General features: G+C 38.3%; 5 protein-coding genes, 1 long non-coding RNA gene and 2 pseudogenes across 19 annotated transcripts in view; 4 read left to right on the forward strand and 4 right to left on the reverse strand.

Moving 5' to 3' along the window:
- Window positions 1-5,553: 5,553 nt before the first annotated feature.
- Window positions 5,554-26,509, reverse strand: LOC145643375 (adhesion G protein-coupled receptor E3-like; annotated as a pseudogene).
- Window positions 26,510-33,247: 6,738 nt separating this feature from the next.
- LOC145651967 (B-cell receptor CD22-like) lies at window positions 33,248-42,086 on the reverse strand. 3 transcript variants are annotated; one of them, XM_081700838.1, is made up of 10 exons: window positions 42,024-42,086; window positions 41,521-41,586; window positions 40,897-41,247; window positions 40,331-40,567; window positions 39,820-40,074; window positions 39,458-39,715; window positions 39,223-39,307; window positions 39,070-39,115; window positions 38,125-38,399; window positions 33,248-33,796 (listed from the first exon to the last, which is right to left on the reverse strand). In XM_081700838.1, the coding sequence occupies exons 2-10, from the start codon at window positions 41,573-41,575 to the stop codon at window positions 33,754-33,756; spliced, it is 1,605 nt and encodes a 534-aa protein (XP_081556964.1). In that variant the 5' UTR covers window positions 41,576-41,586; window positions 42,024-42,086; the 3' UTR covers window positions 33,248-33,753. The 3 variants fall into 3 exon arrangements, with proteins under 3 accessions (XP_081556964.1, XP_081556962.1, XP_081556963.1); XM_081700836.1 differs by lacking the exon at window positions 33,248-33,796 and adding an exon at window positions 37,788-38,001; XM_081700837.1 differs by lacking the exons at window positions 33,248-33,796; window positions 42,024-42,086 and adding an exon at window positions 37,788-38,001 and having other exon boundaries at window positions 41,521-42,002.
- LOC145651972 (uncharacterized) lies at window positions 39,624-40,955 on the forward strand. Its single transcript, XR_014118143.1, has 4 exons — window positions 39,624-39,758; window positions 39,963-40,091; window positions 40,425-40,565; window positions 40,819-40,955. It is a non-coding gene; the product is annotated as an uncharacterized LOC145651972 (long non-coding RNA).
- Window positions 42,087-52,322: 10,236 nt separating the features above from the next.
- LOC145643317 (adhesion G protein-coupled receptor E3-like) lies at window positions 52,323-72,344 on the reverse strand. 9 transcript variants are annotated; one of them, XM_081701500.1, is made up of 19 exons: window positions 72,203-72,344; window positions 68,841-68,902; window positions 68,493-68,543; window positions 66,048-66,215; window positions 65,571-65,933; window positions 65,215-65,421; window positions 64,783-64,856; window positions 64,471-64,548; window positions 63,752-63,938; window positions 63,457-63,576; window positions 63,083-63,261; window positions 62,702-62,860; window positions 59,662-59,868; window positions 59,047-59,279; window positions 58,832-58,898; window positions 57,162-57,253; window positions 54,096-54,258; window positions 53,195-53,290; window positions 52,323-52,862 (listed from the first exon to the last, which is right to left on the reverse strand). In XM_081701500.1, exons 2-18 carry the CDS (start codon window positions 68,857-68,859, stop codon window positions 53,210-53,212), a joined length of 2,448 nt encoding a protein of 815 aa, XP_081557626.1. In that variant the 5' UTR covers window positions 68,860-68,902; window positions 72,203-72,344; the 3' UTR covers window positions 52,323-52,862; window positions 53,195-53,209. The 9 variants fall into 9 exon arrangements, with proteins under 9 accessions (XP_081557626.1, XP_081557627.1, XP_081557628.1 ...); XM_081701501.1 differs by having other exon boundaries at window positions 52,323-53,290; window positions 65,290-65,421; XM_081701502.1 differs by having other exon boundaries at window positions 52,323-53,290; window positions 59,134-59,279.
- Window positions 72,345-81,166: 8,822 nt separating this feature from the next.
- LOC113590914 (B-cell receptor CD22-like) lies at window positions 81,167-86,020 on the forward strand. 3 transcript variants are annotated; one of them, XM_035535029.2, is made up of 10 exons: window positions 81,167-81,212; window positions 81,524-81,590; window positions 82,008-82,358; window positions 82,680-82,916; window positions 83,701-83,961; window positions 84,123-84,204; window positions 84,418-84,460; window positions 85,036-85,119; window positions 85,232-85,413; window positions 85,552-86,020. In XM_035535029.2, exons 2-10 carry the CDS (start codon window positions 81,533-81,535, stop codon window positions 85,568-85,570), a joined length of 1,317 nt encoding a protein of 438 aa, XP_035390922.1. In that variant the 5' UTR covers window positions 81,167-81,212; window positions 81,524-81,532; the 3' UTR covers window positions 85,571-86,020. The 3 variants fall into 3 exon arrangements, with proteins under 3 accessions (XP_035390922.1, XP_081557369.1, XP_081557370.1); XM_081701243.1 differs by lacking the exon at window positions 81,167-81,212 and having other exon boundaries at window positions 81,247-81,590; window positions 85,232-85,371; XM_081701244.1 differs by lacking the exon at window positions 81,167-81,212 and having other exon boundaries at window positions 81,249-81,590; window positions 85,232-85,329.
- A 2,469-nt stretch (window positions 86,021-88,489) lies between these two features.
- Window positions 88,490-99,154, reverse strand: LOC113590919 (NACHT, LRR and PYD domains-containing protein 3-like). Of its 2 annotated transcripts, XM_081701562.1 has the most exons (11): window positions 98,831-99,154; window positions 97,524-97,677; window positions 96,976-97,365; window positions 94,486-96,262; window positions 94,195-94,365; window positions 92,647-92,811; window positions 92,217-92,387; window positions 91,763-91,936; window positions 91,138-91,290; window positions 90,633-90,679; window positions 88,490-90,005 (listed from the first exon to the last, which is right to left on the reverse strand). In XM_081701562.1, the coding sequence occupies exons 3-11, from the start codon at window positions 97,355-97,357 to the stop codon at window positions 89,473-89,475; spliced, it is 3,573 nt and encodes a 1,190-aa protein (XP_081557688.1). In that variant the 5' UTR covers window positions 97,358-97,365; window positions 97,524-97,677; window positions 98,831-99,154; the 3' UTR covers window positions 88,490-89,472. The 2 variants fall into 2 exon arrangements, with proteins under 2 accessions (XP_081557688.1, XP_081557687.1); XM_081701561.1 differs by lacking the exon at window positions 97,524-97,677 and having other exon boundaries at window positions 98,831-99,150.
- A 27,407-nt stretch (window positions 99,155-126,561) lies between these two features.
- LOC118242652 (GTPase IMAP family member 7-like) lies at window positions 126,562-134,179 on the forward strand (annotated as a pseudogene).
- A 7,304-nt stretch (window positions 134,180-141,483) lies between these two features.
- Window positions 141,484-144,179, forward strand: part of si:ch211-286b5.5 (guanine nucleotide-binding protein G(I)/G(S)/G(O) subunit gamma-5) — a 2,846-nt gene continuing 150 nt past the window's right edge. Inside the window, exons 1-3 of the mRNA XM_027031256.3 lie at window positions 141,484-141,618; window positions 142,120-142,246; window positions 142,571-144,179. The exon at window positions 142,571-144,179 is cut by the window's right edge and continues 150 nt beyond it. Coding sequence (XP_026887057.1) covers window positions 141,529-141,618; window positions 142,120-142,245 — 216 coding nt within the window. The 5' untranslated portion in view covers window positions 141,484-141,528 and the 3' untranslated portion in view covers window position 142,246; window positions 142,571-144,179. The remainder of the gene's footprint in view (window positions 141,619-142,119; window positions 142,247-142,570) is intronic.

Here is a 144,179-nt window from a genome sequence, read left to right on the forward strand (position 1 = left end):
ACGTTTCAGAATGTTTTCTTCAATCTCAGACTAACTACTGTTGAATCAAGTCTTTGGAGAGTTTACCAGGTATTGACTTACTACCCAAGCCAAGGCATTTTGGGTTTCTTAATTTTGGATTTTACAACAAAATGGAACTGTGGTGTAATACTCCCCCACGTCTGTGGGGTCTCTCAAATGGTCATCGCTGGAGAGCCTAAAAAAGTATTTTTAGGGGAGAATGATGGTCCATATTAGATCGATATTTCTCAAAAATGTAGAGGAATCCTGGAATTGCACAGATGATACTGATGCTCAAGTGTAACGGGTAGCTCATCTTCTTCTTTCAGTAGGGTGTCCAATAGCCAAATCTGATGCCACTGGCCCTGGGCAGATCTGTGAATGTTGTTCAGTGTGGTACAGAATGCATGGTACAGAGGGTCTGTAGAATTATATCACTGCTGTAGAATCCTGTGTAGCACTGAATGAGGACAAAGTGTAATTACTGATGTAGCTCTCCTGCTGAGGTGGGTAGAGTAGCCGAAATAATAACAAATACTTCATACTCATTTAATATATATATATTTATTGTATTGGTGATTATGTTTCATCTGGCAACAGGTTATTTAACCCTAACTGATGCAGTGAGTAGCTTCTCATTTCTTAAACAACCAGGTCGAAAGACACATCCTGTGGTCGTGGAAAAGATGTTAATCTGTTTCAGAAGGGTCAAATTACTGGCATGCATTAAGCAGAGAAAACATCTAAGGAGATTGCTGAAACTACTAAAATCAGGTTAAGAACTGTCCAATGCATTATTAAAAAGTGGAAGGGCAGTGGGGCAACATCATCTTCGAGGAAGGAATGTGGTCGCAAAACAATCTTGAATAATCATGATCAGCAATCACTTAAACATGTGGTGAAATCAAATCATAGAAAAACAACAGTAGACAGTAATAGTGAAAGTAAGAGCATTTCCACTCGCACAATGCAAAGGGAACTCAAGGGATTGGGACTAAACAGCTGTGTAACCTATGATCTGGGGTTGCTGCACTTGGTCAGGTCTAGGTTCAGCAATGTTATGTGCCCAAAGAATGAGGTCAGCTGACTACCTGAATATACTGAATGACCAGGTTATTCCATCAATGAATTTTTTCTTCCCTTATGGCACGGGTATATTCCAAGATGACAATGCTAGGATTCATCAGGCTCAAATTGTGAAAGAGTGGTTCAGGGAGCATGAGACATCTTTTTCACACATGGATTGGCCACCACAGAGCCCAGACCTGAACCCCATTGAGAATCTTTGGGATGTGCTGGAGAAGACGTTACGCAGTGGTCCAAATCTCCCATCATCGATACAAGATCTTGGGGAAAAATTAATGCAACTCTGGACAGAAATAAATCTTGTGACATTGCAGAAGCTTGTGGAAACGACACCACAGCGAATGCGTGCCATAATCAAAGCTAAAGGCAGTCCAACGAAATATTAGAGTATTTAATAAAATATTAAATATTTTTGGCCAGACAATATACACACACACACACACACACACACACACACACAGCTGCTTTTCTTTGCTCTGGGTCTATAGTTCATATCGGCTAAATATTGTGCATATAAGATAAGTCACAAACATCACATTGGATTTGGTGATAACTGTGATTATTACAATTTCTTGGACTACTCTGAACTTTAGCTCAAGGTCACTTAGTAGATGTTTTACATTTTGTTATATTAACAATGCAATTAGGTAACCAATTAGACCGGCTAGCTAGCTAGATATATTATGTTGCCTAGCTGCCTAGCTAACAGCTGTGCCTGTATGTGTTCAAAAGACCAGTGAAACAGGAGGACTTATTTCTCCTTAATATTAGGAGAAAATATATAATTTAGCATTTGTTTTATATTGTATAATGTATATTGTATAATTTAATAGAATACGTAATTCCCACCCTTAACCCTTATTAGAATAATTTCATAAAAACATCTTGTTAGCGTGCTGTTTGAGACTATAATGTGTGCACAATTATTAGGCAAGTTCTATTTTTGAGGATTCATTTTATTATTGAACAAATACAGTGCTCTTGGTCAATCCAAAATGTTAATAAACCTGAAACCTGAATATTTAAGAAAGTAAAAGTGAAGTTTTAGCTTTCTTAGGAAAATATCTATGTGTGCATAATTATTGGGCAACTATTAGTGTGCAGAATTATTATGCACCTAAATGAAAAATAGAAATTTACCCATCTGACTTGTTTATTTTCATCTGTTAAAGTGAGAATAATAAACAAACAACATACAAATAAAAACATTTACAAAAAACATTTCTGACATTTTAAAAAAATCAGTGACCAATATAGCCACTGTCTTATTCAATAATAGTCATAAGCCTTCTATTCATGGGGTCTGTCAGTTTTTTAATCTGTTTACAATCTGTGACGGGCGAGGGAGGGGCCATACCGTGACACAATCACCTTTGTGCAGGAGCAGCTGCAGCCTCCCAGACACGGTTCAGAAATCTGTATTGTTTTCCTTCACCATAAATCTCCCAGAAGTTCCAGAAGTTCAAATTATTTTTAATCTTTAAGGCCTTTACTGGCTAGACATGAAGTGGAGTACTTCGATGCATGCAATGGAGCATTGTCCTGCATAAAAATCATGGTCTTCTTGAAAGGTGCAGACTTTTTTCTGTTCCACTGTTTGAAGAAGGTTTCTAAAAACTGGCAGTAGGTTTGGGAGTTTATTTTAAGTCCATCGTAAAAAAAAAAAAGGGCCAATTAGCTCATCTTTAATAATACCAACCCATAATAGTGTCCCACCTCCACCTTCCTGGTGAGTCGAAGTGGAGCTCTGTGCCCATTACTGATCCAGCAAAAGGCCCATCCATCTGGTCTTTCATCAGTCCATAAATCCTTTGAAAAATTTGTCTTCAGATATTTCTTGGCCCAGTCTTGACGTTTCACCTTATGTATGTTGTTCAGTGGTTGTTGGTTTATAGCCTTCTTTACCTTGGTCATGTCTGTGAGTACTGAAAACCTTGTACTCCTGGGCACTCAAGGTGGATTACAGTTCTGGAATATAACAGCACTGGAGGATAATGATTTCCAGGTCACTTCATGATTCATTCTTCTCAAATCTTTGACAGTTAATCTGCATCTTTTTTTCCTCAACACGTTTCATGCAAACCTGTGGACTATTTGCAACAAAACGTTTGATGGTTCTGTGATCACACCCCAATAACTTACTAATTGTAAGAGTGCTGCATCCCTTTGAATGACTTTTTACAATGTTTGACTTTTTGCTTGAGGAAATTAAGCTGCCTAATAATTATGCACACCTTGATATAGGGTGTTGATTTCCTTAGGCCACACCCTCTCACATTACACAAATACACATCACCTGATATGCTTAAATCCAATAAGCATTCAAGTTTATATAGCTTGGAGTTGGAAAATATGCAAAAAGATTATGAGATGATCAAAATATTATCTTGCCTAATATTTGTGCACACATTGTAAGATGAACTCAGATCATTTTGATATAAGTTAACAGCTGCATGTGTTTCTCTTCTTGCGTGGTCGCCTAGAGCTCAAGTCTCTTACAGAACTTCAGGAGGTTGACTGACTGTACCAAGTGAGTCCTGATCATCACACTGATATGTGCATTACATTAAGACTGGAAGCAGCATTTGGAGCACAAACACCCAGCTGTATAGACCTAAGAACCTTGTTTAAAAGGTTTACTTGCTATCACAGCTTTAAAGATGACTCTGATAAGTGTACAACCATTTCCCTCAAGTAAACACAAGAAACAAGAAACAAGGTAGAAAAACAACTTAGAATAACTTACTATAAAATATTTGGTTAACCATCAACTCAAATTGTGCTTTATGTCTACAAGAGTAAATAATCCTATTTATTCTTCTTTTGTAACTTTCTAAACAAAAAAAAATGGCTACCTCAAATTTCAAGTATTTATTTAGTTATTTGTTATTATCAAAGAATTCTGTTTGAAATGAATAACTCACTGGAGTGTGTTTCAGGGGAGATTTTACTCATTTTGCATAGATCACAAAGGACACAGCAGCAAGTTCTGAAACAGATTAAAAACAGCAAGTAAAAAGGGCTGCATCAAAATTATTATTATTATTATTACTGTTGTTGTTGTTGTTGTTGTTGCTCTTATTGTTGTTGTTTTATTGTTGTTGTTATCTTAAAGTATAGCTATGTATTTTGTACCCATAATAAATAACAAGTATATGCATTTGTTAGGTGGTTAGTATCAATATCATTTAGTTTGAAATATTTAAGTACGTATCTCCCCAAAGTGCCCCAGGGCTGTGCTGCACTGCTTCTGCAAGTGGTCTGCTTATAAGGCAGAAGTCCCGCCACGTCTTCCCCAAACAAGGTTTCTGATTGTTGGGACATATATTACTTGCAGCAGGACAAACTAGCTACTAACAAAGTAGCTACTAGCAACACAGAGAGTATGCTGAACATGAAACCCAAGCAAGTCATACAATATCCAACAAGCAAACTAACAAACACAGATCTTAAAAACAGCACTCAACAAGGGATAACTAGACTCAGGTGAATGCAATCAGGGTGGAGGACTAAACAAGGAGGCAGAACAGAGCAAAACCAAAACAAAGAAGCACATGGAAGGCTATCGCCAATGGAAGCGAGATGTCCAGGGATGGGAATACCTGACAAGCCAACATAAATAATCTTGTATATTTCACCAAAAAACAAACAAAAAACAAATAATTGGTTTAGCATTGGAAGGGAATAAAAGCATTTTCAGGTTGATGACACTATTAACAGCAGCATTTAGACAGGGCCTATGATTAATCCATATCCAATCAACCATTACTAAACTATTGAAAAGTACTGAATGATGCTGTCACAGATGACAGTCCCTCTCCTGCAAGCTCCTCAATATTAATCAGCATTCCCCTACTTATACCGTATTAATGATCATCACCTGTTGTAGTAAAGAAACACCATCACTTTGTTCTGTGTGAGGTCTTGTTGATTTTCTTGCATTTCTGAGCTATCCTAGTTCTTAGTGGTTGTTGTTTGTAGAATTTTTACTGTTTTTTAGATTAGTTCTTTGGATTTTGTCTGCCACTTTAAACCTGTCTTCTGGCTCTTAATAAACTCACACTTGGTCTATATGTTCTGAGCTTGTGTGTTACATTTGCATAGTGACTACAGTGTTTCATTTGTTTATAACAGCAATCAATACACCTCCTAAGCAGGAACACACATTATTTACATTAAGTTGTTGAATGTCACTTAAGTATAGAAATGTGGTATTCTCCATGATCTCCTTTTTCCATGTTTCTCCTCCTTTCAAAGTTTTGTATCTCTTTACATTTACACAAGTTTCTTTACATTCAGTGTCAAAGTCAACATAGTGATTTGAAGCTGAATGGTTTGAATTACTTGCGTGAGGGCAGCTACTTTCAATGCACTGATGCATAGACAATATAATCTTTTAGATTTTGGTGCATAATGGATTTATGATATATGGAAATACAACAGCAAGAAGAACAACAACAAGAGCATTAATACATTTTATTTCACTACTTTAAGTAAAGTGTGACGCTGGCAGCACAGAGGGAGCAAGAGGCAAGTTTGCTAGAAAGTGCTCATTATATATTTTGTATATACATACAAGATCATGAAGACAATTAAACAAAAGATAGCAAACAGATTTTGAAGATCATGATCACTGTAAAATCTTTACAAAACTCTTTTTGAAGCTTTACTGATGCACAGATGATACCTCCTTACCTTAGTTGTGTGTCAATTACATATGTGCTTGTATAGCTTTACTTTATTCACATAATCTATTGTATACTATCAAAACTGTAAAATATCCAGATCCACCACAATACCAGGGAGGGACCATGTATATTTTGTACAAAGACAATAAAATTACTTTTCACACACACTTAAAAAAAAAGATTGCGATCACTCTCATCCTGGTGGGAGTGTGAGAGGATTCTGCTAGCTTCCTGCTGTACACTGCTAATAGACCTTTTGGGATAAGACAGAGAAGAGAGTGCTGCACTAATCCCATCACCTCGACACACTAGTGGAAGAAGTTTCTATAAGAATAAGAGAACATTGCAGACTTTAGAAATATTAGACCTATAGCAGAGTGGGGAATCACATTACATTGGTCCTCTGGGTAAAAGCATCTAGGTTATTTAAACTATTATTTAACTTTTTGCTTCTAATGTGAAACATTTTATTTTCAATATTTGAAAATGTCCAAAAGCTGTATATTGTTTCACAGGTTCCCTGTTCAATGCTTCATGTAACAGCTTGATTGTATGGAGAGTAAATGAGAATTTGAGTGTATGGAGACTAAATGAGAATTTGTTCTCAGTCACATAATAAAATGTAATAAAATGCTGACAGAATTTGTAAGACCCACAGACAAATTATGTAATCATGTCATCTGGACTTCTGTTATGGTGCTTTCACTGGGGATAAACAAAACACCAATCAACTTCTTGTACTGTTGTCTGACCTGGAAATAGATGAGACAGGGAGCAGGCAACATCATTCAACATGTTACGTTGCATCACTAGACTGGTTTTATCAGTAGACTGACAAATATATGCCACTCATAATCTGAAATCAGATGAAATTTTAGCCCTCCCTCTGTATTCACTGGACTGATTTACAAGTAAGCAAAATATTAAGACAAACTAATTTAGCATATAAGAGACAGGTTTTTGCTTCACAGTGTTATAAGTCTAAGTAATTTGGTGAAAAGGTATGTCAACAGCATGAAAAGAGGAGGATACCAGCACAGATTGAATGGCATGGACTGAGGAAGTCAACACATATTTTTGTGAGAAAATATGAGAGGTAATACATTTAATTTTCATAGGAAAGAGGGATGAAAATGACAAAAAAAGAGTGCAGGCTACAATGTCCTGGAATTTTAGGTGGCATGTCCAGAAAAATGGTAATAAATCTAGTAGAATGCAACTCTTTGGCTTAACATAAAGTTTAAATAAACTGAACTTGATGTGAATTAAAAAGATGCTACAAATTTGATAAGTAATGTTTCCATTCGGTGCAGAGCTGTAACTAGGATAATCTGGGCAAAAATAAATACTATCCCCTCACAAACTCCTGTGGTCTTTTTCCTTGCTCCGTTAAAAAGTGAACAGTTCTCTGGAATATTCAGTTGTGTATGGTTTCCCCACTGCTAGACATCAAATCAGCTCTGAGTAAGTAAGAAATGGATGCTGCATTGTAGTGACACGTGACAGATTTGTAAGTGAGACAGCCAAGTCTCTTAAACACAGCAGGTGATGACTGACCTCTTGGTTGAGGACACAGTGGACCAGGAAGATGAAGGTGCCCTGCTGGGAGTTGAGGACCAGGAAGAGGATCTCCACCACCTTACTGCTGCTTGTGAATGGCCCCAGGATCCAGGGACATCCCAGGATGATACACTGGGCTATGGTTTTAAATGCAATGGTCCTAAAGACAGAGAGACATAGAGAAAGAAAGAGAGAGAGAGAGAGCAATTATTAGCTTATAATTTTATCCATTACTAAAATATCCTCTACTACAGAGTAACTAAACTATTAACTATTAATTATAGTGTCATTAACATAGTAAAATGTATAAAAAGACCCCTGATACATAATGAAAACAAGTATCAGTCTGCACAGCGTAAGCACAGAGTATATACAGAATATCAAACTATTTGTCACATTCGCCCCTCCCTCCTCTGTTTAGTTATTGGTTTTGTTTCCTTGTGCTTCCTTGTTTTGGTTTCTGTGGGTTCCACCCCCGGTTAGTATCTCCACATTATTTTTATTACATGTGTCTTGTTTGTCCTAGTTACTCTCTGTATATAACCCTCATGTGGTCATTTTGTCTTTGTGCAGTCTCGTTTACTCATGTTACATCGCGGAGCCATTTGTCATAGTGTTTGTTTCTCTGGTTTGTTGGATCTCTGCCAGTTTTTGGATTGCTCTCTTTGCCTGTTCTCCATCTGTTTTGTTTGTTTCATTGACTGATTTCTGGATTTTATCCCTGGCTTTCACTTTAAATTATGTCTGTGCAATTCACTTTTTCTCTAATAAAGCTGCAATCAGCTGACAAAAAGCAACTCCATCTCTGTACGTGCTGGGATTGTTACACTATTGCTACTCAATATGCCATACTGTAATTAATGGTATTGTTACACTGTAATTGTAACAGTGACTATGTCAAATGTTACTGATTGTTTTATTCTAAATATGAACTATATGATATCCAAATGTTACAATATAATGTGCTGTCTTCCTCTACCTGCAGCCTTCTTGGTCTTGACCATCATACTGAGTGGGGGAGATGTAGTAGGAGCTGCAGCTCTTGCTCCTGCAGTTAAACCTAAGGTAACCCCAACACCCCTCACAGAAGGTCAAGATGCTTTGGAATGCTAGTCCCTGCTTTACTGCCTGACCGGACTTTCAACCCTGGCACAACCCACTCTGACCAGAACTCTTTTGGCTCTACTAAAAAGGGCACTCCACTGCCTTGTCAGGTCTTCAAAGCGACTTTGTAAGGAATGTTTATTACTCTGCATGGACACGTGGCCCAAAACTTAATGACCCAAGATCTGGGCTGAGGCACTGATAGAACATAAATACTCTGCTGGGAATTTAAGGATTTCTTCACAATCCAGAATGCATAGATCAGGAAAATTGGAATTTGGAATTTGACCTTTCCCATACGAAAGTTTTTCTCGCAAGCATGGCAACGAGACCAGATTTATAAATGGATAATAACGTCATTGAATTTCCATGAGTACAACAAGATTTTATAGTTGATACTGACTGTAAAGACAATGGATCCATAGTGCCTCTCAGTGACTATAACAGACTGCCCCATCTGGACTTATTAACCATGTATGGCCAACAATGCATTGTGATATACATAACATTCTCAGTACAACCTCAATTCTGAGTGAGATCGAACTAGCTATCATCGCCGAACTGTTATGAAACCCGCTCTCACTAAATTTGCTAACTTCATGAAATTATTATATCCATTCCTAAACCCTTTAATTCTATTGTTTGCATACTACCCTTTATACGTGTGTTACTTAGTGATTACTTCCACATCTCAAGTATAATAGACATAGGAAGCTTGTTTAAATGAATTATACTAGGACAGTACAATATGTTTGTAATAATCATGCTTTCTATCTTTCTCTATCTTTCTCTTCTGTGCTCTTATATCTGTATTTTCCATTAATATGCTATCTCAAGGTGTTTAGCACGTTGCACTACCCTGCGATATTTCTGTCCAGGTTAATATTTCCTCCCCTCATTAGTCCATATAATAACAGGAATCTCCTCTGTAACGCTGCTGGCCCGAGTGCCGCAGTGCGCGGGGCAGGACGCACAGACCTCCTCGATCATGTGGGACATTTATTAACATGAAACACACACTACACGACAGCCACTTACAAAAATTGACAGTGAACATGATTACACGGTTTTACATTTAGCAAAGTACACACTAACAAAGGTGATCACACAAACACAGACGTTACGGCTATCGCAAATAGTTACAATGACGGATGTTGACGTTAAACGACTTACGTAGCGACAATGACCAACAAACAAAGTTCATGTGGACATGGGTTTAAATAGACCCAGCAACGCTTGACAAAGCCTGTGCACATGTGTGCAATTTCAGGGGGGTGCGGTTACTAAACAGATAAACAATACACCTGTGGATTCCCCGCACGCGGCGGACCGTGCCACGTGACAACCTGTATTATGGGGAAGGAGCAGTGCGTGACATCCTCCCTTTCAGGCAACCTTCCAGTAGTTAGATTTGTTTGCTCTTTGGGTAGGATAGTCTTATCTTAGTTAGCACCATAGCTAATCAGTTCTCTGGCTTACACTAAAGTTCTACCTCTATGATTTGTGTTCTTTCCTTTTATTGTTTTCTTTATTATTATTATTAGTAGTAGTATTTGATTTATTTCCTTTATCTCTTCATTCCCCTTTCATTTATCCCACAGCTGTCATTCATTAGAGATTCTGTACACCCGAGTCTGCTATAGTAGCCTATAACACCTGTCTCACAACATCAATAATTTGTTTATTCATTAATCAATAAACTTCACATTTTTTCATCAAATATACTTGGCAAGTATATTTGAATCAGTGGTATTTGGTCACTGCACAAAATATGAACTAATTGAGAAATGAGACTGATGTTAATAAATCTTCGGTTTTTCACAGGTATTAGTTATTAGATATTAGTTAGATTAGTTTTTCCCTATGTGTATAGGGCAGTGCCCCCTTCCAATAATTCATAAAATTATGCATTTTTGATACACAATATAATGTGCTTCAAAATAATGTGTGGTTTGTTACCTCATCTGTTTAATCTGGGAAACGTCACTGTTCAGGCGTGTCAGAGCGACCATGATACTGAAGATGATTAAGCTGAACAGGATCGTGTTGCACTGTAATTGCAATGAAACATTACTGAGTTAATACTACAGAAGTGTAACCAAATCACACTAATCAAACCAAAAGGATTATTTTCTCCAGTATTCAAGAGTAGCTACTGACTATTTAATTCAGGCAAAGCGAAAGTAAGTACAAAGTATTGGTTAAAACTGTTCATCCCTAGTTTAGTTGATGATCACAAAATTTTAGAACAATGCTAGCTTTGAATTTAGATTTATTTAAAATAAATATTACAATAAAATAAATATTTTCAATAGTTTTATTGTACAGAAAATGCAAAATAGATTCAATTCAAATTTGTGTAAAATGGTAGAAGTAGCCAGTTGCTTGTGGCTAAGATCAGTCAGTAGAACTTTACTGATAATTGGTCAAATCAAACACATAGTCAAAGCCCAATGGGAAGTCAGGACTGGCACAAGATAAATCACAAACCAAGGGGACATCCAGAGAGAAAAAAAAATAGTTGAAAAGCCATTGAGCAAAAAAGACATTGAAAAAGTCAAAAGGGCAAACTGGGACAAACCACCCAGTATGCTCAGTGGCAATACCGCACTATGAAGGAATGGAAGTGTCACGAATGGCCACCCTCCTGGTGTCCCTGTTGTCAGGGTTTCCCTGTCGTCTCTTTTCCTGTACTCCCTCGTTCCGCTCCTTAGTTTCACTTTCTCCGCCTCTCATCTGTTCCTTGATTCCAGTCCTTGTTTTGGTTCTCCCAGTTCTCACGTTCACCTGAGTCTGTTTAGTGCCTAGTGGTCCTGATTATTGAAGCCCTGTATTTTTGGCTCCCAGGTGGTTGGTTATGTTGGGAAGTCTGCTTTGTTCTGTGGTGTTTAAATTCCACTCGCTACATTGTCGTCACTCTTGCTTTTCCATTTGTCTGGTTCATGTGTTGTTCTACCTCTACGTGTTCCCCTTGCCCCTGTTCATTTTGCCCTCAGTGATTGTGTTTTTCCTCATTTAATAAACCGCACCCCTGTACCTCTCGCCTGTTCCTATGGGACTCATTACAGGAAGTAAACAGTATTTAAGGGTGAGGTGAAAATTAGAAACATGTGATACATATTCAGGGAATGTTGACCTGAAAAGGTTCCTGATTGTAAACCAAAAGATTGGTTTTAGCTTGAAAAAGTAGGTACCTGGTTGCCTTGTATTTTGGAGTTAACTGTGCCTTCAATACTAGGTTAACAAAATGATATGTTTTATATTCTGTTTTATAATTAAAGTTCGAATTGCATTTCAAAATCTTAAGGCAGACAGATTACTCGTTTTTGTTTTCAGGTGGAATGAGCATCTTGATCGTCTGCAATGTCCCCTGGACTGTGTGGGGTTAAAAGCTTAAAGCTGCAAAGCATGTCCATGAAATACATTTAGATGTAGTACTTGCTATCATTTTATCAAACTAAATAATTAACCACTACTTTGGCACATGTACCAAACCCTAATCTAGTTAATACTTAGATCTTGAGGGACTGTGAATAATAAGGTTATCAGGGAGGGGGAGAGGCTTCAGAAAGCATAATAAATGCTCCATCATTTAAAGGCCATTGTGGAATCAGTTCATCAGCACTTACTGCAAGAATGAAATAAACTGGACCCAGGAAACTCCAGATGAAACCCCTGTCCTCCTTAAGCCAGCATCTACAGAGGAAAGAACAGACAACAGAAACAGCTGTCTGATGTTCTTACTATGAAAACACATCAGTAGACCTGACTAGATAAAGGTACCATATTTAACTCTCTCCTCCTCAACCTGATTAAACTTCCTCCAAATGCTCTCCACACTCACTTGTCACTTCCATATCCATTAGGCCCCAGTGCTGCAGACATGCCCACCACAATCAAAGAACTCCCATATCCAATCACAATCAAACACCTCATTATAAGTGCCTCCTTCTGCTTTGATCTGATCTTTGATAGGCTCTTTACAGTGATAAAGAGAAGCACAGCCTCAATGAACATCCACACAAACGCAGAGAGAAAGAGGAAGTGCAGAACACCTGCCAACAGTGCACACACCAGCTGAGAGAGAGAGAGAGAGAGAGAGAGAGAGAGAGAGAGAGAGAGAGAGAGAGAGAGAGAGAGAGAGAAATAATTACAAAACAATGCTATTATAATTTGTGTTTCCAGTTTATCTATATATATATATATATATATATATATATATATATATATATATATATATATATATATATATATATATATATATATATCACATTGTTATGTAAACTGTTGAAATCACATTATGAAACTCTAAACTCAAAAAAGAAAGTAATCAGGCTACCAAAAATTAAGTAAACTTAAAGTAGAAAGTGAACATAATTTATATCTAAATTATTGGTCTGTTAACTTTTTGAGGTACAATTACTCAAAAACTGTAAGGTTGCTGGGTTACTTGTTTTTTAAAATCTGAAACATAAATAATATTTTACAGTCTATGTGGATAATTGTGCTCACCTGTTTGGGTTGTATGTACTACAGGAAGTGTTGTGTGAGCAGGAAGAGGAGGTGAGCCAGCAGTAGGCTTATACACAGGTTGATCAGAGCAGGGTTTGTCACTCTCGGGTTCCCACGGAAAATGGCAAAGGTCAACAGAGCCAAGCTCAGGAACACCAGCCCTACTGCTACAAATGTCGTATTTAGCAGCACTATGAGTTGATCACTCTAAAAAGAAATGAAACAAAACAACAACAACAACAACAGAAAAACAGCAATCCATCAAATTTCTTAAATATTGTCTGTTTTAAAATGTTGACACTGCAATCAACATGGCACTTCTTGCTCATTATAGAGGAATAGGGGACCTAGGTAGAAATGCTAGGAGTTTCATAACTTGATATACATTGTGTCCATGATATGTGTCTGAACAATGACAATCATCAAATACTAGTGTAAGGGTGCAGACTACGGCCTGACATTCTGCTAGTCTGATATCTGTGGCATGACGTTCATGACATTCATTAACAGTATAAATATGTCACTTCCAACCAGAGACAACCAGGTCTTTGGCTAGCAAATCGTTTCTAGTAAAGGACCGTATAAACTCATATAAAATAATTTTAATGTGCCTTTCTGAAAAGAGGTTAGCAGAAGGCAGTACTGTATCTGCTCTCAATGAACAGGGTCAGGGTTAGGGCATTATGTCTTGGTGAAGAACAGGCTCAGGGTTAGGGTATTATGTCTTGGTGATGAACAGGGTCAGGATTAGGGTATTATGTCTTGGTGATGAACAGGGTCAGGATTAGGGTATTATGTCTTGGTGATGAACAGGGTCAGGGTTAGGGTATTATGTCTTGGTGATGAACAGGGTCAGGGTTAGGGTGTTATGTCTTGGTGATGAACAGGGTCAGGGTTAGGGTATTACATCTTTGTGATGAACAGGGTCAGGGTTAGGGTATTATGTCTTGGTGATGAACAGGGTCAGGGTTAGGGTATAATGTCTTGGTGATGAACAGGGTCAGGATTAGGGTATTATGTCTTGGTGATGAACAGGGTCAGGATTAGAGTATTATGTCTTGGTGATGAACAGGGTCAGGGTTAGGGTATTATGTATTAGAGATGAACAGGGTCAGGGTTAGGGTATTATGTCTTGGTGATGAACAGGCTCAGGGTTAGGGTATTATGTCTTGGGGATGAACAGGGTCAGGGTTAGGGTATTATGTCTTGGTGATGAACAGGGTCAGGATTAGAGTATTATGTCTTGGTGATCAACAGGGTCAGGATTAGGGTATTATGTCTTGGTGATGAACAGGGTCAGGATTAGAGTATTATGTCTTGGTGATGAACAGGGTCAGGGTTAGGGTATTATGTATTAGAGATGAACAGGGTCAGGGTTAGGGTATTATGTCTTGGTGATGAACAGGGTCAGGATTAGGGTATTATGTCTTGGTGATGAACAGGGTCAGGATTAGGGTATTATGTCTTGGTGATGAACAGGGTCAGGGTTAGGGTATTATGTCTTGGTGATGAACAGGGTCAGGGTTAGGGTATTATGTATTAGAGATGAACAGGGTCAGGGTTAGGGTATTATGTCTTGGTGATGAACAGGCTCAGGGTTAGGGTATTATGTCTTGGTGATGAACAGGCTCAGGGTTAGGGTATTATGTCTTGGTGATGAACAGGCTCAGGGTTAGGGTATTATGTCTTGGGGATGAACAGGGTCAGGGTCTTTTCAATACTTGCATTTTATGTTGAAAACATGCTTATAGAATCCTTCTTTTAATAATTTGCAGATCTTCAAAATATTGTGCAAAGTTCATCGATGACTTTTTTGAAATACTGTAACATTTCCTGTGACTGACAAGTTTTATCATAAGTGATGATTTTAAAGTCCACATAACACCAAAGAACTTTCTATTTTATTTGAAATGTTCATATTGCATATTGGTGACCTGCAGAACCAGATTCTAGATTTACTCATTTCTAAGTTTATCAACATTTCTTACATTATTGTTAAGGATTTGGAATTTTTTGTGTTTTCTTTGACATACTGATCTTTCTAGAGCCTTAGTCCAGCTATGCTTTGTTTCAAAAAATGTACATAAATGAGAGTACATGTGATAAATTCATAAAGACTACAGCTGTGTCACCATCCACAAGATCAGACTCCACTGATGTCTCCTAGATCACTTCAACTTGAACATTTTAATTGTCATGGATGCTTTTGCCCTGTTAAAACCTACAATGACTAAGGTTAAACAGAAAGCTCCAAGGAGAAACGTCATGATAAAGAGAGTACAGAACAGCTGGGTATAAGTGGAGAAACAACAAACAATCAATTACAACACCTATATACAAAGCCTTTCTACTTTAATCAACTACAACACCTATAAACAAAACCTTTCTACTTTAATCTTGTGTTAGGTGGAGCTAGACAGTTTCTTCTCTCTAAGTTGATGGAAACATGAAAAATACCCACATTCTGTTTGTCATGGAAGAAAAGCTAACAATGCCCTAAAGCAGATAATCACATATCTCCTCTCCAGTAATGAATTTGTGATTATACTGTGATTATACGATCAATACCTCACCGTCAAATAATGAGACAATGCAATGCCACCCCAGAACAAACCAGTTATTAATATAAATGACCTTAAAATACTTAAACCATCTTAAACCATCTGCATATTGTCTTGATACTAATAAATGACTTTATCAAAAACAAATTTAAATCTGTAACTGCTGATCTGCTTCAACAAGTTAATGTATTATGCCTATTCAGCCATATTCCATAAATGACTGAAAACCGATGCAATTAGGCTACTGTTGAAAATGAAAACTCTTGATGTTTCATTACTTAACAACTATAGCACTGTCTCAGATCTTTCTTTTATAAGTGACATAATAGAGAAAGTAGTGTATAATCAACTAAACAAATTTTTAAATGTAATTTGTCATCTTCACAATTTCCAATCAGGTTTCTGCCCACACCATAGCAAAGAGACTGCCCTAATTAAGGTACTAAATTATAAAAGCCCCTATACTGGCTCGTAAGTATTACTAGATCTTGGTGCTACATTTGACACTGTAGAGCAAAAAGTACTTTTGGCAGGAAAACTGAATAAGGCTATCAGGAACTGTCCTCCAATTATTTGGGATTTATTTAGAAAGTATTATTTAGTAAGTATTTATTTATTATTTTGTCAGGATTGGGAGTTATGAATCTGACAGGAGAGCTGTAACCTGGAATCCTCAGGGATTAATTCTGGGCCCCATTTTATTCAATCTATATATGCTCCCATCAAATTCTACAACACACACACTCACACACACACACACACACACACACACACACATAATTTCACAAATATTTCACAGATATACTTGGCTTTCTCATTGGCTGATTACACCCTAAATTTAGTCCACATCTTTTTAGGGATCTAAAAACTAAACTAAAACTAAAAACACCTAGTCATAAATCTAGCAGGTATTATAAGTGTAGATCTCCCTTTTACAAGCCACAATTAATTAATCACCAAAATATCTTTCTATCATCTTAAGTATACAGCCAAAATCAAAAATGTAATGTCCCAACGAGCATTGTGAATTTCAACAACCCTTGAGTAGGCCACTTTCAACCACCAGAGAAAGGTACAGAGTAGCATGGAAGAAAGCATGGGCAATCAGCCATTCCTGTCCTCTTGGCTCTTTAAGAAATGATTGAAATGATTTCACTTTTGTGAAGTGTGATCCGTCATTCCTTTACCTGAGTTGGGTTGATCTGCATGATGAGGGCGAAGGTTGAGAGGTGATCACAGGAGCAAACACTGTGACTGCTGTTGGTCTTGATAAGTGTACAGCCATCTACAACCCATTCAGTTTCCTTCCAGTAAACACAGGAAGGAATATGATCAGGGTTTAATATCTAGGCAAGAAACAAGGTAGAAAAACGTCTTAGAATACATTAATATCAAATAGTTTGTTAACCAGCAACTCAAATTTTGCTTTACGTCTACAAGAGTCAATTACCCTATTTATTCTTCTTTTGTAACTTTCTAAACAAAAATCAGCACCTCAAATTTCAAGTATTTATTCAGATCAGTTATTCATTATTATCAAAGAATTCAGTTTGAAAAGAATAACTCACCGGAGTGTGTTTCAGGGTGAAGTTCACTGGTTTGTTGAGTGTTTTGTTAGTGGTTTTGGGCAGTGTGGCTGACACCAAAGTGGACATTAACGTTTGTTCCATGTTGGTTTCACTGTTGAAGCTTCTGTTCAGCATACTGGGTATGTTTGTGTAGCTCACAAAGGACACAGCAGCATGTCCTGAAACACATAAAAACAGCAAAGTAAAAAGGGTTGCCTCTAAATTATTATTATTATTGTTGTTGTTGTTGTTGTTGTTGTTGTTGTTGTTGTTGTTGTTTTAAAGTATAGCTATGTATTATGTACCCAAATTATATGACAGGTATATACATATGTTAGGTAGTTAGTATCAAAGTCAATTTGTTTTAAATATTTAAAGACCTTGTACCTTTATTCATTTCACTTTTAGATATCCCAATGAGATCAATTTCCATTTGAGCATCTGCTGTGTTGATCACAGATGTTTTTCCCAAGAAACTATTTGGTCCAACTGCAAGTACGTGTATCTCTGATAGAAAAACATATGTTGGGTACATTAGCTAACATCAAACAGAGTAGCACAGAGTTCTGGTGAAAACAGTATGGAAAGTTTTTTATGCTGCACCCTGAGCAATACAACGCATGCCTTTATGTTTCCTTCCACACCCACTCCCCTTGTAGTTCACATAAATCTGTGTGGTTACCTATATCTGGGAGGGAGATGTTGATAGCATAGCTGGTCTCTGTGATCTTCACCAGTGCAGACACCAGTTTCTCTGTGGTATTCAGCATGGTGTTCAGAGAGGAGACTAGTTCATCCTGATTACTGCTTCCAATGCTAAGTTGTTGATGAGCAGTAGGAATGAACCTTTCCAAAACTTTCTCCACGACCTGCTCAGTAACCAGACTAAAATTACACATATGTAAAGAAATTGTCCACTTTCCTGCTACTGAACTGTCTATTCAGATAATCATTTACAGCTGTGTTACAACCTTAATTCACAACATTCATCAGGTGTGTGTGAGTGTGTCTGTGTAAATAAATAAATAAATAAATTTTAAAAATAATAAAAAACCAATATTTTTAAAAAATAACCTTAAGTTTGAGAAAGGCGTTATATAAATGCTACTACTACTACTTCTACTACTACTACTACTAATAATAATAATAATAATAATAATAATAATAATATTAACAACAATAATAATAATAATAATAATAATAATAACAGTGAGAAACATCTAAATAAGAGATTATTGATGATCCTACTTTAACTTACAACAGTGAGAAGTGTGTGAGTAACAGTTTATTGATGAGTTACTTTAATTGAGAATGCCAAGAAGCCTCAGATTCACAACAAAATGGGGAGAAGTGGGTGATTATCAGTTTATTGGTGAGATATTTTTTAGGTTCAGCTTTTATACTCACATTCCTTGTTAACTCTTTAGTACTGAAGTCATCAATCTGGCTTGACAGATTCTTATAACACTCTGCTATGATATTATCCTAAAACAAAAAGCAAGTTCTACAAATATCTTAGGACTTGGATTTTTGCACAGAATTATTAACGATGTTAAAAGTACATTGAAGTCTGAGGTGTAAAAAGGTAATTTGAAGAAGTATGAATCTTGCCACAAATTATATCCCCAGGTTCAGTTTACTGGCTTGCTAATTAACAAAGACTGTTAATTACTCTCTGAATCTCTGATCATTACCCGTGTTTGTCGGTGAGAGAGGTTCTTAGTGTTAGTCCAGTACTGGCAATCCTCAGACACTGTGATATCTGGAACTGAGAAAAGACAGTTCATCATGAAAAAAGGATTGCAAAAGGTACCGATATAACCCTGAATTCCATTATCTACTTCAATAAGTCATTATAATACTTTTAGCATTAACATTTTAAAGTGATACAGAGTGTGTTTTGCAAGATATGGTTCTGAAGGAAGAACTTTAACTCATTTTAACTTGTAAAATGAAACACCTGTAAGTTGTTTGTATGTCCATCATAAAGTGGCTAGTTTTTTTTTCAAGAATATTCAGATTTCAAAACCAGTAATGAGGCAAAGGTGAAAATAATGTGGTATCCCTTTCCATGCCGATATTAATGCCACTGCAGTGAACCTACTATTAAGAAGTATGTGTTAACCTGAAATAGTATAATTGATGGCTGTGGTCATCAAGATGGCAGAGGTTGTATCAGTTGTAACAGATGGAGGGGCACCTGTACAGCCATAAGAGTCTCCTTTGGGCAGGAATCCATCAGGTATTAACAGTCCAGAGTCACACACACAGCTGCCATCATGATTACACTGCGCATGCTCACCACAGGAAGATGCACTGCAGAATGAATGACCTGCAAGTGAATGGAAAATGTTGAAAACAAGAAGAAAAAAAAAACAATCTACTTCATACCTGCTTTAATTTTAAACTTTAAATAGTTTAGATGTGACTTATTTTTGATATGCCACAGAACTGAAATGTGTATTTGCAAACCACTTCTTACTTGTAGAAAAAATTCCAGTAGTTGGGAAGAGATAATAGATAAAGAATCCTCCATGACAGGATGCACGGTTTACAATTTGTCTAGTAAGAGAGCATGCAGAACTAGTACTACAAAGTAACATGCAGTTATATAGGTTCTGATTTGAGCTCTGAGATGGTTTGCATGATGTGATTGAATAGGACATATTGGTACCACTACGATTGGCTGAGCAAGTGCCATCTAAAACGTCTCCACCAATACCAAAGACCTGGTACCATCCTTCCTGCAGTTTAAGATCATTCATTGGCCACTCAGCAAAAGAGGTAGAGTTAAAGCCAATATTGCGCCAAGGGTCAGATAGAAGCTTATGAAAGATACAAGGATCTGAGAAGCAGAAGATTAGAGAGAAGTCAGATTACAAACATTTACATGCACCTCCCTATAAATACTACTAATAAAATATTAAATTTATCCTCACAAAAACTGGGCAGATATTACCTTCATAAACACATTCTCCCCATTGCTCATCTTTGTCATAGTCACTAGTCGTGCTGCACCATGAGGTGCTGTGGTTGAATTCCACACATGTGTTGTAAGTATTTCCTTTGTAAATAAAAGGCAGTGTACACGCAGATCCTTTAGCATTACCATTTATGGTGAAATTATCTAACAGTGAATAGAAAAAAAAATCAGATTACATTTTAGCATGTTTATAACAAACAAACAATCTGTAGTCTACCTAAATTCCCAACTTTTAATACTCTGATATCCAAAACTAATTATGAAGCAAAGATTTCAAGACCATTTTTAAAAAAGGTTAAATGGGGGTAAATCAGTTTAATGCTGGATTTGTAAAACCACTGTGTGCTCAAAAAACATATTTCTCTCATTTTTCATGTAACAATATTTTATGGTGTTTGAGTTTTAAATGAGTTTTAAAGTTATAGATGAGCTAAAAAAAAAAAATGTGTCTCAGATTTCCACAGGATATTTCAAGGTCACAAAATCCTTTAGAAATTCTAATACCTTGCTAATGTTGCAATGTAACATTTGACTATTAATTCTATCTTATAGTGAGACAAAGAACAAAATGCTTGTATATCTTAAAATCTACCTCAAATGTTATGTTATTATATTTCTTAACTTGCTGCATTGGTTTGAATGTATCTTCTCTCTGAATGTTCAGCTTTAATCTGATCTTCCGGCTCTTCACTGACACTCTAATTTTGGATCATTTCTACTTTGGATAACTATGTCCTTGTTAGAAATAATTGTTTATGGTTGATTAAATTTCACACCTGTGGAAATTGATCAAGTAGCTAAGAATGTTCCTACCATCTATAATAAAAAACTGGATAGCTAATGATCACCGCCATGTCAGTACTTTTGGTGATTGCAATGTGTCTGTTGCTTTTTCTCACTAAATGGCCAACACTTCCGTTCACTGCCTGAACTGTATAAACATTGCGTTATGTTACAGAAAAATAAGCTTACAGCATTTAGTTCCTTATCTTGCTACCTCAATCTGATTGTTACATTGCATCTTAATGCATCTACTTGCATTAAGAAAACAATCAAAGGAATTGCATTAAAGGAAGTATAGGGTAATATAAACATTTATATAAATGTACATTATACAGCATTTTACCTGCACATTCCTAATAGACAAACACTGAATCCTAATTAAAACCCTGATGGAGCGACTCCCGGCACACCAGCCTATTGGGCCATGGCCCCGAAACCAACACCAAATGGCCAAATGAGGTCAGAGGATTGAGCAAACTGACACAGGCTAGCGTGGACAGGACAGAGGGGAGGACAGCAGGAACCAAGACTATGACAGGGACAGGGACAGGCACAGAGACAGGCACACTGACAGGAAGGGGAACAGACACAAAAGTCTTCCTGTTGCTGGTTGAGGCAAGGTCTGGCACATCCAGATGGAGGCGCTCACCGCCAGTTTGGGTGGTGACGGCGTCTTTGTCTTTCTGGCAGATAATCTGGGCAGCATATCTGATGAGGTACCTGCCTTGAGTTCAGGGGCTGACGATGCTTCCATCTCACCAGTCCAGACTGACGAACAGGCACACAGGCCCTGGGACTGTATGCACTAGGTGAGGGAGTGTCCCAAGCCCTTTTTGTGGGAACATGAGGAAGCTCACAGGCTCTAGAGCAACATGTTCTGGGTGGAGCCTTGGATGCTGGGAACTTGCTGTTGGTCCCTGACCCCATATCTGATATGGAACTAGAATCCTCATGGAAGGCCTCTTTGACCTACATGGAAGGTCCTCAGAGTGGTGGGACTCCGCTTCCATCCTGAGGCTATCAAGGTCTTCATAGCTCTCTTACTTGCCTTAGTCCTTGTAATCATCCCAGTAGTCCGTGGGAGCAGGTAGGACCCTGCCGAGTTGGACCCTGGACCGCCAGACCCCCCCAAAATGGCCAGGGGAACTCTTCTCTTCCAGGCCGGTGGGGAGCATACCCACCAGGGTTCCTCCATGCAAACTAGGTTGGGGCAGCTACGTCACTTCCTTCCCTTCTTGGCTTACGCCTTCCTTCAGTGTTCTGTGTATCTGAGATGAAGATGAAGCAAGGCAAAATGCAGAGGCGAGAGACGTTTCCACAGACACAGACATTTATTGTGCACAAAACAGAAACAAAACCAAACACAAAGAACAATAATTGACAGCATACATAATGCAACAAACAGTCTAGCGCACAAAGTGGTAGCTAAAAACACAGCAGGTGTAACACCTAATCGAATAAAAAAGAAGGGGTGTGGCCATGTAGACAAACAGAAGCAAGATATCACACTGACATGGGGAGGAGTCTAGAAGGAGGGGGTCATGCTGTGAAAAAAAAATACTGAAAAAAGTTATTTATTTATTTATAGCACTGACATATTCATTGCCCAGTATATGTATGGATTTAGGCTTTACTCACAGTACATCTCAGTTACGCCAAGTGTAGACAATACTGCAGTAGCAGTGATCCCTGGTGGATAGAGACAGAGTTTACTGAGTATACATCCAAACATCACAATCCAAATATCATCATTTGGCTGAATTCATCTAGTATTTCAGGATGCTCATATTCATGAAAATAAAACTACAGTAACAAACAATTAGAACAGACAAGTAGAATCAAGCACAGGTTTAATCCTAAAACACATCTAGTTGTGCCTCCTGTGTCCTTCAGAACAGCATAAACCTAAATATGTTCCTAAGAAAAGTTCTTATGGACTTAAAACATTTATTCCACCACCAAAAATAGTCAACACAGAGGACTCACATGTCAGAAAGCAGGTCATCTCTCTCCACTGTGGTCTGAGTAGCAATAACAGAAGACAGTGACTGTGGAGAAGCACAGAGCTTAGTGCAGTAGGACACCTACGATTATATCATCAGCACCTTGACCATTGAGAGACCAGCAGGGAGTGCTCAATGGGTAAGTTTGATCCATAACCTTCCACCCATGATCATCTTCAGTTTCAGTTTCCATTACTTTAATGCCTGTAGTGCAGCATGTGGAAGTTTTCAAGTATTGGTGGAGTTTATTTTACTTCTTGGCCACTACAGTGCAGTTTATTCCTTTACCACATAGGGGCAGACATGTCTAATTCATCGCATTCACAAGCAACTGGTACATGCAAGTTAGGCAACAAAGCATGGTTGTAATACATATATCATACAGATAAACTTTAGTCCTATTTAATATGTTAATGTTGATATCTGGAAAGGTTAAAAGGTGCAAACCATTGATTATATGTAAAAATCAATGGTAACACACACACATACACACACACACACACACACACACACACACACACACACACACACACACACACACACACACACACACACATATATATATGGGTTAATGCCGATCTGAGGGGCTACCGCAGGTCTGATGGGCTAACTCTGATCTGATAAAGGTAAAAGGTGATATATGCATAGAGATGCACTCTATTTCATTACCTCATACACTTAAATACTTTAATGAAGACCACTTTGTATTATGGATGGTGTCATTTGTAGCAAGTCAGGCAGTGTTATGACAAGAGAGGGGTAGACTCCTCTAATGTGTGATCACACCTGTCACTCTCCACCAGTGAAAAGTACTTTAGTTAATCCCTATCCACTATCTTGTGTAACATCCTATTATGTAGACCAATCATGTTAGGTTACAAGGCTTCTTCAATTTCGAATGCACTGTTATGTCTATGCATTTTCTTTTCAGTGCTTTTGACCTACATGATATTTGGGGCAAACTCTGTGAGGAGAGTTTTAACCACAAAGTATGAAGACTGCCAGTGGTAATGTTTGGTAGACTCAACCAAGCAGTCAATATATTTACAGCATTTGGTAGATACTCTTAGCCAGAACAATATTTATCAGTATGACAGTCGGTGCTCTCCAAGCTCAGAGAATCAAACCCAAGTCCTTAGTGTTACCAGCACCAGGTGATCTACAGAAGCCCAGAGGGCATAGCTAACAATTCATTTATGTGTACTTAACAATTCATGGGTGTATAATTAACAATTCAGGACAGGACTATGGATCAGATCCATCTTAAATTCCATACTTTATATCTTGTTGACTTTTCCTATATATGATTCGGCATCTTGAATGAATAAGTGCAGACCTCAGGCCTCAGAGCGCTATGTCAGAGAAGAATTGTATTTATATACTGTACATTGTGTGTGTGTGTGTGTGTGCGTGTGTGTGTGTGTGTGTGTGTGTGTGTGTGTGTGTGTTTGTGTGAGAGAGAACTTGTTTTGACTACAGCAAGTTTTAGGACATCAGAGGTCACTTATGGGCTAGAAACTAGAGGAAGTATTTCTGCAGGAATCCATGTACAAAACCTGGCCACACATTAATCAATTCAGATAGGCCATTCTCTGGGAGGTACAGTCTGAGGGATGTGAAACAGTGAACCTTTACTGCGACCATCACTAATCTGAAGAAATCAGAGTCTGGGACCTACTGGTGTGGAGTGGAGACAGTTACAAAAGACACATTTTAAAAGGTGCACCTTCAAGTTTTGGATTGTAAGGAAAATCTGTATGACTCATAATGAGAGGTGTGTCTGTAGCAAAAAAAAAAAAAAAGCAATTCACATGCAATTTAATATAAAGGTGTGTTTTGCTTCAGTCCTACATGTAGCTCCTACAACCCCCAGGACATGGACCAGCACAAAACCTCAGATCTCAGTGGCAGGCAGGTCTCTTCCCACAATGAGTGTAATGGTTTCTCCTGATCAGGATGGACAAATCAGCACTTTACCCTTGCCAGAAGGAAATGTGGGTTTTAATTAGCCTCTTGTGTCATATGTGGGAGAATATACTCAGTGATGGACACAGTTTGTATGTCTTTCACTCTTTTAGTGCTCACAGATACTTCATGGTATGCTCCTCTTTTTCTGAGTGTTGCAGCCATCATGTCAATAGTGGCCCTGCTCACTATTTGCACCCTTAGAAAGAGACACACTGAAACGTACCATGTAGGTAATTACTCATGAATAAACCACCAACACACAGATGTGTATGGAGTAAATATTATTTTGAAATCACTGTTCACAGTTCTCTAGCTGTTGTGTATGTTAACCCCAATGAGACAAGAAATGACATTTCTTGAACATTGTGCATTCCAAACAGTATAACACCAGTTTTTTTATATAACATTTTCATATCCTATTTATGCATTTGACTACATCTACCATTTTATTAAGCCTTCCACACAGTGATCAGTTATCTCACTCATGCACCAGTACTCGCATGTGCTGACCCAGCAAAACCCTATATATGTCACGTGGATGCAAGCCTAAAGGGCCTAGGTGCAGTCCTCTGTCAGGAGCATCCTGACAGAATTATCCCATACACCAATTAGAGTTTTTTTGCACTGAAATGGGCTGTTGTGGATCAATTTCATGGCTGTCTTTATGGTGAAAAGTTTACATTGAGGAATGATAATAATCCTCTCATGTATGTACTGACAAGTGCAAGGGCTCTCTGCACTGGCCACCTATGATTTCACCATTCAGTACGACCCACACAACATAATATGTTGCAGACTTACTGAATGAATGAATGAATGAATGAATGAATGAATGAATGGAAAGAGATCTTACCAGCAGTTGTTCAGGATAACTGCCTGTAACCATGTATGATATTTCTGTCTGTAACCATGGTTAAAATTCATCTGATTCACCTAATAAAATTCACCCCAGATTTTAACCTTAAATAAGCATAAATGAAAACATTAAATTCAGGTCAGCATAATGAGCCATTTCCTCTCAAGATGTTGAACTTTTACTAACAGTGTTTGTTAGTTTTCATTTCTTCTTGGGATTCCATTTTGAGTACATTTATGCACACAAGTCATTTTTCTGTAAGGACTGTAGTTCTTGACTGTCACTCTTTTGTTCATAACTCCTAGATCTACTTCACCTCTGGTTCAGTGTTCATAATGATCATTTAGTTGCACATGAACACAAGCACAGACACATACACACAAATTTTTTAATGAATATCTGTTGATATGATGCTACTGTCTTTGGTTGTAATGACCAATTTAACATGCCATGAACAACTATAACATACTTCAAAAACCTCTGCTTTTCCCAACAAGGTTCACTGTAAGCTCATACACGTCAGCAGGAAGACGGATAAATGCTGGCCTCATTTTTATTGACAGAATAATAGAAGGTCAGAGAACTAGCAACAAACCTCTGTCTTTACAGCAGCCAGTGTGCAGCGATAATGTCCAGATCACCCTTACCTTTCACCAAGCGTAGAAGCGTCTTTGGTATTGTAGTATTTTCAGCTGTAACTCCTGGTTATATTCTCAAACCCCATGAGACACAAAAGTCAACAACATGCATGTGAACAAGTGTGTCTTATAAGTACAGAATCACACTTGTGTCACAATAATGGCGATAAACTGCTACGAGTAGCAGTTTCATTGCAACATCCCTCAATTGTCATACCAAGAACTTTAAAATGTAGACATTTGCATAGTGCAAGTCATGCAAATCACACAAGGGCTGTAATGCCTGTCTAAAAAATGTCTCTCCTTTTTCTCTGGAACTCTTGTGTGTTTCAATGTAATTTTAACAACTTTTTTTTTTTCTTGGTCTATTTCCTCTCAAGATGTTGAACTTTTACTAAGAGTATTCGTTAGTTTTCCTTTCTTCTTGGCAGTGTGGAGATATCTTTGGTAGAAAATAAAGAGGCTTAAAAACATTTCATTCACGATTATATCATCAGCACCTTGACCATTGAGAGACCAGCAGGGAGTGCTCAATGGGTAAGTTTGATCCATAACCTTCCACCCATGATCATCTTCAGTTTCAGTTTCCATTACTTTAATGCCTGTAGTGCAGCATGTGGAAGTTTTCAAGTATTGGTGGAGTTTATTTTACTTCTTGGCCACTACAGTGCAGTTTATTCCTTTACCACATAGGGGCAGACATGTCTAATTCATCGCATTCACAAGCAACTGGTACATGCAAGTTAGGCAACAAAGCATGGTTGTAATACATATATCATACAGATAAACTTTAGTCCTATTTAATATGTTAATGTTGATATCTGGAAAGGTTAAAAGGTGCAAACCATTGATTATATGTAAAAATCAATGGTAACACACACATACACACACACACACACACACACACACACACACACACACACACACACACATATATATATGGGTTAATGCCGATCTGAGGGGCTACCGCAGGTCTGATGGGCTAACTCTGATCTGATAAAGGTAAAAGGTGATATATGCATAGAGATGCACTCTATTTCATTACCTCATACACTTAAATACTTTAATGAAGACCACTTTGTATTATGGATGGTGTCATTTGTAGCAAGTCAGGCAGTGTTATGACAAGAGAGGGGTAGACTCCTCTAATGTGTGATCACACCTGTCACTCTCCACCAGTGAAAAGTACTTTAGTTAATCCCTATCCACTAACTTGTGTAACATCCTATTATGTAGACCAATCATGTTAGGTTACAAGGCTTCTTCAATTTCGAATGCACTGTTATGTCTATGCATTTTCTTTTCAGTGCTTTTGACCTACATGATATTTGTGGCAAACTCTGTGAGGAGAGTTTTAACCACAAAGTATGAAGACTGCCAGTGGTAATGTTTGGTAGACTCAACCAAGCAGTCAATATATTTACAGCATTTGGTAGATACTCTTAGCCAGAACAATATTTATCAGTATGACAGTCGGTGCTCTCCAAGCTCAGAGAATCAAACCCAAGTCCTTAGTGTTACCAGCACCAGGTGATCTACAGAAGCCCAGAGGGCATAGCTAACAATTCAGTTATGTGTACTTAACAATTCGTGGGTGTATAATTAACAATTCAGGACAGGACTATGGATCAGATCCATCTTAAATTCCATACTTTATATCTTGTTGACTTTTCCTATATATGATTCGGCATCTTGAATGAATAAGTGCAGACCTCAGGCCTCAGAGCGCTATGTCAGAGAAGAATTGTATTTATATACTGTACATTGTGTGTGTGTGTGTGTGCGTGTGTGTGTGTGTGTGTGTGTGTGTGTGTGTGTGTGTGTGTGTGTGTTTGTGTGAGAGAGAACTTGTTTTGACTACAGCAAGTTTTAGGACATCAGAGGTCACTTATGGGCTAGAAACTAGAGGAAGTATTTCTGCAGGAATCCATGTACAAAACCTGGCCACACATTAATCAATTCAGATAGGCCATTCTCTGGGAGGTACAGTCTGAGGGACGTGAAACAGTGAACCTTCACTGCGACCATCACTAATCTGAAGAAATCAGAGTCTGGGACCTACTGGTGTGGAGTGGAGACAGTTATAAAAGACACATTTTAAAAGGTGCACCTTCAAGTTTTGGATTGTAAGGAAAATCTGTATGACTCATAATGAGAGGTGTGTCTGTAGCAAAAAAAAAAAAAAGCAATTCACATGCAATTTAATATAAAGGTGTGTTTTGCTTCAGTCCTACATGTAGCTCCTACAACCCCCAGGACATGGACCAGCACAAAACCTCAGATCTCAGTGGCAGGCAGGTCTCTTCCCACAATGAGTGTAATGGTTTCTCCTGTTCAGGATGGACAAATCAGCACTTTACCCTTGCCAGAAGGAAATGTGGGTTTTAATTAGCCTCTTGTGTCATATGTGGGAGAATATACTCAGTGATGGACACAGTTTGTATGTCTTTCACTCTTTTAGTGCTCACAGATACTTCATGGTATGCTCCTCTTTTTCTGAGTGTTGCAGCCATCATGTCAATAGTGGCCCTGCTCACTATTTGCACCCTTAGAAAGAGACACACTGAAACGTACCATGTAGGTAATTACTCATGAATAAACCACCAACACACAGATGTGTATGGAGTAAATATTATTTTGAAATCACTGTTCACAGTTCTCTAGCTGTTGTGTATGTTAACCCCAATGAGACAAGAAATGACATTTCTTGAACATTGTGCATTCCAAACAGTATAACACCAGTTTTTTTATATAACATTTTCATATCCTATTTATGCATTTGACTACATCTACCATTTTATTAAGCCTTCCACACAGTGATCAGTTATCTCACTCATGCACCAGTACTCGCATGTGCTGACCCAGCAAAACCCTATATATGTCACGTGGATGCAAGCCTAAAGGGCCTAGGTGCAGTCCTCTGTCAGGAGCATCCTGACAGAATTATCCCATACACCAATTAGAGTTTTTTTGCACTGAAATGGGCTGTTGTGGATCAATTTCATGGCTGTCTTTATGGTGAAAAGTTTACATTGAGGAATGATAATAATCCTCTCATGTATGTACTGACAAGTGCAAGGGCTCTCTGCACTGGCCACCTATGATTTCACCATTCAGTACGACCCACACAACATAATATGTTGCAGACTTACTGAATGAATGAATGAATGAATGAATGAATGAATGAATGGAAAGAGATCTTACCAGCAGTTGTTCAGGATAACTGCCTGTAACCATGTATGATATTTCTGTCTGTAACCATGGTTAAAATTCATCTGATTCACCTAATAAAATTCACCCCAGATTTTAACCTTAAATAAGCATAAATGAAAACATTAAATTCAGGTCAGCATAATGAGCCATTTCCTCTCAAGATGTTGAACTTTTACTAACAGTGTTTGTTAGTTTTCATTTCTTCTTGGGATTCCATTTTGAGTACATTTATGCACACAAGTCATTTTTCTGTAAGGACTGTAGTTCTTGACTGTCACTCTTTTGTTCATAACTCCTAGATCTACTTCACCTCTGGTTCAGTGTTCATAATGATCATTTAGTTGCACATGCACACAAGCACAGACACATACACACACATTTTTTAATGAATATCTGTTGATATGATGCTACTGTCTTTGGTTGTGATGACCAATTTAACATGCCATGAACAACTATAACATACTTCAAAAACCTCTGCTTTTCCCAACAAGGTTCACTGTAAGCTCATACACGTCAGCAGGAAGATGGATAAATGCTGGCCTCATTTTTATTGACAGAATAATAGAAGGTCAGAGAACTAGCAACAAACTTCTGTCTTTACAGCAGCCAGTGTGCAGCGATAATGTCCAGATCACCCTTACCTTTCACCAAGCGTAGAAGCGTCTTTGGTATTGTAGTATTTTCAGCTGTAACTCCTGGTTATATTCTCAAACCCCATGAGACACAAAAGTCAACAACATGCATGTGAACAAGTGTGTCTTATAAGTACAGAATCACACTTGTGTCACAATAATGGCGATAAACTGCTACGAGTAGCAGTTTGATTGCAACATCCCTCAATTGTCATACCAAGAACTTTAAAATGTAGAAGTTTGCATAGTGCAAGTCATGCAAATCACACAAGGGCTGTAATGCCTCTCTAAAAAATGTCTCTCCTTTTTCTCTGGAACTCTTGTGTGCTTCAATGTAATTTTAACAACTTTTTTTTTTCTTGGTCTATTTCCTCTCAAGATGTTGAACTTTTACTAAGAGTGTTCGTTAGTTTTCCTTGGCAGTGTGGAGATATCTTTGGTAGAAAATAAAGAGGCTTAAAAACATTTCATTTTGTAATTTTCTGGCATACAAAATGCTCAATGAAAAGGCCAAGTAGAAGTACAGGGCAAGCGTCCCAAGCACTCACTCCTTATGTGGGTGTGTGTTTGAGTGTGTGCTATATACAGAAGCCCACCTACACACACACGGTGGGAATGAGCTGCTCCCTCACTGCTCAGTGGTTAACATCACAGACGAATTCGCTGCTGAAACTGGTTAACATAGCTGAATATTGGAAATGAACCAATCTTTATTAATACAATTAAAAATAAATAAATAATATATGCTCAAAGCAGGAGTTCAGGCCTGCACACGGCCAGGCTTCAGCAACTTAGCCCTCAGGAGAAGGATCGGATCCTGAAATGTCCCCTCTTTACAGCAGCTCTTTTCAGTCACTGCTCAAAGTCCAACTGGGAACAAAGGAAAGAGGAATAAAAGGGAAACTAAGTGCAGTTGCTGCTCAAGGAACACACCCTCTCAATGCCACAGTCACAGTGTGCTTTTGGTTAATGTGTTTTTGGACAAATATCATTCTAGCTGATGTCTATAGTGACTTTCCCTCCCTATGAGACATGTAGCCAAGACACACTATATTGGCTCCTGCATCTTTAACCATATCCAGGTCTGACTCTGTACACTCTGCAGAGGGCAGCAAACCAGAATGTAACACACACACAGACACAAATCATCTAGACCATCTAATCCCAGTAAGGAACTGCAGATTCATAGATGCACAAAAGGCACAATACATTCAGAGCCTTTTATATCCAATCTGCACACAGTTAAGGCAGTGTAGTTGGACCTAGATGAAGGATGAAGGCCTATGTTTTCATCTGTGGTGAACTCGGATCACTGGGCCTGGCCCTCACTGGACTTTTACCCATGCAGTTGGTTTTAAGCAGAACATTGTTGAGCTGTTTGGATTTTGTTTTCCTCTGTCATCAGCAGTCATGGGCAAGCAGATTAACAACATCTGCTCTCACCTGTGGGCCTACTACAATGTTCAGTTGCGGGGCAGATAAGCCAGTCCGCTGTGTGCGTTGTGTGCATCAGTAAAAAGCGCTAAGTAGTGTGAGGCTGTTTCCTCCTCCTTTTGTTTGCATGTGGCTATTCTAGTCATGTCTATTCACACAGGAAATGCTATTTTAATCGCATCGCATAGACGTTGTATGAATGCTGTGTATTCATTGTTTTCATCATCAGCCCAGGTTGTTTTTCCGAGGTCTGTTCTTGGGACAACACCTACAGAGCTCCAGGAATCCCAGCCGGCAGCAGCCGCACCTCCGGACCTCCCAGACCCGCCGCCAGACACAGCTGCGCCTCTGGACCTCCTGGACCCGCTGCTGAATGCTGCAGTCATTCCTCCAGGATCCGTCACCAGTCACCTCCATGCCCGAGTACTGTGTCTCGCTATTCCCTACAAACTAGGGGTAACTGTCACGGAACGATCCCCTCTCACTGTCACGTGGTGCGGCCCACCGTGTGCAATGGGAGTTAATTGTTTGTCTCGTTTGTAACCACGCCCATGTTGTTTAGCACACACCTGCAGCTGTTTAGTCTTGCTATGTCGTCTGTATTTAAACTGCTGTAGGGGTGTGTGTTTAGTTGTCGGTTAATGCGTCTGTTCACGTTACTTTTGTTTGTACCTTTGTTCAGTGTCAGTGTTGGTGTTCCCCGTTTACGTGATGTGTGAGTGCCAGTAACATACAATCACATGATCGGGCCGTTACAGTAATATGCTCCATATTAACAGGTAATGATACATGGACAAAATACACACATGCACAAACTGGTTATTAATTCTAATTTTGTTCTCATCTTGCACAGCTAGATTCTCTTCTGCAAGACATCCAGAGCCATGGGAAGTGGTGGGGTGAGTTAAAGGAATTACGGGAAGTGGACTCTTTCACAAGCGCTATGCCGCAGTGCAAATTTCACAAGTTCTATGAATATTTTGGAAAGACTGTGTGCAGATTTGTATAATAAACAAGTGCCATATTGCATTTTAACTTAAATTATTTGAACTTGAAATTCTTTTACTGCTTACAGAAGGGTAAAAAATAATTGTGTTTAGAAACATGCTTATCCTTTACCTAAGTACCTCTCGTCTTGGATGCAGTCTTCTGTGGATGTGTTTAATATTAACATCCAATAAACCATTCATTATTCCCATATTTATCCCTGAAATTAAAAAAAAAAAGTATGTGTATCAGTGGGAAACAGCTGTTTAGTGGATGTGTGGGGGCAGAACTAAATCTCCTGTTTAGTGGATGTGTGGGGGCAGGATTAAGTCACCTGTTATGTAAGAAAGCCAGGCCTAGTGTGAATAATCCCATTTAAAGGCCTTTAATACACTTTAAATGTGCTTGGATTTTAAATGACTTTCTTTGATGTTTTGTGATAGCTGGGCAGCTGATGAATAATAAAATCATTAAATGAGTCACCTTTCTGACTGTTATTAAATGCTTCTCCAAGTCAATGGAGTCTGTGCGTCCTGTTCCATGCTCTGCAGCACTCAGGCCGCTGTCACAACCTTGGTTTTCATACACCGAGACTCTCATCATGACAATAAGCTAAACTTCCTCCAAGTCTAGACTGACTGATTTTAAAAGGGAAAACAATTACTGCTATATCCAGGTGAAATACAGACATTTTATTATAATTTGTATTAGGTACACTTATACAGCACGTTTCTCAGAATACAAGGATGCTGTACAATCAACACACAACTTTCACATCCAATCAACACATGCACAATGTTTTTACATCCAGTCAACACACCAATGAGAAGCTCTAAACAATTACGCACACCATACTTCTCTCTACTAGAAACCAGAATTTATCCCTCTAGTCACAGTGAATCTTATTCCTCAGCTTTGTGAATATTATCACTGATTACAGCCTGTTGAAGCCAAAAATTTTTTTTTTTAATCTGAGCAATAGCTGATAAATCATCTACCTAAGGACAAAATCACCAGTAGAATCAGCACCTCAATCTTAAAATCAACCGTTTTGAAATGTCACCCACACTCAGCGAATCAAATTCCAACTATTATATGCATACACTTGCATCAGACTTAGTCCACGTTATCTTAATTCAGTCTAATATTTTGAAGTTCTAGAGTCTTGCCTTGAACTTCATCCTCTCACACCTTGTGCAGCTCTGTCAACCTGGATTTGTCTGAAATGACATATTTGCAAAGGCATCACAATATGAACAAATGAGGGAAACTTTAAATCCAAACCTTTGCTAAATGGTGAAAGAGTTTAGAATTAACAAGTTTTCTTGTGCTACATCTCTACATAATGTATTGTAGACCTTGTAGACCCTTCTGTGTTACATCTCTGTGTTAAAGTAGCACATCCCACTAACAACAGGAGGGCAGTCTTTTCTTTGTTATGTGATGCTTTCTAATCGCAGTCGTGGGGAACCCAAGGATGGCTTATTTTAATGTTTCTGATAATCTAAGACACTTCAAGCATTACCAGTCCAAGCTGTAAAACGCAATTTACTCTTGTAGTTTGAGCATTGTGAGGCTTTTACAGCTGTGATCAGCCATGGAAAATGAAAATCTCAACAACAATAGGTGAATAAATGAATAAAAGGACTTGAATAATTTTTTTAAAAAAGTGAATAAATAATAATTCATACAAGTCTAAAAAAGGCAAAAAATAAAAAGCATATAAGTGGATACTACAGCCTTCATCTATACAAATAATGCTAGCATTTACTCTGCAGGCCTACTCCTCTACATGGGATGGTGAACATTTGTCTTCTGAACGAAACTTTACACAACCTGCTAAAGCACTGTTGTGCTAGTCTCCAGTGATTGATAGGTTCTGGTCTACAAGATCTGAGGGCAATATAGGTGATTCTTCCAGTAATTCTACACAACCTGGTAAAGCACTGTTGTGCTGGAAGGATTCAGAATATAGGCACAGCTGAGAGTGGACCTCAGCACAAGAACAAAATCACTCAGCCTCTGGACTTACATAAAGGTCTGTAGACAATATTAAACACTATTTCAATCTCCCTATGAAGGTTAAGTTTAAACAGAGGGGAGCAGTGACAATTCATTAATTGTTCTACACATAATAAAATAAAAATTACAGAATAAGAATAATTACATTTTGAGGTTATTGTCACATTTATAGTCTTAAAGAACTCTTGGCTATAGTCTCAACAATAGCTGCAGTTGACTGTAGTAACATATAAGCAAAGTTAGCTTCTATATGAAACCCAAAGATTGAAAAAATTTAAATGAACTGTAAATGAAAAGTTGCACAACCTCAGCAAGGGTAAGTAAGATACATACAAACACACAAACTCATATATATATATATAACTATATAAATATATATATATATATATATATATAAATATATAACTTTTTTTACTTTAGTTCCTCCCGCACTCCTTGGTGCATTGGGCAACAAGCGCTCTCCAACGGGTCCTATCGGCTGCAGCGTCTCTGGCTTCGTCCAATGAGCGTATGTCAATAGTTTTTAGGTCGGCGATGAAGGTTGATCTCCAGGTGGTTTTGGGTCGGCCTTGCTTTCGCTTTCCTCCTGTCGGTGTCCAGTGTACAGCTGCCTTTGAGATGCGTTTGTCTGGAAGACGTGGGACATGACCAGTGAGGCACATTCTGCGTGCGGTGACAATTTCTTCCAGCTTCCGCAATCCACTCCATTGAAAACTTCCTCATTGCTAATTCTGTCCTTATACGAGATACCCAATATTCGGCGTAGGCACTGTTGATGGAAAACGTTTAGTTTCTGGGCTATCCTCTTTGTGTTCCTCCAGGTTTCACTGGCGTAAATGGCAGTTGGGATGAAGATCGTGGAGTACAGACGCATTTTGATTTCTGTATTGATTGTTGTTGAGGACCAGATGCGGTGTAGAACACACCCGCCGCCTTTCTGATCCTACATCGAACGTTCGCTTCTGAGCCACCGTCATTATTGGATACTATGCTGCCGAGATATGTGAACTCGTCGATGTCCTCCACCGTTTGCTGCCCAATAGTTATCTGCACCTTTGTTTGACAATTCACCCGCATGACCTTGGTTTTGTCTGTGTTAATGCGCAAGCCAACCTTTTCCGCTTCGCCCTCAAGGCATGCTGTCATGGATTGTAGAGCCGGTTTTGTATTCGCTAGCAAAGCAATGTCATCTGCGAAATCGAGATCAGTGAGATGAGATCCGTTTGTCCAAGGGATTCCAGTCACTGGGCTCATCATCGCCTTTTTCATGACGTAGTCGACTGTGAGCGAGAAGAGAATTGGCGACAGGATACATCCTTGCTTGACTCCGGTTTCGATGCTGAAGAAGTCTGTGTAGCCATCGTCTGTCCTGACGCAGCAGCTAGAGCTGATATACAGGTTCTGGAAGACGTTCACAAACCGCTGTGGAATGCCGTAGGCTCGTACAATTTTCCACAAGGAGCCCCTGTGGATGCTATCAAAAGCCTTTTTGAAGTCGATAAAGTTGATGAGCAGGGGGCGCTGGAATTCGATGCACTGTTTGATGATATTCTGAAGCATGTAAATCTGCTCACTGCACGATTGGCCCACTCTGAATCCGGCTTGCTCTTCCTGGAGAATTTCGTCCACTGCTTGTTGAAGGCGCCGTAATAGAACGCTGCAGAAGACTTTCCCAGGAACCGAGAGGAGTGTAATGCCCTTCCAGTTGCAGTCGGCGGTATTGCCTTTCTTGGGGAGTTTAACGATTACTCCTTTCCTCCAGGCACTTGGGACGCTCTGATCTTGCCAGCACTTGTTGAACAGCACTGTGAGGGTGTTTGCAATTGCGTCTCCACCATGCTTTAGCATTTCCGGTGCTATCTCGTCTAGGCCGGGTGCTTTGTTGGCTTGGAGTGTTCGAATAGCCACCTTAGTTTCCTCAATAGTGATTAGATCAAGATTAACTACCAGGTCTGAAGGTGGCGGTGTGGTGCCAAAGTCTTTCAGCTTCTCCACAGCGTAAGGACGTTGTCGTTGCTTTTGTTCTCTCCGTTTGAGCCGTAACCGAATTGAGGATCATACGAGATAATGGTCCGATCCAACGTCCGCCCCGCGATAGGCTCTGACGTCCAACAGTGCTGGACGCCATCGCCGAGAGATACAGATAAAGTCAATTTCATTGTATGTGGCTCCATCCGGCGATCGCCAGGTTTTCTTATGGATGTTTTTGTGTCGGAAGTATGTGTTACCAATGCAGAAATTGTTCATATTGCTAAAGGATAGAAGTCGTTCACCATTATTGTTGGTCTGTCGCCACGAACTGTGTGGACCAATGACGTTTTTTAAGCCACGACGGTCATCGATAATTTGTGCATTAAAATCACCAATGAGAAGTTTAACGTCATGGGTGTCTTGGGTGTCAATGGTGTCGTGTAGCAGTCCGTAGAACGTATCCTTCTGATCGTCATCGGAGTCTTCGGTTGGAGCGTATACTTGGATGATGGAAGTTTTAGCGTTTCTTGATTGAAATCGTGTGGTGATGATGCGATCATTGACAGGTTTCCATCCAAGCAGTGCACATGATGCCTTTTTACTAAGCACCAATCCGACACCATGAATATGGTGCTCCTCATGTCCTGAATACAGGACTGACTTGCCATCACTTACGATCTTTCCTGATCCAGCCCAACGCATTTCGGAGACGCCCAATATGTCAAGATTGTAGTTGTCAAATTCGTGTAGAAGCTGGGCGAGCTTCCCACCTTCGCAGAGAGTTCTAACGTTCCAGGTGCCTAATTTGGAAATCATTTTTGCATCGAAGGTTCCGGTCTGCATCAGGAGTTGGACACCCTCGCGGGTTTGCTCCAGCACCGTCATCAAGTTAGGGCCAGGTCCTCTTTGCTGATGGGATCGTTTAGAATATTCGCTTGTTGTTTCCGTAACTCTACCATTGCCGGTTCCCAAGTGCCAGATGTGAAAGGAGGAGGTATAGGCGCCGGGCCAGCAACCTGGCTCTGTAAAAACTTTTACCGCTACGGATATATATATATATATATATATATATATATATATATATATATATATATATATATATATATATATATATATATATATAGATATAGATATAGATATAGATATATATAGATATATTCTCCATAAATTTATGATGATGATAATGAGGATGATGTGTGTGTGTGTGTGTGTGTGTATGTGTGTACTGAAATACTGTCTTAGATTATATCAAGTTAAAATGTAATTTGGTAGTTCCATCTGGTGATTTGTCTTCTCATTTCATTAAGGTGTCTAATAAAGATGACAGCTCTCTCAACTGCTGATAATACTGGTCCTAAAAACATGTGTGTATATTGTTCATTTCACACTGCTGTAGATCACTAAGGAATCCTCAAGTGAGAGACCAACACACCTGTAATCAAAGACAAAAGTGGAACCAACTGTGATCAATCTGAAAAACATTCTGAAAGCGTTCGCTCAAATTTACACTGTTACAGTGCAGTACTAAGAGCCTGATTGTGATGTTCTCTTTTACCTGCTGGCTGGACCATTGCAGGTAAATTTCACACTGGCATACTGAATGCAGTCCTTCTCTATAAACTGATGATGTTGGTGTTGGGCAGTAGCATACTCAGACTCCTCAACTGGCCCAGAGACAGCAGCTTTCACCACAGGACCTTCAGCTTTCCTGGGATAAGTATGTTGCTGAGGCACAACACTGGCATATTGAACATCCTGATTGGTCATATCCAGGTTGGAGGCTGGATCACTGCTTGTAGCTCTTGCTGTTACATTGCTATAGATGTTTTCCTGAAGGATGAAAAAATTATACTTTGCAGCTGTATCTTGACTCAAGGATTGATAGGGCCACACTGAAATAAGTACATGAAAGAGACAGCAAGAGAAATAAGATTTTTTTAATAAAGTAAATGTTTGTTGCCTATATGCTTGTAGTAGTCAGCAAAGAAAATACACTCACAACAGGTTACATGATCATGGTAGATGTGTACTGATTTTAGCTTTTTACCAAATTGCTGTCATTCAAATTCTCTTGGTCTCCCCCCATTGTTGCTGCTGATTCAATGGTGCTAGCACAATGTGATTTTGTTTATGCTCGTATTTATGTTTATTTGCTTTTCAGCTGTCTCGTTTCCCCTTAACCTAGTTGTGTATATATACACCTCATGTCTTTCTCTTTTCGTTGCTGGACATTCATTGGTTTGCTTTCTGGTGTCTTGTGTTTCCTGTTCTCTGTTGTTCTCTGACACTCCTGGGCATAATTTTTTATGGTTTCATGTCTGACTCCTGGCCTACTGACCCTAGACGGTTGACCGCGATTAATAATGACCACGGTTTGTTGCTCATCTCCACATTTGCATCCTACCTCACTTTGCTCTACATTACACATATATTTCCTGAGTTCACAGAGTAACAAAATGAAAACTAGATTAAAAATGCTGTGGTATCAGTATGGCCTTACCTGTTTTAACATAGGTTCTTCAGGCAAATCATCTCTTAGTTTTCTCCTGACACAATAATAATAATAATAATAATAATAATAATAATAATAACAATAATAATAATAATAATAGCAATAACTTTTAATGAATATGAAACACACACACATCTTTACCTTGTCCAGAAAACTCCACTGAGTAGGACTACAACCACAGTTAGACAGACTCCAACAACTATATAAAAAATCATGGAGACTCTTGCTAAGAGAGAGAGAGAGAGAGAGAGAGAGAGAGAGAGAGATTGTTATCATTATAATTAATATCAATAGATATTATTTAAATAAAAGACCATCAAAATGGGAGCTCTAAAATTCTAATCTAATTCCATAATAGTGTAAACCCATTTCTCACCCTTTAAAATGACTGAGAGTGCAGAACTGTGAGAACCATATTTGTTCTGAGCCACACAGTAGTACCAACCACTGCTACTGGAGCTGATGGTGAAGCTGTAAGTCTGTCCAGATCCTACAGGTGAGGTTCCTCCTTCTTTAAACCAGGTGTAGTTCTGCACAGGTGGGTTGGCATCACTGCTGCAGGTCAGAGTCACTGAACTGCCCTCCACTATTTCACCAGAGGGACTGATGGACACTGATACATTCTTTGGAGGATCTAAAAACCAGGAAACAATGGCATGCTTTAATCATCAGAGGAGGTTTGTCTTTATTGTACCTTTACAAAACACAGAATTTCAAATTGTACAAACATTAACTTACACATAACATTCAGTATTACAGATGAGTATTTTGATCCATGTTGATTAGTGGACTTGCACTTGTATTCCCCACTGTCCTCAGAGCTGATATTAGGAATAATGTATGTGTTTTCTTTTCCTAATAATGTTTTCTCCTTATACCAGTTGTAGCTCTGCACAGGTGGGTTGGCATCACTGCTGCAGGTCAGAGTCACTGAACTACCTTCCACTATTTCACCAGAGGGAGTGATGGACACTGATGCTCTTTTTGGAGCATCTGTGAGAAATATTGAGGTCAGTTGAATTTTTTAGTCAAAGAGAAAACACCCAAACATTTTGCTACATCATAGGAATAATAAGATTATTGATATTCTCAGTTCAGGCATAAATGTTGGGCAAACCAGATAAAGTAATTAGTTGTAAAAGAAATAGTCAGATTTTAATTGCCAAATATTTAAACCCATAATTGCCTTGATATGAGTTGGTCTTGAGATAGTTGTTTTATGAGAATAGATGAATGCATCTGTACTTACACCTGACATCAAGAATAACAGCGGAAGATGAATGGCTTTGTCCCAGTACAGCACAGCTGTAACTGCCTGCATGCTCACTGCTGACTGTCTTCAGGTTCAGGGCCTTGGTGGTGGAGGATAAACTGACCCCATTTTTGTACCAGATGTACGATGGACCAGTCAGATTGCATGTGGTTTTACACGTGAGAGTGACGTCATCTCCCTCCACCACTTCCTCAGGAGTCTCCACCTGGAGGTCTGAGAATAAGAAAGAACAAAGCTACACCTCATACTGCATCTGTTGAATAAGGTTGTCAGCAGTATTTTGAGCATCAGTGCATAGACTGAGTCTTATAATGAGTCTCTAATGAGATTTTAGGAGCATTTACTGCTCAAATAAGACCTTAGCATTTAATCACTTCATTGTGTGTCTAAGTCTGTCTTTGTGTGTTTTAACTATTCAAAAAAGGTCAAATCATTTCCTTTTCTCACTTAAAACTTTTCCCCAGGTGTGGTATAGAAGATCACTGCTGTAGAGTCCTCTGAGGCACTCATTGAGGACAGAGTGCAATTACTGTGTAGCTCACCTGTGACAAAAAGCTGAACTCCATCTTGACCTTGCCATTTTCCTGTAGCAGTATTTGTTATAAACCTGAAGTAGTATTTCCTTTGGTCCTGTTCTGTCACATCTCTCAGTATGAGGGTGCAGTTGGACTGTTTATCTCCGAGGTACTCAACCCTGTCTCTGTACTCGGCGTCTAAAGATATGTCAGAAGGCTCTTGATTACCTTCAACCAGCTCTGTACTCCACAATGTTTTAACAATTACATAACCAGATGGGTACGTGTAAGTACAGCCCATGGTCACTGTAGATACATTTAGGGCACAGATAGATTTGGGGCTGTAATTCACATTCCACCCACCCTCTACAACAAACCCTGCAACACAAAAAAAAGAAAAAAGTGTCAGTTATTGTTATTTACTGCTCAAGTATTAAAATGGATATTTAGCATTTTGAATAATTTGGAGTTAGGAACGATGAGCTAAACAAACCTTCGGGAAAGCAGAGGCAAACACACTGCACAGCTCTGCCACTACTGCACAAATATGACTGTACATACAAATATTGGCTAGCACATTAGTCTGTCACTCTGTTTTGCTTTGGGGTTTTTTTTGTTCAAAAATATCTGGCAAAAAAAGTTCAGACTCACCAGATATTATAAGAAAAACAAGAGGAATGGCAGAGGTTATTTGGACTGACATCATCACAGACAGCTCTGTAATTACAGGGATGAAAATGTTGTTTGTAATGTTGTTACAGGGATGAAAATGTTGTGGTTTTTTTGTCTTCCTTCCTAATTAAAACTTGCATCCACAACCCTGCATTATATATATATATATATTAGACTAACATCAATAGCAACAATAATCTACTACTATTAGTGGTAGTAGGAGGAGGAGGAGGAGCAGTAGTAGTAGTATTAGTATTATAACTAATATTTTTATTATCAGCAGTAGTAGTTGTAGTAGTAGTATGCTTGTAGTAGTAGTAAGAAAGCTATTGTAAGAGTATAAGAGTAATAAGAGTATAATGCAACCATTAGCTAAAATGTTTCATATTTAACTGCTTCGTTTACTAGAGAACCCACAAAGAACCCCCTTTTAAAATGTGCATATAAAGTGTATGTATATACCAAAGTAAATTGGTTCTTACCTCATACCAACTCTATGAACACTAAATAAAAATGGAAGCAGCAGCTTTAAGGTTTTAACTGCATAACTGTGTGAGATAGATTTTAATCTTTGATGGTTGTTCCTCTTTTTATTGCATCAGAACCCCCCCCCCCTGCCCTTTCACAATGGCAGGTCCCTACACTACCAGAAAAAATCCTTTTCTAGTGTAGTGGTCTGACCTTAAAAGAATTTAAATATGTTAAAATAAAAATATATCAGTATGTGGATTAATGAAAAATAAATAAAATCATTTAAGAAGTTACAATTGAAAGTAATTGAAAATTCCGATAGTTTCATGCCTATGTGTCATGTCCATGAGAGCGTGAGAGAGAGAGAAAAAGAGTGATGAACAGAAAAAACACAGATAAAAACTGGCAGAGGGTGCAGAGACAAAGAGAAGCAGACCAAGCTTGAGGAGGCATGAGAAAAAAACAGGAAGACATGTGAAGACTAACCAGATGATAGTGAGCCAACACACTCCCCACACAGCACATTGTGAAACTGCTGTTTACATATTCAAAAACCCTGGTTTAATATATTTATAGTGCCCTGGGGTTTGAGTGAGTTCCTCTTAAATAATCACAGTCCTGGTATGATTTTGTATCTACTTATCAATTCCACTGACTAACTCTGCCTGGTTTTTTTAAGATAATAAACAGATCTAAATGGACCAAAATCCTGAGGGTGATTTTCATTTCCTGAATCTGAATTATCCACCCATGGGAACACATGACCTTAAATTATTTCTGCATACCTTTGTTTACTGTGAGCCTGAGATATTTTCTTGAGTGTGAATATTTTAATAATTATGCAGTGACATCTGATTTTCATCCTTGGCACAAAGACCTTTAAGTTGAAAACTGACTGCATTTGTAACAAAGATCAGACAGATCATTGATTAAGTGTGATATCTCTATAGCTTTACTTCTCTCTCTCGCTGTTAGAGTCTGCAGCAGTTATGTGTTCCCTTTAGGCACTCTCTCCTGGTAGATTTTAGGCATTGACTGTTTCTGAAACTACCAGAAGTGTCAGGATGGCAGAAGTACATTCACTTCTTGAATAAAAGGATCTGAGTAAAAATAATAATAATAATAATAATAATAATAATAATAATAATAATAATAATATGTGGCAAGAGAGAGTGGTGAGGGCATGTGAGGACTCCCAGATTATCATGTGAATGTGTTTAGTCTGTCTCTTTTTGTTTTGTTTTTTGCTTGTTTGCTGTATGTGATACTTCAGAAATGAAAGCACACTATTCTCAAATTACTCTTCTACGGCATTTAGCGGACACTTTTATCCAAAGCAGCTTACAACTTTGACTGAGTCCAACTTGAGAAATCGAATGGTTAAGGGCCCAACATTGGCAAGGCTTGAACTAGCAACCATCCAGTTACGAGGAAACATAACCACTCAGCTAACACTAATCACATTATAGCTAGATGGTTGTTTAAGTGTTAAGTGTCAAGTAAACTATTTATTAATAATGAACCAGAAGTAGATTAATATTCCATATTGCAACCAAGCACTACAGGAGAGAAGAGAAAAAACCCCAAAGATGTCAGATGAGCTGAGTGTTGACACTGTGCCACAGTTGCTACACTCACCACTGCCCCCTGCTGGCTATCAAGGATACAGCAGCTGATTTAAGACAGGGCATGTTGAAGTCTTACATGTACTGAGAAAATAAGCCACAGTGTCAAAGCACTAACTTAAGAAATGGCATCACTCATTACTTGGTCAAACATCAAACACAACTGACATGTTACACCTCAATCATGAGTCATATCCATAAATATATCCATATTTATGATTGAGTAATATTTCAAGTAAGATACATTGTTTTGTATAGAATAAGGCTATTGTCATCTGACACAATAGAAGGCCAAAATATAGACCTAACATTTAATACATTTTTGAATATTTTAATTAAAGTAGAAACAGTACAACTGAAACATCAGGACACAGATAGATTATGTGTAAATTACAGATTTAAAATTACACTTTAGATTATGTAAATTTACAGAATATATCAAATATATTTGCATACATGCAAACTTTTGACCGGTGGAATATACATACACTATATTGCCAAAAGTATTCAATCACCCATCCAAATCAATGAATTCATGTGTTCCAATCACTTCCATAGCCACAGGTGTATAAAACCAAGCACCTAGGCATGCAGACTGCTTCTACAAACATTTGTGAAAGAATGGGTCACACTCAGGAGCTCAGTGAATTCCACTGTGCTATCGTGATAGGATGCCACCTGTGCAACAAGTCCAGTTATGAAATTTCCTCGTAACTAAATATTCCACAGTCACTTGTCAGTGGTATTATAACAAAGCGATTGGGAACGAGAGCAACTCAGCCACGAAGTGATAGGCAACATAAAATGACAGAGCAGGGTCAGCGGATGCTGAGGCACAGTGTTCAGATCTCCAATTTTCTGCAGAGTCAATCAATACAGACCTCCAAACGTCTTGTGGCCTTCAGATGTATGTTCCTGTTTTCATATTGGTTTTTATTAAAGAAATACTGCAAACACATAAGCACACACAAACCATTTATAAGAAGTTTCTCTAAGCAGTTTTAAAAACACAAGGCCCATATGATATGATTAAACCCATCATAAAAATTACATCAGTCCACAACAATTTAGAAAAGTGCACATGACAATGTAAAAGAGAGAAAAAAATCTTGTACAGAAGTCTTTAGAATGGAAATTGGACCAGCTGATACTCTTTGTAGTAAATAATTTTCAATCAATTAATGATGAAAGTAAAAAAAAAAGAAAATGAGTGGAAAGAAGTGGCAAAAACAGACATGTCACTAAAGGAAACATCAGAGATGGTAATACAGGAAACATCCATTTAATTTTGAGCAAAATAGGATGTGTGGTTAATGAATAGGGCTCTACTAAATTCACAGGAAAATTTGGTTAATTTCATTGACCTGGTTTCTCAAAAATGAGGAATTCCATGCATTTTAAAAGACAAATGGCAACTTTCAAAGCATTTATTAAATAACAGTTAACTACATAGTTAGCTACACTAGTAACTTTAGCCTTGCCAAACAAGACTACCATGCTAAGCTAGTAGCTAATAGCCTGCCCTAATGACTGAGTGGTAACAGTACGTTTAAATTGCAGTGAAGCCAGTCGATTTTCTCTCCACCTTGCATTGATTTCTTAGGAGGCAGGTGGTGGTTGTGTATGAGGAATTATTGGAGTGAGCGTGTTACAAGCAAAGATACTTTGAAATGTTGAACTTTTCTCCATTTTATGTAAATGAGAAGGGAGTTTTTCTGAACAATAGTCAATCACCACTGTGTAGTACATTTCTTCATGTCACCAGAAGACTTGGATGTTGCAGCCATTTTATTGTTTTTAAATTATGTTTCCTGTTCTTTGTGTATTTAAGCAACTATGCAATCACTATTCCCTTCGACCCCGATGAAGGCTGAAACATGTTGGTGTAAAATAAAGTGTGGATTTGGTTTCTCCAGTCATCAAGTGTTGCTGCTTTCATTTTTTTCATCATGTCAAGTTGAAATCAGTGTTGTGACAAGATGGCGGGGAGGATTGTCATTGCTGTGTGTGGTTTTCCTCTACTTTTCCTGTACTCCTTTGATTTTCCAGAGACGTTTTAAAAACGTTTCTTAGTGACACACATTTTTAGTGACAATTGGTAGGGTCACATTTATAAGTCGCAGTTACATGGAGTGACCTGTAAAGGGTGTAGATTAGTCAGGAAGGTGCTGTTAATGGGTAAGTCAGACCTGTGGTTGAGCAGAACGTTTCAGAATGTTTTCTTCAATCTCAGACTAACTACTGTTGAATCAAGTCTTTGGAGAGTTTACCAGGTATTGACTTACTACCCAAGCCAAGGCATTTTGGGTTTCTTAATTTTGGATTTTACAACAAAATGGAACTGTGGTGTAATACTCCCCCACGTCTGTGGGGTCTCTCAAATGGTCATCGCTGGAGAGCCTAAAAAAGTATTTTTAGGGGAGAATGATGGTCCATATTAGATCGATATTTCTCAAAAATGTAGAGGAATCCTGGAATTGCACAGATGATACTGATGCTCAAGTGTAACGGGTAGCTCATCTTCTTCTTTCAGTAGGGTGTCCAATAGCCAAATCTGATGCCACTGGCCCTGGGCAGATCTGTGAATGTTGTTCAGTGTGGTACAGAATGCATGGTACAGAGGGTCTGTAGAATTATATCACTGCTGTAGAATCCTGTGTAGCACTGAATGAGGACAAAGTGTAATTACTGATGTAGCTCTCCTGCTGAGGTGGGTAGAGTAGCCAAAATAATAACAAATACTTCATACTCATTTAATATATATATATTTATTGTATTGGTGATTATGTTTCATCTGGCAACAGGTTATTTAACCCTAACTGATGCAGTGAGTAGCTTCTCATTTCTTAAACAACCAGGTCGAAAGACACATCCTGTGGTCGTGGAAAAGATGTTAATCTGTTTCAGAAGGGTCAAATTACTGGCATGCATTAAGCAGAGAAAACATCTAAGGAGATTGCTGAAACTACTAAAATCAGGTTAAGAACTGTCCAATGCATTATTAAAAAGTGGAAGGGCAGTGGGGCAACATCATCTTCGAGGAAGGAATGTGGTCGCAAAACAATCTTGAATAATCATGATCAGCAATCACTTAAACATGTGGTGAAATCAAATCATAGAAAAACAACAGTAGACAGTAATAGTGAAAGTAAGAGCATTTCCACTCGCACAATGCAAAGGGAACTCAAGGGATTGGGACTAAACAGCTGTGTAACCTATGATCTGGGGTTGCTGCACTTGGTCAGGTCTAGGTTCAGCAATGTTATGTGCCCAAAGAATGAGGTCAGCTGACTACCTGAATATACTGAATGACCAGGTTATTCCATCAATGAATTTTTTCTTCCCTTATGGCACGGGTATATTCCAAGATGACAATGCTAGGATTCATCAGGCTCAAATTGTGAAAGAGTGGTTCAGGGAGCATGAGACATCTTTTTCACACATGGATTGGCCACCACAGAGCCCAGACCTGAACCCCATTGAGAATCTTTGGGATGTGCTGGAGAAGACGTTACGCAGTGGTCCAAATCTCCCATCATCGATACAAGATCTTGGGGAAAAATTAATGCAACTCTGGACAGAAATAAATCTTGTGACATTGCAGAAGCTTGTGGAAACGACACCACAGCGAATGCGTGCCATAATCAAAGCTAAAGGCAGTCCAACGAAATATTAGAGTATTTAATAAAATATTAAATATTTTTGGCCAGACAATATACACACACACACACACACACACACACACACACAGCTGCTTTTCTTTGCTCTGGGTCTATAGTTCATATCGGCTAAATATTGTGCATATAAGATAAGTCACAAACATCACATTGGATTTGGTGATAACTGTGATTATTACAATTTCTTGGACTACTCTGAACTTTAGCTCAAGGTCACTTAGTAGATGTTTTACATTTTGTTATATTAACAATGCAATTAGGTAACCAATTAGACCGGCTAGCTAGCTAGATATATTATGTTGCCTAGCTGCCTAGTTAACAGCTGTGCCTGTATGTGTTCAAAAGACCAGTGAAACAGGAGGACTTATTTCTCCTTAATATTAGGAGAAAATATATAATTTAGCATTTGTTTTATATTGTATAATGTATATTGTATAATTTAATAGAATACGTAATTCCCACCCTTAACCCTTATTAGAATAATTTCATAAAAACATCTTGTTAGCGTGCTGTTTGAGACTATAATGTGTGCACAATTATTAGGCAAGTTCTATTTTTGAGGATTCATTTTATTATTGAACAAATACAGTGCTCTTGGTCAATCCAAAATGTTAATAAACCTGAAACCTGAATATTTAAGAAAGTAAAAGTGAAGTTTTAGCTTTCTTAGGAAAATATCTATGTGTGCATAATTATTGGGCAACTATTAGTGTGCAGAATTATTATGCACCTAAATGAAAAATAGAAATTTACCCATCTGACTTGTTTATTTTCATCTGTTAAAGTGAGAATAATAAACAAACAACATACAAATAAAAACATTTACAAAAAACATTTCTGACATTTAAAAAAAATCAGTGACCAATATAGCCACTGTCTTATTCAATAATAGTCATAAGCCTTCTATTCATGGAGTCTGTCAGTTTTTTAATCTGTTTACAATCTGTGACGGGCGAGGGAGGGGCCATACCGTGACACAATCACCTTTGTGCAGGAGCAGCTGCAGCCTCCCAGACACGGTTCAGAAATCTGTATTGTTTTCCTTCACCATAAATCTCCCAGAAGTTCCAGAAGTTCAAATTATTTTTAATCTTTAAGGCCTTTACTGGCTAGACATGAAGTGGAGTACTTCGATGCATGCAATGGAGCATTGTCCTGCATAAAAATCATGGTCTTCTTGAAAGGTGCAGACTTTTTTCTGTTCCACTGTTTGAAGAAGGTTTCTAAAAACTGGCAGTAGGTTTGGGAGTTTATTTTAAGTCCATCGTAAAAAAAAAAAAGGGCCAATTAGCTCATCTTTAATAATACCAACCCATAATAGTGTCCCACCTCCACCTTCCTGGTGAGTCGAAGTGGAGCTCTGTGCCCATTACTGATCCAGCAACAGGCCCATCCATCTGGTCTTTCATCAGTCCATAAATCCTTTGAAAAATTTGTCTTCAGATATTTCTTGGCCCAGTCTTGACGTTTCACCTTATGTATGTTGTTCAGTGGTTGTTGGTTTATAGCCTTCTTTACCTTGGTCATGTCTGTGAGTACTGAAAACCTTGTACTCCTGGGCACTCAAGGTGGATTACAGTTCTGGAATATAACAGCACTGGAGGATAATGATTTCCAGGTCACTTCATGATTCATTCTTCTCAAATCTTTGACAGTTAATCTGCATCTTTTTTTCTCAACACGTTTCATGCAAACCTGTGGACTATTTGCAACAAAACGTTTGATGGTTCTGTGATCACACCCCAATAACTTACTAATTTTAAGAGTGCTGCATCCCTCTGAAAGACTTTTTACAATGTTTGACTTTTTGCTTGAGGAAATTAAGCTGCCTAATAATTATGCACACCTTGATATAGGGTGTTGATTTCCTTAGGCCACACCCTCTCACATTACACAAATACACATCACCTGATATGCTTAAATCCAATAAGCATTCAAGTTTATATAGCTTGGAGTTGGAAAATATGCAAAAAGATTATGAGATGATCAAAATATTATCTTGCCTAATATTTGTGCACACATTGTAAGATGAACTCAGATCATTTTGATATAAGTTAACAGCTGCATGTGTTTCTCTTCTTGCGTGGTCGCCTAGAGCTCAAGTCTCTTACAGAACTTCAGGAGGTTGACTGACTGTACCAAGTGAGTCCTGATCATCACACTGATATGTGCATTACATTAAGACTGGAAGCAGCATTTGGAGCACAAACACCCAGCTGTATAGACCTAAGAACCTTGTTTAAAAGGTTTACTTGCTATCACAGCTTTAAAGATGACTCTGATAAGTGTACAACCATTTACAACGCATTCAGTTTCCCTCAAGTAAACACAAGAAACAAGAAACAAGGTAGAAAAACAACTTAGAATAACTTACTATAAAATATTTGGTTAACCATCAACTCAAATTGTGCTTTATGTCTACAAGAGTAAATAATCCTATTTATTCTTCTTTTGTAACTTTCTAAACAAAAAAAATGGCTACCTCAAATTTCAAGTATTTATTTAGTTATTTGTTATTATCAAAGAATTCTGTTTGAAATGAATAACTCACTAGAGTGTGTTTCAGGGGAGATTTTACTCATTTTGCATAGATCACAAAGGACACAGCAGCAAGTTCTGAAACAGATTAAAAACAGCAAGTAAAAAGGGCTGCATCAAAATTATTATTATTATTATTACTGTTGTTGTTGTTGTTGTTGTTGTTGCTCTTATTGTTGTTGTTTTATTGTTGTTGTTATCTTAAAGTATAGCTATGTATTTTGTACCCATAATAAATAACAAGTATATGCATTTGTTAGGTGGTTAGTATCAATATCATTTAGTTTGAAATATTTAAGTACGTATCTCCCCAAAGTGCCCCAGGGCTGTGCTGCACTGCTTCTGCAAGTGGTCTGCTTATAAGGCAGAAGTCCCGCCACAAGGTTTCCCCAAACAAGGTTTCTGATTGTTGGGACATATATTACTTGCAGCAGGACAAACTAGCTACTAACAAAGTAGCTACTAGCAACACAGAGAGTATGCTGAACATGAAACCCAAGCAAGTCATACAATATCCAACAAGCAAACTAACAAACACAGATCTTAAAAACAGCACTCAACAAGGGATAACTAGACTCAGGTGAATGCAATCAGGGTGGAGGACTAAACAAGGAGGCAGAACAGAGCAAAACCAAAACAAAGAAGCACATGGAAGGCTATCGCCAATGGAAGCGAGATGTCCAGGGATGGGAATACCTGACAAGCCAACATAAATAATCTTGTATATTTCACCAAAAAACAAACAAAAAACAAATAATTGGTTTAGCATTGGAAGGGAATAAAAGCATTTTCAGGTTGATGACACTATTAACAGCAGCATTTAGACAGGGCCTATGATTAATCCATATCCAATCAACCATTACTAAACTATTGAAAAGTACTGAATGATGCTGTCACAGATGACAGTCCCTCTCCTGCAAGCTCCTCAATATTAATCAGCATTCCCCTACTTATACCGTATTAATGATCATCACCTGTTGTAGTAAAGAAACACCATCACTTTGTTCTGTGTGAGGTCTTGTTGATTTTCTTGCATTTCTGAGCTATCCTAGTTCTTAGTGGTTGTTGTTTGTAGAATTTTTACTGTTTTTTAGATTAGTTCTTTGGATTTTGTCTGCCACTTTAAACCTGTCTTCTGGCTCTTAATAAACTCACACTTGGTCTATATGTTCTGAGCTTGTGTGTTACATTTGCATAGTGACTACAGTGTTTCATTTGTTTATAACAGCAATCAATACACCTCCTAAGCAGGAACACACATTATTTACATTAAGTTGTTGAATGTCACTTAAGTATAGAAAAAGAGTGGGCTGTGGTGGACTTTCCACTGTCTTTCACCAGTAGAGTCATAACAGTAACAAAAGAAATCATTAAAAAGATTCCAACTATTTTTTGTGCTTTGCTTATATTTTCCTACTACATGAAGTGTATATTTTGTTTCATTGGATTGTAGTGACTGCTGGTATGCTTCTCCTGCAACAGAAATTTCTTGCACAAACCATGAATGTTAACAAATAGTCAGAATCATGAAGCAAGGGACATATGACTGGTAGATGATAGGGTAGATACAGCGCAGGAGAAACTACAGGCCTACCACAAACCTGGCCTGAGTTTCTCAAGGCATGTAGATTCTTACTAATGATTAAGACTATAAGGTTACTATAGCCTATAGATCTATGTCTTGTGTAATAATTGGGGCCAGAGACAGAGTAAGCTATGCACAAAAGGACGTTTTTTATACCCTGTTTTCAACAGATGTTGGTTGTCTTCATTTCCTCCAATTGGCAAACTATGTCTCCCCCACCACCATTGTATGGTACCACCAGGCTGTATTATGCACAACAATTCCACTTATTCTATCTAACGCTCATTAGGAGAGAGCACTGATTTTATATGAGCCTTAAAGAAAAGGATAAATTGCTACAATTCAGAAATGTAATCATACACCATAGTGGGGGACTTCCCTTTTATCCCATATGAGAAATCTTGTCTGTTCACAGTTTATTTCAGTCTACTTTGTGTTATCCAGTAGCACAGCTTACTCATGCAGAGCAGTGGTGCTCAGTGGTGCTCTTTAGGGATATTTCAATTGCTGTGCTGTTATCATCTCAGTGTGACTGCTCTGGCTACAGAAAGATAAATATATAAACAAAAATAAATTCACCTTCCTGATTCTCCCGAGAGATGTGTTACATCTCCTTCCTATGTGGTATTCTCCATGATCTCCTTTTTCCATGTTTCTCCTCCTTTCAAAGTTTTGTATCTCTTTACATTTACACAAGTTTCTTTACATTCAGTGTCAAAGTCAACATAGTGATTTGAAGCTGAATGGTTTGAATTACTTGCGTGAGGGCAGCTACTTTCAATGCACTGATGCATAGACAATATAATCTTTTAGATTTTGGTGCATAATGGATTTATGATATATGGAAATACAACAGCAAGAAGAACAACAACAAGAACATTAATACATTTTATTTCACTACTTTAAGTAAAGTGTGACGCTGGCAGCACAGAGGGAGCAAGAGGCAAGTTTGCTAGAAAGTGCTCATTATATATTTTGTATATACATACAAGATCATGAAGACAATTAAACAAAAGATAGCAAACAGATTTTGAAGATCATGATCACTGTAAAATCTTTACAAAACTCTTTTTGAAGCTTTACTGATGCACAGATGATACCTCCTTACCTTAGTTGTGTGTCAATTACATATGTGCTTGTATAGCTTTACTTTATTCACATAATCTATTGTATACTATCAAAACTGTAAAATATCCAGATCCACCACAATACCAGGGAGGGACCATGTATATTTTGTACAAAGACAATAAAATTACTTTTCACACACACTTTAAAAAAAAGATTGCGATCACTCTCATCCTGGTGGGAGTGTGAGAGGATTCTGCTAGCTTCCTGCTGTACACTGCTAATAGACCTTTTGGGATAAGACAGAGAAGAGAGTGCTGCACTAATCCCATCACCTCGACACACTAGTGGAAGAAGTTTCTATAAGAATAAGAGAACATTGCAGACTTTAGAAATATTAGACCTATAGCAGAGTGGGGAATCACATTACATTGGTCCTCTGGGTAAAAGCATCTAGGTTATTTAAACTATTATTTAACTTTTTGCTTCTAATGTGAAACATTTTATTTGCAATATTTGAAAATGTCCAAAAGCTGTATATTGTTTCACAGGTTCCCTGTTCAATGCTTCATGTAACAGCTTGATTGTATGGAGAGTAAATGAGAATTTGAGTGTATGGAGACTAAATGAGAATTTGTTCTCAGTCACATAATAAAATGTAATAAAATGCTGACAGAATTTGTAAGACCCACAGACAAATTATGTAATCATGTCATCTGGACTTCTGTTATGGTGCTTTCACTGGGGATAAACAAAACACCAATCAACTTCTTGTACTGTTGTCTGACCTGGAAATAGATGAGACAGGGAGCAGGCAACATCATTCAACATGTTACGTTGCATCACTAGACTGGTTTTATCAGTAGACTGACAAATATATGCCACTCATAATCTGAAATCAGATGAAATTTTAGCCCTCCCTCTGTATTCACTGGACTGATTTACAAGTAAGCAAAATATTAAGACAAACTAATTTAGCATATAAGAGACAGGTTTTTGCTTCACAGTGTTATAAGTCTAAGTAATTTGGTGAAAAGGTATGTCAACAGCATGAAAAGAGGAGGATACCAGCACAGATTGAATGGCATGGACTGAGGAAGTCAACACATATTTTTGTGAGAAAATATGAGAGGTAATACATTTAATTTTCATAGGAAAGAGGGATGAAAATGACAAAAAAAGAGTGCAGGCTACAATGTCCTGGAATTTTAGGTGGCATGTCCAGAAAAATGGTAATAAATCTAGTAGAATGCAACTCTTTGGCTTAACATAAAGTTTAAATAAACTGAACTTGATGTGAATTAAAAAGATGCTACAAATTTGATAAGTAATGTTTCCATTCGGTGCAGAGCTGTAACTAGGATAATCTGGGCAAAAATAAATACTATCCCCTCACAAACTCCTGTGGTCTTTTTCCTTGCTCCGTTAAAAAGTGAACAGTTCTCTGGAATATTCAGTTGTGTATGGTTTCCCCACTGCTAGACATCAAATCAGCTCTGAGTAAGTAAGAAATGGATGCTGCATTGTAGTGACACGTGACAGATTTGTAAGTGAGACAGCCAAGTCTCTTAAACACAGCAGGTGATGACTGACCTCTTGGTTGAGGACACAGTGGACCAGGAAGATGAAGGTGCCCTGCTGGGAGTTGAGGACCAGGAAGAGGATCTCCACCACCTTACTGCTGCTTGTGAATGGCCCCAGGATCCAGGGACATCCCAGGATGATACACTGGGCTATGGTTTTAAATGCAATGGTCCTAAAGACAGAGAGACATAGAGAAAGAAAGAGAGAGAGAGAGAGCAATTATTAGCTTATAATTTTATCCATTACTAAAATATCCTCTACTACAGAGTAACTAAACTATTAACTATTAATTATAGTGTCATTAACATAGTAAAATGTATAAAAAGACCCCTGATACATAATGAAAACAAGTATCAGTCTGCACAGCGTAAGCACAGAGTATATACAGAATATCAAACTATTTGTCACATTCGCCCCTCCCTCCTCTGTTTAGTTATTGGTTTTGTTTCCTTGTGCTTCCTTGTTTTGGTTTCTGTGGGTTCCACCCCCGGTTAGTATCTCCACATTATTTTTATTACATGTGTCTTGTTTGTCCTAGTTACTCTCTGTATATAACCCTCATGTGGTCATTTTGTCTTTGTGCAGTCTCGTTTACTCATGTTACATCGCGGAGCCATTTGTCATAGTGTTTGTTTCTCTGGTTTGTTGGATCTCTGCCAGTTTTTGGATTGCTCTCTTTGCCTGTTCTCCATCTGTTTTGTTTGTTTCATTGACTGATTTCTGGATTTTATCCCTGGCTTTCACTTTAAATTATGTCTGTGCAATTCACTTTTTCTCTAATAAAGCTGCAATCAGCTGACAAAAAGCAACTCCATCTCTGTACGTGCTGGGATTGTTACACTATTGCTACTCAATATGCTATACTGTAATTAATGGTATTGTTACACTGTAATTGTAACAGTGACTATGTCAAATGTTACTGATTGTTTTATTCTAAATATGAACTATATGATATCCAAATGTTACAATATAATGTGCTGTCTTCCTCTACCTGCAGCCTTCTTGGTCTTGACCATCATACTGAGTGGGGGAGATGTAGTAGGAGCTGCAGCTCTTGCTCCTGCAGTTAAACCTAAGGTAACCCCAACACCCCTCACAGAAGGTCAAGATGCTTTGGAATGCTAGTCCCTGCTTTACTGCCTGACCGGACTTTCAACCCTGGCACAACCCACTCTGACCAGAACTCTTTTGGCTCTACTAAAAAGGGCACTCCACTGCCTTCTCAGGTCTTCAAAGCGACTTTGTAAGGAATGTTTATTACTCTGCATGGACACGTGGCCCAAAACTTAATGACCCAAGATCTGGGCTGAGGCACTGATAGAACATAAATACTCTGCTGGGAATTTAAGGATTTCTTCACAATCCAGAATGCATAGATCAGGAAAATTGGAATTTGGAATTTGACCTTTCCCATACGAAAGTTTTTCTCGCAAGCATGGCAACGAGACCAGATTTATAAATGGATAATAACGTCATTGAATTTCCATGAGTACAACAAGATTTTATAGTTGATACTGACTGTAAAGACAATGGATCCATAGTGCCTCTCAGTGACTATAACAGACTGCCCCATCTGGACTTATTAACCATGTATGGCCAACAATGCATTGTGATATACATAACATTCTCAGTACAACCTCAATTCTGAGTGAGATCGAACTAGCTATCATCGCCGAACTGTTATGAAACCCGCTCTCACTAAATTTGCTAACTTCATGAAATTATTATATCCATTCCTAAACCCTTTAATTCTATTGTTTGCATACTACCCTTTATACGTGTGTTACTTAGTGATTACTTCCACATCTCAAGTATAATAGACATAGGAAGCTTGTTTAAATGAATTATACTAGGACAGTACAATATGTTTGTAATAATCATGCTTTCTATCTTTCTCTATCTTTCTCTTCTGTGCTCTTATATCTGTATTTTCCATTAATATGCTATCTCAAGGTGTTTAGCACGTTGCACTACCCTGCGATATTTCTGTCCAGGTTAATATTTCCTCCCCTCATTAGTCCATATAATAACAGGAATCTCCTCTGTAACGCTGCTGGCCCGAGTGCCGCAGTGCGCGGGGCAGGACGCACAGACCTCCTCGATCATGTGGGACATTTATTAACATGAAACACACACTACACGACAGCCACTTACAAAAATTGACAGTGAACATGATTACACGGTTTTACATTTAGCAAAGTACACACTAACAAAGGTGATCACACAAACACAGACGTTACGGCTATCGCAAATAGTTACAATGACGGATGTTGACGTTAAACGACTTACGTAGCGACAATGACCAACAAACAAAGTTCATGTGGACATGGGTTTAAATAGACCCAGCAACGCTTGACAAAGCCTGTGCACATGTGTGCAATTTCAGGGGGGTGCGGTTACTAAACAGATAAACAATACACCTGTGGATTCCCCGCACGCGGCGGACCGTGCCACGTGACAACCTGTATTATGGGGAAGGAGCAGTGCGTGACATCCTCCCTTTCAGGCAACCTTCCAGTAGTTAGATTTGTTTGCTCTTTGGGTAGGATAGTCTTATCTTAGTTAGCACCATAGCTAATCAGTTCTCTGGCTTACACTAAAGTTCTACCTCTATGATTTGTGTTCTTTCCTTTTATTGTTTTCTTTATTATTATTATTAGTAGTAGTATTTGATTTATTTCCTTTATCTCTTCATTCCCCTTTCATTTATCCCACAGCTGTTATTCATTAGAGATTCTGTACACCCGAGTCTGCTATAGTAGCCTATAACACCTGTCTCACAACATCAATAATTTGTTTATTCATTAATCAATAAACTTCACATTTTTTCATCAAATATACTTGGCAAGTATATTTGAATCAGTGGTATTTGGTCACTGCACAAAATATGAACTAATTGAGAAATGAGACTGATGTTAATAAATCTTCGGTTTTTCACAGGTATTAGTTATTAGATATTAGTTAGATTAGTTTTTCCCTATGTGTATAGGGCAGTGCCCCCTTCCAATAATTCATAAAATTATGCATTTTTGATACACAATATAATGTGCTTCAAAATAATGTGTGGTTTGTTACCTCATCTGTTTAATCTGGGAAACGTCACTGTTCAGGCGTGTCAGAGCGACCATGATACTGAAGATGATTAAGCTGAACAGGATCGTGTTGCACTGTAATTGCAATGAAACATTACTGAGTTAATACTACAGAAGTGTAACCAAATCACACTAATCAAACCAAAAGGATTATTTTCTCCAGTATTCAAGAGTAGCTACTGACTATTTAATTCAGGCAAAGCGAAAGTAAGTACAAAGTATTGGTTAAAACTGTTCATCCCTAGTTTAGTTGATGATCACAAAATTTTAGAACAATGCTAGCTTTGAATTTAGATTTATTTAAAATAAATATTACAATAAAATAAATATTTTCAATAGTTTTATTGTACAGAAAATGCAAAATAGATTCAATTCAAATTTGTGTAAAATGGTAGAAGTAGCCAGTTGCTTGTGGCTAAGATCAGTCAGTAGAACTTTACTGATAATTGGTCAAATCAAACACATAGTCAAAGCCCAATGGGAAGTCAGGACTGGCACAAGATAAATCACAAACCAAGGGGACATCCAGAGAGAAAAAAAAATAGTTGAAAAGCCATTGAGCAAAAAAGACATTGAAAAAGTCAAAAGGGCAAACTGGGACAAACCACCCAGTATGCTCAGTGGCAATACCGCACTATGAAGGAATGGAAGTGTCACGAATGGCCACCCTCCTGGTGTCCCTGTTGTCAGGGTTTCCCTGTCGTCTCTTTTCCTGTACTCCCTCGTTCCGCTCCTTAGTTTCACTTTCTCCGCCTCTCATCTGTTCCTTGATTCCAGTCCTTGTTTTGGTTCTCCCAGTTCTCACGTTCACCTGAGTCTGTTTAGTGCCTAGTGGTCCTGATTATTGAAGCCCTGTATTTTTGGCTCCCAGGTGGTTGGTTATGTTGGGAAGTCTGCTTTGTTCTGTGGTGTTTAAATTCCACTCGCTACATTGTCGTCACTCTTGCTTTTCCATTTGTCTGGTTCATGTGTTGTTCTACCTCTACGTGTTCCCCTTGCCCCTGTTCATTTTGCCCTCAGTGATTGTGTTTTTCCTCATTTAATAAACCGCACCCCTGTACCTCTCGCCTGTTCCTATGGGACTCATTACAGGAAGTAAACAGTATTTAAGGGTGAGGTGAAAATTAGAAACATGTGATACATATTCAGGGAATGTTGACCTGAAAAGGTTCCTGATTGTAAACCAAAAGATTGGTTTTAGCTTGAAAAAGTAGGTACCTGGTTGCCTTGTATTTTGGAGTTAACTGTGCCTTCAATACTAGGTTAACAAAATGATATGTTTTATATTCTGTTTTATAATTAAAGTTCGAATTGCATTTCAAAATCTTAAGGCAGACAGATTACTCGTTTTTGTTTTCAGGTGGAATGAGCATCTTGATCGTCTGCAATGTCCCCTGGACTGTGTGGGGTTAAAAGCTTAAAGCTGCAAAGCATGTCCATGAAATACATTTAGATGTAGTACTTGCTATCATTTTATCAAACTAAATAATTAACCACTACTTTGGCACATGTACCAAACCCTAATCTAGTTAATACTTAGATCTTGAGGGACTGTGAATAATAAGGTTATCAGGGAGGGGGAGAGGCTTCAGAAAGCATAATAAATGCTCCATCATTTAAAGGCCATTGTGGAATCAGTTCATCAGCACTTACTGCAAGAATGAAATAAACTGGACCCAGGAAACTCCAGATGAAACCCCTGTCCTCCTTAAGCCAGCATCTACAGAGGAAAGAACAGACAACAGAAACAGCTGTCTGATGTTCTTACTATGAAAACACATCAGTAGACCTGACTAGATAAAGGTACCATATTTAACTCTCTCCTCCTCAACCTGATTAAACTTCCTCCAAATGCTCTCCACACTCACTTGTCACTTCCATATCCATTAGGCCCCAGTGCTGCAGACATGCCCACCACAATCAAAGAACTCCCATATCCAATCACAATCAAACACCTCATTATAAGTGCCTCCTTCTGCTTTGATCTGATCTTTGATAGGCTCTTTACAGTGATAAAGAGAAGCACAGCCTCAATGAACATCCACACAAACGCAGAGAGAAAGAGGAAGTGCAGAACACCTGCCAACAGTGCACACACCAGCTGAGAGAGAGAGAGAGAGAGAGAGAGAGAGAGAGAAATAATTACAAAACAATGCTATTATAATTTGTGTTTCCAGTTTATCTATATATATATATATATATATATATATATATATATATATATATATATATATATATACACATTGTTATGTAAACTGTTGAAATCACATTATGAAACTCTAAACTCAAAAAAGAAAGTAATCAGGCTACCAAAAATTAAGTAAACTTAAAGTAGAAAGTGAACATAATTAATATCTAAATTATTGGTCTGTTAACTTTTTGAGGTACAATTACTCAAAAACTGTAAGGTTGCTGGGTTACTTGTTTTTTAAAATCTGAAACATAAATAATATTTTACAGTCTATGTGGATAATTGTGCTCACCTGTTTGGGTTGTATGTACTGCAGGAAGTGTTGTGTGAGCAGGAAGAGGAGGTGAGCCAGCAGTAGGCTTATACACAGGTTGATCAGAGCAGGGTTTGTCACTCTCGGGTTCCCACGGAAAATGGCAAAGGTCAACAGAGCCAAGCTCAGGAACACCAGCCCTACTGCTACAAATGTCGTATTTAGCAGCACTATGAGTTGATCACTCTAAAAAGAAATGAAACAAAACAACAACAACAACAACAGAAAAACAGCAATCCATCAAATTTCTTAAATATTGTCTGTTTTAAAATGTTGACACTGCAATCAACATGGCACTTCTTGCTCATTATAGAGGAATAGGGGACCTAGGTAGAAATGCTAGGAGTTTCATAACTTGATATACATTGTGTCCATGATATGTGTCTGAACAATGACAATCATCAAATACTAGTGTAAGGGTGCAGACTACGGCCTGACATTCTGCTAGTCTGATATCTGTGGCATGACGTTCATGACATTCATTAACAGTATAAATATGTCACTTCCAACCAGAGACAACCAGGTCTTTGGCTAGCAAATCGTTTCTAGTAAAGGACTGTATAAACTCATATAAAATAATTTTAATGTGCCTTTCTGAAAAGAGGTTAGCAGAAGGCAGTACTGTATCTGCTCTCAATGAACAGGGTCAGGGTTAGGGCATTATGTCTTGGTGAAGAACAGGCTCAGGGTTAGGGTATTATGTCTTGGTGATGAACAGGGTCAGGATTAGGGTATTATGTCTTGGTGATGAACAGGGTCAGGATTAGGGTATTATGTCTTGGTGATGAACAGGGTCAGGGTTAGGGTATTATGTCTTGGTGATGAACAGGGTCAGGGTTAGGGTGTTATGTCTTGGTGATGAACAGGGTCAGGGTTAGGGTATTACATCTTTGTGATGAACAGGGTCAGGGTTAGGGTATTATGTCTTGGTGATGAACAGGGTCAGGGTTAGGGTATAATGTCTTGGGGATGAACAGGGTCAGGGCCTTTTCAATACCTGCATTTTATGTTGAAAACATGCTTATAGAATCCTTCTTTTAATAATTTGCAGATCTTCAAAATATTGTGCAAAGTTCATCGATGACTTTTTTGAAATACTGTAACATTTCCTGTGACTGACAAGTTTTATCATAAGTGATGATTTTAAAGTCCACATAATACCAAAGAACTTTCTGTTTTATTTGAAATGTTCATATTGCATATTGGTGACCTGCAGAACCAGATTCTAGATTTACTCATTTCTAAGTTTCTCAACATTTCTTACATTATTGTTAAGGATTTGGAATTTTTTGTGTTTTCTTTGACATACTGATCTTTCTAGATCCTTAGTCCAGCTATGCTTTGTTTCAAAAAATGTACATAAATGAGAGTACATGTAATAAATTCATAAAGACTACAGCTGTGTCACCATCCACAAGAGCAGACTCCACTGATGTCTCCTAGATCACTTCAACTTGAACATTTTAATTGTCATGGATGCTTTTGCCCTGTTAAAACCTACAATGACTAAGGTTAAACAGAAAGCTCCAAGGAGAAACGTCATGATAAAGAGAGTACAGAACAGCTGGGTATAAGTGGAGAAACAACAAACAATCAATTACAACACCTATATACAAAGCCTTTCTACTTTAATCAACTACAACACCTATAAACAAAACTGTCTACTTTAATCTTGTGTTAGGTGGAGCTAGACAGTTTCTTCTCTCTAAGTTGATGGAAACATGAACAATACCCACATTCTGTTTGTCATGGCAGAAAAGCTAACAATCCCCTAAAGCAGATAATCACATATCTCCTCTCCAGTAATGAATTTGTGATTATACTGTGATTATACGATCAATACCTCACCGTCAAATAATGAGACAACGCAATGCCACCCCAGAACAAACCAGTTATTAATATAAATGACCTTAAAATACTTAAACCATCTTAAACCATCTGCATATTGTCTTTATACTAATAAATGACTTTATCAAAAACAAATTTAAATCTGTAGCTGCTGATCTACTTCAACAAGTTAATGTATTATGCCTATTCAGCCATATTCCATAAATGACTGAAAACTGATGCAATTAGGCTACTGTTGAAAATAAAAACTTGATCTTTCTTTACTTAACAACTATAGCACTGTCTCAGATCTTTCTTTTATAAGTGACATAATAGAGAAAGTAGTGTATAATCAACTAAACAAAATTTTAAATGTAATTTGTCATCTTCACAATTTCCAATCAGGTTTCTGCCCACACCATAGCAAAGAGACTGCCCTAATTAAGGTACTAAATTATAAAAGCCCCTATACTGGCTGGTAAGTATTACTAGATCTTGGTGCTACATTTGACACTGTAGAGCAAAAAGTACTTTTGGCAGGAAAACTGGGTAAGGCTATCAGGAACTGTCCTCCAATTATTTGGGATTTATTTAGAAAGTATTATTTAGTAAGTATTTATTTATTATTTTGTCAGGATTGGGAGTTATGAATCTGACAGGAGAGCTGTAACCTGGAATCCTCAGGGATTAATTCTGGGCCCCATTTTATTCAATCTATATATGCTCCCATCAAATTCTACAACACACACACACACACACACACACACACACACACACACACACAATTTCACAAATATTTCACAGATATACTTGGCTTTCTCATTGGCTGATTACACCCTAAATTTAGTCCACATCTTTTTAGGGATCTAAAAACTAAACTAAAACTAAAAACACCTAGTCATAAATCTAGCAGGTATTATAGGTGTAGATCTCCCTTTTACAAGCCACAATTAATTAATCACCAAAATATCTTTCTATCATCTTAAGGATACAGCCAAAATCAAAAATGTAATGTCCCAACGAGCATTGTGAATTTCCACAACCCTTGAGTAGGCCACTTTCAACCACCAGAGAAAGGTACAGAGTAGCATGGAAGAAAGCATGGGCAATCAGACATTCCTGTCCTCTTGTCTCTTTAAGAAATGATTGAAATGATTTCACTTTTGTGAAGTCTGATCCATCATTCCTTTACCTGAGTTGGGTTGATCTGCATGATGAGGGCGAAGGTTGAGAGGTGATCACAGGAGCAAACACTGTGACTGCTGTTGGTCTTGATAAGTGTACAGCCATCTACAACCCATTCAGTTTCCCTCCAGTAAACACAGGAAGGAATATGATCAGGGTTTAATATCTAGGCAAGAAACAAGGTAGAAAAACGTCTTAGAATACATTAATATCAAATAGTTTGTTAACCAGCAACTCAAATTTTGCTTTACGTCTACAAGAGTCAATAACCCTATTTATTCTTCTTTTGTAACTTTCTAAACAAAAATCAGCACCTCAAATTTCAAGTATTTATTCAGATCAGTTATTCATTATTATCAAAGAATTCAGTTTGAAAAGAATAACTCACCGGAGTGTGTTTCAGGGTGAAGTTCACTGGTTTGGTGAGTGTTTTGTTAGTGGTTTTGGGCAGTGTGGCTGACACCAAAGTGGACATTAATGTTTGTTCCATGTTGCTTTCACTGTTGAAGCTTCTGTTCAGCATACTGGGTATGTTTGTGTAGCTCACAAAGGACACAGCAGCATGTCCTGACACACATAAAAACAGCAAAGTAAAAAGGGTTGCCTCTAAATTATTATTATTATTATTATTATTATTATTATTATTATTATTATTGTTAGTATAGCTATGTATTATGTACCCATATTATATGACAGGTATATACATATGTTAGGTAGTTAGTATCAAAGTCAATTTGTTTTAAATATTTAAAGACCTTGTACCTTTATTCATTTCACTTTTAGATATCCCAATGAGATCAATTTCCATTTGAGCATCTGCTGTGTTGATCACAGATGTTTTTCCCAAGAAACTATTTGGTCCAACTGCAAGTACGCGTATCTCTGATAGAAAAACATATGTTGGGTACATTAGCTAACATCAAACAGAGTAGCACAGAGTTCTGGTGAAAACAGTATGGAAAGTTTTTTATGCTGCACCCTGAGCAATACAACGCATGCCTTTATGTTTCCTTCCACACCCACTCCCCTTGTAGTTCACATAAATCTGTGTGGTTACCTATATCTGGGAGGGAGATGTTGATAGCATAGCTGGTCTCTGTGATCTTCACCAGTGCAGACACCAGTTTCTCTGTGGTATTCAGCATGGTGTTCAGAGAGGAGACTAGTTCATCCTGATTACTGCTTCCAATGCTAAGTTGCTGATGAGCAGTAGGAATGAACCTTTCCAAAACTTTCTCCACGACCTGCTCAGTAACCAGACTAAAGTTACACATATGTAAAGAAATTGTCCACTTTCCTGCTATTGAACTGTCTATTCAGATAATCATTTACAGCTGTGTTACAACCTTAATTCACAACATTCATCAGGTGTGTGTGAGTGTGTCTGTGTAAATAAATAAATAAATAAATTTTAAAAATAATAAAAAACCAATATTTGTAAAAAATAACCTTAAGTTTGAGAAAGGCGTTATATAAATGCTACTACTACTACTTCTACTACTACTACTACTACTACTACTAATAATAATAATAATAATAATAATAATAATAATATTAACAATAATAATAATAATAACAGTGAGAAACATCTAAATAAGAGATTATTGATGATCCTACTTTAACTTACAACAGTGAGAAGTGTCTGAGTAACAGTTTATTGATGAGTTACTTTAATTGAGAATACCAAGAAGCCTCAGATTCACAACAAAATGGGGAGAAGTGGGTGATTATCAGTTTATTGGTGAGATATTTTTTAGGTTCAGCTTTTATACTCACATTCCTTGTTAACTCTTTAGTACTGAAGTCATCAATCTGGCTTGACAGATTCTTATAACACTCTGCTATGATATTATCCTAAAACAAAAAGCAAGTTCTACAAATATCTTAGGACTTGGATTTTTGCACAGAATTATTAACGATGTTAAAAGTACACTGAAGTCTGAGGTGTAAAAAGGTAATTTGAAGAAGTATGAATCTTGCCACAAATTACATCCCCAGGTTCAGTTTACTGGCTTGCTAATTAACAAAGACAGGCTGTTGGAATAAAATCCTGGGAGGATCTTTACTCTCTGAATCCCTAATCATTACCCGTGTTTGTCGGTGAGAGAGGTTCTTAGTGTTAGTCCAGTACTGGCAATCCTCAGACACTGTGATAACTGGAACTAAGAAAAGACAGTTCATCATGAAAAAAGGATTGCAAAAGGTACCGATATAACCCTGAATTCCATTATCTACTTCAATAAGTCATTATAATACTTTTAGCATTAACATTTTAAAGTGATACAGAGTGTGTTTTGCAAAATATGGTTCTGAAGGAAGAACTTTAACTCATTTTAACTTGTAAAATGAAACACCTGTAAGTTGCTTGTATGTCCATCATAAAGTGGCTAGTTTTTTTTTTCAAGAATATTCAGATTTCAAAACCAGTAATGAGGCAAAGGTGAAAATAATGTGGTATCCCTTTCCAAGCCGATATTAATGCCACTGCAGTGAACCTACTATTAAGAAGTATGTGTTAACCTGAAATAGTATAATTGATGGCTGTGGTCATCAAGATGGCAGAGGTTGTATCAGTTGTAAAAGATGGAGGGGCACCTGTACAGCCATAAGAGTCTCCTTTGGGCAGGAATCCATCAGGTATTAACAGTCCAGAGTCACACACACAGCTGCCATCATGATTACACTGCGCATGCTCACCACAGGAAGATGCACTGCAGAATGAATGACCTGCAAGTGAATGGAAAATGTTGAAAACAAGAAGAAAAAAAAACAATCTACTTCATACCTGCTTTAATTTTAAACTTTAAATAGTTTAGATGTGACTTATTTTTGATATGCCACAGAACTGAAATGTGTATTTGCAAACCACTTCTTACTTGTAGAAAAAATTCCAGTAGTTGGGAAGAGATAATAGATAAAGAATCCTCCATGACAGGATGCACGGTTTACAATTTGTGTAGTAAGAGAGCATGCAGAACTAGTACTACAAAGTAACATGCAGTTATATAGGTTCTGATTTGAGCTCTGAGATGGTTTGCATGATGTGATTGAATAGGACATATTGGTACCACTACGATTGGCTGAGCAAGTGCCATCTAAAACGTCTCCACCAATACCAAAGACCTGGTACCATCCTTCCTGCAGTTTAAGATCATTCATTGGCCACTCAGCAAAAGAGGTAGAGTTAAAGCCAATATTGCGCCAAGGGTCAGATAGAAGCTTATGAAAGATACAAGGATCTGAGAAGCAGAAGATTAGAGAGAAGTCAGATTACAAACATTTACATGCACCTCCCTATAAATACTACTAATAAAATATTAAATTTATCCTCACAAAAACTGGGCAGATATTACCTTCATAAACACATTCTCCCCATTGCTCATCTTTGTCATAGTCACTAGTCGTGCTGCACCATGAGGTGCTGTGGTTGAATTCCACACATGTGTTGTAAGTATTTCCTTTGTAAATAAAAGGCAGTGTACACGCAGATCCTTTAGCATTACCATTTATGGTGAAATTATCTAACAGTGAATAGAAAAAAAAATCAGATTACATTTTAGCATGTTTATAACAAACAAACAATCTGTAGTCTACCTAAATTCCCAACTTTTAATACTCTGATATCCAAAACTAATTATGAAGCAAAGATTTCAAGACCATTTTTAAAAAAGGTTAAATGGGGGTAAATCAGTTTAATGCTGGATTTGTAAAACCACTGTGTGCTCAAAAAACATATTTCTCTCATTTTTCATGTAACAATATTTTATGGTGTTTGAGTTTTAAATGAGTTTTAAAGTTATAGATGAGCTAAAAAAAAAAAAGGTGTCTCAGATTTCCACAGGATATTTCAAGGTCACAAAATCCTTTAGAAATTCTAATACCTTGCTAATGTTGCAATGTAACATTTGACTATTAATTCTATCTTATAGTGAGACAAAGAACAAAATGCTTGTATATCTTAAAATCTACCTCAAATGTTATGTTATTATATTTCTTAACTTGCTGCATTGGTTTGAATGTATCTTCTCTCTGAATGTTCAGCATTAATCTGATCTTCCGGCTCTTCACTGACACTCTAATTTTGGATCATTTCTACTTTGGATAACTATGTCCTTGTTAGAAATGATTGTTTATGGTTGATTAAATTTCACACCTGTGGAAATTGATCAAGTAGCTAAGAATGTTCCTACCATCTATAATAAAAAACTGGATAGCTAATGATCACCGCCATGTCAGTACTTTTGGTGATTGCAATGTGTCTGTTGCTTTTTCTCACTAAATGGCCAACACTTCCGTTCACTGCCTGAACTGTATAAACATTGCGTTATGTTACAGAAAAATAAGCTTACAGCATTTAGTTCCTTATCTTGCTACCTCAATCTGATTGTTACATTGCATCTTAATGCATCTACTTGCATTAAGAAAACTATCAAAGGAATTGCATTAAAGGAAGTATAGGGTAATATAAACATTTATATAAATGTACATTATACCGCATTTTACCTGCACATTCCTAATAGACAAACACTGAATCCTAATTAAAACCCTGATGGAGCGACTCCCGGCACACCAGCCTATTGGGCCATGGCCCCGAAACCAACACCAAATGGCCAAATGAGGTCAGAGGATTGAGCAAACTGACACAGGCTAGCGTGGACAGGACAGAGGGGAGGACAGCAGGAACCAAGACTATGACAGGGACAGGGACAGGCACAGAGACAGGCACACTGACAGGAAGGGGAACAGACACAAAAGTCTTCCTGTTGCTGGTTGAGGCGAGGTCTGGCACATCCAGATGGAGGCGCTCACCGCCAGTTTGGGTGGTGACGGCGTCTTTGTCTTTCTGGCAGATAATCTGGGCAGCATATCAGATGAGGTACCTGCCTTGAGTTCAGGGGCTGACGATGCTTCCATCTCACCAGTCCAGACTGACGAACAGGCACACAGGCCCTGGGACTGTATGCACTAGGTGAGGGAGTGTCCCAAGCCCTTTTTGTGGCAACATGAGGAAGCTCACAGGCTCTAGAGCAACATGTTCTGGGTGGAGCCTTGGATGCTGGGAACTTGCTGTTGGTCCCTGACCCCATATCTGATATGGAACTAGAATCCTCATGGAAGGCCTCTTTGACCTCCATGGAAGGTCCTCAGAGTGGTGGGACTCCGCTTCCATCCTGAGGCTATCAAGGTCTTCATAGCTCTCTTACTTGCCTTAGTCCTTGTAATCATCCCAGTAGTCCGTGGGAGCAGGTAGGACCCTGCCGAGTTGGACCCTGGACCGCCAGACCCCCCCAAAATGGCCAGGGGAACTCTTCTCTTCCAGGCCGGTGGGGAGCATACCCACCAGGGTTCCTCCATGCAAACTAGGTTGGGGCAGCTACGTCACTTCCTTCCCTTCTTGGCTTACGCCTTCCTTCAGTGTTCTGTGTATCTGAGATGAAGATGAAGCAAGGCAAAATGCAGAGGCGAGAGACGTTTCCACAGACACAGACATTTATTGTGCACAAAACAGAAACAAAACCAAACACAAAGAACAATAATTGACAGCATACATAATGCAACAAACAGTCTAGCGCACAAAGTGGTAGCTAAAAACACAGCAGGTGTAACACCTAATCGAATAAAAAAGAAGGGGTGTGGCCATGTAGACAAACAGAAGCAAGATATCACACTGACATGGGGAGGAGTCTAGAAGGAGGGGGTCATGCTGTGAAAAAAAAATACTGAAAAAAGTTATTTATTTATTTATAGCACTGACATATTCATTGCCCAGTATATGTATGGATTTAGGCTTTACTCACAGTACATCTCAGTTACGCAAAGTGTAGACAATACTGCAGTAGCAGTGATCCCTGGTGGATAGAGACAGAGTTTACTGAGTATACATCCAAACATCACAATCCAAATATCATCATTTGGCTGAATTCATCTAGTATTTCAGGATGCTCATATTCATGAAAATAAAACTACAGTAACAAACAATTAGAACAGACAAGTAGAATCAAGCACAGGTTTAATCCTAAAACACATCTAGTTGTGCCTCCTGTGTCCTTCAGAACAGCATAAATCTAAATATGTTCCTAAGAAAAGTTCCTATGGACTTAAAACATTTATTCCACCACCAAAAATAGTCAACACAGAGGACTCACATGTCAGAAAGCAGGTCATCTCTCTCCACTGTGGTCTGAGTAGCAATAACAGAAGACAGCGACTGTGGAGAAGCACAGAGCTTAGTGCAGTAGGACACCTACGATTATATCATCAGCACCTTGACCATTGAGAGACCAGCAGGGAGTGCTCAATGGGTAAGTTTGATCCATAACCTTCCACCCATGATCATCTTCAGTTTCAGTTTCCATTACTTTAATGCCTGTAGTGCAGCATGTGGAAGTTTTCAAGTATTGGTGGAGTTTATTTTACTTCTTGGCCACTACAGTGCAGTTTATTCCTTTACCACATAGGGGCAGACATGTCTAATTCATCGCATTCACAAGCAACTGGTACATGCAAGTTAGGCAACAAAGCATGGTTGTAATACATATATCATACAGATAAACTTTAGTCCTATTTAATATGTTAATGTTGATATCTGGAAAGGTTAAAAGGTGCAAACCATTGATTATATGTAAAAATCAATGGTAACACACACATACACACACACACACACACACACACACACACACACATATATATATGGGTTAATGCCGATCTGAGGGCCTACCGCAGGTCTGATGGACTAACTCTGATCTGATAAAGGTAAAAGGTGATATATGCATAGAGATGCACTCTATTTCATTACCTCATACACTTAAATACTTTAATGAAGACCACTTTGTATTATGGATGGTGTCATTTGTAGCAAGTCAGGCAGTGTTATGACAAGAGAGGGGTAGACTCCTCTAATGTGTGATCACACCTGTCACTCTCCACCAGTGAAAAGTACTTTAGTTAATCACTATCCACTATCTTGTGTAATCTCCTATTATGTAGACAAATCATGTTAGGCTACAAGGCTTCTTCAATTTCGAATGCATTGTTATGTCTATGCATTTTCTTTTTAGTGCTTTTGACCTACATGATATTTGTGGCAAACTCTGTGAGGAGAGTTTTAACCACAAAGTATGAAGACTGCCAGTGGTAATGTTTGGTAGACTCAACCAAGCAGTCAATATATTTACAGCATTTGGTAGATACTCTTAGCCAGAACAATTTTTATTAGTATGACAGTCGGTGCTCTCCAAGCTCACAGAATCAAACCCAAGTCCTTAGTGTTACCAGCACCAGGTGATCTACTGAAGCCCAGAGGGCATAGCTAACAATTCAGTTATGTGTACTTAACAATTCGTGGGTGTATAATTAACAATTCAGGACAGGACTATGGGTCAGATCCATCTTAAATTCCCTACTTTATATCTTGTTGACTTTTCCTATATATGATTCGGTATCTTGAATGAATAAGTGCAGACCTCAGGCCTCAGAGCGCTATGTCAGAGAAGAATTGTATTTATATACTGTACATTGTGTGTGTGTGTGTGTGTGTGTGTGTGTGTGTGTGTGTGTGTGTGTGTGTGTGTGTGTGTGTGTGTGTTTGTGTGAGAGAGAACTTGTTTTGACTACAGCAAGTTTTAGGACATCAGAGGTCACTTATGGGCTAGAAACTACAGGAAGTATTTCTGCAGGAATCCATGTACAAAACCTGGCCACACATTAATCAATTCAGATAGGCCATTCTCTGGGAGGTACAGTCTGAGGGACGTGATTCAGTGAACTTTCACTGCGACCATCACTAATCTGAAGAAATCAGAGTCTGGGACCTACTGGTGTGGAGTGGAGATAGTTACAAAAGACACATTTTAAAAGGTGCATCTTCAAGTTTTGGATTGTAAGGAAAATCTGTATGACTCATAATGAGAGGTGTGTCTGTAACAAAAAAAGCAATTTACATGTAATTTAACATAAAGGTGTGTTTTGCTTCAGTCCTACATGTAGCTCCTACAACTCCCAGGAGATGGACCAGCACAAAACCTCAGATCTCAGTGGAAGGCAGGTCTCTTCCTACAATGAGTGTAATGGTTTCTCCTGATCAGGATGGACAAAGCAGCACTTTACCCTTGCCAGAAGGAAATGTGGGTTTTAATTATCCTCTTGTGTCATATGTGGGAGAATATAGTCAGTGATGGACACAGTTTGTATGTCTTTCTCTCTTTTAGTGTTCACAGACCCAGAAAAAGTAGCAGCCATACACCGCTGGAGAATGCCCTTTGATTTAAAGTCACTGAGGTTTTTTGGTGGGCTCTGTGGCTATTATCACTGTTTCATCAAGAACTATTCAGCAATTGTTAAACTGTCGACTGAACTCACCAAGGGTTATCCTCCGATCAAAGCGAAGCATAAGAAGGGCTCTGGTGAACAGAGGCCATACTTTAAGGAGTCTGATCCCTTTAGAGAGTGTTGGAACCAGACATGCTCTGAAGCCTTCCACACAATGATCAGTTATCTCACTCATGCACCAGTACTCGCATGTGCTGACCCAGCAAAACCCTATATATGTCACGTGGATGCAAGCCTAAAGGGCCTAGGTGTAGTCCTCTGTCAGGAGCATCCTGACAGAATTATCCCATACACCAATTAGAGTTTTTTGCACTGAAATGGTCTGTTGTGGATCAATTTCATGGCTGTCTTTATGATGAAAAGTTTACATTGAGGAATGATAATAATCCTCTCATGTATGTACTAACAAGTGCAAAACTAAATGCAGCAGGTCACTGGTGGCTCTCTGCACTGGCCACCTATGATTTCACCATTCAGTACAACCCACACAACATAATATGTTGCAGACTTACGGAATGAATGAATGAATGAATGAATGAATGAATGGAAACAGATCTTACCAGCAGTTGTTCAGGATAACTGCCTGTAACCATGTATGATATTTCTGTATGTAACCATGGTTAAAATTCATCTGATTCACCTAATAAAATTCACCCCAGATTTTAGCCTTAAATAAGCATAAATGAAAACATTAAATTCAGGTCAGCATAATGAGCCATTTCCTCTCAAGATGTTGAACTTTTACTAACAGTGTTTGTTAGTTTTCATTTCTTCTTGGGATTCCATTTTGAGTACATTTATGCACACAAGTCATTTTTCTGTAAGGACTGTAGTTCTTGACTGTCACTCTTTTGTTCATGACTACTAGATCTACTTCACCTCTGGTTCGGTGTTCATAATGATCATTTACTTACACATGCACACAAGCACATACACAAACATTTTTTAATGGTCATAATGACCAATTTAACATGTCATAAACTATAACATACTTCAAAAAATATGTTACAGAATCTTGTTCCCCAAAAAGGTTCACTGTAAGCTCATACACGTCAGCAGGAAGAAGGATAAACGCTGGCCTCATTTTTACTGACAGAATAATAGAAGGTCAGAAAACTAGCAACAAACTTCTGTCTTTACAGCAGCCAGTGTGCAGCGATAATGTCCATATCACCCTTACCTTTCACCCAGCGTGGAAGCGTCTTTGGTATTGTAGTATTTTCAGCTGTAACTCCTGGTTATATTCTCAAACCCCATGAGACACAAACGTCAACAACATGCATGTGAACAAGTGTGTCTTATAACTACAGAATCACACTTGTGTCACAATAATGGCGATAAACTGCTACAAGTAGCAGTTTGATTGCGACATCCCTCAAGTGTGATGCCAAGAACTTTAAAATGTAGAAGTTTGCATAGTGCAAGTCACGCATGTGACGTGGCGAGGCACTCAGGATGCGTAGAAGGGGCACGATTAAACATGCACTTTATTTTGATAAACAGACAACACGTCTATCTCTGCAAGTACGCTGTGCACACTTCAATAACCCACAAACACACTACAACACAGGAGACATATATACACACTAAAGACAATTACACATAATGCCAAACAGGTGGATGAGACGAGGGTGTGGCAACACGGACGCACACACACACCAAGACGTTTAAGGAGGGGGCGGGGCCATAACGTGATAGTGCAAATCACACAAGGGCTGTAATGTTTGTCTAAAACATCCTTTTTCTCTGGAAATCTTGTGTGCTTCAATGCAATTTTAACAACTTTTTTTTTCTTGCTCTATTTCCTCTCAAGATGTTGAACTTTTACTAAGAGTGTTCGTTAGTTTTCCTTTCTTCTTGGCAGTGTGGAGATATCTTTGGTAGAAAATAAAGAGGCTTAAAAACATTTCATTTTGTAATTTTCTGGCATACAAAATGCTCAATGAAAAGGCCAAGTAGAAGTACAGGGCAAGCGCCCCAAGCACTAACTCCTTATGTGGGTGTGTGTTTGAGTGTGTGCTATATACAGAAGCCCACCTACACACACACGGTGGGAATGAGCTGCTCCCTCACTGCTCAGTGGTTAACATCACAGACGAATTCGCTGCTGAAACTGGTTAACATAGCTGAATATTGGAAATGAACCAATCTTTATTAATAGCAGTAGTTCAGGCCTGCACACGGCCAGGCTTCAGCAACTTAGCCCTCAGGAGAAGGATCGGATCCTGAAATGTCCCCTCTGACAAGGAGCTGATCGTGGATTGCAGCAAGAAGCAGGAGCGGCACTACCAACCTGTGAGGATCAGTGGAACCACGGTGGAGAGAGTAGATAGTTTCAGGTACCTTGGTGTTCACATCTCGCAGGACCTGTCCTGGTCCCGCCATACCAACTCCTTGGCAAAGAAGGCTCGTCAGCGTCTTTACTACCTCAGATGCCTAAGAGACTTCAGACTGCCCTCCAAAGTACTGCAGAACTTCTACACCTGCACTATCGAGAGCATCCTCACGGGGAACATCACAGTCTGGTTTGGGAATAGCACCAAGCAGGACACACAAGCACTCCAAAGGGTAATGCGTTCAGTAGAGTGCATCACTCACACGGAACTTCCTGACCTGCAGACCATCTACTACAAGCGGTGCCAGACCAAGGCCAGGAAAATTGTGAAGGACCCCACCCATCCCAACAATACTCTTCTCTCTGTTGAGGTCAGGGAGGCGCTTTCGCTCCCTGAAGACCAAGACAGAGAGGCTGAAGAGGAGCTTCTTCCCACAGGCCATTCGGGCCCTGAATCAGGGAAACTGATAAACTGTGGGGACCACCACCACCACCATGTAACATAACTGTATATCTGTACATCTGTATATATAGATTTATACTCAATTACCTTGTTACACAACAACTGTAGATATGTTATTATACAAAATGGATCTGTACATTCTGTAGATTGTGTACATATATACCCAACCATATACATTGTACATTGTGTATATAATCATAATATACATATATTGTACATACATTGTTAATATATTTTGTACATACATAGAATATATATATTTATCTTGCATATATATATTTTTCTCTATGCACCCGTTTTCTTTTCCTCAGTTTGGACGGAGCACTCTCCACCATTTCACTGCGAGTTATACTGTGTATGACTATGTATGTGACAAATAAACCAAACTTGAACTTGAACTCTTTACATCACCTCTTTTCAGTCACCGCTCAAAGTCCAACTGGGAACAAGGGAAAGAGGAATAAAAGGGAAACTAAGTGCAGTTACTGGTCAAGGAACACACCCTCTCAATCCCACAGTCACAGTGTGCTTTTGGTTAATGTGTTTTTGGACAAATATCATTCTAGCTGATGTCTATAGTGACTTTCCCTCTCTATGAGACATGTATCCAAGACACACTATATTGGCTCCTGCATCTTTAACCATATCCAGGTCTGACTCTGTACACTCTGCAGACGGCAGCAAACCAGAATGTAACACACACACAGACACAAATCATCTAGACCATCTAATCCCATTAAGGAACTGTAGATTCATAGATGCACAAAAGGCACAATACATTCAGAGCCTTTTATATCCAATCTGCACACAGTTAAGGCAGTGTAGTTGGACCTAGATGAGGCAGTGTAGTTGGACCCATCTGTGGTGAACTCGGATCACTGGGCCTGGCCCTCACTGGACTTTTACCCATGCAGTTGGTTTTAAGCAGAACATTGTTGAGCTGTTTGGATTTTGTTTTCCTCTGTCATCAGCAGTCATGGGCAAGCAGATTAACATCATCTGCTCTCACCTGTGGGCCTACTACAATGTTCTGTGGTGGGGCAGATCAGCCAGCGGAGAGCAAAACAACCCTTTTAATTTAGGAAGGGAGTGAACCAACAACAAAAAAGGGTCATTGTCTCCATGTGGCACAGGGGGCCAGTCCAGACGTTTTTGACGTTTATGTCTCATGGGGTTTGAGAATATAACCAGGAATTACAGCTGAAAATACTACAATACCAAAGACGCTTCCACGCTGGGTGAAAGGTAAGGGTGATCTGGACATTATCGCTGCACACTGGCTGCTGTAAAGACAGAAGTTTGTTGCTAGTTCTCTGACCTTCTATTATTCTGTAAGTAAAAATGAGGCCAGCGTTTATCCTTCTTCCTGCTGACGTGTATGAGCTTACAGTGAACCTTGTTGGGAAAAGCAGAGGTTTTTGAAGTATGTTATAGTTGTTCATGGCATGTTAAATTGGTCATTACAACCAAAGACAGTAGCATCAGCATTTAATTACTTCATTGTGTGTATAAGTCTTTGTTTGTCTGTGTGTTTTAACTGTAAGGGCCGAGGCCTCCGCCAGCCACCAGGGGGAGGCCTCGACTCAGGCACATCACTAATCAGGCTTAATGCCCAACAACTGGGCTACACCTATATGAGTCCAGTGACCCAGTCTCTCAGTGCTGGGTCTTTGCCAAAGTTCTGAGCCAAGCTCCTAGCCTTTGGGTATTGAGGACTGTGAGCCTTTGTGCTGCACCTCACTTCTGCGCTGCGAGGGTGTTCGTGTTTTTACACGTCCCCTCACCTCTCCAGTTTTCCTCCTCCAGTCTGTCTCTCTCCCAAGGTTCCCCTTAGCCATTACAGCTCCACCCTGTTTTCTGGTTTTGTTTAGAAAGTTTTAGTTTTCCGCAGGCCACTGGAACTGCCATTCTTCCCATGGCGTCCTTGGTTCTCCCTTTTCCCATGCTCTGCGTGGTGTTTAGTTTTTTCCCTCTAGTTTTATCGTCATCATTAGAGCGTGGTTGCTCACCCAGTAAGCTTTTGGTGCCAGCACCTATCAGCGACTGACCAGTCGATTTTCGCTCCACCTTGCATTGATTTCTTAGGAGGCAGGTGGTGGTTGTGTATGAGGAATTATTGGAGTGAGCGTGTTACAAGCAAAGATACTTTGAAATGTTGAACTTTTCTCCATTTTATGTAAATGAGAAGGGAGTTTTTCTGAACAATAGTCAATCACCACTGTGTAGTACATTTCTTCATGTCACCAGAAGACATGGATGTTGCAGCCATTTTATTGTTTTTAAATTATATTTCCTGTTCTTTGTGTATTTATGCAACCAATATTCCCTTCAGTTCCTATTCCCTTCCCTTCAGTGTTGTGACAAGGTTGTGGGGAGAATTGTCATTGCTGTGTGGTGTTTTCCTGTACTTTTCCTGTACTCCTGTGATTTTACAGAGACATTTTAAAACAGGAGGAAATTACTTTGGCTTTACATTATAGACAAAAAGGTTTTTTTTGGGTCAGTGGGAAGCAGGATTTGCCTACATGTTGTGGACAGATAAACTTGCGTTTTTAGTGACACATTATGGGTGACAATTGGTAGGGTCATATTTATAAGTTGCAGTTACAGGAAGTGACCTGTAAAGGGTGTAGATTAGTCAGGAAGGTGCTGTTAATGGGTAAGTCAGACCTGTGGTTGAAACAGAACGTTTCAGAATGTTTTCTTCAGTCTCAGACTAACTACTGTTGAATCAAGTCTTTGGAGAGTTTTCTAAGTATTGACTAACGACCCAACAAAATGGAACTGTGGTGTAATACTGCCCACGTCTTTGGGGTCTCTCAAATGGTCATCACTGGAGAGCTTAAAATAAGTATTTTTAGGGGGAAATGATGGTCCATATTAGATCTATATTTCTCAAAAATGTAGAGGAATATTGGAACTGCACAGATGATACTGATGCTCAAGTCTATTTGGTAGCTCATCTTCTCCTTTCAGTAGGGTGTCCAATAGCCAAATCTGATGCCACTGGCCCTGGGCAGATCTGTGAATGTTGTTCAGTGTGGTACAGAATGCATGGTACAGAGGGTCTGTAGAATTATATCACTGCTGTAGAATCCTGTGTAGCACTGAATGAGGACAAAGTGTAATTACTGATGTAGTTCACCTGCTGAGGTGGGTAGATCAGTCAAAACTTGCACTCAGATAAAAGTACTGTTACTTTAAAATAATAATTACTCAAGTAGAAGTAAAAGTAGTCATTTTAATAATTTCTTAAGTAAGAAATTGTCTTACCAATGTCAACATTGGTAAGATTACTTATGTAGCTAGAGTTACTTCATTCATTTAATAACATGGTAACTACTGTATATACACACACACACACACACACACACACACACACACACACACACACACACACACACACAAACATACAAACTAAAATATGTGGTACTCATAGATTTTACACTGAATTCAAATCTGTTTTAAAGATGTTTCTCTCAGGCATGGTTTTTAAGTGAATTTTACAATAATAAATAATTTATTCATACATAAGGCTGTTATTAGATGTAAAACATGTACAGTCTTGTACGTGTATGAATTTTGCCATTATTTGGCCTCAGGAACAGTCCTCTTCAGAAGTAGACTGTAGACATAGAGGCACTCTCACTTTGCTTAGAACCAATTTTCCATAGGCCCACTATACATGAGTATAATCAGTTGCAAAATATTTATTCTGTCTAAGTAGCTAATACCAATTTGGTAAGTCATGTCAGCTAAATGTAGATGTACATGTAGATACAAATAGATGTAAATATAATGGAACAAAGCAACAACAAAAAATATGTTTGAAAGAAAAATTCTGAAAACATTTGGATTAATTGTGTAAAAATACATAATAAATGTAACATTGCTGGCTTGAGTGCCGCAGGACGCAGAGCAGGACGCACAGACTTCCTCGACTGTGCAAGACGTTTATTAACATTAAACACATACGACACAGGTGGAACTCGCACATAACACTTACAGTAAACATGACTCTACACTTAACATTAAACGAAGAACACATACACTTTAACACGGGACTACACAAACTAACGTTATGGCTACAAAGATCGAAATTAACACACACGTAGCGACAATGGCCAACGAGGATGCACACACTGACAAGGTTTTAAATAGACAGACAGACATTCAACACTAAACCCTGTGCAGGTGTGTGCAATCCCGGAGGGCGTGGTTACAAACAGTACACACCTGAGTGCCCCTGCACGCGGCGGGCCGTACCACGTGTGGCAAAATGAGGTTTTGGCTTTCTTAGGAAATATCTATGTGTGCATTACTATTGGGCAACTATTAGTGTGCAGAATTATTATGCAACCAAATAAAGATGAACCATGTTGAAAAGCCCCAATTTTAAATAATAAAAACATTAAGACTAATAAAAACGTCCCCCAGTGTGTTGGGGGGGGGGGGGGTAGTTAATAAAACAAATACATAACTAAAAGAAATGAGAGCAGAATAGATGACTGGAGAGGAGAAGTGAAGAATTACCAGAGGAGAGGAAGAAAGACACAGAGAACAGAGAACAGATGACTGGAGAAGAAAGAAGAGGAGAGACCCAGAGAGGAGAGGAGAAAGGAAGAGGAAAAAGGAGAGAAGAGATGACTGGAGAGTAGGGGAGAGATATAGCTATGACTGGAAAGGAGAGTAGCGTATAGGACCGGAGGGGAGGAGGAGAGTAGAGTATAGGACCGGAGGAGAGGAGGAGAGTAGAGTATAGGACCGGACGGGAGGAGGAGAGTAGAGTATAGGACCGGACGAGAGGAAGAGAGTAGAGTATAGGACCAGACGAGAGGAGGAGAGGAGAGTATAGGACCGGAGGGGAGGAGGAGAGGAGAGTATAGGACCAGACGAGAGGAGGAGAGTAGCGTATAGGACCGGAGGGGAAGAGGAGAGTAGAGTATAGGACCCGAGGAGAGGAGGAAAGTAGAGTATAGGACCGGACGAGAGGAGGAGAGTAGAGTATAGGACCGGAGGGGAGGAGGAGAGTAGAGTATAGGACCGGACGAGAGGAGGAGAGTAGAGTATAGGACCGGAGGAGAGGAGGAGAGTAGAGTATAGGACCGGAGGAGAGGAGGAGAGTAGAGTATAGGACCGGAGGGGAGGAGGAGATTAGAGTATAGGACCGGAGGGGAGGAGGAGAGTAGAGTATAGGACCAGACGAGAGGAAGAGAGTAGAGTATAGGACCGGAGGGGAGGAGGAGAGTAGAGTATAGGACCGGAGGAGAGGAGGAAAGTAGAGTATAGGACCGGACGAGAGGAGGAGAGTAGAGTATAGGACCAGAGGAGAGGAGGAGAGTAGAGTATAGGACCGGAGGGGAGGAGGGGAGTAGAGTATAGGACCGGAGGGGAGGAGGAGAGTAGAGTATAGGACCGGAGGAGAGGAGGAGAGTAGAGTATAGGACCGGAAGAGAGGAGGAGAGTAGAGTATAGGACCAGACGAGAGGAGGAGAGCATTCAAGAGGTTAAAATGAGAGGGGAGCAGAATAGATGTCCCTGATCCTCACTCGAGTGCACTTGTAAGTAAATAAAAACATACGTTTTCTAACCCTTGGTCACAATATCTTGACTTGTCTTCATATAACAATACATAGACTTATGGTTATATGAGTATCGTTATACTTTATTAGTCCCTTAATAATGATAATAATAATAATAATAATAATAATAATAATAATAATAATAATAATAATAATAATAATAATAATAATTGCTTATAATGAGTTAGTGAATTCCCTACTCCCTGGGTTTCATTGATCCCCCTCAATGAGGAATATGGACAAATAAGAGGTTAAGTGGTTAAGACTGGGGTTCCATACATATGTCAAGCAGAAAAGAAAATCTATTCTAACACCAAGAACACTACTTAGGGAAGGTTCCTATTGCTACAGTTGACCTCTGAAACCTGAGGGCATGAACAGAGAGAGTCATGCCAGATATTACAACCAATTCGTTGCCCAGACCTCAAACATCATGAATTGCAGCCTCCTGTCACATGGGGAGGATGAGATAAAAGATGAGTGTCAGCCCAGACAGTACCAGAACTTAATGTAGACATGTTTTGTGGTCCAGCTGTGGACATGTGTACAATGATCATGAGTAAGCTTAGCTACCATCAGAAACTATGCTATAAAAAGCAGCATGTGAATGCAGCAATGTGCCAAATACCAACAACCAGTATAACTGAAACCAACAAACTGGTATATTCTGATGTAGTAGTCGTGCTAGAGACCTTAGACTACAACATACAAGACACAGGCCACTCCTGCTGACCCCTTGGTTGACAGACAGAGGAAACTAAGATCAATACAAATAAAGATAAAGAAGTCAGCAAACAGACAGAACTCAAAAGGTGCAAAAAGATCAAAGATGGTGCCTGGCTATGGAAGAGAATACAATGGACAGTTCATAAGTGAAGCTCGAGAGTCTGCTAAACAGAGTTTAACAGTACTGGCATCCAGACTGCAAAGATATACACAAAACACAGCAGCCTATTCACCATCTAAAGTGTACTCTCAGTTACAGAGCAACGGAACACTGGCTGTGGTTCCACCCAGAGCTGAAAGAACAGCAGTTCTGTAAGAGCATATAGGAGAATGAATCATCACATTACACCGGTGCTCAGTAGTTGAGAAATTTCAAAGCATTGCATCACAATCTCCAAGAGCAGGAGCCAGTCAGCATTACAACAGAAACCTGTCAGAAGCCTGAAGCAATACAACAGCAGATGTCCAAGAGTGGGTCAGAAACCTGAATAACTGGGAAGCTCCTAGCGATGACATGATCCATGCCTACTGGCTAAAGAAGTTCTGCACGTCTCACCATCAAAACAAATGAACCAGCTCCCATCTAACTGACTGGCTAACAAGACAGAACTTGTCATGAAAGATCCCAACAAAGATCCAAACACCATTCAATAAGCTATCTGTCCACAGCATGACTGCTCTTTTCAGGATTAGCTCAGTGGTTAAGGTACTTGCGGTCTAATCAGAAGGTTGCTGGTTCAAGCCCCACCACTGCCAAGTTACCACTGTTGGGCCCCTGAGTAAGGCCCTTAATCTTCCATTGCTCAAGTTGTACTCAGTCATAATTGTAAGTTGCTTTGGATAAAAGTGTCAGCTAAATGCTGTAAATGAATACTAGATTGAAGAGTTTTATCTCTATTTTTGTCATATATGTCCAGTAAACAGTCAGTTAAACTGAAAGGTGGACTGATGCAATAACTAGGAGGAGCAATATGTATGATTTTACGATATAAAATGTGCAGTCATGCACATGGTCATCCGTTTGACGCCTCAAAGAAATCTCTCTTCCTGTTCACAAGGCGACAGTAACACTTGTAACGCTGAGGTGAGTAATGCTATTTTTTTCTAACCCTACTGCTTATTTTTCCTTTTCCTTTTATAATAGTATGGATATTGGTTGAGATATGAGCACGATATTAGCAAAACATATTATATTGAAACTGTAAGGTGGTAGTAAACTTTTGCACATATAAACACTGAGATCTAAAAGTAATTGATTTTTTCTCTTTTGTCATACACAAACAAGTATGATTTGTAGGCTATGGTCAATAGAGGGGATATACATGTTTATTTTAGAAAAAAAAACATGAACATGAGTACAAGCACACAGCATGTTACTCCCTTTTAATACTGCAGTTGTCTGCAATGGTGTCTCTACAAATTACTCCTTCCACTTCTGTGGTCTTGCACATCTTATTAACTGGTGAGTAAGAGCTATTTCATCAATTAGGGCAATTATGCAGTAAAAGGTGCTATGTATGTACTATGTGTGTACTATGTGTATGTTATGTGTGTACTATATATGGAGCATATTTTGTTCCTAATGCGATCATATTTTAGCACCTATTTGGCATATATTTAGCATCTATCCAAACATTTAAAGTGGGCAGGCTTAGACATTGTTGAAAAAGATGAGCATGGAGACTGTATTGGGCATTGGGTATAGGAGAAAGTATCATACATGGGTCAACATATACAGGTAGAATTAGAAATAATGAAAGTGTGTAATGCAGGGCATACATATTCTTTAAAGATGAAAGCAACATTTTTATTTCCAGAGGCTCATTTAACAATCATTTATATAACAATAACTGATACATTACTGCATTTTGTTTTGCAGGTGTTGTTGCCCAGGATGGGTGGGGTGTGAAATACACCCCAAAATCTATTTGTGCCCTAAAGGGATCTACAGTGATCATAGGCTGTACTTACACGTACCCACTTGGATTTGCAATTAAAAAATCTTTTTGGAGCATAAGACAGGTGACATCTACTTCAGAGCCTCCTGACCTGTCTCTAGACCTCAGGTACCAAGACAGGGTTCAGTACCTCGGAGATAAACAGCAGAACTGCACCCTCAGCCTGAGAGATGTGACAGAAGAGGACCAATGCAAATACTACTTCAGGTTCATAACATACAAAGCAGATGGGAAGTTTCAAGATAAAAATGGAGTTCAACTTTTTGTCACAGGTGAGCAACGTCGTTAATAAGAATGCTCGGATCTTCACTCACTAGATCACAGGATTGTTTCAGCAGAGCTGAAAGTGGGTAGAAGAACATCGCTTAGACACGCATTTCAGAATTAAAGTGGTAAAAAGGGGGATTTCACCTAAACACAGAAAAAATTTGATCTGGGATTATTATTTTCCGTTTAGATTTCTCGGGGGAAGGGGGAGTGTGCAATTTAAGCATAATAAAATCTTTACATTTATGAAAATCTGTTTTTGTTCATAATGAAGCAAAAATATTCCCAGTTATATATTATATGATCTTATTTTCATCTGTTCTCAGACCTCCAGGTGGAGACTCCTGAGGAAGTGGTGGAGGGAGATGACGTCACTCTCACGTGTAAAACCACATGCAATCTGACTGGTCCATCGTACATCTGGTACAAAAATGGGGTCAGTTTATCCTCCAACACCAAGGCCCTGAACCTGAAGACAGTCAGCAGTGAGCATGCAGCCAGTTACAGCTGTGCTGTACTGGGACAAAGCCATTCATCTTCCGCTGTTATTCTTGATGTCAGGTGTAAGTACAGAATTCATTCCAGTCTAGTCTCAATAGTCCAATTATATACAGTATGTGACCAGAAAATAAAATAATTTAGATTAAAATGTACTCACTGTCAGGGAACACTCGCCTCCCGCGAGGCATGTGGTTTGGCCAGCTACGTGCAGTAGGAGGACCCTCGTTTGTAACGTTTCAATGTGGTGTGTTGTTGTTAATAATATTAAATGTCATACTCGTCATTGTTAGATGTTAGATGTATTTATCGTGTTCGTTTAATGTTAGTCGTTTCATGTTCGTCTCCTTTGTTTGTAACACGTGTGAGTGCTGTTGTCTTTGTGTCTGAATAAATGTACGTCCCAGACGTGGGAGTCTGTGCGTCCTGCCCCTCACCCAGCGGCACTCGGGCCACGACACGTTACACCCACACATACTCTCTTACTCAATATTTGAGCCCTTGCAACAAAAAAACATAAATCAGCCATTTCCCTTTTTGTGTAAACAGTTATTTTTTGATTTTGAACAACCTTTGCATTAACGTTACATTTACATGCTAAATGTGCTTTATTTAGATTTACCTTACTTCAATCATGTGGGCATTTAAAAATAAAACTTACAATAATATTATTGTTTTTATTTTGTAGAATGCAGAATAACAGTGTATGGATATGGATGGTTTTTCATTGCTAAGGCACATTTATGCCTGAATTGGAATGACAGAAACTGCCCTATAATTTTTTTGTCATTTAAATTTATTTATGTTTTCTGTTTGACTGAAACACTAAACTAATGGCAATATTTATAGATCCTCCAAAGAAAGTGTCAGTGTCCATCAATCCCTCTGGTGAAATATTGGAGGGCAGTTCAGTGACTCTGACCTGCAGCAGTGATGCCAACCCACCTGTGCAGAACTACACCTGGTTTAAAGAAGGAGGAACCTCACCTGTAGCATCTGGACAGAGTTACAGCTTTAACCTCAATACCAGTAGAAGTGAAATGTACTACTGTGTGGCTCAAAATGAACACGGGGTGCGCAGATCAGCTGCACTGCCACTCAATCCAAAACGTAAGCTATGTGACCACACTGCAATACATTCATGTATACAATGTGTGAAGATTTTAAGTTTTCAAGGTGTTTTATTTAAGTATATGCACTCTATATACTGTTATTTGAGTACTTTAACTTGTTTTTAAATAGCTTAGATTTCTCCATTTGTGTCTCAGCAGGCTTCTCCATGATTTCATATGTAGCTGCTGGAATTAGTCTCTGTGGGGTTGCCGCTCTTCTATTCATCGCTTTCTGGAAGAGGTAATACATGTGTGTTTACTGCACTCGAAGAGTTGCCCTATTTTATATACCTTCAGTAAGTCAGCAAAACCTTTCAAATGTCTACCACAAATTCATTTTCATGCATTTGAGACATTTTTACAAAATGATGTTATCAACTTAATAATGTTATAGTCATCTCTCCTTATTAACGTTCAGTGAGAATGATAATAATTAACTTTTCTCTGGGGACAGAAGAAACAAGCAGAACATGAAGTCATCTGCAAATGCCTCTCTGGTGAGCTGTTACAGAACTCAGGGATGGGACATTTGACTTGGAAATGTACGGTGAAATGTCAAAGTCCACGCACTAGACGGCAGAGTTGTATGAGGTGTTGCATAAGGTGTTACAGAATCAAAGGTGAAGTGTCCGAGTTAACTTCATCTGAAGCTCTTCACCTCCTTGCATTAAAGGAGCTTCAGAGCTTATATTTGAGCGACATATTGCACGTCATATCTTATTTGCACTTCAAAATTAAAAAAAATTTTACAAAATAAATAAAACATTTTAAAAAAAACACAGTACAAAAAAAACCAGCTGATGATTCATGAAAAAACAGCTGATGATTCATGATGTCAGTAACTCCTACAAGCTAATAAAAACAAATATAGAGTTTAGTTCCATGCATATATTTATTCAGCTATATCTAGGAATGTGTTAGTTGACTAATTTTGTCTACCAATGAAGCTATCACAATATCTGGCGTCTTGTTTCACGATAGCTTCTCCGTTACCTTTGAAATGCTTAGATTAAGGTTATTTGGTTTTTTAAAAATTCAAACATATTGCATTTTCTACAACTAATCTCTGCAGAATGTTTATTCTGATAATATGGATGAAACATACACAGCTCTGGATCCCTCAGCCAGATCCTCTAACGTGTACCACACACTTACAGTGAGCGTCTCTTGACCATTACAATACACAGGCATTCAGATCTGTAAAGAATTCCTACAAATAATTAATAATTTTTCTTTCATTTCCTTCATTCTTTTTTTCCTAATCACAGGCCATTCATCCCAGTCGTCCTGATGACACGTACACAGCTCTGGATCTTCATCCCAGTCATCCTGATGACACGTACACAGCTCTGGATCATTATTCCAGGTGTCCTGATGACACATACACAGCTCTGGATCGTTATTCCAGGTGTCCTGATGACACATATACAGCTCTGGATCTTTATTCCAGGTGTCCTGTGTATAACAGTCTAGCAATGAATGATAGCTTTTTATTAAACACTGAATTAACAATACTGTTCAAAAACTTTCCATTTTAAAACTACATACTCAGCTCCAACGTGTGTATGTGTGTGTTTTCCTCTTTCAGACTAAGACAGCAAAGCTGAGGTCTATGGATACCATTTGGAGGAGAGAATTTGAGAGAGAATGTTTATTGTTAGAACATTTCTCAAATTGTATAATTGTAATAAGCATGCAAGCTTCATGTCTGCTAAACATAATGTACCCATTCATGATTTATTCTATAAACAGTTCCTTTCTAGGAATGGGTAACTCTGTATTTAGAACCTATGAAGGCTGTCAGAAACACAATCTATAGTCAATTTGAGTTAACTAATAAATATCCATCTGTGAAACACATTAGTCTATTTGAGTTAGCTAAGAATTATCCATCTGTGCTATGCTGCAAAATGAATTCCACTTCTTTTTTTTCTTGTGTAAACTTTAAGTACTAACCCTTGACACCTAATTTAGTATATCATTGCATGCTTATTTTTCATGTATTTGGGAAGGAGGTTAAGTAACATCATACAAGTCAATAATAAACAGATAGCAAACTTCTACAAATGATGCAGTCTGTGTGCTTTTTGCATGTTAAATATTGCACAGATTCTGAATTTAATGTGAATTTCAAAACAGAACAACAGGAAGCTTGTGCACTCTACAGCAATGCAGGAAAGTAGTGATGTACGGTGTTCAAGCTACCCGCCCGTAAGTTGTGAATGAGCAATTATTACATATTTACCATATTACAAAGGCATAACAGTGAACTCTGCAGTGGTATCCAAAGATGCTCATCTCCCTTATTCATCTCGTCATAAAAAACATATCTTTGTAAAATACATCACCAATATAATACAAACTTTATTATATTAGACCTGAAGAAAATCAATTCTATATATTTTGCAGCATACTATATGCTGTAATAACATGCATATTGGAACCAAGATTTTTTAAAACAACCATTTTCTCTTCCAACCTGGCTACTATTGCAGTTTTTCTGAATTCTTCATGTTTTCTTTATTTCCTGCAAATTAAAAAAGACAAAGTCAAAACTTTTAATTTCCTTGGTAAGCATATAACAGCAATTATCCAATGTAATCTATTCTTAGACTCCCTTAGCCACCTTTTACAGGTGTTCAAGTAGTTCAATTTCTATTTGTGTGGGGGGTTTTCCCATTTGGAGCATAAAATGATCCTCCCAAATGCATCTTGGTTAGCTTCTTTACCAGCAGCTAGAAAGAGATCAAAAAGACAAATTTAATTTTGAAGGTTTGGATGCTGAACAGTCTGCTCAGCTGTACTGCACAGGTGGTCTGGTACCTGGTACCTGTGTCATGCAGGTTTTAAATGTCAGAACCAATCATGAGCAGTTATTATACATGATATTCACAATACTGGTGAACTTACCTCCTTGAAGCGGCAGACCTTGATGCAGGCTACTCAAAACCATCAAGCAGTCTGTGGACAGTATAATCACAGACAACTGCCAAACACTTACAGGTGGCAAAAATAACTGTGATAACACTATGACAAAAAGTTCAACCACCCCATACATGCTATAATAAAACTGGTAACATTTAATTTTGAATCTGATTAACCTTTCCTTCATGTAGGTGCAGGTAACCACAGAAGCAGTTGACTTCCTCCAGGAGTGGCAGCTAAAGGCCACGCATTGTTCTGCAGCAGTACTAGCTCCTCTCTGTGTGAAAGGTGGTGGCTCTGTTGCTAAGTCTAAACTGCCAGTACTAATTCCACTTGCCCACTTTGCGAACATCAACTGAGGGTTGCAGAGGTTTAGTTGCCCTAGTGCTCACAACATAGTCTGATTAACGAACATTACTTTGTGGCCAGAAATTAGAATTTGGCAGTGGTGATGGAGCTTGACTGGAAGTAGCTGTACCTAAAGTAGCATTAGAAGTAAACCCAGCTGAATCATGCTGATATTCCACGGCTGAGACGGAGGCTCAGAACACTCCAGCACAGGGCCCGTGATCTCCTGTTAATGAGATGCTTATAATAATAATCAGTAGTAGTAGTAGTTACATTTATATGGCATTTATATTTCTCAAACTCAAGTCTGCTTTACAGATATCACCTTTTTACAGTCACTCACACACACCATGCTTCTAACTTCTTTCATTGCAACTTACCAAAACAGATGCTTTTATGTATTTTGCTAACTGATCGATATGTAAATAGCTAACTTGTCCTTATTTTATCTAACTTTCTAATATATCCATACACTACATCTACATCACAGATGTTACTATATCAGAAACCTTCCAACCAATCACAGTTAAGTATTCAACCAGACCATGGTGTAATATAGATATTGTAGACAGTTGAATGCTTTATTTTTTGCTTTGTTGTTATGGAGGGGAGTAGGCCTAACTGAAGCAATAACAAAAGCGCAGAGCCAATGCTAAATGGGCACATGAACGATCAAAATGAAGTGACGAACACTACTGCAATTTAAAACCTTAAAGCTGCTTCCATTCTTATTTCCTATTCAGAGTGGTGACAGGGCTTGGAACAGAAAAAAAGTACAAAAGGCATTATATTTTATGGTAATAGAACACATTTATAAATCATACTTTGTTGTAGTATGGTGGTTAGCTGAGGTCATCTGAAGGTCTAGAAAGTTTGTTACTGTTCTAATTTTAATATTTTACTAAATATTTTTATTTTTAGTAACTTGTGACTACATATTCTACAGTGTATTCTCATCAAGAGTGTGAAGTTACACCTGCTTTCAAAATAGTCCTCCCCAACAGCTTCTTTTAACATGAATATGAATGAGGAAAAATCTTGCCACTCTTCTTTTAGCCCAGTTGTTTCAGATGTTTACTACAACAGCAACTAACCACTGTAATACATGCCAGCCTGTCATGAAGTGATTTGTACAGACACTAAAACAAAACTATGCAATCTGACATAAACTGGCCAGACACTTGTGGTTCCTAGATTTTTCCCACATCCCAGTAATTTTATTGAAGTAGAAAATAAAGATGCAGACTCAGGAATTAATTGAAGAGAATAGCATGTCCCGTGTTTATTCTAAACTCAATGTTATATACAAATGAAGCACAGTCCAGAATACGTCCAACAGTCACTGGAAGGTTCAATCTTTATATACTTTCTTTAAGGTTATTTATTATGTCCAAAATAGATCAGAAAACAAATATCCAATATGACACCATTATCTTCAAATCACAGTCTGCAATATTTTTTTAAAAACAATGGCCTCATTAATCCCCCTTGGTACCCATCACAGTAACACTGTATCTTTTGGTAAATCCTTGCCTCAATCCCAGACTTGTTACAGATACCAAATTTGGTCATCCACACTTCTTTTACACTTCCTGCTATATCCCATTATTTATTACTTTAATAATATAATTGTATTACCTCACAGATAAGAGTGAACAAGATGTTTTATTATTCACACAAGAAATCCAAAACTGTAGTCAGAATACAGATAAGTCAACAACAGGGAGAAAAGAAACCAATATATACAGGAGTAACAAAGGCATATTCCAAAAAATCAGTCCACGTCAAGAAACCAGTACAATACAAAACAGTGAGCAATGCAAAAAGGGATAAGACAAACACCAAAAGCATGTAACAAAACAAGCAACAAAGCACAGAAGGTAAGTCAGTGACAGTAAAAGTAAAAGTTCAGTCAGGAGAAAACCACTTGGTCCACACAGGATAACCATGACAACACTTGGCAACTAACTAAACTGGATGGTGCACATAGAGAAGCCTAAGTGGAGACAGGTTAGCACAGTAGTGATGTCAAATGGAAGTGGGTTGTGGTTGGTGGATTGAGGTGATGCGGGTCTCTTGTGGTTTCCTACTGTATGCAGGAAAGCACATTGCTGGTAAGAAACCAAACTCAATGGAGCTGCCAGGTGAGCCAGAGCGAGGATCTCCAGGCTTCATTGGAAGTGCGATTTGAAAGTGATAATTAGTCACTGGCTCTTGATGGTTCTTCAAAATCTATTCAGTTACAAAGAGAGACATAGGAGCCGAGATTCTTTAATCCAAAACCTGCAAGGAGGGATTCACTGAATGTGGTGCGGATCGTGTGGATGCATGTCATGTTGCCCGCATGCGAGATACTGTAGAAGGAAAGCGTGCCAGCAGGGAAATCCAGATACACTCCTACTCTGTCAGAAAAAGGTGTATTAGCAGGAATGCCCACGCTCTTATTATTGTGCCACAGTGAGTAATTGCCATCAGACAACTCCAGGCTCCAGGACTTTTTCGACCGTCCAAACCAGCAGACTTTTGTGCGTCCCTTCCTGCTGATCCTTTCATATGACACTGCAATAATGGCCCCTGGAGTCCCTATGACCTCCCAGTAACATCGCCCACACAGTTTCTCTTTGCATAACACTTGTGCCCTGTGCAGGAATCTTTGTTTATTGTGTTGGTATTGCTGATCCTCTTCCACAAGTGTTACCTTCTTGTCCTCATTAAGCAAACAGAGATGCGAATTTGCTGTGTTCAGGTCCAGCGTCAGCTTACAGGCATCTGCACACAATATTTTTTTTCCTAAATATTTTACATACTCACTACCTTCTTTATTAGAATGACTTGATTTTAATACACTGGCCACTTTACTAAGTACACCTATTTTTCGGTGCATTTTATAGACGTGTAATTACATACCATAGCCCCCGTTTCCATGCATAATTTGTCAGCTACATTTTATCACATAATTATTGGTCAGATCCTCATGACAGGACCACGACTGACCATGAATGAGATTCTTCCAAAAATGCTGTGTTAAACATCTGTATTAAAAATCGCTGAGTGATATTGTAGTGAGTGTTGAGATATGTATATGAGCACAAATTTCTTCAGCAATATTTCTCATGTTTTTAAACTTGTGAATGTCACAGATTACAGTGATCTGCCACCCAAAACTGCCCAGCCTGTGATCCTGTGTTCAGAAACTTGTCTAAGATGAGGAGTTGGAGGATAGCTAACACAAACTGTGCATGGCAACAGACAGGGTGTATAACTGTACACCAACAAGGTGTTTTAATACATAAATGTTTTCTAATTAGAGGTGGTGCGTAGGTGTGTGTATGAATATAAAATGTTTTTGCATGCAAAAGTGATGTTTGTAAGTTTGTATGTGTGAAAAAAACATACATTTTTGGAGTCCTGGCATCATTCTCAGTTCCCTTCCATGGTATATTCTAGAGAAGCAAACAAGATCTCACACACACACACACACACACACACACACACACACACAGTGCTTTTAAAGTGTCCTGCTGTTGTTTATAAAACAAGCTGAACTTCATGAAAGCAAATATTTAAGTCTATGTGTTCACCTCATTTCAAAAAGTTCATTGAAACTAGGCTTTTTCTAAATGCAACAAGTACAGTTTTGAAAAAGTAAATTGTTTGATATAACATTAAAACCAGTATATGATAAGATATTTCCCACCAAAAGACATTTTCAACTTAAAGTTTTGTGTATTGGACATGAAGTGTATCTAACAATTGTTATTTTAATCCTTACTGGACATTTTTTGAGGTATTTTAATGGAAAGAATTCAACATAAAAGTTTCATTCTTCACTTCAATTAAGCTTTATGATAACTCACACTATGTATGTGTACACACATGTATCCATTAATGGTTTTCTTACTTCAATTTACAGGTCTGATGAGAGAAAAGTTGTTTCAATTCCTGAAATGCGTAATTGTAGCACAAATCCAGCTCTCCCAGGTGTGTGGTGTTTGAACGCAAAGCTTCAGCAAGTAAGGAACAGCCCTTCTTTGTGAGGCAACAGCCAGCCAATCTATAAACAGGAATACAGAAAAAGAGATGAGACACAAAACGCATATGGCATAGTTATAGTTGAGATCCCAATTTATAAAAAGAAGAAACACACCCAATACAAGTCATATGCAGGCAAAGAAGTCCTAAAATTGTCTGTGAAAAATTCAAAGCTCACAAATTTGGATTTTGTCTTTTTGGTAATATTACATCCTGAAATCTTTTACAAGGTATAATTTAATTAAAAAACAATGACATGTCACGTTTACTCATCTAGTATGGTTGCTTTTTAATCATTTTTTTTACTTAGTTTGCTCAGATTTATAAGAATATTTCAGTTTTAAAAATGGCATTACATGTTTTCTAGTCCAGAAAGAAAAATTTGTTTCATATGAACATGCAAATTCAAATAAAGCCTAAACACACTCTATAAATAAAGAAGATCCTTGTACTGAAAGATTTCTTTGCTGTGCTATTTTTTGAAAGACACTTGCCTCAGTATCTCCAGACTGCAGTTTGAACTCTTCAGTCCAACAGAGAGCAGTTCTACTCCCAAATCCTTCAGATCATTGTCACCCAGGTCTAGGTCTTTCAAGTATGAATTAGCATTTTGCAGAACTGAAGCGATATCTTTACAAGACTGCTCTGTGAGTTTACAATCAGAAAGTCTGTAGGAAGAAGAGGAAGAAATAGTAGCTTCCTTGTCAGGTTTTTGCTAAAAACAAAATTTTGGAAAAACATTGACGTATCAGAACATCAAAACAATAGCACAGGAAACAAAAATGGATAATTACTAAAGCAGAGGCTATAAGTGGTTTAGTTTTGTTATAGGTTATAGATTTGCTGCTCAAAGATGAACTTTTATCTTTTAGGTCTGTCTCAACAGCCTTTTCACACGGTGTGTTTAGTTCAATATGTACATGACAGCCTAATCTTTGTGACACCTGCCTGAGAACTTCAAGATTACTATGTGAACTCTTTAGTACACTACAGATCTTCTTCATTCCTTTATCTTGCAGGTCATTACAACTCAAGTCCAGCTCTCTGAGTGTTGAATTTTCTTTCAGGGCGTTGGCAAGATATCTGCAGGATTCACCAGTAACCATACAACTGGTAAGCCTGTAAATGGAGATAAAAAGCACTCTCATAAACTAAATGCCATCCAAGATCTTCATGTAATCAAAGAAAATAGTAAAGCACGCATTTACCACAAACCTTTTGGGACAATTTTATCAAATCATAGGTTGTTAAAACAGAGGGCTCAGTTGGAATTCATTCAATGAAAGCAACTAATGTATAATGCCTAAATAACACTGCTGTCTGTTCAGAAAACCCCAACCCACCATGACTCCATAGCAGTTTTTATTCAGAGACTAACCTCAAGACCTGCAATTTACACCGCTTGCTTTTTAGCCCAACAGTGAGGTGTTTCACTCCATCATCCTGCAGGCCATTGTAACTCAGGTCTAGATTTCTCAGGGAAGACTCAAGAGCTGAAGCAATGTCTTTACAAGACAAGTTGGTGAGTTTGCAGCCAGAGAAACTGTTAAAGGGAGGCAGAGAAATACTTCTTTAAGATACAGCCAATTGAGGAATTGCAAATAACTACTGTATATCTTTACATTTCTTGGTGAAGGGAATTTAGATTTATACATTTATTCAGCACAATGGAAAATAAGAGTAAATAGGGCCAAATTAATTAAACAGACCAGCAGATTTAACATAATGTTAACAGCAAACAGCATCATGGTAACATGTTTCCTCATTCATGAATGTGGATTGCCAGTGAAATTTACTGTTTGTGTGGTATGTGGTGCTACCGCACATTGTCCTTAGTTGCATAGGACTTGAACCTGTCCTAGTGTTAAGCCAACAAGGATTGGGTGTTCTTTTCTCTAACTATACTTGGTGACACATGAAAGTCATAAACAAGATTCTGTACATCCACTTAGCTAATTCACAAGTTTATTTAAAAATGCATGGTTTTTTATCTGTCTGGAGTGAGCATGCTCTCAAATTTTGTACCTGCAAAAGTTGTACACAAAGAACATAACTTGAGCAGTCTCTCAGAATGACATGAACTTTGGCCATAAGGAATGCAAAGAAAGATGTTGCAGAGGAAGAAACTATAAACAAATACAGACTGTTGCGAGATACAATCTTACTGGTCTGCCATGATTTAGAAGTACTGAAGCCATCAACACAGCGCAACCAGTTCCTCTCTTTTTTTAAAACCCCATTTTCTCCTGTTAGTGGATCTCCAATTCCACCCATTAAATAATTAATTCTCTTCCATATCACATGTTGCCACCAAGGTGGGTAGGTAAAGACTAGCATGTACTTCCTCCAATACACGTGAGGCCAACCACCACATCTTTTTGAACTCCCACCAGCACAATTTCACTAGATGGTTCAACGTGCTTGTTAGAAAGCACCAACTGCTCGATCTGCCTAAGATGCCAAGGAGATGCTCGGATTGGTTGCACCATGTTGAGGGATGGAGAGAGAGAGAAGCCATCCAACCAATCCAGCAAGGCCAATTATGCTCTCATGGACTTCCAGCCAGGGATGGCTCTGGCACCAATGGGGATTGAACCAGCCCAGTTGCAGCAGTACATTGACACTGGTGCACTAATTAATTTTATGAATAGGAATTAAATACCACATAGCATGGTTACATGGCTTCTCACTCAAGCTAAGACCTTTTCTCAGATGACCTTTTCTATATGACATTTATGAGCTAGTAATGAATACCACTATTAGGTAGATTATGTAAAGTATGGAAGATGCAGATTTAGGTACAGCAAAAAACTCATCTGTTCTTAAAAAATATAATAAGGAAACATGATTTGAACATTTGAAAAGTATAAAGTCACAATTAAAATTTTCAATTAGATTTGAGTTATTAGATGGATGTCACATTTACCTAATAATTTCCAGTTCACAGTGTGAACTTCTGAGGCCATGGCACAGCAGATTCATTGAATGCTGCAGGTCATTGTTGCTCAGGTCAATCTCTCTCAGGGGTGAGTTTCTTGATTGCAAAGCTGAGGTGATGTTTTCACAGGACTGGTTGGTGAGATTACAGTCTGCCAGACTACAGCAAAGGAATCATACTTGATTAAATTGATTTGTTCAGGTAACTATTTAAAACACATTTGTTTGTGATTTCTATGCTTTTTGGTGGTTCTGATACAGAAAAAAATACAAAACTCACATGGCCTTTCTGCAGTTTCTCACAGCTGGGATTAGTCTCCTGCGGCCCTCCTCTGATGTGTTGTATTTCTTGAGATCTAGCTCATCCATCACTTTCTCTGATGCTTGAAACATATTGGCCATTGCTGAGCAGTGTGCAAGGGAAAGTCTTTTTGATTTTGTTTTGGATTTGAGGTAACTCTGAATTTCTTGCTGAATACTATTATCCTTCATTTCAATCAAGCAGTGTGAGAGATTGATCCATCGCTCAGGGTTGATGTGTTTTTTTTGGCCCCGTTTCAGGTTCTGTATAATTTTCTTAATGCTTTCAGAGTTGCTCTGTATATGTGGCAGTATACCTTGTAGCAGTCTCTGACTGGACTCCAGCAATATGCCATGAAGGAAACAGAGGAAAAGATCAAGGCGCCCATTCTTACTCTCCAAGGCCTGATCTACAACACATTTCATAATTTCTTCCAGGGAAATATTTCCAGACACCTTAGCACTGGTCTTTGGTAGCAATATCTTCAGTCTGTCCATGTTCTTGCATAGATAGCAATAGAACACATAGAGAGCAGCAAAAAACTCTTGAAAGCTCAGATGCACAAAACAATAGAACTTCCTTTGATAAAACTTAGATTCCATCTTCAATATTTCCGTGCAAAGCCCAGAGTTTACTGTGGCCTCGGTGACATCAATGCCGCATTTTTCCAGATCCTCTTCACAGAACGTAACATTGCCCATTACAAGTTGGTTGAAAGCCAGTTCAGCAAGTTTCAGAATCATCTTTCTATTACACTCTAGCAGTTTCTTTCCATCATTTTCTTGTCTATCATCAAATTTTTCATTTTTTGTGTTTGTTTGAACAAGCAGAAAGTGCGAGTACATTTCAGTTAGAGTTGTGGGGATTTCTTTTTCAGACTCCTGGGTCAACCAAGGTTGAAGTACAGTAACTGATATCCAACAAAAGACTGGTATGCGACACATAATCTGAAGGCTCCTGGCTGCCTTAATGTGTGAGATGATTCTGTCTAATTGGTCCTCTTGACCCACTCTTTTTCTGAAGTACTCCTCCTTTTGCTGGTCACCGAATCCCTGAATCTCCACCATGCGATCAATGTACTTGGAGGGGATCAGGTTGGCTGCTGCTGGACGCGAAGTTATCCAAACAAAAGCAGAAGGAAGCAGCATTCCACTGATGAGGTTTATTATCAATGCATCCACTGTGGATTTTGTGTCAACATCACTGACAACTGAAGCGTGTCTAAAATCCATTGTAATTTTACATTCCTCAAGGCCATCAAATATGAACAAAATGGTTTTGTCAAAATAATCGCTTGACCTGCAGCCTTTAAGTGAAGGATGCAGGTGAACCAAAAGTTCATGAAGACTCCAGAGTTGATCTTCAATCAGGTTTAGCTTGCGGAATGGAAGTACAAACAAAAACATTACATCTTCATGGGCATTTCTTTCAGCCCAGTCGAGGATGAATTTCTGCACTAAGACCGTCTTTCCAATGCCAGCTTCCCCCTTTGTTAGGACAGTCCTGATTTCTCCTTTACTGTCCCCAAAGATCTCACTGAATTTGATTCCGGTCTCATCAGAGGATTGTGACTTTTCAGTTGCTAAAACCTCATGTACACTACTCAATTTTTTATTACTTTCTCCTGTGATTATAAGATTTGTAAATATGGCATTCAGTGGAAACTTTTCCTTTTTGTAAGTCCCTTCAATTATATATGCATTTTCCTTCTGTAGACAGGATTTATGATTTCTCACGATAGTCTGAAGATCTTGCACTGTAAGGCAATTGAAAAAGATACATCACATTCATTAATTAGGTCTTGTATCCATGTAAACTGATTGAAATAATGTCCTGTGATCAATAGCAATGAAATCTTTGTTTACATAAACTTTATGCATATAAAATCTTCATTATATATATATATATATATATATATATATATATATATATATATATATATATATATATATATATATATATATATATATATATATATATATATATATATAAAGCAGCATAGACTTAGCAGCAAGTGGACTTGAGTCCAAGATCAGCTACAAACTGAAAGGTTTCCCACTTTTGTGATGGAGGTTGTTGTGGGGAAGTTGACTAGTCTATGCAAGAGGAGGAGCATTTAAGTTAATTCCCCTTTATTCATGAATTAATTATAATTCTGTTCTATTAATTATAATTCTGTTCTATGCCAAATTTAGATAAGAAAGAAGCATATTAACTTTGCTGTTGGCAGAACAGGGCCATGGTTATCCATAGTTTAAAACAAGGAAAGACTTTTTTTAAGGCCCATCTTTAGCTATTAAAGACTGTGTCTTCTTGCTCTTGCATTTACTCAACAAAATGTAAATAATTTTGGGTAAGACTTTGTGCAAGGCAAAGATGTCATATGCATTTGACCAGCACTAGAGAGAAAAATGGACAAGATGTGAGAATTTGATTCAAACCAAATATTAATTTAAACAAAAGTAACACCATTATCTTCATGGCTGGAGTCCATCTGTGTTGATGTTTCTTCATAACTGGAATAGTAGCCCTGTGACATGGACAGTCTCTGTTTCTTCAAAGGTTGCTTAGTGGGATCAGTCTTCAGCTGTTCCTGAATCTGCTGCTTTATTTTCCTTGCAAGCTCATTTTGATTAATTTGTTCCAAAATCTTTATAGCAACTATAAGAGCATCTTCATAAGCATTCATCATTTTCTCTGCAGTTTCTGTTCTTGTTGTTTGTCGGTTCAGTTGCGCCTTTGGAATATGTGAGAAGCCCTCTGGTGGGGAAAAAGTGAGGTAAAACTTGAATGTCTCTAGATCCTCACGATTCAGTTCATTCAGGGCTCCAAGAAGAATGTGTCCTGTCATGGTTAAAACTGGAACAAAATATATGTCAAATTACAAATTGCAAAATTTTAATTTAAACTTGATATTGTTTTCACATAGACAATTGCAATGAGGATCCTTCTCGCATAAAACATAATAAGGAAGAATAAAACCATTATCAATGTTTTCTGGAGGCTTTGATAATCACCATAAACTTGGTCTGATGTTTCTGCATGCTACAATCAGTAGTATACATTTCCAAAAAGCAACTGCTTTCATCACTCATCTTCAGTAGTGAAGATGGGGATGACAATGAAGAGAACAGTGTCGAGCCAGAAGCATTCCAACATGGCCTGAGTGCCCTGTTGATATGTGAACAGCAAATTTAAACTCAGAACTGAAATTGTTAGTAGTAATGCCATTCTGACTTTTGTTTAGCCAAATACATAGAAAACACTAGCTAGCATAGGTTCTCTGCTTTTTTAAAAAACTTTTTAGACTGTCTCTTACTGACACCCTGAAGGGAAGCACCTCAACATTTTCTCTTCTGTGAAATTCAGCGTTGACTTATTAAAATGTTGTAGTGTCTGCCACTTGAGATGAGAGGGCAGGAAGGCAACAGCTAAGCTACTCAGGGTGATGTGCACCTCCCTGGGGCTTGTCCAGATTCTATAAATCCTAGCATTCTGGAATAGGTCCTATTAGTCCCAGTTGCTGGGAGCAGCAACCACACCCGGGTCGGAAACCCCGGTCCTACACTCTTCATCCCGGGTCGCACCCATGCGCCTCACCAGGGGTACACATCCGGCTGTGTACCATCCCCTCATAGCAGAGAGGGTTCAGGTATCAGGCAAATATAACATAATATCAGTTTTACCGCAATAGTTTTTCTTGATATTGGCTAAGATATCAATTTACAATAACGCACAATCGCTACAGGACTTACGTTGTCTGTAAGAACGTTTTTTTGCCTTTTAAATGTTTTAATTAATGTAACCTGTATAACTATTTTATCCGTACATTTATTCGTCATGACTAGGTTGTTCAAGTAGTAAAACTATTTCATTTACTGTACGTGCACTATACGTGCATTCATTATGGCTGACTCATTTGGCTAGTTTCGGATGTCGATTAACCGCCAACGACAACAACAAAACATGTTCTACTTCAAATTGACGTTTTATGTGCATCTTTCATAACTTAATAATATAATATATTAATAATAATATGGCTACTCTGAAGCTTGCTCACCCAATTGGTTATGCTCCGCTAGCAATCGCAGCATTTAAATTATTCCAACAGTGAAGATTATAGGCCTAACTGTGAGAAAAGTTCATTCTCAATAACAAAGCAACGATACTCTCATCTGGAACAAAACGTGTATATAATATCAAAATAGAATTAGCATTGCCGATCCTGAGTTATACATATGATCATTTAACATAAATATATTTTAATATTAACTTTTGTCTTTACGCATACCATATCCAATTCACCAGGTAACTCTTATCTTACCGGTATTGTTGATCCAGGACACTTCGAATAACCGCGCTCAAAACATAGCTCAAAACATAGCTGGCTATAACAATGTTGCACAGAAAATAAAGTCAGCATTTCACTGGCCGCAAAACATGGGAACACGTGGCAGCATCTAACACATCTGAGCAATAAGGAAATAAATACATTTCCGTATTGCACGTAAAAAAGTCTTAGAAGGAGAATTATGGGACAGGTCGGCTAAATGTGAGACAATTTGAAAAGGAGAAAACGGGAACATTTTCACTTTCGCTTTCAACCAAAAATATGCTTTCCCCACGTGTTTAGCTGTTTATAATCCTCACACAGCTACAACGTGCGGAAGATGAATCCACTTTATTTTTGAAGTACTTTATACGCACAGATCTCTAAAGCCTAGTCCCAAATAATGCCCTCTTCAAATCAAGACCCAATAGTGCGGTCCTCTTCAAAGGCCATCATTTGGTGACGTCAACAACGACCTATATAGACGGAACGATTTAGGCCACGCTCACGCTTTGGGGGAAAACACTGCACTTTCGAATGCTTTGCACTACGCACTTCTCTTTGTCGCGCATATGACACTAACACTGCAAATAGGCTTAAAAAATAAATAAATAAAAAACTTGCGTAATGGGTTGCATGACAAATAAGATTACAAATCTTGATTTAAAAGTTCTGTTCGATTCTAATATGCAATACTGGGCCAAAAAGTTTCCCTATTTGTTTCTCAAAGTTCCCTATTTGAGAATGTATTTGTTAAAAAAAAAAAAAAAAAAAGGCATTCAATCCCCCAGATATAATAGTTTAGCTAGTTAATCTAGATTCTCTATCTTGCTGTTTGCTAGCTAACAACCAAAGTACTTGACCTTAGTATTTGTAGGGACTAAAGGGCTTGACTAAAAGGAATGACTAAATTGTTTTTACTCGCCCATTAGTCACTTTTAATAAAGCTTTCTCTAGAGAGCATCAAGGTAGATTGACAGATTCATACATGTGATTTAGACTGACACAGATTAAGTAGAACATTGATAAAAGTAATGCTAAACATATACACCCTAATGGTAGGCTATAGACTTTATATATATTTAGCTAATGTTAGGCATCTACATGAAAACATTGACTATCATTACCTGGTGATTTGTTCAGGTAATCAGGCAATATAAGCAATGGCTGGCCATTCTGTCAGGTCATTTTTCCACATTGATTTTGGAATGGAAAGGGGACATTGAGGGAATACAATAAGATTTAGTTTTTCTATATGTCTGGCCTTTTCTTCAGGTGGGTGGGTATTGAAATAGGCTAGTTTCAAGCTGTTTCAACACACAGTGTCCCGCAAATTTCCTTTCACTTCCTTTTAAACTTTGCATGATTGCATGGTCCCCTCTGATGACATGCACCATAAAGACAGAGTGGATTGCAAGTCTTCAAGAGCACTCGGTTTAAGAGCATGCATGTGGGATAGAAGGAGACTTAGAAATTTTGTAAGTCTTGTAATACATGTGTTTTTAAACATCCACTTAACAATGCCATGTATTTTCTTTTTGTTTTTGGTCTGAGCCCCACCTTGGCCACGCCTCCCACATTTGTGTACTTTGTTCTCCCTCCTTGTGTATTTAAGCTCTGTGTTTTTATTGTCTGATGGTTATTGTTTGATGTTGGTCTGTTGGTTGCATTTCTTGAGTTTCACATTCCCATGCATCTATTCCGGAATATGTTGTTCATTTTCTTGTTTTGTGTGTATGCTACTTTTTGACCGTTTTGTTTCTTGCCTGATGTTTTGAGTGTAGTCGTTATGTTCCTTTTTAATAGTTATGTATTCCAGTTCTGTTTCTTTGATTGATTTGATGGCTTTATGATCCTGGACAGTTCCTATGACTACAATTCCAGATTTTCCTTTAATAAACGTTGCTCTTCTCAGTATTTGTTTCCTGCGTATTTTCTCTCAACTTTACAACTAGAGACTGACAAAACTTATACATAAGACACTGCAGTCAAAGCTAAGCAAAAAAAAAAGTGATCTGAGAAACTGAAAAATCTGAAGTTTCTCCAGCAACACAAATAAACAATGAGACTCTAAGGATCAGTTTGGTCTCTAGACTTTTCACTGATGAATCTCTAAACATATCAAGTGAGCATTTGATTAGTAGGACACTACATAGAGCATTTCTCAGTTAGGCTAATTAAACTGAGTGCAGGCTAATTAAAGGTAACTTGTTTTAGTATGCGCATACTTTGTTTGCAGTGTCCTCTTTCAGGAATTTTCACACATTTGGCAGTAGCAGTTCCTTAAAGTGGCAGCGAGCTAGTGCTTTCTGACAAGCCGGTTTTTAGTAATGAAGCAGAAAAAACTGAATAACACACATTGTTTCTAATAACTAAACCCAGAGTTGCATTTTATTTTGTTCATTTTGTTAATCTATTGATTACACACACACACACACACACACACACACACACACACATAAATTGCATACATCTGAACGCAGACATCACTGGCCTACAAAACAATGTAAAAGTGGGACACATTTAACTGCTAACATTTTTTATTCAGGAAATAATACATACATGACGGTACTTAAATTAAGGCATGTTTATGAAAGGCAAACACAATGTGGCACTAATGGTGGAATAAAAGTCTCCGACACTAGATGTGAAGGTACACCAGTGCCATGGATGCAAAACAAGTTTAAATTACCACCTCTCCACCACTATACTTGACACTTGGTATGAAGTGTCTGTGCTGATAATGTATAGATGGTTTCTCTATATTTGACACTGCATAATGAGCAAAAGTCTCTCCAAATGATATTGTTTCTTTTGGTTTATTCAGGGTCAAATTTGCAAAAAGTTTTTTGTTGGGCTGAATTTGCTCCAGCTCCTATCCACTGCAAAATTCTGGATTTCAGATAGTTTAAAAATGCCATTATAACCCTTCCCAAATGGTTGGAAATTAACAAATGCTTAGATCTGTTCATTTCTGATGTTTTCTCTTTGCCATGGTGTTAACACTTACCTAAATACTTCAGTCTACCAAACTGCAAAAATGCATGTTTTTAAATGGGTGATCACACTTCCTGGTGATCAAATAGTCAAATAAATTTGATTGTTTCACTTATGTTTCACTCATTTGCACACCATGGAGGAGGAGTTATTTGAGGCTCCAATCAGCAAAATGGTTTTTGTTCAACAAGAGCTGCAGCTTGGCAGAAAAAGAAAGGTTGGGTTTTTGGTGTATTTAATTGAACCTAAACATCTCCCAGCATTATGATTAAGTTACTAATAACTTTGTTTCCTTATTACTGAGAGTACATGACAATTAAAACTGTATTTCAAAATTACATTTTTTTTCTTGAACTTAAAATTATTAAAAATTACAGTAATTTGTACTTTGATATAACACCCAAACTTAACATATAAATGTGAGTGCAAATAGAAATATGTTTCTGAGTTATTAAATTATGCATGTTAAATTAGTTTGTTACTCATAAGTGGGCATAGCTCTTCAAACTTAATAAGCAGTGCCAGTCTGTAGAATAGTCTGGGCTACAATCTTCCAAATACAATGTGCGCACATTTAATGGACTGCTGCTGTCACTTTTTTGTGTTTAATGTGTGCTTATTTTATAGCATTTAATTATCTTTTGGTTTTTATTATTAACAGTAGTTTGTTTTGGGGGTTTTTTTGTCAACTTGCTTTTTGAAACTGAAACAAAAGCCCCCTATGTGTGCATTTTTTGTTTTAGTTTATTGGATTGCCACAGCAAAACAAATGAACCTTCACTGAGCTGTAAGCTAAAATGGCCCTGACAAAGTAGTGTGGGTTTTAGGTTTCAGAATAATGCACTTCCTGTCAGATGCTTATGCCACTGTGGAGTAATAATCAGAATATTTATATTACATACATACAGCATAACAATCTACTTCTATGTTTTAACAATGTGGCATGAGAAGGAATGCTGCACTAAGCTATGCATGTGTGTGTCAGCACAAGCAGCACTGGACACTGGAGTGTGCTGAGCTGTGCCCTTTGCTATCATGGTAATGAGGTAAACATAATTCAAGACATAAGAAGGAGCCAGTGAAACTTACTCTTAGATCTGGACATTAAACACATGAAAGGTGTAAACAAGTCCTGAGTGTTTTGGTTTTTAGACACTTTACTAATAGATGCTTCAGCATGTAATGCCTGCAAAAGAACATGAAGTGCTCATTGACCATACCGCAAATAATCACAACAGACTGTCTTCTAAATAATATATTTCAGTTACCTCACTTTGACTTAAATTTAGCTGCAGAACATATCATGATTCTTTCATTCTTTTAGGATTTGATTCTGGATCTTTGGCATTCTGTTTTGTCTCCAAATGGGGTGACTGCTACTGATAACCAAAATACTCTCTCTCTCTCTCTCTCTCTCTCTCTTTCTCTCTCTCTCTCTCTCTCTCTCTCTCTCTCTCTCTCTCTCTCTCTCTCTCTCTCTCTCAGAGCTTAAAACGTCACATGACCTCAAGCTCATGTTGTTGGGGAGGTCTGGTGCAGGGAAGAGTGCATCAGGAAACACCATCCTTGGGAGGCAGGTGTTTGAAGACAGTTTCTCCTTTTTACCTGTGACAAAAGACTGCAAGACTCAGAGCGGCGTGGTCTCAGGGAGGAAGGTTAAAGTCACAGATATACCAGGGCTTTTGGAATGTATATCCACAAATTGTTACACTGAAGAACCTGCTGCTCATGTATTCCTGCTGGTGGTCAGGTTGGGCAGGATAACGGAGGATGACAGAGACAGTGTCAGGCACATTTCTGAGGAGTTTGGTTCAGGGGCCTTAAACCGTACACTGTTACTGTTCACCGGGGGGACCTCTTGGGCAGGAAATCTGTATACAAGCTACTAGACCACAGTCCTCCTGTCCTAAAAGAACTGATTAGTATGTGTGGGGGTGGCTATCATGTCTTCAATAATAAAGACATGACAGATGGCAGACAAGCTGAGGAACTGCTAGTGAAGATAGAGGCGATTAAGAACTTGAACAATGTTTATTCCATACAGGGAAACATCAAAAATGTGCACAGTGTCAAGAACATAACAGGAGAGAAGGAGGCATTGTATATTTTCTTTATCATATGTATAGTTCTGTTGTTGGTGGACCTCTAGAGTTTTTTCTATACACTCTTGTGATGGTGGTAGCAAAGAAAGTTGATATCTGTCAAACAGTTTTCAAAACATAGTCCAAGTCCTACACAGACAAAATCAAAAGTAGATAATGAGGTCAGTAAGTTTTACATAACAGATGATATGAAGAAAGCAGTAATAAAGCATACGAAGAAAGAGATGGCTGAGTTAAGTGGAGGAAACAACTGCAAAACTGAGAGGTTACTTATTGCAACTCCTCATCCATAAAACTACATATAATGCTGGTTATATCAGATGAAGAGATAAGTTATCCAGAAAGTCAGAATGATAAAAGTAGTCCATGTCCAACTCCTCTTAATTCAAGAAAATAAAGCTCCCTTATTTCCCTTAGTCAGCTGTTCTGTTCTGCTGTTACCGACATGAGGTTAGTGTCCCTGTATGGGTGAAATTTATTGACATATAATTTATCATGCTCAAATGAAGCTGGGAGTGTGTGGTTACCTGTTCTGCTAATGTCCAAGTATGTAATCACCTATGACCTGAGGGTTTAATTCTGACTTCACAAGAATCTGATTAGTTATTGCAGAAACTTCAGTTTATCACATCTCAAGAGAGGAGTATAAATTCACAAGATATTGACAGAAAAATGGGATGTAGATGAACACAGTGAAGGGTCGGAGATATCCAAATGACCAAACAAGGCCAAAACAAAACTGAAACAAGAATGAAATCCACATGGCCTTATGCTACTCATAATTAGCTCACATATTACCAGGATTTTCATGACTGTATAAAACCAATTTAATTCCATTCTAATATACCAACTGTGATGCAGTTAGACTTCAGATGAGCGTGTCATGATGCACTGAAACACTTTCACATTCCTAATGGCTACTCTAGTGTTCTAAGGATGACAGTGTTTCAGAATAAATTGTCAAAGATCATTTTAACTACAGTACTATAAAAATGAATCAAAATAATAAATTATGAAATACCAAAAGTGATCTTTGTGCTTTTTTATTTGTTGTTATGCTACTGTGCTATACTTAACCGAAACACAACACTATAGCAGTCACATTTTTTACAAACCACTACAGTGTCCGTTGTCGGCCAGAGGAGGATGCCCCCACCCCCCACCTTTTGAGTCTTGGTTCCTCGCAAGGTTTCTTCCTCATGCCTTATGAAGCTTTTCCTTGCCGCTGTCTCCCTTGGCTTATTCACTGGGGGCTTGGACTTGGAACATGTGTAAAGTTGCTTTGTGACAGTGGCTGTTGTAAAAAGCACTGTATAAATACATTTGACTTATGTTAATACTGTGTAATACTTAGTCTATTTGAACTGAGGTTTATGCAAGACCTTTTTGTAATACAGTGTATGTATGTAATATTCTGTGTATGCATGTGTGAGGGTCTTTGTATGTTTATATTCTGGAATCTTTATCTTGTCTGTATTGTAGCCTACTCATAGTGTTTTGCATAAGAGTTCATTTAAAAACTTAAAGATTTCTAAGTTTTCAAAATGTTGTACACTGAAATAAATCTTTTTTTAAGAAGAAAGTTTAATATTTTCAATTGGGTAGGGTTAAAGTATTTCTGTGTTCAGTGTTTTGAGTATTTGAGTATCAGAAGAGTTGTAATAGCATTTACAAAGCAACCATTTAACCCATTTCATCCATTCTGAATATTTATATAATCTCAAAATTATTCACTAATTTATAATGAATAACTTTTTTTTTAATTATTGAATTTTTCACTAAAATATATAGTAATGAAAGTAATTTTGTATAAGTTTTAGTTCCTAATGTGTCAAGTTTCAAAATAATGTTTTGATGACAGCCTTGACGTACCTTTAATATAAGAATTCACTAATGTTAGTGTTATTCACTAATGTTAGTGTTAATGTTAGTGTTATATCTAAGATAGCAAAGGCCTTAGTAAGATAACGCTGGGTTAAATGCTGTTTGAGCAACTTTTGGTATAAAACTTTGGCAACTAGCTGAGATTTACTCTGACATACATTTCAGTGTCTCTTACCTTGTAACATATTAAATGAATGGCCTTACATAAAGGCCATTCATTTAATATATAAAGTTAAATATTTGCAAATGATGGTGCCTCATCATTTAGATATTTATGTTCGTCTTTGGATGCTGTCTTCACACCTCATATATGTAAGGTGGGCTTGAACCCACATCAGCTAGGTAATGACACCAATAGCCTACTGGGTGAGCAACCATGCTCTAACAATGGTGGACCCGTGTGCAGAACAGTTAGAGCTTGGATCAAGTAAAACAAAAGGAAAAAACTAAACACCAGGCCGAGTGTGGAAAAAGGGAGAACAAAGGACACCACGGGAAGAAGCGGCAACCCGATGCACTGTGGAAAACTCCCAAAACTAAAACTTCCAAAACAAAACCAGAAAATGGGGAGGAACTTGAATGGCTAAGGGAAGTTTTGGGAGAGGCCCATATATTCAAACTATTATTAATATATCTTTGAGTTCTGGTGTGGTACCAGACAGTTTTAAACACACAGTAATGCAGCCTATGCTTTAAAAAGTGTGATCTCTATATTAATGTTCTCAATAATTATAGAGCTATTCCAAAGTTACCTTTTCTTTCCAAGGTATAGGAGAAGGTTGATTTCTCACAGCTTTAGACCCACTGAGCATCTAATGATGTTTTTGAGGTGTTTCAATTGGGCTTTCAAACACATAATACAGCACAGAAATTGCTTTGCTCGGGGTAACTAAAGATTTGCTGATGGCTACAGATATGGGTGACTGTGCCATCTTTAGGCTACTTGATTTGAGCGCAGCTTTGATACAGTCAATCATGATATTCTTGATTTGAGCACAGCTTTGATACAGTCAATCATGATATTCTTGATTTGAGCGCAGCTTTGATACAGTCAATCATGATATTCTTGATTTGAGCACAGCTTTGATACAGTCAATCATGATATTCTTGATTTGAGCGCAGCTTTGATACAGTCAATCATGATATTCTTGATTTGAGCGCAGCTTGGATGCAGTTAATCATGATATTCTTGATTTGAGCGCAGCTTTGATACAGTCAATCATGATATTCTTGATTTGAGCGCAGCTTTGATACAGTCAATCATGATATTCTTGATTTGAGCGCAGCTTTGATACAGTCAATCATGATATTCTTGATTTGAGCGCAGCTTTGATACAGTCAATCATGATATTCTTGATTTGAGCACAGCTTTGATACAGTCAATCATGATATTCTTGATTTGAGCGCAGCTTTGATACAGTCAATCATGATATTCTTGATTTGAGCGCAGCTTGGATGCAGTTAATCATGATATTCTTGATTTGAGCGCAGCTTTGATACAGTCAATCATGATATTCTTGATTTGAGCGCAGCTTTGATACAGTCAATCATGATATTCTTGATTTGAGCGCAGCTTTGATACAGTCAATCATGATATTCTTGATTTGAGCGCAGCTTTGATACAGTCAATCATGATATTCTTGATTTGAGCACAGCTTTGATACAGTCAATCATGATATTCTTGATTTGAGCGCAGCTTTGATACAGTCAATCATGATATTCTTGATTTGAGCGCAGCTTGGATGCAGTCAATCATGATATTCTTGATTTGAGCACAGCTTGGATGCAGTCAATCATGATATTCTTGATTTGAGCGCAGCTTTGATACAGTCGATCATGATATTCTTGATTTGAGCGCAGCTTGGATGCAGTCGATCATGATATTCTTGATCTGAGCGCAGCTTGGATGCAGTCGATCATGGTATTCTTGATTTGAGCGCAGCTTGGATGCAGTCGATCATGGTATTCTTGATTTGAGCGCAGCTTGGATGCAGTCGATCATGGTACTCTTGATTTGAGCGCAGCTTGGATGCAGTCGATCATGGTACTCTTGATTTGAGCGCAGCTTGGATGCAGTCGATCATGGTACTCTTGATTTGAGCGCAGCTTGGATGCAGTCGATCATGGTATTCTTGATTTGAGCGCAGCTTGGATGCAGTCGATCATGGTATTCTTGATTTGAGCGCAGCTTTGATACAGTCAATCATGATATTCTTGATTTGAGCGCAGCTTGGATGCAGTCGATCATGATATTCTTGATTTGAGCGCAGCTTGGATGCAGTCGATCATGGTACTCTTGTTAACCATTTAGAACGCGTCAACAGTATACAAGGTGAGGTGCTGCGAGGGTTCAAGTCCTGTCTACATCATAGAAAATTCACAGTGAATATCAGGAATTGTATGTCGTCGGTGGTCCTTTTCAAAGATGATGTCCCCCAGGGGTCAGGCCTGGGCCATTACTTATTTATTAGGAAGTATGACATCATGTTTCATTGTTACGCTGAAGACATACAATTATACCTCCCCTTAAAGCCAATGTCTGGAGGTTACATTAATGGATTGGTTGATTGTATTGCCAATATAAAGGAGTGGATGTCAAACAACCATCTCCAGCTAAACAAGAATAAATCCTAGATCTTACTGTTAGCTCCTCCTAAATCTGATGAGTTATAACAGGGTAATTTGGGGGCTTTATCTAGCTACATTAAGACCAAAGTAAGAAATCTTGGGGTAATTTTTGTTTCGGACTGCAAGTTTGTGAGGCAGATTAATACGGTCAATTGAAGTGTTTTATTATTATTATTATTATTATTATTATTATTATTATTATTATCTTTGGCCGATTTCTCACTCCCCAGGACCTTGAGATGGTTGTCCATGCATGGATTGTTGTAATGCACTCTATATGGGCATAAATAAGTCTTTCCTGACTCATTTGCAAAATGCTGCAGCTACACTGCTCACAAGGTCCTCAAAAACAGAGCATGTTTCTATGTTATTAGCATCCCTTCATAGGTTTCAAATATGGTATAGAGTTCAGTCCAAGGTGCTCTTATTAGTGTATAAGGCCTGGCATGGTTTCACACTGCTGTATGTTACAGAGTTACTTGAACCTCTTATGCATTCCAGGTTGTTAAGGTAATCAGAGAGGTTTCTTTTAGCTGTCTTTGTGGTCCTGGCTGAAGTCTAAAGGGGATCACGTTTTGCTATAGGGGCTCCCAAACTTTGGAATAGTCTACCTATTAGGGCTGCACCTTCTTTTATGGTTGTTAAATCGAGGCTGAAGGCTTATCGCTTGCATGTTTTGTTTTACTGTGCAATTAGTATTAGTTTAACATTATATTTGTTCAGAACCTTGGTCAAAAAATGTGCCATATAAATAAATTACTATTTCTAAATATAATATTAACTCATTCAACTCTTACCCATTTGACCCTGAAAAAAACTGATACAAACTAGTAAATTATAACTAAAGTGTTACAATGTCCTTCAGTATAACTGTCCTAATTATATCCTAATTGGATTGACAAAAGTGTTTTTAGAAATGCATTGTAAAATATAAATCAACACCGATGGTATAACTGTTAATGTTCACAATATACTGAATAATGGGCAACATATTATATCTTTAAAAAAAATAATAATAATTTAAACACCTGGATAACTTTTGTCTGGATTTTTGCACTTCAGTATAAGGTTCAAAAGCCATTTTAAAATATATCACATGATGGTAATCATGTAACAGTGTGGGACATTACAAAGAAGACCCATTAAAGACGTCGCCGGTTATGCGGAATAAAGACAGCTTAGTTATCCCATGTTTTCACTATCTTATGACATTTAATCATGCAATTCATATTTACATACTGTAGGATACTGAATCATTTAAAACTATTTTATGGCACCTCTTTAAATTGTAGATGGCATTGTCTAATAAGGAGAGAGCTGCATAGCAGACAGAAGATCAATGCAGATCCAGTTACCAGGAAGGAAAGACTGGCCAGAAGAAGAGCAAAAGCTTTTGTCATGGTTTCAAGATACTGTCATCAACAGAATAGGATATATTAGGATGTAAAGCTTGGTGGATAACACTAAACATTACATTGCACTATTACAATAGTTAATATTGTATTGCACTGCAGTTAAGATGGATTGACTATAACTGATGGATTCAATTAGCATACTTCACAAACACACACACATACACCCACAGATCAGTCAGATTTGAACAATAGCAGGAATCCATGACACGCTTTACCATTATATAGTGCTAGATGCTCAGTATTTAGCTGAAAAATGGTAATTTAGTAAGCATGAAAGGGGGCAGAACATTGCCAAAGGGTATTTGTCTACAAAAGTATTTTATCTGACAGAATTGCTGTGTCTATCAATAGCAGAGTGGAGGTGAATTGCATTCTTAAAACAATCCTGGCTAAAATGCCGCTAACATAATCTGCTATTCTCTACTCGTCTACCTTTTTCAAAATGTAAACATTTGAGCCACCAGGCATCTTATCATGATATTTTAGGTATTGGGTATTGGTAGAGAACATCCACACCTAATAGCCATGTTGCTGCTATCTGGTATTTGTGCAAATGAGGGAAAAAAGCTGACATTATTGGTCCATATTTGTTTTTCGCCTGCCCTCAGCAATGGTATAGACAAACATCAGAAGCTGATTAGAGGAGAGTAAAATCACTTTAGTCACTTTCACAAAGATTTCAGATAAACATGATTTTTGTATAGTAAATTACTGGTCACTATGAATCATGATTAGCATGACAAAGGGCATGAGTTAATGGTAAATAAATAAGTGCATTGTGATTACAGATTAGCTTTAAAAATGGATTGATTATGTATTATGTTAGTTCATAGCTGATTCAAATTTTGGCCACTTTATGAAAAAATCGAGACCACAAGTCTGAAGTAGTTTCATGGCATTTTATGTAGCTATTTTGTCTAGGCATCTTGAAAGTGCATTTGTGTACTTGCATTGAACAGAAATTTAGAAGTTGCAATGTAACAATGCATAATGTGTTAACTATCATGTAATTATCATATATTATATTGCACCTTAATGCAACATAATGTTTACAGTAAAGTGAATGTTATTAACATTAGCAATGAAATAGTGATAAAACCTGTTTGTGAGAGAACGGTAGAGGGAGTGGATTTAACTTTTAAACTGTGTTATTGCTGTATAGCCTAAGACACATTTAAATAAACAGCTTTTCCTGTTTTTTCACATTTTTCTAACAACAAATAGCTTTAAGAAAAATACTATTGCTACTACTAATAGTAGTTCACAGGATCATTATATTTATTGTTGAAGAAATGACATGTAGTCGGTATTTTTTGACACAGACAAAAGACCAACACAGATCAGACTAGCCAGAAGAAGAGGGCTTTTATATTTTTGCATTTTTTCAGTGTAATGCGGGAACATTTTGTAAAAAAGAAGTAAGAGAAGTTTTCGACAAATTTTGAGATGTGACACATATGGTGTTCAAATAAAATGTTATTTTTTTCCAGTCTAAGAATGGAAAAATATGATTATGAAATATGAGCATAAAATATTTTTCTTTGAAAAACCATTTACTATTTTATTGAGTATTTCACAAATAATATTAATATAAGTCATAAAAATCAATTGTTGGTTTTATTCTCAAATATTACTAATACAGTGGCATAGCTGACACAGCAATGAATATTAAAAAAATCTTGTAGGGAATTGTAAGTGCTTTTTCTGCTTTGAAAACCTTTAACATCTTTGACCCTTAGAATATTCACTCATCAATTAAAATTGAAAGATAAATATGATTATTATTTAATTTTTCAGATCTGTTATATTCATGTAACAGGTCTGGGTCTTGGCTTTTCTGGTCTTGTTCTTGGTCTGGGTCTTCATTTTCCAGTCTTAGTCTGGGTCTGGGTCTTGGCTTTTCCAGTCTTTGTCTGGGTTTTGACTTTTCCTGTTTTGGTCTGGGTTTTGGCTTTTCCAGTCTTGGTCTGGGTCTTGGCTCTTCTAGTGTTTGTCTCGGTTTTGGCTTTTCCGGTCTTCCTCTGGGTTTTGGCTTTTCCGGTATTGGTCCGGGTCTTGGTCTGGGTTTTGGCTTTTCTGGTTTGCATCTGGGTCTTGGCTTTTCCAATCTTGGTCTTGATCTGGGTCTTGATTTTCCGGTCTTGGTCTGTGTCTGAGTCTTGGCTTTTCCAGTATTGGTATGGGTCTTGGTTTGGGTCTTGGCTTTTCTGGTCTTCATCTGGGTTTTGGCTTTTCCGGTCATAGTCTGGGTCTGGGTCTTGGCTTTTCCAGTCTTGGTCTGGGTCTGGGTGTTGACTTTTCCAGTCTTGGTCTGGGTTTTGGCTTTTCTGGTCGTAGTCTGGATTTTGGCTTTTCCGGTCTTGGTTTGGGTCAGGGTCTGGGTCTTGACTTTTCCAGTCTTGTCTGAGTCTGGGTCTTGGCTTTTCCAGTCTTGGTCTGGGTCTTGGTTTTTGTCTCAGTCTGAACCTTCAGAATCCTGGTCTCAGTTTGGGACTTGGCTGGCTGGGAAAAAATAATGTAAAGTGATTAATTGTTTATTACTTAATTCATGAATTAAAGTGGTGCCTGTATGTTTTAACCTTTTTGATGTACTAGTAGTGCCCTTTGACATGCTTCGTGCAACTTTAAGTTGTATGAGTGGCCATTGTAATTACAGATTTCAAAATCTATGAGCCTTGAAATCTATATTACAAAAGTACTTGACTTTTGAAGTAGCACAAGATCATTCATTTCACTAATACACATAATTTTTCCAGCCTCATTCAATTTTCTTGCTCACTTCTGCCCTCGTGAGTATTCTGCTCTGAAGCTCATCACCCCTCCCCAATCCCATTACAGCCAAAGAAAGGGAAAATAGGAAAGTGAATGACACTTATGGCAAAGACCTGTATCTTTGATTATTTAATCTTTAATGACTTTATGGATCAGATTATATTTTAAAAATCCAGCACCTTAATTTAGATAAGATTATTGTTTATTTATTTTATTACTAATAAATTAGTAAAAATGCCCTTACCTGAGACCTTATGCTTTCTATTACAGTAGATCCTGTCAGGGTTGATGTTTCTGTTTCATTCACTGGTTGACATTGATGCACAGTGTGTTCCTCTAGCATGGACAGTCTTGGTTTTTTTTAAAGGTCGCTCACTGACCTCACGCTTTTGTTTTTTCATTTCTAATATATTTATCTCCTTTTCCATTTCTGCCACAGGTTCATTTTTAGCTAATTTCTTGAAAATGTGTATAGTGATCTTGAGAGCTTTTCTACCACCATAAGTCGCAATCATTTGGCTCACCAAGTTTTCTTTACTTATTTCCTGCAGCACAACCTTCTGGAATATTTGGGAGCTTGGAAGCATTTGGGAGGTCATCTAGGTATTGTAGGTCATCTTGTTTTAAATTGGTGAGGAAGAACTTGAATCTGCTTAGATCCATTTTTTAACAATCCAGGTATTTGACTAGAATGTCTTTTGGCATGGTTAACTGCTAAAACAAAATAGGTTTTATTGCTGAGGTCCTGTAGCGACCCGAGTGCCGCAGGGCGAGGAGCAGGACGCATAGACTCCATCGACATAGACAGACATTTATTGGAATAAACGGAAGGCAACGGCACATATAACGTAAATCAACGAACAGGAACACGGGCATAGTGAAAACAAACACGTTTAACATTAACGCTGTGAATAACACAAACAACATGACCATGAGTAAAGCGAAACATGGACAATGGCCAACAATACTGCACACACCAGCCTCGGTTTAAATACACAGACATAACGAGAGTAACCAGGTGCAGGTGTGTGCAGGCTTGGTTGCAAACACGGTAAAGAAACATGATCTCCTAGTAAGCATTAGCTCTGGGAGGGAATGTGAGATGGAGTACTTTAGGACCCAGTGAACAACAATTTGCCATCCTTTGGTAAGTTAAAAAGGAGGGCACGCAGGGAACAGTTTTTTCCAGCCTTATTCAATTATCTTGCTCACTTGAGTATTCTGCTCTGAAGCTCACCAACCCTCCGCAATCCCATTATAGCCAAAGAAAGGGAAAATAGGAAAGTGAATGACACTGTTAATTCTCTAATCGTCTTTAGAGGCACAGAATTTAACTTATTAGATTTGTTGAAAAGATCTGTCCTTGAACATAAATGTGAGGTTTGTGTTGACACTCCTGTTACTGAATAACAAATTTCAACATGTTATATTTCTAAATCATTCAGTGATTATTTAATTAATGCATTTTAGCAATCTGACAACTTTGCAAAACATGTTTTATGGAGACACACAGACCACAGAAATAAAAAGCACAGTCAGATTATTATGGTATAAAGTACACTGTAATAAGAACAACAGCAAAATCATGTTAAATTAAGTGTCAGCATATTTTCAGCTAAAAACACGGGAATATTGACTATGTGGTTCCACAAATAGTAGGCTGGTGACAATTCTGATTTGGGGCTTTAACAATAAAAAAGTTAGGTCTTAACTTTCACAGCTGTGCAATAATACATGTTTTATAGGGACTGATGAGCAGACTCTTAGGGCGTTTTCACACTAGAGGTTTTTTCCAGACCCAGGTCCACTTGCTCCACAATTTCAGTGCGTTTGGTCAAGTGTAAAAGCTGCTTATGAGTCCAGGAGCGGTCCAGAGCTCCGATCTCTGGTCCTTCTGAAATCGATGGGCCAGGGGTCACTTCTAGCCGCAGTCTGCTGCAGGTGTGGTAGCTATCTGCTCCCGGCAGCATGTGTGGGGCTGCGTGATTGGTTCATTTTGTCATGTGGCAAGGAAAGAACTGCAGTGTATTTCATGTAGGCTATGCATGTGATAGTCGCATGCTATCACTATTATATATCAGAATATGGCTAATAAAACAACACCTCTTAGTACTGGAGCAAGGTTACTGTATGTGTACTGAGAGAATCGTGAAAAACGCATGTCACTGCTGACCTGCGTGTCTAAAAACGTTCTCCTTATTCGCATGTGCTCCTGCACTGTGAAATGCCATGTATCCAAAAGGGGTGCTGCTGTGCCAGAAGAGTGACGTATGGAATGGTGCAAGTGATCCATGGATTGATCCATGAATTGATCCATGGATTGGATGGTGTTCTTGTGCATGAAAGCAAATCAGCAATAACGAGCCCCTCCCTCAAACGAGCCTAGATATGAAGCTCCATTTATGACAAAAGCTGTACAAGGGCACGCAAGAGTGAAACTGTGCAGGAGAGAGTGAAAATAAGCTCACAAGTGAGTGAAAGTGCACGTGAGTGACTAGAAATGAACTTGAAAGCAAGTGAACGAAAGTATGTGCGAGTAAGTGAAATTGTATTACTGGTTTGACATGAGGGAGGAGCCTCATGTCATCCATTGTCAGTATACACTGTAGTCAACATGGGAATGCAAAAGAGATTTCTATACTATTTCTATTTATTACACTTATCATTGTCTAAGATAGAGCTTATGTATTTTGTACTTCTAGGCATCAACTGTACTGCCTGGGGTGTATTCTAGGAGTAAATGACAAAGCACTTTTGTAAGTTGCTCTGGATAAGAGCGTCTGCTAAATGCCTCAGAGAGTTAGAGGTGATAGAGGTGTTGAAAATGTGGTGGTTGCTAGGTACATTATAAACCATTTGGGGACAGGGAGAGGGAGTTTCATTGAGGGTCGAAGTGTTCACAACCAGAACTTCTCTGGGGTGATGTAATTAGAGTAATTTCTGATTTTTATAGACAGCTTTTCCAGCATATGGAACACACTAGGATCTTAGATTCCACCAATGAAGTTCATCTATGGGCGCTACACTCTGTGTTCTTACAGCAAATTCAACATCAAATATCCTTTTTTATCTTGCTGCATCATTACATTTAAATCCATCCACACATGTGAATTTATTTTTTGTCTGGCCATTGTTTCATCAGTGTCAAAATTATTACCAGAGTAAAAAAGTATCCTGTCCCTGTGTTCTGTGATAAGTTACAGTGACTGAGACTCCCTGCACTTTTGTGGTGGCATTCCTCTCCATGAATACTCCCAACATTTTTGACGAATAAAAAAACCCTTTTCCACTCCACTCTCAGGTCAAACAAGTGCTGTTCTTCTTTTTAATTACTTATTAGAAATAAAGCTCAGTAATGTTTGCTGATTTTATACAGTTAAGCGCATTTACAGTCAAAGTCAAATTTACTTATATGATGCTTTTTACAACACACATCACAAAGCAGCTTTACGCGTGTATTGGTCCAGTCTGCACTACAAGCTCTCCTACTGTCATTTACTCTTTGATGGAAGATCTCAAATCCACAAAGAATTATTACATTAAACCTATAAAAAATTGTACTTTTACTTTAAGTCTTTTCTCTATTTGGCTCTGTACCATTCAATCACATATTTTCGAAGAAGAATTCTAAGGTCAAATCGTTTATCATGGACTGCTATTACAATGTTTATTATTATGTGGAGCGAAATGTAGAAGAAACAAATATCCTAGTTAGAAGTGCTTTTAAAGCAGAGGCTCTTCCTGAAGACTGGGAGAGTGAGCAGTAGGAGTTATACGGAATGGTAACTGGGATTGACACAAACAGCATGATGAATCAAAAATGGCCTCATCAAAAAGCAGTGTGTCAAAAGCGCTTCCACTGGTCCTCATGAGTCCCTGCTGGGAGACTCACAGCAGAGAAGAACACCATGATAATGATTTAGAACAACTCTGAGGTTCATCATGATATTGGTGACTGATGAAGCTCTTCCAAAGGCAATGCCTGTGGAGAACAATGAGCATTTGAAGAAACAGGTGCTTTGGTTTTTTTTGGAGGAGGATCTTACATAATTATTAACAGAAAGAACAAAAATCATGCATAAGTCATACATCCAGATGTCATGATTGCTGACGACAAGCTTCCTCATTACTATCAGTAAAATTCCTGCACCATCTCAGACTGGCCACTGGAGGTCACCATTGCTAGGGTATTAATGGATGTCAGGGCAACTGCACACAAGCTCCCAGGCTCCCAGGACCCGCCTTGAAGGAATATATATATATATATATATATATATATATATATATATATATATATATATATATATATATATATATATATATATATATATATAAAAAATTATTTATATATATAGAAAATTATATATATATATATATATATATATATATATATATATATATATAAAATTATTTATATATATATAAAAGTATTTATTTATATATATATATATATATATATATATATATATATATATATATATATATATATATATATATATATATATATGTGTGTGTGTGTATGTATATATATATATAATTTTTTATTTTTTTTTTAAATAGATAGGATTTAGAAAGGGATGTCATAAAAGTTCCCACAGGAGTAATGTGTTAGTGTAGTGTGTAAGCACACACACACACACACACGCTACACCTATACATTGCAGCTATGACAGCTTCCGCTCCTCTGGGCAGGTTTTCAAAAAGATTTTGGAATGTGTCTGGGAATTCTGGCCCATTCATCCAGAATAGCAATCGTGTGCTCAGACAATGATGTTGGGTGAGAGGGCCTGGCTTGCAATCTCCACTGTAGTTCATCACAAAGGTATTTGATGGGGTTGAGGTCAGGGCTCTGTGTGGGTCAGTCAAGTCCTTCCATATCAAATGTACCCATCTATGCCTTTATGGACCTTGCTTTGTTAAATGGGGCACAGTCATGCTGGCCAGTAAAGGGCCTTACCCAAACTGTTCCCACAAAGTTGGAAGTGCACAATTGTCTAAAATGTCTTGGTATGCTGAAACATTAAGAATTCCCTTCACTGGAACTAAGGGGCCCAGGCCAGCCCCTAAAAAAGAATCCATTATCTCTACACCAAACTTTACAGCTGGTACAGTGCAGTCAGGCGGGTAACGTTCTCCTGGTGTTCACCAAACCCAGAAACATTTATCAGCCTGCCAGATAGACAAGTGTTACTCATCATGCTACAAAACACGTTTCCACTGCTCCAGAGTCCAGTGGCATTGTGCTTTACACCGCATCATCCAGCACTTGCCATTGTGCTTGGTGATGTAACGCTTGCATACAGCTAGTCAGTGTACTTAGTAATAGCAATTATATCTTCTTTTTCTTCATCTTCTTCCGCTCATCTTCCGTTCACATGGCAAACACAAGCAGAGTGATTCGACCGTTTAGTTTCTTAATGTTCCTTTGTCTTGGTGGTGGTGGTATAATGGGTTAGAATCACTTTCTTCTAAAGAGAAGATAAATGTGATCAATGAAGACTTGCTTAAATGGCTTCTTGCACACCAACTCAACTAGTTCTCAACTTCTCTATTGCGAGAGCTTTTAAACATTTGACCAACAAGGAATATCACTGGCATATATCTATATTTATGGTATTTATCTGATGCTTTTATCTAAAGCAACCTACAATTATGATTGAATACAACTTGAGCAATTGAGGATTAAGGGTCTTGCTCAGGGGCCCAACAGAGGCAACTTGGTGGTGGTGGTAGGGTTTGAACTGGCATTTGCTTGAAGAGACTGCAACCTCCAGAATTGCAAATATTTTCATTTAAACATAATCTGTAACATGCATAAACAGACCTAAAAAACTATTTTCTATAAAATAAAAGTTTTATACGTAAAATACATATGGAATTCAGAAATCTGCCATGGCAGAGTTATTAATCTGGCTAATCTGATTTATTATTTTGTTTATGTAGAATGTCAAAATACTCCAGGTAAATTACTTTAATGTTATGGTATTCTTAACACTTACCCTATGTGTACAAGTCTGAACACTGGACTAGGAAAAGGGAAAATGCCCTTCAGGAACTATGACTGGAACTTGTTGCCTAAATAGGCTGGTAGATTACATCAGTGATTTCATCCAGATAGACAGTGCGCTTGACTGGCGGTCTATGGCTATGGCCAATAACAGAGCCATTTTCCATTATTAGAAATATTGATCTATCTTTAGCCTAAATGGCACTTCCCTTTGCAGTGGGACCATCAGTGTGATAAGATCAGCAGACCTGTGCATGCTCAAAGCTTTGGGGCATTTCTTTTCTGAGTTTTATACTGTCTTAATGAAAGATTAAAGATGCAGTAAATGATTTTACAGATCTTGTAAACTTCAAGCAGATTTGGACACTGAATAATTTAGTCCTGTGCTCTCCATGTAACAACTACTTCCAAAGACATTCACGCTTAGTGCTCAGTAGAGCCAGACTGTCTTAGTGCTTAGTTGCTTCACAACCTCATCAACAGCAGAAATTCCATTGTGCTCAATCTGGTAACAGTAATCAGTAGTACTTATTCATTTTTTCTCAAACAAACCTGTTTCTTTATTGACATGATTATTTATTGTCCCTATTCCAAAACTGTATCCTGGGTGAACAATAAAAGCCCTTTAGCAAAATTATAGTCTCAAAGAGCAGTGAATCAAATCAGTTTAGACAGGACTTCCCAAATTAGTGAATCCTAACAGACAATTGGTTGACAGACACCACTACCACCACCACCACCCAATTAATCAAGAACAAAAATAAGGTTAAATGCAAGAATGCAGAATGTAAAAGGCATAAGATATATTAACCTTAGGCAGCCAAATTATACACCATGTTCCTGTACTCTATTGATTGTAACAGGAGCATAAAGTTTCTATTTCCATACTAAGGGAAATACATTAGTTAAAGTTTCAATTTAAAAAATAAATCAAAGTTAATGGAAACCAAACAACAAATATCAAACAAGGTTTGTATCTGGTCAAAGGGCCAATGATTCATAATTCACAATCATAACTGGCCAGTTGTAGTCTAAACAAAACTCTTTTTGCATATACACTTTTTAAACTACATTTTACTTCCATTATGAACCTTAATTTTCATTAACTTGTCTTACTGTTCAACACAATGTCTAAACATGAGTCATAATGATACTAATGTGAATTGATTTTATTTTATATTAACAAAATGAATTACTTTATTTATGTAGCACATTATAAAGCCCTTTTGTTATCAATTAAACAGGATTGTACTACAATCAAACCACATTTTAAAATACTACATTTACCTGACACTTTAATCAAAAGCAATTTACAATAATGACTGAATACAACTTGAGCAATTGAGGGTTAGAGGTCTCACTTAGGGGCCCAACAGCGGCTACTTGGCAGTGGTGGGGCTCAAACTGGCAACCTTACTACTTGATTACTAGCCAAGTACCTTAATCGTTGAGCTACTACACTGATACTACCTCATGCGGTCCTCAGTAAGCACTTTAACAGCCAATCAATAAAAACATCTTGAGCTTGAATTTAAAAACTTTTCCCAACACTCTTTATCATCCTGTAGACTGTTTTAGAGTCTCAGCTAAGGAACACCAAAGGCTCAATCAACCTTTAGCTTAAGCTGTGACTGTGGAACAAAGTGACTGAGAAGCTGACCTCAGACATCTTAACGTTTTGGGCCGTCCATAAAGTTTACTTCCATTGTTTGCTTAGAAAATGCGGAAACAGTTTTACAATTATTTCAGAAAGCTTACAGTACATATTTTTTTAAAGCACATCCTAGAATGACTAATAGAATGATTGAGGATGCAACAGCACATATGAACCATGTACAGTATCTGCTTCTTCTAACTTTCTCATAAGTTTTGTGTTTTAATATTGCTTAAGTACTGCCCTCCCCCACCTCTTAAATATTCCTTTGTAGGTAAGGTGAGTTCATTTTTCAGATACCCAAACATTTTATGATGACTATGTGGGTTAGGCTCTCCAGTCTACTTCGGATACTGTGGTTCTACTATAGCCCAATAGTGATTCGGCCTATCTAATTTTCTTGTTTATCTCACACTACAAGAGTTGGTAAAACTTTTCCCAGATAACATTAAACAGATATCCAGCAAAACTGTCCCAAACAAGGAAATCAAAGGGAATAGGGATTAGCACTTTTTTTCACAAATGAAAATATTTACTGATTAAAATAAAAGTATTCTTTAGTTTAAAGGCATTCCTGTTTACGTACACCAATAAAACAGCTCTCCTCAGTTAAATATTGTTGGCATTAATCCCTCAATGCACGTTTCAACAAAAGAGAAAAAAAACAGCACTAGGCAAAAACTCACAACATGCATATCCCAAAATTAGATAAAAACAAAACATTTAAATTATGTTTGTCTAGGAAAGGTGGGCCCACACCTATGTGCACTTGCTTGGAAAAAGAAAAACTGCAATATAACAGAGATTATGACTAAATCCTGGACTGTATTCTATTCTTTTTGTCTCTGTGGCGGGCCTGAAGCAATGCTTGGGTGCGTAGAATGACAGGATGACAGAACAAATAATGAAACACTGGTATACGAAGGGGTTTATATATATATATATATAGTTTAAATATATACAGACATAACGATACTAACCAGATGCAGGTGTGTGCTATATAACTAGGTGTGGATACAAATGAGACAATGTGAATTCCCAATGCATTCCATGGGCCGTATGACTTCACCAGTGTCAATGGGATCATTCCGTGACAGCAGTAGTAATCAGTACTACTTATTCACTTTTTCTCAAACAAACCTGTTTGTTTATTACATGATTATTTATTGTCCCTATTTCAAAATTGTATCCTGGGCAAACATTAAAAGCCCTTTAGCAAAATGATAGTATCAAAGAGAAGTGAATTACATTTGATCAAATCAGTTTAGACAGGACTTCCAAAATTAGTGAATCCTAACAGACAATTAGTCCTAGCAGACAATTAGTTGACAGGCAGACAACACCACCACCAAATTACTTACAAACAAAAATAATTCAAGAGGGTAAATGCAAGAATGAAGAATGTAAAAGGCATAAGCTATATTAACCATAGGCAGCTAAATTATACACCATGTTCCTGAAAAAGAAAAACTGCAATATAACAGAGATTATGAATAAATCCTGGACTGTATTCTATTCTTTTTGTCTCTGTGGCAGGCCTGAAGCAATGCTTGGGTGCGTAGAAGACAATAAAAACCTAAAATGGCCACTTCACTCCTCATGGAGAGAACTTGAATGACAAACTAAAAGACCAATCAATAACGCTCATAAAACAAATATACAAATGAAAAACTGTAAATGATTCCGGTTTCTCTTTCAATCAATGAGAAGAAAGAAAAGAAAAAATATATAATACCGTGAGGGAAATACACACATTCCTTTCCCCACAGGGCAACACTTTCTTAATTTAACTGTTATCTCATCCATCTTATTTTGCTTCTCCATGATAATCTCATTGCTTTTCCTCTCCACCTTTTCTCTGGTGTCTCGCTCAACCTTCTGCAAAACCGCATTTATGTAATTAGAATCAAAACTCTTATGTAGCATTTTATTACGATTTCCCTTGTCATTGTTATTGAAAACATGATATCCACATCCGCACATCCCTACAAGCTTTGTAAGTTCTCTAGTCTGATCGATACATTTATCTACAGGTTTGCCTGCAAGCAGATCTCCACCAGTGAAAAGGACCACAGTGAACTTAATAACTGTTTCTCCAAATTTCTCTTGAATTTACTTCATAACATTCCTGTCCTCCTCTGTGTATCTCCCCAGTCTGAGCACCACCAGGAATACATGAGGATAATAAACAACGCTGGAGATACAGTCATATGGATTCTCGCCTGTCGGATCTGATGTCAGCTACGTGTCATTGACCCCTGGAGTGTCAATCACAGTGACTCTAAATCCTTCCATGACTTTGGTCATTGAGCTACAACTGTTAGTCAAAGATTCAGGAGACAACTCAGCTCTGAAGAACTCTTCTCCCAGGATGGTGTTTCCTGAGGCACTCTTTCCTACTCCAGTCTTACCCACCAGCATCAGTCGAAGCTCATGCTGGGGCTCCTCTGGTCCTTAAAACACACAAAAAACAAGCTGAGCTCTATAAGCACGATGCCAGAGGACAGTGGTTACCTTTAATATGACAAATTTGAAATACTGGGATTGATATTTATTAACATTGTTGCCTTTGACAAATAAATGAAAAGCAGCAAATGAGGCAGCAACCAGTCCCAGCAAATAGACCATCCAAGTAAACTAATGAAAAACAGGTAAAAACATGTTTTGGTAATTAATAGTTTGCTGAAGTCAAGCTTCACTTTTTTTTTTAAGAGTCCACACTGCACACTTCATATATTTTCATGTGTTTAATGACCATTATTATTATATAGGTGTTTATTTATTATAGGTCTTTATTATATAGGTATTAATATTATTAATATTACTTTTTTAATTACATTTTTTTTTATTTCATTACATAGTGAACAAGTTCTAACTCGTGCTAAACAAAAAGCAATATGATGTAGGTCACATTTAGCTGTAAAAAAAAACCTCACCTCAGTTCTTTTGTCCTCCAGAGATCTCTGAAGTTTTTCATTCTCCTCTGTTAGATTTTCATGCTTCCTATATGCCTCCTCTAACTGTTCTTCCATCTCTTCTTTCATCTCTCTTCTCTTCTGTTCCTCTTCTTGTCTGATCTTCCTTATCATTGCTAACATTGTTTTCTGGGACAACTAAACAATAGACAGTAAATGATGCAACCACTCCCAGCAATAAGACCATCCAAGTAAACTAATGAGTGTATTTCTAACAAAAACAGGTAAAAACATGTTTTGGCAATAAAAGGTTTGCTGATATCAAGGTGCACAATATTCAGTGTGACCAACCTTTGCTTTCAAAAACAGCATCAGCCCTTCTAGGTACACTTGTGCCATGTCAGGGATTTTGTACTAGTGTAGTCAGGTTCCATGTCAGAGGTCATATATCATTACAAGACTGAGCACAGCAACAAAACACAAGGTAGTTATATTCCATCATCAAGGTCTCACCCAGGCAAAGATTTTAAGGAAGACTTGGGTTTTAAGATTTGTTGTATGAGCTCTTTTTAAGAAACACTTACATACTTAGGCAACACTTAGGCAACGCTGAGGTCCGTAGATGCAGTGCTCAGCCGAGGAAACATGCAGCAGATGAAAGACACGTCATAATTACTTCCCTTCGAAACTGGAATATGTCCAGCAGTGACATCAGCTCAGAGCTGGCAGAAACAAGTGGGACCCAGGTACATCCATCTACTCTTCAGAGAAGTCTGGTCTTCATGGAAGAATTGTGGCCAAAAAACATGTCTTCGATGTGGAAACAAGGCCAAGCGACTCAACTATGCGCAAAAACATAGGAAATGGGCGTGCAGAAAAATGTCAGCAGGTGCTCTGGAGTTATGAGTCAAAAATTGAAATATTTGGCTGTAACAGGAGGCAGTTTGTTCACTGAAGGTCTGGGGGGCAGTACAGTAATGAGTGTAGTGTCTGCAGGCAACAGTCAAGCACGGTGGAGGTTCCTTGCAAGTTTGGGGCTGCATTTCAGCAAATGGAGTTGGGCATTTGGTCAGGATTAATGGTGTTCACAATGCTGAGAAAAGCAGGCAGATACCGATCCATCTTGCAATAACAGAGAGGCGTCTGATTGGCTCCAAATCTGTTGTGCAGCAGGACAACTACCCAAAATATACAACCAAGATCATTAAGAACTGTCTTAACTATAAAGATGAACAAGCAGCGTTGTTGCTATTCATCATCAACGTAAGTACACTTTCTGCACAAAATGTATGCAACTTTTAAACTGTTTTGCTTGAACTGTACAGTTAACATGCAAAACTACCGCCAATAAGCTTAAAACCTTTACCGTCCACTGTAGGAGCAGCATCCATACCTGTATCCGCCGTGACGTTTTGTTACTGACACGCTCTCAACTCGGAAATTCGGGCCTTATCGAAAAATCTAGTTTCCCAGTAGTAAATACGAGGTGTTGGTGGCGCTCATCGTGTGCGCTAATCTTTCCGACACGACTTGAAGGCCATCAAGCCTTGCTGTTAATGATATTTCGGGCTCTGTTATACGCAGCAGATATAGCGCGCTGTAAGATAGCCAAAAATAAACTACGCTCGCCTAATGAAAATCTAGGCTCATTTTCATTTAATACCAGAGTATTTTATAAATATGTAAGTTAATACATGTGACGACTTTATGGGGGGATTTTTCTTTAACGACATAGTACTGAAAAGCACATAATTGAAACTTTGTCTCGCAATGAGTATGCTACTGCACTCTCACTAAATTACTAACGCAGGATGACTTAACTCTCTCGTCATTTTTGGTTTAGTTGTCATGTTATTTATGTCTACAAATCATTTTAGAACACTATTTTTTGTCACCACTAACAAAACGAAAAAAATCTAATAAAACTACAGGATGGTCTGATTTAGAAAATATACAGAGCATTTACCATTGTGTTATTTTACAACTTACTATTGTAGTATTTGTTTATTTGTTTCAATTTTGTTAATAAATATGTTCAAATTCTATAAATACATTTCTACATTTGGTGAACCACGTTCCATCTGTTTTCTCATAACCCCTGAACCAATTTCAGGAGCAGGTTTCCTTGTTTTTTAAGGCCTATTTCACTTGTATCTTAATGTCAGAGGGTTAAGGTCTATGAGTCTGTGATGAGCCACCATCTGTGACATCATCAAAATAAACATTATTGCAATTCATGCTGTAAATAATTCCTGCTATTGTTAATTGTCCAGTGGGTGGGGAGAGTGCAGGGTTGTAGGAGCAAAGTCTGGGCCTTTGACAAAGTAGCGTGCCCTGCCCACAGACTGTATGAATGGAGGGTACATGTCCGTTGACTCCGGCTGTGAATGGTTGAAGCCACCTAGATAGCTGAAATGAAATTAAAAGTTGTACACGCAGCCAGCCAGTAGAAGGCACCAGGCACATAGTAACTTCACTTTTTGTCTGTCGTCCAGTCCACTTGTATCCACAGTCTATTGTCGAGCCACACACACCCCCCCAAGTAATGAAATGAAAGGGAAAAAATGTAATATATTTATCTTGTATTTCTTTATGAGGTTGGTTGGAATACATGCTCAGTGTATGCTTTACAAGATATCTGCTGGGCTGAGGCCAACTTCATTGAGCTTTGGTCACTGAAATGCTGTTACTAGACAGATATTTCAACTTGCAAAGGCAGTGCAGTCTTTTATTATTATTGTTGTTGTTGGTGTTGTTGTTCTTGTTGTTATAGAAATAAATATAATACATAAAACAACTAAATTTTATTATAGAAATAAATGTTACAATAATAATGATAATAATAATAATAATAATAATAACAGTATCAAAATAAGAAATAAAAAGAAGATTGATATTTTTCTTTTTCTTTTAAATATCATTTTGGTTTTATAGCAGAGGTTTATTTACATTTGTTTTGGAAATGATTAAGTTTGTATATTAGACTTCACAAGGTGTACTGTGCCTTTATCTGCCATGTGCTTAGTGCTACATTACAAGGTAAAGTACATCAGGAGTTACAAAAAGCTGTGCTGGTGCCTGATCATTCTGGTTTTGATGGATTTGACTGTCCAAAATTTGTTTTAATGTGACTTTATAAATCTTAGGTAAACCTACATTTCTATGACTTGCACACAAAGCATTGTGGAAACCCCATTTACTAGTATTCAAGTAAATCAGTCTGAATCAGCATATATTCACTTTTCATAATAGTATGTGAAATTGGTTAAATGCATGAAATGCACTATAGCTAATATTAATTTTCTTGCTTGTGGTTTATTCAGTGATATTTCTGGAGATCAGAAGTTTACAATGACAGAGAATAGATCCTTGCCTCAGAGTGATACACAAGATTTCTCAGACAACTTGCAGTCACAAAACAGGTAAGACAGGTGTGTGTAGTTTGTCTGTAGAAAAATAAACACAAAATAACCATAATTTTGTTTTCACAACTTTTACATTTAGTTAGGCTGCTTAACCTTTACCCATTTCCAGTAGAAATGTAAATGCAGTGTTTACAGTCTGAAAAAATTCTGATAAAAATAATTGTAAAATTTATGAAGCATAACAAAGAACCATCAGCAGCAGTATGGCAATGGCCGTCACTGATGGCTGTCATTGGACGATTGATCTGCCAATCTACCCAAATCTGAGTGTGTGCGTACAGATCATCACATGTACTCCTGTATTAACTTCTGTATTTATAGTGGTGGAGTCAGGCTGGAAGAATTTGTATGCAGGTTTAACAGAGTGAACAATAAACAGGTTTACACAGCCCAAAAGGCAGGGAGGAGGCAGAGATCAAAAACTGGAGAATCCAGTCCAGTGCAGTCAGAAGTAACAGACACACAGTCCAATAGAGCAAAACAGGCACTCAAATACCATAAATAGTGTAATCCAGAGCAAAAATCAGACACTGCCAGAAAATGGGTCAAAAAGACCAGAGGTGTGGGGAGATGAGTATTTATAGAGGAGCCATTTAGTGGAAAGGGAACCAGGTGTGTTAGATGAGTGTTGTTATGGGAACCAGGTGTGTTAGATAAGTGTTGTTATAGGAACAGGTATGGGAGATGAGTGTTATTATGGGAATGGTTAGAATTTGGGGCATGTGACAAAAAAAGGTAAATGTAAATTATCTTGAATATTTTAACTGCATCATCAGTTGATCTGATAAAGCACTGAGTGCAAAACTCTGACTTAGCCAATTAGTTTGAGAAATAACATTGGCAGCAGTGAACAATAAGAATACTAAACTAAAACATTCCTCTTCCACACTTTTCCTTATACTCATATACAAATATAAATGAGTGCTTAGGAAACAATCAACTTATGTGCACCATACACAAAACATCACCAAAGTGTGCAAGTACACAGGTGTGGTTGCAGCCTGCTCTGTGTAACAGATGGGGAGTGAGAACTGTAGTTTCCTCATTACATAACACTGTTGCATGTATTACGTTTGTATCTTCTGTACATAACACTGTCACAAATATTACATTGGTATCCTATTACATAACATTATGCATTTAACTTTTACATGGTAGAGGTTGATAGATTGTGTAAAAGGCTTCATGAAGCTTCTGGGTTGAGGAAAAGGTCATTTAAAATATATATATTTAAGATTCTGACACCAGCTATCTCTCTCTGACACCCTTTACATCTCACCTTAACCCTAAGTGTCCTAAGTGCTGGTCTACATCCATGGGAAATAATCTTTGCAGTGGAGACTTGGACCAGTTTCTTTCGTTTCTCTACTTCATTTATGAACTATCTTGCAAATTTGACATTTTTGTTGTTCATATTGCACATTCAGGTTATACCCATTTTTTGTAAATGCAGGATCTTCATTGGAAAAGGTCTGTTCCCATTAATGACACACATAGATCACGTATGAATGTTTAGGTAAACAGTTAAGGCAAGAGGTTTAGAACTGAGCATTAAAGCATATAATGTGAACATGACCTCTGGTGCATATCCTGCACAGTTCTTTTACAAATATTTGGATTGGTTTTGACAGTAACTGTCCAAAGCTGTAGAAACATTTTCTTTAACAATTTTGTAAATTCATGTTTGCCTCAATCGGTTTAAAACCTTCAGGTCCCTCTTGCCAAATGACCTAAGCGCACATAAATATACACAACCAGAGACCACAAATGATGTGATCATGAACATCAGAGAGAAAGAAAGAGACAAAGAAAATTTAAGGAAGATCACACAAGAAAAGGAAATGAAGAGGAGAGAGATGAAAGAAGAAATGGATGACAAAGAAAAAAGCATCAGAAGACAGTTAGAGGAAGCAAACAAGAACGAAAAACAGACAGAGGTGAACAAAATAATTCATACATCTTTAGAAATTAATAAAACAGTTAAATGTGACATACATCATGGTGCTTTTTGTTTTCACATGAATTACAACTTGTTCACTATATAATGAAGAAAATCAATTATAAACACCTACATAATAATAATGATCAGTAAACATTTTAGTTGCATACAGAACAGTACTGCACGAAGGTTTTAGGCAGGTGTTTAAAATTGTTGCAAAGTAAGAATGCTTTCAAAAATAGAAGTGTTAATAGTTAATTTTTTTATCAGTTAACAAGATGCTAAGTGAATGAACAAAAGAAAAATCTAATTGATATTTGTTGTGACCACCCTTTACCTTCAAAACAGCATCAATTCTTCTAGGTGCACTTGCACACGGTTTTTGAAGGAACATGGGTGGGAGGATGTTAAACAGCTTGTAACACTAACCACAGATGTATTCTGTGGATGTTGGCTTGTTCAAATCCTTCTATTTCCTCATGTAATCCCAGACAAACTCGATGATGATCAGATCAGGGCTCTGTGGGGGCCATGTCATTACTTCCAGGACTCCTTGTTCATCTTTATAGTTAAGATAGTTCTTAATGATCTTGGTTGTATATTTTGGGTAGTTGTCCTGCTGCACAACAAATTTGGAGCCAATCAGACGCCTCTCTGTTATTGCAAGATGGATCGGTATCTGCCTGCTTTTCTCAGCATTGTGAACACCATTAATCCTGACCAAATGCCCAACTCCATTTGCTGAAGTGCAGCCCCAAACTTGCAAGGAACCTCCACCGTGCTTGACTGTTGCCTGCAGACACTACACTCATTACTGTACTGCCCCCCAGACCTTCAGTGAACAAACTGCCTCCTGTTACAGCCAAATATTTCAATTTTTGACTCATAACTCCAGAGCACCTGCTGACATTTTTATGCACGCCCATTTCCTATGTTTTTGCGCATAGTTGAGTCGCTTGGCCTTGTTTCCACATCGAAGACATGTTTTTTGGCCACAATTCTTCCATGAAGACCAGACTTCTCTGAAGAGTAGATGGATGTACCTGGGCCCCACTTGTTTCTGCCAGCTCTGAGCTGATGTCACTGCTGGACATATTCCAGTTTCGAAGGGAAGTAATTATGACGTGTCTTTCATCTGCTGCAAGTTTCTTCGGCTGAGCACTGCATCTACGGACCTCAGCGTTGCCTAAGTGTTGCCTAAGTATGTAAGTGTTTCTTAAAAAGAGCTCATACAACAAATCTTAAAACCCAAGTCTTCCTTAAAATCTTTGCCTGGGTGAGACCCTGATGATGCAATATAACTACCTTGTGTTTTGTTGCTGTGCTCAGTCTTGTAATGGTATATGACCTCTGACATGGAACCTGACGACACTAGTACAAAATCCCTGACATGGCACAAGTGTACCTAGAAGGGCTGATGCTGTTTTTGAAAGCAAAGGTTGGTCACACTGAATATTGTGCACCTTGATATCAGGAAACCTTTTATTGCCAAAACATGTTTTTACCTGTTTTTGTTAGAAATACACTCATTAGTTTACTTGGATGGTCTATTTGCTGGGACTGGTTGTTGCCTCATTTGCTGCTTTTCATTTATTTGTCAAAGGCAACAATGTTAATAAATATCAATCCCAGTATTTCAAATTTGTCATATTAAAGGTAACCACTGTCCTCTGGCATCGTGCTTATAGAGCTCAGCTTGTTTTTTGTGTGTTTTAAGGACCAGAGGAGCCCCAGCATGAGCTTCGACTGATGCTGGTGGGTAAGACTGGAGTAGGAAAGAGTGCCTCAGGAAACACCATCCTGGGAGAAGAGTTCTTCAGAGCTGAGTTGTCTCCTGAATCTTTGACTAACAGTTGTAGCTCAATGACCAAAGTCATGGAAGGATTTAGAGTCACTGTGATTGACACTCCAGGGGTCAATGACACGTGGCTGACATCAGATCCGACAGGCGAGAATCCATATGACTGTATCTCCAGCGTTGTTTATTATCCTCATGTATTCCTGGTGGTGCTCAGACTGGTGAGATACACAGAGGAGGACAGGAATGTTATGAAGTAAATTCAAGAGAAATTTGGAGAAACAGTTATTAAGTTCACTGTGGTCCTTTTCACTGGTGGAGATCTGCTTGCAGGCAAACCTGTAGATAAATGTATCGATCAGACTAGAGAACTTACAAAGCTTGTAGGGATGTGCGGATGTGGATATCATGTTTTCAATAACAATGACAAGGGAAATCGTAATAAAATGCTACATAAGAGTTTTGATTCTAATTACATAAATGCGGTTTTGCAGAAGGTTGAGCGAGACACCAGAGAAAAGGTGGAGAGGAAAAGCAATGAGATTATCATGGAGAAGCAAAATAAGATGGATGAGATAACAGTTAAATTAAGAAAGTGTTGCCCTGTGGGGAAAGGAATGTGTGTATTTCCCTCACGGTATTATATATTTTTTCTTTTCTTTCTTCTCATTGATTGAAAGAGAAACCGGAATCATTTACAGTTTTTCATTTGTATATTTGTTTTATGAGCGTAATTGATTGGTCTTTTAGTTTGTCATTCAAGTTCTCTCCATGAGGAGTGAAGTGGCCATTTTAGGTTTTTATTGTCTTCTACGCACCCAAGCATTGCTTCAGGCCCGCCACAGAGACAAAAAGAATAGAATACAGTCCAGGATTTATTCATAATCTCTGTTATATTGCAGTTTTTCTTTTTCAGGAACATGGTGTATAATTTAGCTGCCTATGGTTAATATAGCTTATGCCTTTTACATTCTTCATTCTTGCATTTACCCTCTTGAATTATTTTTGTTTGTAAGTAATTTGGTGGTGGTGTTGTCTGCCTGTCAACTAATTGTCTGCTAGGACTAATTGTCTGTTAGGATTCACTAATTTTGGAAGTCCTGTCTAAACTGATTTGATCAAATGTAATTCACTTCTCTTTGATACTATCATTTTGCTAAAGGGCTTTTAATGTTTGCCCAGGATACAATTTTGAAATAGGGACAATAAATAATCATGTAATAAACAAACAGGTTTGTTTGAGAAAAAGTGAATAAGTAGTACTGATTACTACTGCTGTCACGGAATGATCCCATTGACACTGGTGAAGTCATACGGCCCATGGAATGCATTGGGAATTCACATTGTCTCATTTGTATCCACACCTAGTTATATAGCACACACCTGCATCTGGTTAGTATCGTTATGTCTGTATATATTTAAACTATATATATATATATATATATATTTTCCAGAGTGGACGGCGCACTGCTCGATAGTGCTCATGGGGGCCGTTTCCCACCCGACACATAGCTTGCATACCTCTTTCCTGATTTAGACCGTTCATGAAGCTATTACAGAGGTGGGCTTCCCGTGCTGAGACCTCAGCCGGTCCCGCTGCCATCCTGTCCGGTCTTGCTATTCCACAGTGGCTAGTGTGGACTTCTATGAGTCTGCCGCAGTATTCTGCCACATTCTCATCCGGCCCTTGTCTGCAGCCAGCTATGATGGCAGAGTTAACTCGTATTGGGAATGCCATGGTTGCACGCCCATGGCTGACTATCGAGAGCCACTGCATGCATGGCTGCAATGGCATCGTCATAAGGGCTGGGTCGTCCTGGGTAGGCTGGGGGAGAGACTTTGGAATAGTCTTGCACCACCGTTACTGGAGTGTCTTGCTTTGGCCTCGGCCTGAGTTGCCTCGGCTCTTGGCTCGTTCCCAATGCTGCAGCTGCTGTCCCAGGCCCTTGTTCCTCGGTGGTTGGACTGGTGGGGTGGGCACTGCAGGGGCCGCTGCTACCAGGGGAGTGCGAGGCGTTAGTGGGCAGGAGTCGGTATCGGGGTCAACCTTGGAAACCTGCACATCTGAAACATGCGGTTAACATCCCGCTCCCTCTTTTTCCTCTCTCTCTCTCTTCTGCCTCCCCCCATCCAACTCTCCCATGCACACCAATTGACTGTAATCAGTCTTTTCTTTTCTGCCTCCCTCAAATTATACTGTATACGTCGTAGTTTATTTATCCCTATGCAACTTCCTGGTGGAAACCCACATTTACTCCATAATGTTATTTGAGACGTTATGTCTGGCCCATAGTTATTCTCCATGTCCGTACATAAGTGGAACATCCATTTTCGAGGCTGACACCCTGACGGTGCAGCTGTTTCAGCTTTTTGTTTCTTACTTTTATTGTTACCCATCACTGCATTAATAATGAAATCAAAATCAAAGAAATCAATAAAATGAGTTATTAACCTGTTAGTGTTACAGAATCAGAGGCATCAAACAATCAATTTCATACCAATACTGGAAAGTTATTTACTACTTACTCTACATCAGTTGGCATCGGTCATCTGCACAACGCTGACACTGTCGTCGTCCGTACTAAAACAAATGTTTCCCGAGTGGCCCTGATCGCGGCTCGTTGGAGTTGACTCTTTACCACTCACGTCCATCGCTGGGAGGGGACTCCAGTGCCACTGTTTCCTTACAGTTCACCTTTTGGAGTCTACACTTTTTGCCCCAGTGTCGTCACACTGCGCCGGGTCCCAGACCCTCGAGGTCCCAGACCTCCCTACAACAGCCACCGGATCCACCTTACCCTCGGTTCATTCCACGGTCGATTGCAGCAGTCCGGATCCCACCTCTGGAACTCCCTTAAAATACAGGGTTTAGGAAATTAGGATATTTATCTTTTCCTCATAGACGTCTCCCTCTCAGTTGCGGGGTATTCAGACTATAAACATTGCATTTACATTTCTACTGGAAAAAAAAGATTAAGCAGCCTAACTAAATGTAAAAGTTATTAAAACAAAATTATGATTATTTTGTGTTTATTTTTCTATAGATAAACTACACACATCTGTCTTACCTGTTTTGTGACTGCAAGTTGTCTGAGAAATCTTGTGTATCATTCTGAGGCAAGGATCTATTCTCTGTCATCGTAAACTTCTGATCTCCAGACATATCACTGAATAAACCACAAGCAAGAAAATTAATATTAGCTATAGTGCATTTCATGCATTTAACCAATTTCACAGACTATTATGAAAAGTGAATATATGCTGATTCAGACTGATTTACTTCATAAAGAATACTAGTAAATGGGGTTTCCACAATGCTTTGTGTGCAAGTCATAGAAATGTAGGTTTACCTAAGATTTATAAAGTCACATTAAAACAAATTTTGGACAGTCAAATCCATCGAAGAAGTTCACTGTGATCCTGTTCACTGGTGGAGATCAGCCTCGGGACAAACCTGCAGAGAAAGTAATCAGTGAAAGTAGTGAGCTTACGAAGCTCGTAGAGATGTGCGAAGGTAGATATCATGTTTTCAACAACACTGAAAGGGGAAACCACAATCAAGTCACCGAGTTATCTGAAAAGATTAATAAAATGCTGTATGACGGTCTTGGCTATAAATCTACCAAAGAGATTTGCCAGAAGGTTGTGCAGTACACCAGAGAGCAGGTGGAGAGGAAGAGGGACGAGACAGAAAAAGAGATGAACATAGAGGTGCAAAAGCAGCTGAATAAGATGGCAATTAAGTTAAGAGATGAGCAATATGAAAACACAAAACAGAGGAGAAAGTTAGAGGACGCAGATACATGATTCGCATGTGCTGTTGCTTCCTTAATCGTTCTATTAGTCATTCTAGGATGTACTTTTAAAAAATAGGAGGGGTACTGTAGACTTTCTCAAAGAATTGTAAAACTCTTTCCTCTATTTCTAAGTAAATGCAATAATGGAAATAATAAACTTTAATGACAGCCCAAAACAGTCAATAATGCAATCATGCAGTCTGAACAATGTTTCGATAGAAACTTCAGTATCACTGTGTACCTGATATGCAAAACATAAGTCTTGCCTGTTTTACATCCTGATCTGATTAGTGTAATGCAGTGCGTCACCCAAACATGCACACACAAACAGACTATATTACCCAGTTTATAAAAGTTATCTAACTAATTATTGTTTTCCCTTATTATTTTTCCCCTTTCTTTTCACTTTCACTTCTTCCAAGTATAATAATAATAATAATAATAATAATAATAATAATAATAATAATAATAATAATAATTTCATACCAATTACAGTTCTCTTCAAGTTCTGTATTATAACAGAATTCTTAATTTCCTTAATTGCAAAGGTTCATTCATGTTGTAATACTGCTTTGGCAATACTGTTTTTACATATGGTCATGCCAATAAAGCTTACTTAACTGAACTGAACTGAACTGTATCTCGGTGGTCAATGAGATGTCTCTTACTTGTTTACAACTAGTACAAAATGCTGCAGTTTTAGTGCCCTATATTGGAGGCCAGTTCGTTACAGAATCCAGTATAATGTGGTGTTGACTGTTGTTTAAAGTATTGAATGAACTTGTAGCTTCATATCTTGTATACAGGCTTTGTCTGTATGCCCTGTTAAGATCTGTAAGGTCAGATACTCAATCACTTTTGATTGTTTCACAGTCACAGGGTTTGTTCCTATAACAAATCAATCAATACAGCAAATTACATTTGGTTTTACATAAACTGTAATAGTTTCATTTGAAAATTAAATTCTTCATCCTTGCATAATAATGGGGTGTTTCTGTTGGTTTTTAAATGTTTCCCCTGAAAACAGTTTTGAAATAGGGCCAATAAATAAACATAGCAATAAACAAATCAGGTTTGTGTGAGAAGAAAAGTGTAATAATGATTATTGCTTCCATATTGGTCATAACTAATCAATTGACCATCAACAATTGTTGATACAGTTTTGAAATGAAGGTGGTCAAATTAGGGGAGAATGACTGAAAACATTTCTGATATTTAAGCTGGTGATCCATGTCTCAAATTTGTTACTTTCTGGATGCTAAATTTAATTGTATATTTCAACACATTACAACATTCTCTTGAAACAAATGATCAAAGCTGAATTAGGAAAGACTGGCTCTGCTAACCAATCAGGAAAACTCTCTACAAGGAGTTGATCTGGTAATGATTTTACATGTACACAGTACATAAAAAGGTATGCTAAGCATTAAGACAGTCTGGCTCTGCTGAGCCGTAAGTATGAATGTCTTTGGAAGTAGACGTTACATGGAGGGCACAGGACTAAATTATTCAGTGTCCAAATCTGTTGCAAGTTTACAAGACCTGTAAAATAATTTACTGCAGTTTTCATTTTCAATCAAGAAAATATAAAAAAGAGAAAAGCAAATACCTCAAATATTTGAGTATGTACAGGAGGGCTGGTGATCTTATCACTCTGAAAATCCCTCTGCAACAGGCAGTGCCATTTAGGTTAATGGCAGGCAAATATATAATGGAAAATGTCTCTGTTATTGGCCATAGGCCTAGACCACCAGTCAAGCTCCCTGTCTGTCTGGATGAAACCAACCTATTTAGACAACAGGTTCCAGTCATAGTTAAGATGAGTAGGCATGTGGCTCAATATATGAGCAGGGCCCAGGAAAGCATTGGCAAGAGCACCAGAGGAGCCAACCACCATCTCCTGGGGGATAAAACAGTCACTCAAAACTGTAATACCAGACAGACCAACCTATGCACCACCTGGACTTTTTACAAAAATGCCTATGAGTCAATGACCCACACATGGATCCTGGAATGCTTGAAGCTGTATAAGATCAACAGGACTAAGAATCTTCATCAAGAACTCAGTAGGGCTGTGGAAGATGACCTCAAATGCCATCAAGTGCAGGATTCACCAATGAGCTTCCCTGTCCCCCTGCTGTTCTGCATTGGCCTGAACCCCCTCAGTGAGATCATCACCAAGAGTGGCTATGGAAGGATCAACCATCAGCCACCTCCTATACATAGATGATATCAAGCAGTATGCCAGAAGGGAATGGCATCGACTCCCTAATCCATCTCACCAGGATACACAGCAACGGCATCAGAATTTCATCTGTACTGGATAAGTGTGGTCGTATGTGTTATGTCCGCCTGTGTGTCTGTCTTCCCTGTGTTCCAGGTTTTGCCTCTGCCTGTCCGGTATCCCCCATCCTGATCCACATCAGGTTTTCTGGTCAGCAGAGCACCATATAAAAGGAAGAGGAAGAGACAAAGGGCTCATTGGAGAAGAGTTTAGTGGTTTTTGACTTGTTGCTGCATTTTGAGCTTGTTTGCTTTGTGTGTATGACTGGATTTGCCCCTTGTTTGTTTGATTGCTGGATGGTATCTGTTTCTTGTATAATGTAGATAGTTACACACTGGTGGTGGGGAGTGGCTGCCATTTTGTTTGGGTGTGGGTTTCTCTTTATTTCTAACAGTGTAGTCATTGCTTGTCTCTTTTTAATAGCTTATCAGTCGTCTTTTTTTCTAGTGTGGTTTTGTTTGTTGTGTTGGCCTTGGTCACTCCTGAAGCAATTGCACCAGTTTCCTGTCTTTAAACACCAAAACTTGTAAATATACTAGATCTTTGCTGTCAGCTTTGTCTGGTTATTCACTCCATTACTCATTTCTACTGCTGTAACACTCAAACCCCTATGTTACGGCCTCCCAGCCTAGACAGGGTCGTAACATATGGTTACGGGAAGATAGTTAGAACAGAGGGGATCACACTACCACAAGGTAATATAACTGATGTTGAGGGCAGCTACAAGTACCTTGGAATCCCACAGGCAAATGGAAATCATGAAGAGGCAACAAGAAAAGCTGTATGTACCACCAACAAATAGTAGAAGAAATCCTACCAATGGCTGGAAAATGCTGAGTTGAAAGACAGCACAGAGGCACTAATCATGGCAGCACAGGAACAAGCTCTGAATATGAGATCAATAGAGCCTACCACACCAGGCAGGACCCCAGATACAGGCTGTGCAAAGATGGCCCTGAGACAATCCAGCACATAACAGAGAGAGATGCAAGATGCTATCAGGCACAGTGTACATGGAACATCATAACCAAGTGGCTGGCGTAATACACAGAAACATCTGTCCCAAGTACGGCCTGGACGTTCCAAGGTCAAAATGGGATACACCCCCGAAGGTGGTGACCATGCTAAAATCCTTTATATGTGATTATAATTAAATTCCGTTGACAGCCTGCCCAAAGCAGAGCAAAAATACACAAAATATACAGCACAATATGCATATACAAATACAAATTTACATGGGTGACAGAATGGGCAGAAAAAAGCAAACTCCAGTCTTCGCTTCTTCTTCTTTTTTTTTGCTATATAAATTACAGTTTGATACTGTACATGTTTATTGTACAATTTTGGACTGTTTGTTCCCTGCAAACACCCTTAAGGACAGTGAAAATCATGAAGGATAATCATGCAAATGCAGGCGATGCATTTTGTTGGCTTTTTTCTTTGTTTGTTTTTGTTTTGTGTGTGTGTGCAAGGGCACAATAGTTAATGCAAAATGCCATAGCTCAAATGCATGCCTTAAACACAGTATTTTCTGACAATATATGCGGTGGGAGGTGGATATTAAGTCAAGTCTTTGGTTAGGTGAAGCCGATACTCAGCTGAATACATTGTCAGTCATTCTCGCTCCCTGTAGTAATAAAATCCTCGTTTTGCTCAGGATAGTATACAGCTATCAGAATCCAAACTAAAATTCCTCTTGCCCTCTTTCTTTTTTTTGTGGGGTTATATGAGGCAGGGGCTTAAGCATGTTTCTTAACTATTACTGGTGTAATGGATATAAGTTTTGAAGCATTTAGCTAGTAAATAATTTTGTAAACAATTACTCTCAAGGGAAACTGTAGATTATAAAATGAAATAGTGTGTAGTGTTCAAAATATGGTCCTGAGTTCAGTTATACTGCAGAGAGTAGGTAAAGTCCCCATAGCTGGTGATGAAAGCTTTTACACCTCTACACAGGGTAGTTAAAATACAGAAACATATCTACATTCAGATTTGGCAGACTGTTTTATGCCAGTTTGAGGAAAGTCTTGCTCCCATGCTTTTAGATAAAGAGCTGTGTCATTCTGGAGATGGCCTGTGGAGGTAATTCAGGTATATGAACACAGTCCAGCTATAGTTTGGGAACCATCACCTGACATATCTAGCTTCAAAGCTCTAGTGCGAGGTAATCAATGATATAACTATTAACTTTAGGGAACAGATAGATCAGACAGATGAACTGGATAAGCTTTACGCAGTCCAGCAGCCTTGAGTCAGCATGCTCTCAGTCATTTTAGTGGGGATAAGCAAACAAGCCCATTATCCTCTACTCCTGCCTCAGAGGATTCTGAATCTCCAGCTTCTGTGACTTTTGGAGGTGTGGACACTAGAGAGATGGATTGCCCTACAAGTACTGCCAAGGAACAGATTGCAAACTCTGTATTCCTGCTTCTGTACAAGGTTTAGCTTTTGATAGTGGAGCACATTGTCAGGAATGGTTCAGAGGTGCAAGCGTCAACACTCCAGAAACTAAGGGTATTCTCCTTCTCTCCCAAACCTCCTTCTGAGGAGAATTTTGAACATATGACATTTACATGCTAAATAAGACCTCAGTGTCAGCAGTATTAAATAATACTGGATAGTTTGCTTTCCCCTGCTCTGTGTGTAGGTGAGAACGTGACTGCTAAAACCTACCTACAAGAGCCAGAGAATGTGTATGATAATGTAACTGGTGATGAAGAAATGTACATTCAGTTTTTGGAGACCCACCAGAACAATGGAGAGAAAGCTTTAGATGATCTCAGCCGGCTCAGGTGTGTTTTGCAAGATGATGTAGAACATGGTGGCCTTACAGGTGAGAATGCTGATGCACAGTTATTGTGAAACAGTTCTTCAGGAACTATTGGTATTAATTTTTGATGGCTGCCTTGCATTTCAAAGAGACACTGGCTGATACAGCCATAAATGCACTCCTTTTTCTGAACCTTTGCTACAAATCAGATCCCATGAGCATGAAAGCCTGCTAAGAGAGACTAGGAGAAAGTGTCACAATTTCAGTACTTCCAAGGTTTGTGCCAAAACTCACATGACCTCAGAGAGGATTTTCTCTATACAGACATTCACAAGTCGTTAAACTCGGGAGCAGCTAGAGGAGAGAATTTGACAGTTAGAGGCTGAAGTGGCTAAGGCAAAGCTGAAAAATGAGGAAGGAAAATTACATTTCAGATGTTTTCCACAGTACCCTTAGAAACGTAGCTTCAAGGACTTTGGGTAAACAGCTCACAATGAGGAAGTAGTGGCCTAACTCTGTCAGTGTCATTATAGTTCAACAGATGTTGTGCAAAAGAAATAGTCTGTTTAAATTAGTAGGAGTTCCTGCTGCAGAATAAGTAGTTGTTCACAGTTCAAGTTCCATAAACCCCAGAAAACTGAAAGTTCTGATAACAGAAAAATGCCTAGCGGTCTGATTGGAGAGTCATGTGAGGGCACAGCCTGGCTCGATGTCTTTCAGTGCAACTGCTTGACACTAGCTCACAGGTAACCATAACATCCTAATCCTATTCTCAACATCTTTGACATCAGGAATTGTATTCTTTAGGTGATTTACTTAGAGTAGAAGGTGCAGCAGGACAAACAGTGCCCTGTTTATGGTATAATGAAGTAGAACTGAGTTTCCGAAAAGTGTTTGTGAAACAGGTCAGAAGTCTTGCTTCAAACCAATCATTCTTGCTTTGGTCAATCCTGAACAAACATACAATCAATGTGAAGGTCCCATTGCAATGTGGAAAAATGTGGAACTTAGTTTTTAAATTCATCACCTATGCATGCTTACTACACTGCTCGATAATCAAGTTGCTGCACAGTGCTAAAAGTCCAGCCATGGAGCTTCATGCACTGCATGTGAAGCTCAGGATTAAAACTCCAGTGTGCATAAAAATAAATCAGGTATGTGTCCTTAAAGGGCTCTGTCACCCAAAGGACAGTGGAGAAAAGTTCAAGGTTCTGGTTGGACAGCCATTAGTGTGCCCTATACCTGGCATGCTGCAGCTCAGTGGTTAAGGTACTTGATTTGTAATGGAAGGTTACCAATTCAAGCCCCACCATTGCTACTGTTGGGCCCCTGAGAAAGGCCATAAATGTAAGTGTCCAAGATCAGATTGGATGTAAAGCCAGAATCCCACTGCACAGAATGCCATCTTGACTTTGGTAGGAACCCTATTCATCCAGAGTTTACACATCATATTTTGGAGAGAATCCATAAAAACATTCCTTATGCCTTCGCACAACATGGTCTTTAGGAAGTGTGCATGTTGTCAAACACTGTATTGAGCTTGAACTCGATATTCCATTTAAGGAGTGAAAAAAACCACATGTCTCTCCTGCAAATGTTGAGGACGTGAGGCGCCATCTGAAGGAACTGCTGGCTTGTGACATCACATACTCCCTATGCTTTAGTTCTTTCATGCACGATGAATGGTGACCTTAGAGTCATAGAATAGTCGTTTGCAGTTTTACAGTTTTACAGTTTACAGTTTTAGATCTCGAAAGTGGGTGTTGCTGTTGGAGGTAGTGCTGTCAGATCATACCAAACAGCATCTACTACCCCATTTGGAGATTGAATAGAATACCACAATTTGGTGGTGGTTTGTTGTTGTTGCTTTTGTTTGTTTGTTTTTTAAACTGGGTTATATACTCAAGACTTAGTTGACAACAGCCCAACAAGAAGAGATGTGACAGTTCCGGGTTAAAAAATTCCCCCAAAACAAACTTGAACAGGGGAATAGTTTGAAAAATTAACAAATAAGCATGGTCAAGACCTAAATAACATAAAAATACATGTGTATTTGAACGAAATAATGCATTAACCATTACGTCATAAAATCATACAAAATTTATCCTTTAACCGAACTGGAAATCTTTCTCAAAAGAGAGATGTCATCATATCTTTCTGTTACCGGATAACAGAAAGAGAGAAATTATGGGACGGTTTGTGTTTGGCAATCCTGTGGAGGGGGAGGGATTTGAGGAGCTGGTTGTGTAACTGTAAAAACTTCCGTGTCTCCTGGGCACTACAGTTTCTCCGCTAAGTTGTCATCATGCCTAACAACAACGCCAGCACAACCTTGGCTACTACTCACAAAGCTGTTAAACAACTGCGGCTGGAGGCGAGTGTCCGCCGAATTAATGTAAGTGCTCAAACTAACTTCGTATATTTGGATAAACGTTATGGAGCGAACTCTCAGTAGCTAAATAACCAATATCTAAAGTATCGGTGGATTAGCTAAGCAGCTAACCCTAGCTACCTGTTTGGCTCTTTCTGTGTGAGGTTTTACTCCCGAAGAGGTGCGTTTGTGTTTATCGTATATAATGAAAATGATATTCTTATAACTTCACCTAGGGAAATAAGAAGGATGAATATTATTAGCTAACTTGCACCGACACCTTCGTCACTCCTAACCAGGAGAGTTAAATACTTTGTTTCCTGTTCCTGCTAATGTTGCACAGACCCTAACCGGGAAAAAAAAATTGCCGAAACATAGCCCAGCATAAACACTGGGATAACGAAACTATTGGAGTGTCAGATGCCCTCGCTTTTGTTACGTTATTAATAATTCGTTGACAGGCGTGTTTTTTAAAGTGTGATTTACCTAAAGAGAACAGATTGATTTCAAGCCCTTGTTTTCCAGGTGTCTCAGGCAGCTACGGATCTGAAGAATTTCTGTCTTCAAAACGCTCATAAAGACCCATTGCTGATGGGTGTACCGTCCGGTGACAATCCTTTCCGCCCACCGAAGTCATGCGGGCTTCTCTGAGGTAGCCAGATTAATTTAACCCGGCTATAATCCTGCACTATTCTGTCCAGTGTTGACATTACTGATGTTCCTTAATCGCTCCTCTGAATTTCTGCCATTCTTTCTCTGGTTAGGCTTTTTGTACCCTTTTAAACACCTGCAAAGTTTTTCAAATTTTATGCATTAATATACCCCTCATATTTTTCCTGCTGTAGCCTTACACTGCATTTCAACAGCGCTTTCTTGTTAATTATATTTCAAGTACTCTCCAGACAAGTATATATACTTTGCATTGTTTTATTTCTTGCAAACATGCTGATATTGGACTATTTTCTTGGTCTTCTAGAGCTGCTGATAGCTGAAGAGGGTCATCTGAAGGAGCCTCTGGGAACACTACACATACCCCACTGCAGAGAAAACTCCTCTTGATGCATTTGTCTGCTCAAATGGACTTTTAGCTCTACTCTGAAAACTTTTCTTACACTGTGCAACATGGTACGATCCACAGGAATACATTTGTACAGTGCAATGCTGTATTAACATTGCCTTAAAACTACATCACCCTTAATTCCAGTCTGATTGAGAGGTCCAGTTCCCCATTACAAGGATTTGATTTAAAATGATCAAGGCTGGTGTTCTCTATATTGGTATCCACTCGGTACATACCCTATATTACCCTCTAATAGCAGGAGGTACAGATTTAAAAGTAGAACTAGAAATATACATTTCTCATCCAAGTAAAAAGACTGTTTGAAATAGGAATCCTGAACACAACCTTGCACACAATTGTAAGAGCGTGAAGTGGACCCTTCAAAGCAGGACTGTTCATTATTTAATGTGACCTCACTACAGTCCACCTTTTCAGCAAACAAAAATATTTGGGGGGAGGTGGGTACATATGTTGCAATCACCAGTGATCATCTGTTACCTTTTTATATGAAGAAGAAAAGGGTATTTACTAGATATATATTGGAGTGTTTTATTAAATTTGCTAGCTGTAATTTTGAGAAATAATCCTCTACTAACTTATTATGGTTAGGGTGTCCTGGGCAACATGACTTGTTCAGGTGTGCATGTGAATGAATCTCTGCAGGGAAGTAGATCTCCAAGAGCACAATTAGGGTAGCCCTGTGTTAATGGTTTTGGGGAATCAGGTCTACGTTGCTGCATCATGTGGTTACATTTGCTGATTTTAGAATTATTTTAAAAGTTGTGTTATGAATCAACCCTTAATTTAAGTGTCTCAACATTTATAGTCATGCACAGCACTGTGTCACTGATGTCTTGAATATAACTGAATGGATGATTAGTGAAATCTAGAGAAAGAGTCCAGAGCCAAAGTTATTTTCATAGTTCTGGCAGGTTGTCATATGGTTGAAAATAACAGCTGTAATCTTTTTAATGGTTAATTCTGATTAATTTCAGCGAATGCAAATCGCAAAAAACGTTGTAAACTGGCTGTCTCAACAGCACACGCCACACCTGTATGGAAGAGAAGCAAGCATCTCAAGTCCAAATGCACCTTTGCTTTATTTAGCTCCAACCTCCAATACAGCCGTGTCTAGTAGTGGGAGCATCTCCAGCACTTTGATCAGCTGAACGAGGTGCTTTTGTGCACTATGACAATTCAGGATGTCAACTACACACCCCTAATATGAGCCTCATAAAACTAAGGTAGTCAAAACCGAGGCCGTTGTTATTGCAGTGCAGTGTTAATCAGTAGCATCTGAGTATTGGAGCTAAACTCTGCAGAGTACTAGAGTCCCAAGAACCAGAATACTAACCACATGGCACCACTATGAACACTTCCTTCTGCTTTACAGTAAACTTTACACTGATGCTGTGGGTGAGCCAGCAAGGCACAGTATTGGTTATAGGCATCCCACTACACATTGCCCAGCCCTGGTTTGTAAACATGGGATTTTGGTTATGTTTGGTTTAGATTTTGTTAAATC

This window comes from Electrophorus electricus, chromosome 18, assembly GCF_041902795.1.
Source record: "Electrophorus electricus isolate QZ-2024a chromosome 18, ASM4190279v1, whole genome shotgun sequence".
NCBI classification, from domain to species: domain Eukaryota; kingdom Metazoa; phylum Chordata; class Actinopteri; order Gymnotiformes; family Gymnotidae; genus Electrophorus; species Electrophorus electricus.

Coding starts and splice junctions, on each gene's coding strand:
- LOC145651967 (XM_081700836.1), bottom strand. CDS start 41,575: ATGATGTCAGTCCAAATAACCTCTGCCATTCCTCTTGTTTTTCTTATA. Junction 41,248..41,520: donor TGTTTTTCTTATAATATCTG/GTGAGTCTGAAC, acceptor TTTGTGTTGCAG/GGTTTGTTGTAGAGGGTGGG. Junction 39,116..39,222: donor AGTGGAGTTTTCTGGACAAG/GTAAAGATGTGT, acceptor TTATTGTGTCAG/GAGAAAACTAAGAGATGATT.
- LOC145643317 (XM_081701500.1), bottom strand. Junction 66,216..68,492: donor TTGCGTAACTGAGATGTACT/GTGAGTAAAGCC, acceptor ATTCACTGTTAG/ATAATTTCACCATAAATGGT. Junction 59,869..62,701: donor TGCAGATCAACCCAACTCAG/GTAAAGGAATGA, acceptor ATTTCTTTTTAG/AGTGATCAACTCATAGTGCT.
- LOC113590914 (XM_035535029.2), top strand. CDS start 81,533: ATGGTGTCTCTACAAATTACTCCTTCCACTTCTGTGGTCTTGCACATC. Junction 81,591..82,007: donor CTTGCACATCTTATTAACTG/GTGAGTAAGAGC, acceptor TTTGTTTTGCAG/GTGTTGTTGCCCAGGATGGG. Junction 84,461..85,035: donor CATCTGCAAATGCCTCTCTG/GTGAGCTGTTAC, acceptor TAATCTCTGCAG/AATGTTTATTCTGATAATAT.
- LOC113590919 (XM_081701562.1), bottom strand. CDS start 97,357: ATGACAGGACACATTCTTCTTGGAGCCCTGAATGAACTGAATCGTGAG. Junction 91,291..91,762: donor TGCAGTCTGGAGATACTGAG/GCAAGTGTCTTT, acceptor TCCTGTTTATAG/ATTGGCTGGCTGTTGCCTCA. Junction 90,680..91,137: donor CATCAGACCTGTAAATTGAA/GTAAGAAAACCA, acceptor TTGCTTCTCTAG/AATATACCATGGAAGGGAAC.